The sequence below is a fragment of the Symphalangus syndactylus genome, chromosome 23 (genome assembly GCF_028878055.3).
Source record: "Symphalangus syndactylus isolate Jambi chromosome 23, NHGRI_mSymSyn1-v2.1_pri, whole genome shotgun sequence".
Classification (NCBI taxonomy): Eukaryota; Metazoa; Chordata; class Mammalia; order Primates; family Hylobatidae; genus Symphalangus; species Symphalangus syndactylus.
This window is the reverse complement of record NC_072445.2, coordinates 39,643,382-39,776,499: the sequence shown is the minus strand read 5'-3', so window position 1 is coordinate 39,776,499 and position 133,118 is coordinate 39,643,382. Positions and strand designations below refer to the sequence as shown.

General features: G+C 54.3%; 9 protein-coding genes and 1 long non-coding RNA gene across 25 annotated transcripts in view; 7 read left to right on the top strand and 3 right to left on the bottom strand.

Moving 5' to 3' along the window:
- The window catches only part of C2 (complement C2), a 16,365-nt gene extending 9,513 nt beyond the window's left edge, over positions 1 to 6,852 (top strand). For both annotated transcript variants that reach the window (XM_055264830.2, XM_055264829.2), the window contains 10 exons: positions 71 to 160; positions 3,796 to 3,936; positions 4,062 to 4,156; positions 4,253 to 4,364; positions 4,481 to 4,646; positions 4,771 to 4,847; positions 4,989 to 5,080; positions 5,910 to 6,036; positions 6,163 to 6,212; positions 6,361 to 6,852. In XM_055264830.2, coding sequence (XP_055120805.1) covers positions 71 to 160; positions 3,796 to 3,936; positions 4,062 to 4,156; positions 4,253 to 4,364; positions 4,481 to 4,646; positions 4,771 to 4,847; positions 4,989 to 5,080; positions 5,910 to 6,036; positions 6,163 to 6,212; positions 6,361 to 6,540 — 1,130 coding nt within the window. In that variant the 3' untranslated portion in view covers positions 6,541 to 6,852. The remainder of the gene's footprint in view (positions 1 to 70; positions 161 to 3,795; positions 3,937 to 4,061; positions 4,157 to 4,252; positions 4,365 to 4,480; positions 4,647 to 4,770; positions 4,848 to 4,988; positions 5,081 to 5,909; positions 6,037 to 6,162; positions 6,213 to 6,360) is intronic.
- Positions 6,853 to 7,213: 361 nt separating this feature from the next.
- CFB (complement factor B) lies at positions 7,214 to 13,279 on the top strand. 4 transcript variants are annotated; one of them, XM_055264827.2, is made up of 18 exons: positions 7,214 to 7,468; positions 7,556 to 7,789; positions 8,191 to 8,376; positions 8,532 to 8,705; positions 8,926 to 9,027; positions 9,129 to 9,265; positions 9,558 to 9,696; positions 10,022 to 10,153; positions 10,436 to 10,537; positions 10,613 to 10,750; positions 11,248 to 11,345; positions 11,484 to 11,601; positions 11,814 to 11,967; positions 12,063 to 12,139; positions 12,337 to 12,437; positions 12,536 to 12,668; positions 12,750 to 12,799; positions 13,070 to 13,279. In XM_055264827.2, the coding sequence occupies exons 1-18, from the start codon at positions 7,405 to 7,407 to the stop codon at positions 13,223 to 13,225; spliced, it is 2,295 nt and encodes a 764-aa protein (XP_055120802.1). In that variant the 5' UTR covers positions 7,214 to 7,404; the 3' UTR covers positions 13,226 to 13,279. The 4 variants fall into 4 exon arrangements, with proteins under 4 accessions (XP_055120802.1, XP_063489273.1, XP_055120800.1 ...); XM_063633203.1 differs by lacking the exon at positions 10,613 to 10,750; XM_055264825.2 differs by having other exon boundaries at positions 10,022 to 10,537.
- Positions 13,280 to 13,422: 143 nt separating this feature from the next.
- Positions 13,423 to 19,987, bottom strand: NELFE (negative elongation factor complex member E). Of its 7 annotated transcripts, none has more exons than XM_063633223.1 (12): positions 19,773 to 19,858; positions 19,444 to 19,550; positions 19,252 to 19,334; positions 17,811 to 17,880; positions 17,563 to 17,708; positions 16,396 to 16,470; positions 16,236 to 16,273; positions 15,744 to 16,069; positions 15,486 to 15,630; positions 15,268 to 15,322; positions 14,917 to 15,019; positions 13,423 to 13,593 (listed from the first exon to the last, which is right to left on the bottom strand). In XM_063633223.1, the coding sequence occupies exons 3-12, from the start codon at positions 19,324 to 19,326 to the stop codon at positions 13,496 to 13,498; spliced, it is 1,131 nt and encodes a 376-aa protein (XP_063489293.1). In that variant the 5' UTR covers positions 19,327 to 19,334; positions 19,444 to 19,550; positions 19,773 to 19,858; the 3' UTR covers positions 13,423 to 13,495. The 7 variants fall into 7 exon arrangements, with proteins under 7 accessions (XP_063489293.1, XP_063489291.1, XP_063489292.1 ...); XM_063633221.1 differs by having other exon boundaries at positions 19,252 to 19,361; positions 19,460 to 19,550; XM_063633222.1 differs by having other exon boundaries at positions 19,460 to 19,550.
- Positions 19,988 to 20,011: 24 nt separating this feature from the next.
- SKIC2 (SKI2 subunit of superkiller complex) lies at positions 20,012 to 30,727 on the top strand. The gene is made up of 28 exons (XM_055264824.2): positions 20,012 to 20,095; positions 20,178 to 20,281; positions 20,892 to 21,001; positions 21,102 to 21,219; positions 21,316 to 21,430; positions 21,550 to 21,624; positions 21,923 to 21,976; positions 22,078 to 22,268; positions 22,429 to 22,557; positions 22,788 to 22,933; positions 23,318 to 23,464; positions 23,593 to 23,677; positions 23,864 to 23,970; positions 24,293 to 24,439; positions 24,517 to 24,613; positions 24,799 to 25,011; positions 25,118 to 25,228; positions 26,657 to 26,887; positions 27,680 to 27,817; positions 27,976 to 28,113; positions 28,245 to 28,349; positions 28,687 to 28,834; positions 28,930 to 29,056; positions 29,301 to 29,511; positions 29,659 to 29,769; positions 29,844 to 30,062; positions 30,252 to 30,392; positions 30,487 to 30,727. The coding sequence occupies exons 1-28, from the start codon at positions 20,074 to 20,076 to the stop codon at positions 30,685 to 30,687; spliced, it is 3,741 nt and encodes a 1,246-aa protein (XP_055120799.1). The 5' UTR covers positions 20,012 to 20,073; the 3' UTR covers positions 30,688 to 30,727.
- Positions 30,728 to 30,787: 60 nt separating this feature from the next.
- On the bottom strand, positions 30,788 to 33,189 carry DXO (decapping exoribonuclease). Of its 2 annotated transcripts, none has more exons than XM_055264833.2 (7): positions 32,906 to 33,189; positions 32,297 to 32,658; positions 31,890 to 32,125; positions 31,584 to 31,803; positions 31,321 to 31,456; positions 31,086 to 31,180; positions 30,788 to 30,995 (listed from the first exon to the last, which is right to left on the bottom strand). In XM_055264833.2, the coding sequence occupies exons 2-7, from the start codon at positions 32,650 to 32,652 to the stop codon at positions 30,848 to 30,850; spliced, it is 1,191 nt and encodes a 396-aa protein (XP_055120808.2). In that variant the 5' UTR covers positions 32,653 to 32,658; positions 32,906 to 33,189; the 3' UTR covers positions 30,788 to 30,847. The 2 variants fall into 2 exon arrangements, with proteins under 2 accessions (XP_055120808.2, XP_055120809.1); XM_055264834.2 differs by having other exon boundaries at positions 32,224 to 32,658; positions 32,906 to 33,053.
- On the top strand, positions 32,846 to 41,324 carry STK19 (serine/threonine kinase 19). Of its 2 annotated transcripts, none has more exons than XM_055264841.2 (8): positions 32,846 to 33,193; positions 33,279 to 33,488; positions 33,621 to 33,757; positions 38,804 to 38,911; positions 39,295 to 39,434; positions 40,329 to 40,426; positions 40,532 to 40,679; positions 40,882 to 41,324. In XM_055264841.2, the coding sequence occupies exons 1-8, from the start codon at positions 32,974 to 32,976 to the stop codon at positions 40,925 to 40,927; spliced, it is 1,107 nt and encodes a 368-aa protein (XP_055120816.1). In that variant the 5' UTR covers positions 32,846 to 32,973; the 3' UTR covers positions 40,928 to 41,324. The 2 variants fall into 2 exon arrangements, with proteins under 2 accessions (XP_055120816.1, XP_055120817.1); XM_055264842.2 differs by having other exon boundaries at positions 32,974 to 33,193; positions 38,804 to 38,899.
- A 553-nt stretch (positions 41,325 to 41,877) lies between these two features.
- On the top strand, positions 41,878 to 56,271 carry LOC129473280 (complement C4-B). 2 transcript variants are annotated; one of them, XM_055263622.2, is made up of 41 exons: positions 41,878 to 42,048; positions 42,175 to 42,373; positions 42,578 to 42,779; positions 42,988 to 43,058; positions 43,137 to 43,225; positions 43,444 to 43,526; positions 43,697 to 43,793; positions 43,933 to 44,038; positions 44,136 to 44,268; positions 44,683 to 44,798; positions 44,898 to 45,077; positions 45,220 to 45,402; positions 45,535 to 45,720; positions 45,873 to 46,031; positions 46,419 to 46,545; positions 46,714 to 46,788; positions 47,049 to 47,246; positions 47,338 to 47,449; positions 47,541 to 47,611; positions 47,870 to 48,009; positions 48,123 to 48,332; positions 48,581 to 48,632; positions 48,734 to 48,823; positions 48,959 to 49,168; positions 49,348 to 49,423; positions 49,584 to 49,740; positions 49,839 to 49,955; positions 50,061 to 50,232; positions 50,461 to 50,693; positions 50,769 to 50,936; positions 51,331 to 51,390; positions 52,429 to 52,522; positions 52,620 to 52,806; positions 52,921 to 53,011; positions 53,102 to 53,176; positions 54,653 to 54,755; positions 54,931 to 55,020; positions 55,105 to 55,203; positions 55,383 to 55,466; positions 55,729 to 55,861; positions 56,005 to 56,271. In XM_055263622.2, the coding sequence occupies exons 1-41, from the start codon at positions 41,984 to 41,986 to the stop codon at positions 56,144 to 56,146; spliced, it is 5,235 nt and encodes a 1,744-aa protein (XP_055119597.2). In that variant the 5' UTR covers positions 41,878 to 41,983; the 3' UTR covers positions 56,147 to 56,271. The 2 variants fall into 2 exon arrangements, with proteins under 2 accessions (XP_055119597.2, XP_055119598.2); XM_055263623.2 differs by lacking the exon at positions 52,921 to 53,011 and having other exon boundaries at positions 41,890 to 42,048; positions 52,620 to 52,759.
- A 2,585-nt stretch (positions 56,272 to 58,856) lies between these two features.
- Positions 58,857 to 61,996, top strand: CYP21A2 (cytochrome P450 family 21 subfamily A member 2). 2 transcript variants are annotated; one of them, XM_055263616.2, is made up of 10 exons: positions 58,857 to 59,466; positions 59,566 to 59,655; positions 59,937 to 60,091; positions 60,199 to 60,300; positions 60,389 to 60,490; positions 60,592 to 60,678; positions 60,849 to 61,049; positions 61,250 to 61,428; positions 61,513 to 61,616; positions 61,714 to 61,996. In XM_055263616.2, the coding sequence occupies exons 1-10, from the start codon at positions 59,259 to 59,261 to the stop codon at positions 61,977 to 61,979; spliced, it is 1,494 nt and encodes a 497-aa protein (XP_055119591.1). In that variant the 5' UTR covers positions 58,857 to 59,258; the 3' UTR covers positions 61,980 to 61,996. The 2 variants fall into 2 exon arrangements, with proteins under 2 accessions (XP_055119591.1, XP_055119592.1); XM_055263617.2 differs by lacking the exon at positions 59,566 to 59,655.
- Positions 61,997 to 61,999: 3 nt separating this feature from the next.
- Positions 62,000 to 130,015, bottom strand: TNXB (tenascin XB). The gene is made up of 44 exons (XM_063633195.1): positions 129,888 to 130,015; positions 117,519 to 117,953; positions 115,355 to 117,193; positions 114,820 to 114,935; positions 108,976 to 109,132; positions 108,535 to 108,798; positions 105,495 to 105,863; positions 104,166 to 104,462; positions 101,788 to 102,078; positions 101,120 to 101,425; positions 98,803 to 99,135; positions 93,498 to 93,803; positions 91,826 to 92,134; positions 89,952 to 90,239; positions 89,378 to 89,686; positions 88,647 to 88,961; positions 88,215 to 88,532; positions 87,486 to 87,851; positions 84,729 to 85,025; positions 82,405 to 82,731; positions 81,676 to 82,041; positions 78,328 to 78,660; positions 76,871 to 77,194; positions 76,136 to 76,459; positions 74,201 to 74,524; positions 73,483 to 73,806; positions 70,794 to 71,117; positions 70,065 to 70,388; positions 69,205 to 69,492; positions 68,575 to 68,853; positions 67,019 to 67,300; positions 65,850 to 66,170; positions 65,226 to 65,561; positions 64,850 to 64,972; positions 64,592 to 64,735; positions 64,280 to 64,399; positions 64,018 to 64,161; positions 63,794 to 63,924; positions 63,543 to 63,675; positions 63,299 to 63,450; positions 63,110 to 63,206; positions 62,856 to 63,017; positions 62,615 to 62,778; positions 62,000 to 62,294 (listed from the first exon to the last, which is right to left on the bottom strand). Exons 2-44 carry the CDS (start codon positions 117,943 to 117,945, stop codon positions 62,193 to 62,195), a joined length of 12,855 nt encoding a protein of 4,284 aa, XP_063489265.1. The 5' UTR covers positions 117,946 to 117,953; positions 129,888 to 130,015; the 3' UTR covers positions 62,000 to 62,192.
- Positions 107,240 to 114,129, top strand: LOC129473275 (uncharacterized). Of its 2 annotated transcripts, none has more exons than XR_010119277.1 (3): positions 107,240 to 107,348; positions 108,341 to 108,622; positions 112,626 to 114,129. It is a non-coding gene; the product is annotated as an uncharacterized lncRNA (long non-coding RNA). The 2 variants fall into 2 exon arrangements; XR_008654232.1 differs by lacking the exon at positions 112,626 to 114,129 and adding an exon at positions 109,225 to 109,952.
- Positions 130,016 to 133,118: the final 3,103 nt, after the last annotated feature.

Genomic DNA, 133,118 nt, shown 5'->3' with positions numbered 1-133,118 from the left:
TTCCTACTCTTCCAGGGCCCTGGGAAATCCTGATATTACCTAGAAGAATTCTTTATTCTCTTTGTTCTAGGAAAGTCCAATATGGGCGGCTCTCCCAAGACAGCTGTTGACCATATCAGAGAGATCCTGAACATCAACCAGAAGAGGAATGACTATCTGGGTGAGCCCCCGCCACTGCCACCACATTTGTTCTACTCCTGCAGAGGTCACAAGATCTTCAGCCAGGGATCCCAGAATCTTAGCTATGGTCCAGAGCCACATGGTTTTATTTCTGCATTGTTCTGTACAAAGGCAACTCATGTTGAAGAGTCTGGAGTCAAACTACTGCCCATGGTCTCAACCTTATCTTCTTCTTCTTCTTTTTTTTTTTTTAAGACAGTGTCTCACTGTCACTCAGGGTATATTCCTGGGAAGATGTCCACCCATCCTGGCCCAGAAGCTGGTCCAGAAAGTAACGATGTCCACCCATGAGGTGCAGTGGTGCAATCATAGCTTACTGCAGCCTCAAACTCCTGGTTTCAAGTGATCCCCTCAACTCAGCTTCTCAAAGTGCTAGGATTACAGGTATGAGCCACTATGCTCAGCCCATCTTCACAAATTTTTTAAAATTAATTTTTAATTTTTTTTGAGACAGAATCTTGCTGTGTTGCCCAGGCTGGAGTGCAGTGACTCGATCTCAACTCACTGCAACCTCCACGTCCTGGCTTCAAGTGATTCTCCTGCCTCAGCCTCCAGGGTAGCTGGGATTACAGGTGTGTGCCACCATGCCCGGCTCATTTTTGCATTTTTAGTAGAGACAGAGTTTCACCATGTTGGCAGTCTGGTGTCAAACCCCTGGCCTCAAGTGATCCGCCTGCCTTGGCCTCCCAAGGTGCTGGGATTACAGATAGGCATGAGCCACTGTGCCCGGCCAATTTTTAATTTTTTAATTATTATTTTTAATCAACAGCTTTAGACAGAGAACCTTGGTTTCATCTTCAGTGGGCTGTGGCCATGGGCAGTTTCTTCATCTGCAAAAGGGGAGTAGTACTAGGACCCAGCTCACAAGCTGACAGGGGAAGATGCTCAAACACTGCCTGCCTGGCACAGAAAAATGCCCACCATATGTTAGCCATGACCATGACCGTCGTCGTTATCATCATTATCAGCAGCATCTCATGTTTCAGGAAACTTTCCAGGAAGAAGGGACCTCGATTCCCTCTAGGGAATGTCCCTGGTGGTTTCTCTTTCAGCAGCACAGCTGGCTAACTAAGGCTTTGGCAGTTGCAGCCTCTAAAGGAACAATTCCTCAGGTTAAGACTAAACACGAATTGCACTGACCTTTGATCAGAAAGTAATTTCAGAGAGAGATGCTGACAGGGAGGGTAGCTGGTTTTGAGCCCCAACATTTCATCTTCCCCTTAGCTCCTTCTCCTTTCCATTCACACTGCCCCCTCCCCCATCACCTGGCCCTCGGGGGTAAGCTGATTTCTCTTTAACACTCTGGCCCAAGGAAGACAAAATTTAAAGCCCATTCCCTTCCTCCGTAGCGTCACTGGGCCAAGGTCAAATGCTACAAAAACATTTTATTGAAAATAAGCAGGAAACCAAACGAAAATAGTCAAAGAAAACGCACAAGGCATGATCATTGTCTGGCTCCACCTGTAACTGTTTCTATCTGGGCCATTGCCAGATTGCCTTCTGGCTGAAGATCTCTTGGTCCACCTAAGCACCTTGCTTTTTACACACAACGCGGGGCTCTCTAAGAGCAAAAATAGGCCACAAGGGGTGCAAAGGCTGGGAGAGGAGTAGACTCTGTGGTCTGTCTGAGGGCAGTTCTGACTGGCACCACAGTCAGAGGACAGGCGCTGCCTGTTGCGTGGGTCCAGAGCCTCCAGTGGGAAAACGTGGCTTTAGGCCCTTCTCCCAGATGCTACCTTTTACAGAGGAAGACCAGATCTGAGGTTTTGTTTCTATGTTATGTTATGAGTTCTTTCTATTCATTCAGTCATTTAAAAGTACTTATCAAAGTACCACAAACCTGGGTGGCTTAGAACACAGAATTTCTTTTTCTTACAGTTCTGGAGGTTAGAAGTCTGAAATGAGGTGTTGGCAGGGCCCTGCTTCCTCGGAAGTCTCTTGGGAAGAATTCTTTCCTGCCTTTTCCAGCTGCCGGTGGCTGCAACCTTGGCTTGCGGCAGCATAAACCCATTCTCTGCCTCTGCCTTCATCTCGCCTTCTTTTCTGTGTGCGCCTCTGTGTCATTACATGCGGTTCTCTTATATAGATAGGAGACCCACTACCTGTGTCTTTGTGTCCAAATTCCTTTCTTCTTCTTTTTTCTGTTCGTTTGTTTGAGACACAGTCTCGCTCTGTCACCTAGGAGCCCAGGCTGCAGTGCAGTGGTGGGATCCCGGCTCACTGTAACCTCTGCCTCCTGGGTTCAAGGGATTCTCGTGCCTCAGTCTCCCAAGAAGCTGGGATTACAGGCATGTGCCACCATGCCCGGCTAATTTTTGTATTTTTAGTAGAGACATGGTCTTGCCATGTTGGCTAGGCTGGTCTTAAACTCCTGGCCTCAAAGCAATCTGCCTGCCTTAGCCTCAAAAAAACTGCTGGGATTACAGGCGTGAGTCACCACCATGCCCAGCCAATTCACTTTTTTTTTTTTTTTTTTTTTGAGATGGAGTCTTGCTCTGTTGCCCAGGCTGGAGTGTAGTGGTGCAATCTCGGCTCACTGCAACACCTGCCTCCCGGGTTCAAGCGATTCTCCTGCCTCAGCCTCCTGAGTAGTTGGGATTACAGGTGTGTGCCAGCATGTCTGGCTAATTTTGTATTTTTAGTAGAGACAGGGTTTCACCATGTTGGTCAGGCTGGTCTTGAACTCCTGACCTCGTGATCTGCCCACCTCAGCCTCCCAAAGTGCTGGGATTACAGGCTTGAGCCACTGTGCCCGGCTTACCTCTTCTTCTTCTTCTTCTTTTTTTTTTTTTTTTGAGATGGAGTTTCGCTCTTGTCACCCAGGCTGGGGTGCAATGGTGCGATCTTGGCTCACCACAACCACCGCCTCCTGGTGATTACAGGTGTGAGCCACCACACCCGGCTCTGGCTTACCTCTTCTTATAAGGACCTCAGTCATTGGATTAGAGCTCACCCTAATCTAGTATGACTTAATCTTAACTTGTTTACATCTGCAAAGACCCTTTTCCAAATAAAGTCACAGATACTGGGGGGTTAGGACTTGAACACATCTTTCTGGGGGACATAATTCCACCATTACAGGGAATAAACAGGATAAGAAAACCATAGAACCCAGCAGGTGGTAGGTGACACAAGCTAAGGGGTGTTGCCACGTTGCCCAGGCTGGTCTCAAACTTCTGGCTTCAAGGGATCCTCCCACCTTGCCTCCCAAAGTGGGGATGAAAGTTTGTCTGGGGCATTGCAGTTTTAGACAGGAAGACCAGGGAAGGCCTCACTGAGAAGGTGACATTTGAGCCAAGACTTAAAAAGGTACAAAAGTGAGCCATGTGGAAGTCTGGGGGAGGAGTGAACTAGGCAGAGGCACAGCTGGGGCAAAGGGCCTGAGGTGTGACTGTGCCTATGGATTTGAGGAACTTCAAAGAAGCTGTGTGCTGCAGGAGAGTGAAGGGCAGGGAGTGGCAGGAAATGAAGGCAGACAGGTAGCAGTGGGGAGGACGCAGGGGTCCAGCTCATGTAGCTCTTGGTTGGACACAGTGAGTTTCAGATGACAGCCTCCTGTCTCATGGGGTAGCTCCAAAACCACAGGAGTCTGGTGATTTCCCTCTTCCCCACCAGACATCTATGCCATTGGGGTGGGCAAGCTGGATGTGGACTGGAGAGAACTGAATGAGCTAGGGTCCAAGAAGGATGGTGAGAGGCATGCCTTCATTCTGCAGGACACAAAGGCTCTGCACCAGGTCTTTGAACATATGCTGGGTGAGTGAGCTTTGCCCTCCCTGGTGTGGGGAGGATGGTGAGGAGCCTGCCAGAGGCCCGTGTTGGGAACCTAAACACAGTGCCCCTCACTTGCCTCCTTCCCCATCTGATCCTCACACCCACAGATGTCTCCAAGCTCACAGACACCATCTGCGGGGTGGGGAACATGTCAGCAAATGCCTCTGACCAGGAGAGGACACCCTGGCATGTCACTATTAAGGTACCAGGAAGGAGGGGCAGGGCTTGGATTCCAGAGGTGAAAGCGGCCATGGGCCAGAGATACTGCAATCCCTGAAGATCACCTGTTCCCCTGCAGCCCAAGAGCCAAGAGACCTGCCGGGGGGCCCTCATCTCCGACCAATGGGTCCTGACGGCGGCTCACTGCTTCCGCGATGGCAAGGACCACTCCCTGTGGAGGGTCAATGTGGGTAAGGCAAGGGATGCACCAGCCTCCCGATCCTGAAGCCACAGATCCCAGCACCTCGTCCAGCCTCTGGCCCCTGCAGGAGCCCTGGTCTAGCTTAATCTGGCATATCATTTCCAGGAGACCCCAAATCCCAGTGGGGCAAAGAATTCCTTATTGAGAAGGCGGTGATCTCCCCAGGGTTTGATGTCTTTGCCAAAAAGAACCAGGGAATCCTGGAGTTCTATGGTGATGACATCGCCCTGCTGAAGCTGGCCCAGAAAGTAAAGATGTCCACCCATGCCAGGTGCCTGGAGTCTGGGATGGGAGGGTGCCCTGCAGGGGAGGGTGCCCTGCAGGGGAGAGTGCTCTGGAGAGCCCTGGAAGAGATACTGAGGACAGGCTGGTGTGACCCTTGCTCTTCTCCCCAGGCCCATCTGCCTTCCCTGCACCATGGAGGCCAATCTGGCTCTGCGGAGACCTCAAGGTAGCACCTGTAGGGACCATGGTGAGTGCTGGGACTTACGGTGCTTGAGAGCTGGGGCCGGGGTTTGGGGGTGATAACAAGGACTAGGCTGCAGTCCCCAAGCCAGGAACTTGGATTCTGGGTAAAAGGACCAGCACCAACATCCCCATCTCTTGACTGTAGAGAATGAACTGCTGAACAAACAGAGTGTTCCTGCTCACTTTGTCGCCTTGAATGGGAGCAAACTGAACATTAACCTTAAGATGGGAGTGGAGGTGAGGGTCTCAGGTTGGGGGTGCTTGGATCTGCCTGTGACAGCTCCCAGAATGTCTCTCTTCCTTCTCCAGGTCTGGCTGCTTTCTCTCTCTGACGTGGGTCACCCCTCCTCCCAAGCCTCACAAACCTGCTAGGTGTCCCTGGGTCTACTTATTCTTTTCTTTTTTTTTTTTTTTTTTTTTTTTTTTTTTTTGAGACAGAGTCTCGCTCTGTCGCCCAGGCTGGAGTGCAGTGGCGCGATCTCGGCTCACTGCAAGCTCCGGCTCCCGGGTTCACGCCATTCTCCTGCCTCAGCCTCCCGAGTAGCTGGGACTACAGGCGCCCGCCAACACGCCCGGCTAATTTTTTGTATTTTTAGTAGAGACGGGGTTTCACCGTGTTAGCCAGGATGGTCTCGATCTCCTGACCTCGTGATCCGCCCGCCTCGGCCTCCCAAAGTGCTGGGATTACAGGCTTGAGCCACCGCGCCCGGCCTTACTTATTCTTTTTTTATTGTTGTTGAGATGGAGTCTTGCTCTGTCTCCCAGGCTGGAGTGCAGTGGCATGACCTCAGCTCACTGCAACTTCTGCCTCCTGGGTTCAAGCAATTCTCCTACTTCAGCCTCCTGAGTAGCTGAGATTACAGGTGCCCACCACCACACCCAGCTAATTTTTGTATTTTTAGTAGAGACGAGATTTTGCCATGTTGGCCAGGATGGTCTTGAACTCCTGACCTCAAGTGATCTGCCTGCCTCAACCTCCCAAAGTGCTGGGATTACAGGCGTGAGCCACTGCACCCACCCAGGTCTGCTTATTCTACCCTTCTCTCTGGTTCCACCCCTACTGCAGTGGACAAGCTGTGCCGAGGTTGTCTCCCAAGAAAAAACCATGTTCCCCAACTTGACAGATATCAGGGAGGTGGTGACGGACCAGTTCCTATGCAGTGGGACCCAGGAGGATGAGAGTCCCTGCAAGGGTGAGTCCCTCACCATGCCTGGATTCCCAAGGGGAAGGCCACCTGTGTCTCTGTGGCCAGCATGCATGCCAGAACACCAGTCCACTGCCCTAGATGACACTGTCTCCTGTCACCTTTTGCTGGCAGGAGAATCTGGGGGAGCAGTTTTCCTTGAGCGGAGATTCAGGTTTTTTCAGGTGAGAAGGTGGAAGCTTGCAGGACCCAGGGGTTACAGGATCTCAGCCTTGTTGGCGGGATGAGGAAGGCCTTTGAGGGATCTAGGGAGGTTGGGGCTTACAGCTGGGGCTATGGCAGCTTCCCAGCCAGTTCTCTCCTTTTCTCCAGGTGGGTCTGGTGAGCTGGGGTCTTTACAACCCCTGCCTTGGCTCTGCTGACAAAAACTCCCGCAAAAGGGCCCCTCGTAGCAAGGTCCCGCCGCCACGAGACTTTCACATCAATCTCTTCCGCATGCAGCCCTGGCTGAGGCAGCACCTGGGGGATGTCCTGAATTTTTTACCCCTCTAGCCATGGCCACTGAGCCCTCTGCTGCCCTGCCAGAATCTGCCGCCCCTCCATCTTCTACCTCTGAATGCCCACCCTTAGACCCTGTGACCCATCCTCTCTCTTAGCTGAGTAAATCTGGGTCTCTAGGATGCCAGAGGCAGCGCACACAAGCTGGGAAATCCTCAGGGCTCCTACCAGCGGGACTGCCTCACGGCCCCACCTCCCGCTCCTTGGCCTGTCCCCAAATTCCTCCCCTGGTTGACTTGACTCATGTTTGTTTCACTTTCACATGGAATTTCCCAGTTATGAAATTAATAAAAATCATTGATTTCCACATCTGTCTGTGCCTCTATCTGGAGGCCAGGTAGGGCTGGCCTTGGGGGAAGGGGAGGCCAGAATGACTCCAAGAGCTACAGGAAGGCAGGTCAGAGACCCCACTGGACAAACAGTGGCTGGACTCTGCACCATAACACACAATCAACAGGGGAGTGAGCTGGATCCTTATTTCTGGTCCGTAAGTGGGTGGTCTGGGCTTGCTGGGGAGGAGCTGAGGCCGGGGAGGAGGTACTGAAGGGGAGAGTCCTGGACCTTGGGCAGCAAAGGGTGGGACTTCTGCAGTTTCTGTTTCCTTGACTGGCAGCTCAGCGGGGCCCTCCCGCTTGGATGTTCCGGGAAAGTGATGTGGGTAGGACAGGCGGGGCGAGCTGCAGGTGCCAGAACACAGATTGCATAAAAGACTGGGGGCTGGTGGGGAGCAGGGGAAGGGAATGTGACCAGGTCTAGGTCTGGAGTTTCAGCTTGGACACTGGGCCAAGCAGACAAGCAAAGCAAGCCAGGACACGCCATCCTGACCCAGGACCAGCTTCTCTCCTGCCTTCCAACGCCATGGGGAGCAATCTCAGCCCCCAACTCTGCCTGATGCCCTTCATCTTGGGCCTCTTGTCTGGAGGTAAGCGAGGGTAACCTTCCCTTCCTGCTGTCCCCAGCATCCCTCCTTGGCTTTTCGGGGCCAGGCTTCATCAGCCTTTCTCTTCAGGTGTGACCACCACTCCACTGTCTTTGGCCCGGCTCCAAGGATCCTGCTCTCTGGAGGGGGTAGAGATCAAAGGTGGCTCCTTCCGACTTCTCCAAGAGGGCCAGGCACTGGAGTACATGTGTCCTTCTGGCTTCTACCCGTACCCTGTGCAGACACGTACCTGCAGATCTACGGGGTCCTGGAGCACCCTGCAGACTCAAGACCAAAAGACTGTCAAGAAGGCAGAGTGCAGAGGTTTGAGGGCAACGAGTGTGTGCAGTGGCCTAAGGGAGAAACAGGGCAGGTGGCAGCAAGGTCAGGACTAGGATGAGACCACGCAGGGTGACAAGGTGGGCTGACCGGGAGTAGGAGCAGTTTTAGGGTGGCAGACGGAAAGGAGGCAAGAAAAAGCGGAGTTAACCTTTACTAAGCACTTACCCTGGGCTTCCAGGCAGCCCTGGAAGTCAAGAGAACACTCAGAAATGGGGAGGGAGAAGCAGCAGACTGTCCATATGGGTTGAGGGGTAGGTAAGATGCTACTTCCACGGGACTGGGAATGCGCTGTATCTCAGTGACATGGTCTCTGAGACCAGGAGGGATACACCTAAGGCAGCCTTTCCCTCTTGATGACTTCTACTTGTCCCCCCTTCTCAAAGCAATCCGCTGTCCAAGACCACACGACTTCGAGAACGGGGAGTACTGGCCCCGGTCTCCCTACTACAATGTGAGTGATGAGATCTCTTTCCACTGCTATGACGGTTACACTCTCCGGGGCTCTGCCAATCGCACCTGCCAAGTGAATGGCCGGTGGAGTGGGCAGACAGCGATCTGTGACAACGGAGGTGAGAAGCATCCCCTCCCCCCACATTGCTGTCTCCCTGACGGCGCCCAGCCCAAGGAGTGGGCGCTTGGCTCTGGACACTGTAACTCTTGCTCTCTACCTTGCCCACGGGGCCTCAGGCTTCAGCGCTTACCTCCATGTCTCATGCCTCTACAGCGGGGTACTGCTCCAACCCGGGCATCCCCATTGGCACAAGGAAGGTGGGCAGCCAGTACCGCCTTGAAGACAGCGTCACCTACCACTGCAGCCGGGGGCTTACCCTGCGTGGCTCCCAGCGGCGAACGTGTCAGGAAGGTGGCTCTTGGAGCGGGACGGAGCCTTCCTGTCAAGGTGACCTTTGACCTGTACCCCCAGGTCAGATCCTGATCTTCCATCCTACTGCCTTCTCTCCCCACCTCAACCCTGCTCTTTCCTCACTTCGTTTAAACCTTCCTGTAGAACTGTCTCACTTCTGAGCCTTTTATACCCTGGAAACCCATGATCCCCGATCTCTTTGGTCACTGTATCCCTGACACTCCCAGACATTTGACCTCATTTCTGACTCTCCCAGACTCCTTCATGTACGACACCCCTCAAGAGGTGGCCGAAGCTTTCCTGTCTTCCCTGACAGAGACCATAGAAGGAGTCGATGCCGAGGATGGGCACAGCCCAGGTTTGAAGACAGAGAGGGGAGGCAGGGCAGGAAACTGGGGGAAAATGGAGAAGGAACAGAACTGTTAATGCTGGAGCCTGAGCCACTCTCCTGGCACCCAGGGGAACAACAGAAGCGGAAGATCGTCCTGGACCCTTCAGGCTCCATGAACATCTACCTGGTGCTAGATGGATCAGACAGCATTGGGGCCAGCAACTTCACAGGAGCCAAAAAGTGTCTAGTCAACTTAATTGAGAAGGTGGAATCCTCCTATCCCTGAACTTGGGGGAATGGAATCTCGCTGATCTTCCAGGACTAGCTCCCTGATCATTCCAGCCCCTCTGAACCACAGGGCCCCAGGAAAATCTCCAGGTCCTATTCTGTCCTCCTTCCCTTTTACTTGAAGCAGTTTCTTGACTGGTAATTCCTCCATGAACCTCAGCCCTTGAGCCTCTTACTGAGAGCCTCCCTGTCCCAGCAAAGTCGCTGAAGTCTCCCAATCACAGTATTCTATTTTCAATGCCATGGCGCCTTGTTCTCCTCACCCACAGGTGGCAAGTTATGGTGTGAAGCCAAGATATGGTCTAGTGACATATGCCACATACCCCAGAATTTGGGTCAAAGTGTCTGAACAAGACAGCAGTAATGCAGACTGGGTCACAAAGCAGCTCAATAAAATCAATTATGAAGGTCAGAGGTTAGGGAATGGTGGGAGGTTCACTTTGGGGTCAGGAGGTTCAGGAGTATTGTGTGGAGGGGGTCATGAGACTACCTTGAGGGCGACAGGGAGGACCACTTTGTAGTCAAAGGTTGAACAGCAGGGTCATTGGGCAATGGAGGTTAGTGGGAACCTGTTGGGGGCTGGAAGGGCCACTTTGTGGTCAAAGGGAAGTCCGTGCAATGATGATTAACTTAAAAAGTTGAAAGATGTGGGATTTCAGTTGCAGATTGGTCTCTGGGGTTAAAAGATGGCTTGGAAGACCAGGTGAGGTGATGATCTCTTCCCTCTCCACAGACCACAAGTTGAAGTCAGGGACTAACACCAAGAAGGCCCTCCAGGCAGTGTACAGCATGATGAGCTGGCCAGATGACATCCCTCCTGAAGGGTGGAACCGCACCCGCCATGTCATCATCCTCATGACGGATGGTCAGAAGGGACCTCTCTCCTGTCCCAGCCTCCCCACCTTCTCAGACCAGCATGTGGTCCTTAAGTCCACTTGTAACACTATACCCATGGTTGGGGCCCTGAATGTGACTCATAGCTGGCTGTTCATCTCTCCTGTGACCCTTCATAAGGAATTCTTCCTACAGCCCTGTAATCAACTATCTCTAACCCTTCCTCAACTTGCTCACCCTCCCACGTGTATCACTGCCTTTAGCCAATTTATCTTCCTTATCTCCTACCCTCATGGTCCTGTCTCTTCTGCAGGATTGCATAACATGGGCGGGGACCCAATTACTGTCATTGATGAGATCCGGGACTTGCTATACATTGGCAAGGATCGCAAAAACCCAAGGGAGGATTATCTGGGTGAGTAACCTGCCTAGGACCCAGCACCCCACTTCCTCAGGGCTTGGACCCTCATCCTTCCTTTTTCTCCCTCAGATGTCTATGTGTTTGGGGTCGGGCCTTTGGTGAACCAAGTGAACATCAATGCTTTGGCTTCCAAGAAAGACAATGAGAAACATGTGTTCAAAGTCAAGGACATGGAAAACCTGGAAGATGTTTTCTTCCAAATGATTGGTAGGGAGATACAAGGGAATAAAGAACACAAGTCTCCTCAGGTTCCCCTGAAGTAATTCATTCTTCCTCTACCCCTGAAGCTCTAGTTGCCTGGAAAGCCTTCTTCATTCCTCCTTCTCTATCTCAGTGTCACTATTCTTGTCTCCTGGCACTGTTCACTTCTTAACCTTAGAATCACAGAGCTCTGAGCACTTCAGAGATCTTTCTACAGTCCTACATTTGACACATGTGGAAACAGAGGCCGAAGGAGGTCAAGGGGCAGCAAGCTAGCAACAGGGTTGGGCTTGAAAACAGCCAGGCCTCTGACAGCTTGATCCCAAGTTCTTTCCCTTTTCACTCCACCATAGCAGTTTTCTCCTAACACGAGGAAACAAATACCCGTGGCCTTTCCCTTTCTCCTTTTGGGCCTCTGCTCCTCATAGACTCCTACCCAAAAGGCTGCTGCCATTTAGGAATGAAGTGTTCCGAGTTTTCAGCACATTCTCCTTCTCTGCCAGATGAAAGCCAGTCTCTGAGTCTCTGTGGCATGGTTTGGGAACACAGGGACGGTACCGATTACCACAAGCAACCATGGCAGGCCAAGATCTCAGTCACTGTAAGCACAGAATCCCAGTAGTGGGGACTTGAGGGAGGTGAGGTCAAGGTGAAATGGGAGTAGGGGAAGGACAAAATGGCCATAAGAGATGGTGGTTTGTGAAAGTTGAGCTTTCCGTCTCTACTGTTCTGTTCCCAGCGCCCTTCAAAGGGACACGAGAGCTGTATGGGCGCTGTGGTGTCTGAGTACTTTGTGCTGACAGCAGCACATTGTTTCACTGTGGACGACAAGGAACACTCGATCAAGGTCAGCGTGGGTAAGGATGCAACTGAAGGTCCCGGGCTGCACCTACGCTCTCCAGGCAACACCTCCCACTTTCTACAGATCCTACACTCCACCCGTCCTCAATGCAGCCCCATTCCTTGCACCCCAGACCAGTCAGGGATGGGGGAAGACGTGAAGTTAGGAATGACACGGGGCCAGAGGCAGGAAGCTGCCCACAAAGAGGTGGTACCTACTCTACTTCAGGAGGGAAGAAGCGGGACCTGGAGATAGAAGAAGTCCTATTTCACCCCAACTACAACATTAATGGGAAAAAAGAAGCAGGAATTCCTGAATTTTATGACTATGATGTTGCCCTGATCAAGCTCAAGAAAAAGCTGAATTATGACCAGACTATCAGGTGAGAGCATCCAGATCCCTGAGGAAAGGCTGGGAAAGGCTGGAGGACTGGGATGAGGAGCAGGCCTGGTTTGCTCTTCTCCTTGTCCTTCATAGGCCCATTTGTCTCCCCTGCACCGAGGGAACAACTCGAGCTTTGAGGCTTCCTCCAACTACCACTTGCCAGCAACAGAGTAAGGCATACTTGGGGAGAGGATAAGAGTGAGATCCCAAGACAAGTGGGGCATGAGAGGGAGGTGCAATAGGAAGAGATGATGCCTGGCCCAGAACCTAGCTCTAGAAGGGCTTAGGGGACATCTACTGAGTGACAAAGGCAATGGGGAGATGACAGTGGTGGGAGCAGCTGAAGTGACACAGTCTATTTGTCCAGAGGAAGAGCTGCTCCCTGCACAGGATATCAAAGCTCTGTTTGTGTCTGAGGAGGAGAAGAAGCTGACTCGGAAGGAGGTCTACATCAAGAATGGGGATAAGGTGAGAAATGGGCATCCTGAGGAGGCACTCTAGGCCCCAATCCTTCCTAAGCCACTTCTGTTCATTACCCTTCTCCATGCTTCCCACCTCCCCTACAGAAAGGCAGCTGTGAGAGAGATGCTCAATATGCCCCAGGCTATGACAAAGTCAAGGACATCTCGGAGGTGGTCACCCCTCGGTTCCTTTGTACTGGAGGAGTGAGTCCCTATGCTGACCCCAATACTTGCAGAGGTGAGAGAACGCTCTTTGGTTGTGCTGCAAGTGTCCAAGGCCCAAGAGTCCTTTTCCCTACAGCTTCTCCTCTCCTTGCAGGTGATTCTGGCGGCCCCTTGATAGTTCACAAGAGAAGTCGTTTCATTCAAGTGAGTCCTCCCTTTCCTATCTGGGGAGATGCCAAGTGGTCAGCACGGGCCCCAAAGCAGGAAAGCTCAATGCATGTGGCTAGTAATTCGAGGTGGGCAGAGCCTGCCTCACCTTAGGACCGCATGTCTGGCCTGTGTGTGTCAAGAACGAGGCCGAGCTGGGTCCCTAGTCTGATTCCTTTAGGTCAGCTAAGACACAATCAGGAACAGCCATGCTTCCAGGATTAGGAATTCTACTGAATGATCCATGGCACCCCACTGCCTCTGCAGGTTGGTGTAATCAGCTGGGGAGTAGTGGATGTCTGCAAAAACCAGAAGCGGCAAAAGCAGGTACCTGCTCACGCCCGAGACTTTCACATCAACCTCTTCCAAGTGCTGCCCTGGCTGAAGGAGAAACTCCAAGATGAGGATTTGGGTTTTCTATAAGGGGTTGCCTGCTGGACAGGGGCATGGGATTGAATTAAAACAGCTGTGACAACACCTGTGTTCCAGATCCTTCTGGGGCAAGGGAGTGGGGAACGGACACTGGCCATGTTGTTACACTGAGATCAAACCTGACAGCCGTTTTTAAAGGCTTAACCCCAATCCCAAGTGCTGAAAAACCAGAGGCTGAGGGAGATGTGTAAGCTTCCACCTCAGTGTTTTACTGAGACCAGCATTGGGGCATATGAGGCACAAGGAATCCAGCTCTGTTCCCTAGAAGCCATCCACAAGGTTTTCCTTGTAGACGTCATCACTGTAGACAATCTGGGTCCTCTTGTCCCGGTGGCAACCCTTAGGGCTGTTCTGGACAGCTAGGGAGGGAGGAGAGGAACAGTTAAGGTCTAAAGGAGATCATAGATCAGACCCTGAGGACGACTCCTGACCACCTCACTCCTGGCCGCTGGCCCCTGGAAGCCCAGTTTCCACGCTGCCCTCTGGTGGCCAGGATGGCCTGTCTTCCTTAGCTCCTTTGTGCCAACCCATGGCCAAGGAGAGTGTAAGTGGACATTTTGACGAATGTTTTGTTCTTAGAAAAATCTCAAATGTCATTGTTGAGACACGTGAATGATATTAACCCACTACTTACAGTCAGTATGTCAGAAGCTAAAAACTAGAAAACCTCTGTAGCCCTTTTTTGACATGCTGGTCAATTCTAGTTCCTTTCTTTTGCCTGAAGGGCCACTGTTGCTCTGAGCCCTTCTTTCTGCTCACTCCTTTCCCAGGAAAATCTACTTTCAGGGAAAATGGGTTATTCACACTAAGAAATGCTACTAGCTCCACCAGAACTCATCCAGGGTGTAGCTTTGGCCCTCACCATTCTCTCAAGCATCTAGCTGTTTCTTCCCCTTCCTCTTTCCTCCCTCCACCAGACATGTTACTCTCTTCACCCCATCCAATGGTTCCATCCCCACCACCCTTGAGCTAGAGAGAATCTCTCTCACCTACTCCTATCCTGTGATCTCTGTACCTCGACACTGCTGGCTACTCCCTCTTTCTCAAAGTCTGTGTCCTTTTGCTTCAGTGGCCCAGGCCTGTGGTGCTGCCCCCAGCCCTCTGACCCCTCCTCCCGTCTCCTTTGCTAACGTTAGGCTCAACGTCAGCCTAACATGTCAGGAGAGCTGGGGACATGTGGGGCGTGAGGTGAACAGTCCTGTTTCCTACCATAGTCCCTGAGTATTCCTCAAACCGAGTCCTGGATCAATTTTTTTCCTCCGAAATCAGAGTCTCCCTGATGATCCTATTGTTTGGCAGCCACCCTGTGATGCGGATGACTTAATCTATGTTTTCCTTCCTTACCTCACACCTGAGTTCCAGATCCCTGATTTCGAATACTTAAGAAACTCACTCTACTCCATCTCAAAATGAACAAGCCCCATGAGACACTCATCTTCCTCACCAATCTCACTCCAGCTCCCACTTTCTTCCCTGTTCCAGTCACTGCTTTGGAAGCTGTTTTCAATCCTTTTCTCTCCTTTCTTTACCTCTGACAGAGGATCTGAAATTTTCCTTCCCATTCCCATAGCCTCCACACACACTCTGACCTCAATCATCTCTAGGAAACCCAAGGATGTGTGGGGGAACCAAAGGAACGGGCTGTGGGGGAGAGGATGGGAAAGGAAGAATCCCATTCTTACCGAGGGAGCCCCAGACAGACTTGCCAGTAGCGGCATCCAACATGGGCTGTTTTCGGGCTATGTTGACTTTGAGCTGTACAGACTCCACCTGGGTCCCGTTGAGCTGAAGCAGAAGAGGGGAGGCAGAGGATGGGGAGGAAAACATTACAGATAAACCAAAAAAGTTATTCCAGGAGTTGCTATCCTAGGAGTAGACTGAATAAGGAATCTGGGAATGTAAGTTTTTCTGTGTGAATAGGGAGAGGCTTTCTTTATCAAGAGGAACCAACTTCTTCCTGGCATCTAGTATTTTGAGGAGAACACATGAGAACAGCAGAAGCGATGGGAAGAACAGATTTGGGAAGTTCCAACCTCAGCAACGGCCTGATCTGCTGACTCCATCTTTTCATAGGTGACGAAGGCACAGCTGGGATAAGAGAAACCATGGTCAGTGGAGAGCCAAGGGGCTCTTCTGGACCCAATCAAACCCAGTGATCATACGCGGCTGCAGGGAGGGCAGCTTCCTCCCTCAGGTCTCACACCCCAGTATTCTCCCAGGACTTCTCATCATGCCCTGTTGTCATCCTTACTTTCTGGGTGGGTCCATGGAGAGGTCAATGATGTTTCCAAAAGGAGAGAAGGCCCCACGGAGGAGGGTGGGTGTCATGTCTTCTCCGTATACATAGAGAGTATTCCCTTTCCTAGGGGCTCGCCGTTCAGGGAATGAATCCGACCCTTCGGGAGCACGAATCATAGTCACAAGACATAGCCCATGCCACATTTCACTTAGTAGGACCCACATAAACCTCAGTTAAGGTCACCTTGACCTCCGGCCAAAAATCACTCACTGCGGAAAGGACCCTCTCGGTCTCGGTCTCGATCCCGCTCCCGATCCCTGTCCCGTTCCCGGTCTCGATCCCGATCCCGATCCCGATCCCTGTCCCGCTCTCTGTCTCTGTCTCGATCCCGCTCCCGATCTCGGTCTCTGTCCCGGTTCCTCTCATGGCTGCGGTCCCGGCTGCGGCTTCGGGGAGGGGAGGCTGAGGAGTGGGCACCACTGCGTTCTTCATAGCCCCAGTCAAAGCTTCGAGGGGGACCATCACCAGCCCCTGGGCCCTCTGCCTCTTCTCCATCTGGCCCTAGTTCTCGAAGTCGATCACTAGAAGACACAAAGCTGGGGAGATGCAGACTGAAGATCAAAGGGGGGTTTTACCTTCTCCCCTCAGACCCTGTGGAGACTCAATATTCCCTCTATAGCCCAGCTCCTACAGCCCAGACCTCCCAAGGACTCAGGCAATCAACCCCGCCAAGTGGGCCCAGTCTTATCTCTACTCTCTAACCTCTCATACAGAGATTTCCTCTGGGGACGTCTGGATGACTGTAAAAGAGACCAAAAACAGTTAAGATGATTCCCAGTTGCTGACATGTGGTCCAAAATATATTAGTCCCTCATATTCCTCCATCCCCAACCCCTCAGGGACAGAAATTAGGAGCCTTTACCTCTTGCAGGTCATCATCAGCAGATATGCTCCTCTGGAACGGCTGGAAAGTGGGGACTGGTCCCTTCTCGGGGTCCTGGAGAGGTGAGAGACCTACCTCAGTGTGGAGCAGGAGGTTGCCCAACTATGGAACAGAGGTGTTCCTCTTCCTTCACCCTCTTCTAGGTTACCTCTGATCTTTTCTTCCCTTTTAATTCTACGTACATTTCTTATTCGACTACGTGGTTTTACTTATTTTTTTATTTTTTGAGACATGGTCTTGCTCTGTTGTCCAGGCTGGAGTGCAATAGAGCAATCATAGCTTGCTGCAGCCTTGACCTCCCAGGCTCAAGCAATCCTCCTACCTCAGCCTCCCTAGTAGCTGGGACTAGAGATGTGCTCTACCATGCTTGGCTAATTTCTGTATTTTTTTTTTTGTAGAGATAGGGTTTCACTATGTTGCCAGGGCTGGTCTCAAACTCCTGGGCTCAAGCAATCCTCCTACCTTGGCCTCCTAAAGTGCTGAAATTACAAGAATGAGCCACTGCCTCACCTGCCATTGTGGCTTTTTTGTTTTGTTTTTATTTTTGAGACAGAGTCTTGCTCTGTCGCCTAGGCTGGAGTGCAGTGGTGTGATCTCCACTCACTGCAACCTCTGCCTCCTGGGTTCAAGTGATTCTCTGGCCTCAGCCTCCTCAGTAACTGGGACTATAAGCGTGCACCACCACACTCTGCTGATTTTTGTATTTTTAGTAGAGACGGGGTTTTACCATGTTGGCGAGGTTGGTCTCAAACTCCTAATCTCAAGTGATCTGCCCACCTCAGCCTCCCAAAGTGCTGGGATTACGGGCATGAGCCACCACGCCCGGCTGGTATTTTTTATAAGTGACTCGATATATTATGTATTCTGTTTATTTGAACCTCTCTTGAACCTGATAACATTTTTAGCCCTTTCCATCCCTTAGAGCAACATATTCCAAGAGCTCCAATCCAAGGTGGATTAGAACCACAGAATTTGTAAAATGGAGAATTCAGGAGTCGTCTAGTTTTTTCATTTTATACATGAGAGTTGAAACTCAAGAATGGTACAGCAATTTGCCAGTGCTTGAGTATGCATATTTTTCCCCAAACCCATCTACATTCCAACTTGGAGGGATGCCCTTTAAACAATCCTTCTGCTTGTGCTCACCTTTAACTTCCCCTCAAGGGTTCGAGAACGCTTGAAGCCTGAGTTCTTGGTCTCAGCCTTGATGGCACTGATGGCTCCTGACTTCACCAGCTGCTTTGCCTGCTCTGTTGCTGTGGCTGTGTCCACGACAGGCTGCTCTGATAGTGCTGGAGAGACAAGGGGAAGAGGCATTATGTTGGCCAGGCCATGACAAAGGTCAGCTCCATGCTGCCCACTTCCAGTCCATCCCCATTTCCCCTGTCACTCACAGCGTTTGACACCACCTTGGCTGGTTGTGCTGCTGCTACTTTGCTTCTTCAGAGCCAGCAATGCCTTTTTCTGGGAACAAGGGTGAGAAGAGAGAGGTCAGTGAGGGCCAGCCCCTAGCCGGTTCCTCTCCCAAGGCCCCTGGGCACATCACTCCAGAGACCGTCTTTCTTGATGCCCTCAGAGTGGTGCACTGATGTGCTCTGCCTCTTGTCTCTGGTCCCCTAGATCATGTATGATGCTGGAAATTCCTAATCTAACCAAACCACGGAACCCAGAGGTTTTCCAGAGTGTTACATTTTTGAAGTTGAAGACAAATAATTCAATCATGGCCTAGAATCCTAGGATATAAGCTGCAAGTAAGTATAAGTTTATATGTTTTTCCTGGAGGCTTCATCCATCTATTTCCCGCATATTGAATGAGGCCCAGCCATGACTTCGTAACAGGGATATCCAGGAGGCTAATGCATTGTTTCTACCCTCAAGAAGCTTACAGTCTGAGAAATAAAATAAAATAAATTGAGTGAGTTAGCAATACGATTATAAGAGGTGCAGATTATTCACAGTTGAAAGCTAGTAAGATTTTCTGACGTTTAATGCCTATAAAACTAGGCCCTCCCCCATATCTCTGCACGACACAGAGAGGAGAAGGGTATTTTAGAAAAAGAAAACAGGGTGGCAAAAATGCAGAGATAAGAAGGCTTTGGGAATGCATGTTTTGGAAGTAGTGAATAATTCTACTTTACTAGACAAGCCTGCCAAACTAAGGTTTTGAGGCTTTGTTATATAGACAATGTGAAGCCATTTACGGTTTTTGAGAAACAGAGGGAGCAGAATTTTGTGTTTTCAATGGATCATTTGAACAGGAATGAAGAAGTCTGTTCAAAAAAAAGACTGAGAAATTTGTTGAGAGACCATTACAATGGCCCACATGAATGTCAATAAAGCCCTGCTTGGGGGAATACACAGAGAAGAATAAACAGGAAAAATTACTTCAAAAGAAGAAACAAGAAGACTTGGCAAAGGTTTGACTATGCAAATAGCGGGGAAGTCAGAGATATTTTGAGTCCATGTGGCAGAATTGGTGTAGTCAATCTTATTTGGAAGATCAAGAATAGAAAGATGACAGCTTCAACACTGGGTATCTGAAGTTTTTCAGTATAACACTGGATAGAACTGGAAAAAACAAACTTGGGGATCATCAGCTCTTAGATGGTACGAAAAGCCATGAGAAAGGAAGACAATCCGATGGCAGATTGCATAGAAAGGACAGAAGGTCCACACCAAGGCTTGGGAAAGCCCACCTCTTGAAGCTACACTGTGAGGTGATATGTTTCTAGGTATGGGCCAGAAAAACTTCCCCATTCGCTCACACTCACCCCATGTCTTCTCAGAGTGCAGAGTCTGTGAAAGGTTAGGCCACGTCCACACACAGTCCCTCACCTTTTTCTTGAGTTTGTTGAATTTCTTCTGCAGAGCCTCCTCTTCCTCGCTCAGTCCGGGGGGTATCACCAACATGGTGGCTCCTGGTTCAGGGGCAGGGCCCAAGACATCTTTCTCCACTGTTACCACCCGGGGTTCACACGCTGTCCACACTGTACCCAACCCCACCCCTTCAGGTCTGCCTACTCTTGCCTTTGGCTTTCCCTACCCCTTGCTTAAACCAGGCTGCTGTCCAAGCTCCCGCCGGTCGGGATCATCCAGCATTCCCTCCTGTCTCCAGGGATCACAGACACCAGCACCTTGAGGTACCATGTGGTTCAGGGAGGGACAAATACCCACTCCGTCGGAAAGACGATGGCACCCGACCCCCCTACCCTCGCTAGAGGTAAGGCCAACCGCGGGGTTCCAACGGCAGAGAAGGCGGTGGAGCCAGCGTAGCGCCCGCAGAGCAACGCAAAGAGGAAGAACAGAGAAACGGCTATGAGAAAAAGGGCCGAAGAGCGAGGAGCAGAGGGCCTTACCTGAGGGGGCGGCAACCGGGGTCCCCACGGTCTCCGGCCGCGCCCGCGCTGGCCGCTGATAGCGGGCTCACAACGATGACGTAGCGAGGGGCGGAAAACGCGGTAACCAAAGCGACCCCAGGCACGCACTTCCGCCCGGCCTTCCACCGGTCCAGGTCTGCCCCTCCGCAGCGATAGTTCACGCTCTCGGCGGGGCGCTGCCGGAAGTTGCCTCTACTTCCGCCCGTTCCGGGGCGGGGCTTACTTTGCAGCGACTACTTGCCGCACTTCCGGGCTGCCCGGCAGCTGCTGTGTCTCCAGGATGATGGAGACAGAGCGACTCGGTGAGGGGGAGGGAAGGGAAATGGAACGGAGTAGCCGACATGGAATGACCTTTGACCCCTGACTTTTGACCTTTCCCCGTAGTACTACCTCCTCCAGATCCCCTGGACCTACCCCTTCGGGCCGTGGAGCTCGGATGCACGGGGCACTGGGAGCTGCTGAACTTGCCTGGAGCTCCAGAGAGTAGTGTGAGTGACTTTTGACCCTAACCTTTGACTCGCATTGAGTCCAAACCTCCTTCACCCTCCTCACAGTAGGATCTAGCTTAACCTTGTTCATCTGTGCTTGTACTCTTGTCCATCCCAGCCTGAACGGGTGCTGGACAGACTCCAGCCCAGTGTACCTGCAGTACGTGTGAGGACAGAGCAGAGAGGGCTGGGGATATTTTTGCTTTGAGAGCTGCTCTTTCAAATGTGGCATTTCTCCGTGGAGGTCCCTTCTGTATCCAAGCACCAGGGCACTTGGTGACTGAGATGATAGGCTTTGAGCCTCCAACTCTTCATCCTTAGGTCTGGGACCCCTTTTTCTAAAATCAGTGAGTCTCAAATTTCAGTGTGCTTCATGATTAGCCAGGGAGCTTTTTAAAAATGCACATTCCTAGGTCCAGCCTCCATGTTTCTGAAATCCAAAATCTGCCCCAGGTAATTCAGTAGCAGGTAGTTTTTGGCCAAGCCTGATTGTCCTAGTCTGTTTGGACACATCTGCCATTTTTGATCTGAACACAAATCCCATCACCTCTTTTGTCTGCATTTTACCCTCTTTCCTTACCTAATGCCTCTCATCTTGCCCTTGTTTCAGCTTCCCCATGGCCTCCCTCCTTGTGCCCCAGATCTGCAGCAAGAAGCAGAACAGTTGTTTCTGTCATCCCCAGCCTGGCTGCCTCTGCATGGTGTGGAGCACTCAGCCCGGTGAGGAGTCTGGAGGGGCTTAGACTAGGGTGATGGGTTCCTGAAGGAAGCTGGGACAGAGGAAGAAAGAAGACCCAAAAGTTACTATTTTTCTCTCCAGAAAATGGCAGAGGAAGACGGATCCCTGGTCTCTTTTGGCTGTCCTGGGAGCCCCAGTCCCATCGGACCTACAGGCCCAAAGACACCCAACCACAGGCCAGATACTGGGTTACAAAGAGGTAGGAGGTCAGGGGTCATGAGAAACAGAGTTGGGGAGAAGGGGAGGTGGTCAGAGATAAGCTCAGCCTCTTTGGGGCTCTGATCTCTTGCCTTAGGTCTTGCTGGAGAACACAAATCTCTCGGCCACAACCTCCTTGTCTCTTCGCCGGCCTCCAGGGCCAGCCTCCCAGTCCTTATGGGGAAATCCAACTCAGTATCCCTTCTGGCCAGGTGACTCTTGTGGAGATGGGATGGTAGAAGAGGGTGTCCTTAATCTCCAGGGAAGGGTTCCCCACCTATCTCGTATTACCCTCATCCCATGAATCCCTGTCTGTCCTGTCTCTTCCCAGCGGGGATGGATGAACCCACCATAACAGATCTGAACACACGGGAGGAGGCTGAGGAGGAGATAGACTTTGAGAAAGGTAAGGTGGGGCTCTGAGTCTGATCCCTGAGGAGGAAGAGCCCAGGCTATCACTGGGCTACTGCTAGCCCTCCCATGTTTTTGAGAAAATTAGAAAAAGATATTCTGTCCATAACAACCTTTACTGTCATCTGTTGAGGAATTTCAACAACCTTTACTGTCATTTGTTGGGAAAGTGTCATAGCAAACATCCCTATCTACAGCATCTGTCCTGTAAGTGGTATCTTTTAGGTTTATATAATGTACACAATTTGTTCACCAGTGTGCAGTGACCCTGATTCCATGTCCCTATCCTACAGATCTTCTTACTATTCCACCTGGTTTCAAGAAAGGCATGGACTTTGCACCAAAAGGTTAGTTTTGGTTTTTGGGTGGGGTGTAGGAGAAGTCATGTCCTTCTCCTAAGGAACAGAGATGGACATGACAAGGTTGACCTTGTTGCCTTGCTCCTCAGATCGTCCAACTCCAGCTCCTGGACTGCTAAGCCTTAGCTGTCTGTTGGAGCCTCTGGATTTGGGTGGGGGTGACGAGGATGAGAATGAGGCAGTGGGACAGCCAGGAGGTCCCAGAGGGGACGCTATTTCAGCCTCTCCCTGCAGTGCTGCCTTGGCCCGAGCAAGCAGCTTGGAGGACCTAGTGTTGAAGGTTGGTGGTTCTGCGTAGTGGAGGCAAGAAAGAGCCTTGCCACCAGGATGTGGGCTGGCTAGGATGGGTCTGAGGGGAAGAAAGGAACATCTTTTGGGAGGAATGCTAATTGAGAGCCCTCTGGTTGTATCTTTATCACCCCTACCCCTGACTCTTCCAGGAAGCGTCCACAGCTGTATCCACCCCAGAGGCCCCAGAGCCTCCATCTCAGGAGCAATGGGCCATCCCTGTGGACGCCACCTCCCCTGTTGGTGATTTCTATCGCCTCATTCCCCAGCCAGCCTTCCAGGTACTTTGGCCCCATCTTCACATGCTCCTCTACCTCTTGCTGGGTCACACTCCCAGCCGACCCCTTGTCTCCTCTATCCGCCAGAGGTCAGATCCATCCCAGGCCAGTCTTGGTACTCAGTCCCAGCCTCGGCTGCCTCCGGCCTTCATCCCCCCGCCCTGCGTGCTCCATGAGCAGGAGGCAGCAAGGCCCCGCTCCTTTCAGCTCCTGTCTATTTCTCTCTCCCATAGTGGGCATTTGAACCAGATGTGTTTCAGAAACAGGCCATCCTGCACTTGGAGCGGCATGACTCTGTCTTTGTCGCAGCTCACACATCTGCAGGAAAAACAGTTGTGGCTGAATATGCCATTGCCCTGGCCCAGAAACACATGACACGGTACGAGTTCCTTCGCCAGCCTCCTCCTTCACCAGCCAGCCCCATTTTCTCCTGCATCTTTTGAAAATCTCTTCTCTTCCCCCACCTCTCTAGCTCATCCTTTAAGTGAGAGGTTCAGGGCTGAGACTGAGACAAAAGCCCAGAGAGAAATGAAAAGACATGGTGGGGAGAAAGATTAGAAGAATGACCTGGGTTAGTTTAGGAAGGGGTTGGGGACAGAATTTTTCTGGGGTTATATCATGAAGGAGAACGTAAGGGCAGTTTGGGTGAAGAAGAGGAGCACCTGAGCTGCTGGGGCGTGCTTCCATGAGGGCTCCATGTGGGAGAGGAAGTGCGGGCCTTGAGTCTGCGGAGGGACTGGCTAACTTCATGCTCTCTCCCCAGCACCATCTACACTTCGCCCATCAAGGCCCTGAGCAACCAGAAGTTCCGGGACTTCCGAAACACGTTCGGGGATGTGGGGCTGCTCACTGGGGATGTGCAGCTGCACCCGGAGGCCTCCTGCCTCATCATGACCACAGAGATCCTTCGGTGAGAGATGGACACTCAATAGAGGGGAGTTTTGGGTGGGAAGATGTGGCTGTTGTGGAGGGTGTGCTGTCTGAGGAAGGGGTGGAGACGAGTCACTGGGGAGTCAATCCTTGGCCTCTTCTCCCCAGCTCCATGCTGTACAGTGGCTCAGATGTTATTCGGGACCTGGAGTGGGTCATCTTTGATGAGGTTCACTATATCAACGATGCCGAGGTAAGGGCCATGGGCTCCCCAGAACCCGGCAGTCCTCTCCTTTGGGACCAGTTGAGTGGCTCCCTTATTCCACACACTCAGGGCACCTTACTGCTTTCTGTACCCCCATATGGAATCCCGTGCCTCTTTAGGGGCAGAAGGGCAGCCCCTGCCCTCCTGTGACCTCCCTTCCCTCTCTGTGCCCAGCGTGGGGTCGTGTGGGAGGAGGTGCTTATCATGCTCCCTGACCACGTTTCTATCATCCTTCTGAGTGCCACCGTCCCCAACGCCCTTGAGTTTGCTGACTGGATTGGGTGAGACGTGTGTCCTGGGTTGCCTGGGTGAAGGGGGCTACAGTACTCCTTGATTCGGGTCGGGGGACTAAGTCTACCACAGCAAGGAGAGCGGTCAGGCCTTAGGGGTGACGCTGGGGAACATGTCCCACCTGGTGGCTGTGGGATCCCCTTTGGGTCCAGATTACTTTGCCTGTTGAAATGGGATGAGATGTTGGGGGATAGCCTTCCATTCTGGGTCTCAGAAAAGACTGGGTAAAGTTGGAGGGGTAGGGAAGGGGGTGGGGATGTGGGTTCCTTCCCATGCTCCCACCCCTGACCTGCTACCCTCTCCTTCCTTCAGGCGACTGAAGCGTCGTCAGATCTATGTGATTAGCACTGTAACCCGCCCCGTGCCCCTGGAGCACTATCTTTTCACAGGGAATAGCTCCAAGACCCAGGGGGAGCTCTTTTTGTTGCTGGACTCCCGAGGAGCCTTCCATACAAAAGGGTAAGCCTCGAGATGGGGGAAAGAGTCAGGGTTGGGCCCCCAGCTGGACATGGTGGCTACCCCTCCCTGTGCCCCAGGTACTATGCAGCTGTGGAGGCCAAGAAGGAGAGAATGAGCAAACACGCCCAGACGTTTGGGGCCAAGCAGCCCACACATCAGGGGGGCCCTGCACAGGTGAGAACTGGGAGGGTTTTGTACCTGCCAGCACCTGTTTTTCCTCCTATCTTTTTTTTTCCCTTGTCCCCCAGGGGTTTTGACTTGAGCTTTGAGCACTGCCCCAGTTAACACTAGCTCACCTCTCACTGGTTCAGGAACTCAACCTCTGCTCCTTCCCCTTCCCCTTCCCCTTCCTTCTCCAGGACCGCGGAGTGTACCTGTCCCTCCTGGCCTCCCTCCGCACACGTGCCCAGTTGCCCGTGGTGGTGTTCACCTTCTCCCGGGGCCGCTGTGATGAGCAGGCCTCAGGCCTCACCTCCCTTGACCTCACCACCAGTTCAGAGAAGAGCGAGATCCACCTCTTCCTGCAGCGCTGCCTTGCTCGCCTCCGTGGCTCCGACCGCCAGCTGCCCCAGGTGCGTCTGTGTGTGTATGTGTGCGTGCATGCACACATTTGGCAAACTGGTGGGGATAGGATGTTCTGAGACTCCATCCCTGACCATGGGCCTCCTCCCACCAAAGGTCCTGCACATGTCAGAGCTCCTGAATCGCGGCCTGGGTGTGCACCATAGCGGCATCCTGCCCATCCTCAAGGAGATCGTGGAGATGCTCTTCAGCCGCGGCCTGGTCAAGGTGCATATGGTGGTGGAAAGGGACTCCTCAGGGTGCTTGTTGCCCGCTTAGGGGCTGCCCAGAGGGCAGAGGGACAGAGGTTTAGGCAGGCCAGTGCTGTGGTTAAGAATCTGGGCTCTGGATTCAGACTACCTGGGTTTGAATCCCAGGTCCACCATGTATTCACAGTATCATCCTGGACCAATTATTTAACCTTCCTGAACTTTAGGTTTCCCATCTTAAAATGGGGATGCATAAGATATGAATATGTAGGTCTCAGAAAAGAAACCCAGGAAGCTAGCAAGCATTCGAAAAGTTATTAGTAATCAGAAATACACAAATTGAAGTACTCACAAGATATGACTTTACAGCTATTAGACTGGTAAAATTTAGGAAACTAGTTAATGCCGAGTGTTGCCAGAGATGTAGGAGGTTGTAGGGTTCTGGGAATCCTTTACAGGATGCCTAGCCAGTTTGGAATGCACGCTGGCACTATTTAGACAAAATAACGATATTGGCCAGGCATGGTGGCTCACACCTGTAATCCCAGCACGTTGGGAGGCTGAGGCAGGTGGATCACAAGGTCAAGAGATCGAGACCATCCTGGCCAACATGGTGAAACCCTGTCTCTACTAAAAATACAAAAATTAGCTGTGCATGGTGGTGCATGCCTGTAGTCCCAGCTACTCAGGAGGCTGAGGCAGGAGAATTGCTTGAACCCAGGAGGCGGAGATTGCAGTGAGCCGAGATTGCGCCGCTGCACTCCAGCCTGGGTGACAGAGCGAGACTCCATCTCAAAACAGAAACAAACAAAAACTATATCATACTCTAAGCCTATATTTCATTCCTGGGTATATATCACAAAGAAATTCTCACCCTGGTCTGTGAGAGAACATGTACACCCTTCCTTCGTTTGTGGTGGCATGGTGTTGGTAGTACCAGGGTGCCCTTCACTGGGAGAGAGGGAAGGTTAGTGTGGGGGATGCACCCACAGAGTGTTCTGCAGCAGTTGGAAGCAGTGGGTTAGATGTGATCACAGGAACATGGACAGATGTTGAAACACTAGGTGGAGGAAAAGAAGCAAGAAAAAATCAGATATATAACCACTTTTTATATGAATTATAAACTACAAGCTCACAAAAGAAGACATGTTCTATAAGGTCATATTTATATAAAAAGATATTTGTTGGATACGTTGGAATGATTGCAGTCAGGAATGGGAATGGGATATGAGAGTAAAAGGAAAGAAATAGAAATAAGTAGGTACATAAGTAAAATGAGGAAAACAATAATACCTACTCTATAGATTTGCCTGGAGAGTTCAGTGAGGTCCCATAAGTAACAACTGGGACGGTGCCTTGTGCCTACAAAGTAAGGTGGGCTTGGCCAGGGCTGGGGGCGTGTGTATGTAGAGCCTTTGCTGATCCTTTCTGTTCTCCTCTGTCCCAGGTCTTGTTTGCCACAGAGACCTTTGCCATGGGAGTAAACATGCCTGCTCGTACAGTAGTGTTTGACTCCATGCGCAAACACGACGGCTCCACCTTCCGGGACCTGCTTCCTGGGGAGTATGTGCAGATGGCAGGCCGGGCAGGGCGGAGGGGCCTGGACCCCACAGGCACCGTTATCCTGCTCTGCAAGGGCCGAGTGCCCGAGATGGCGGACCTGCACCGCATGATGATGGTGAGCGGGCCAGCATCCTGGGCAGGGCCCCAGCTCCAGGACCTTGCTGGATTCTGTCTTCCATTCATTCTCCTCTCTTCCTTTTTTTGGAGACAGGGTCTTGCTCTGTCACCTAGGCTGGAGTGCAGTGGCACAATCTTGGGTCACTGCAACCTCTGCCTCCCAGGCTCAAGTGATCCTCCCACCTCAGCCTCCCAAGTAGCTGGGATTCCAGGCACATGCCACCACGCCTGGCTTTTTTTTTTTTTTCTGTTCTTTGTAGAGATGAGGTTTTGCTATGTTGCACAGGTTGGTCTTCAACTCCTAGGCTCAAGCAGTCCGTCTGCCTCAGCTTCCCAAAGTGCTGAGATTATAGGTGTGAGCCACAGCGCCCAACTTCCTCTGACTTTTTTGTTTTGCCTGGGAGAAGCTGAGGTAGGAGTGAGTGAATCCAAGGATGAGATTGGAGCCCATCTCTTCCAGTTTTCTCCCATGGAGAAACTGAATAATACTCTTCCAGTATTCTCCCATGGAGAAACTGAATAATACTCTTCCAGTATTCTCCCATGGAGAAACTGAATAATACTCTTCCAGTATTCTCCCATGGAGAATACGGAGCTAGATAGGGCCTTTGAGTCCATTTACTTCAGTTCGTTCCCTTATGTTACAGAAGAGGTGAGCAAGTGGTTTGTCAAAGACCCCATGGTTGCAGAGCTAGGACCAGATCTGACGGGAGTAGGCCCAGTCCAGAAGACTGGCTGGGGTGCAGTAGGTCCCACCCTGATCTCACTGACTTCTCTGACCTGACTCCAGGGGAAGCCGTCTCAGCTGCAGTCTCAGTTCCGCCTCACGTACACTATGATCCTCAACTTGCTGCGAGTGGATGCCCTCAGGGTGGAGGACATGATGAAGAGGAGCTTCTCTGAGTTTCCCTCCCGCAAGGACAGCAAGGTAAGGAGCCTGGGGTAACCAGTATGTGGAGCAGGAGGTTGGACAAAGCCAGGCTGGGAATAGGTAGGCATCCATAGGCCAGTGTGTTGAGGGTGGGGGGTATGGCAGACTGGGCCTGGAGACTCCCCTTTCACAGCTTTCCCCTGCTCCCACCCAAGGCCCATGAACAAGCCTTGGCTGAACTGACCAAGAAGCTGGGAGCTTTGGAGGAGCCTGACATGACTGGCCAACTGGTCGACCTGCCTGAATATTACAGCTGGGGGGAGGAACTGACAGAGACCCAGCACATGATCCAGGTGAGCAAGTGTGAGTGCTGAGGAGGTGACAGGAGAAGGGAGGAGGAGATCGTGTTACTCTAGGTGCTATTAAACTTAGTCCAAGTGTCTGTCCCTGTGATGCCTCCTCCCATCTGTCCTTTGCTCTTCAGCGACGCATCATGGAGTCTGTGAACGGGTTGAAGTCTCTCTCAGCAGGAAGGGTGGTGGTTGTGAAGAATCAGGAGCATCACAACGCATTGGGAGTGATCCTACAGGTGAGGGTGATGGGAATTTGGACTCCAGAGGGTGGGAGGGAACAAGCCCTCTCTCCATTTTCCCCACTTGGCCAGGGCAGGTCGCATCACCATAGGGCCCTCATTTTCCCCTCTTGCCCTCCTTTTCACCCTCTCCCTTCCCATCACCACATCATGCTCACTCCTTCCTCCCACCACCCCAAGAAGTCTGCTCTGATCGCTTGACTTGGTCGCCCCTCTCTACTGGTGAGCTCTGCATGGTTGCTTCCTGATTCCTGCCCAAGGGTGGGTATCTGGTCTCTGCCTTTGATGTCTACTCCTCACACCTGCCTCTCCTGGCCTCTCTGACCACCCCCAGGTCTCCTCGAACTCCACCAGCAGAGTATTCACAACCCTGGTCTTGTGTGATAAGCCCTTGTCCCAGGACCCACAGGACAGGGGGCCAGCCACTCCAGAGGTGCCCTATCCAGATGACCTCGTGGGATTCAAGCTGTTCCTGCCTGAAGGTGAGAGTGTGTGGCAGATGCCTGTTTTCTGCCAGCAGTATAAGCAGGATGCCTGGGTCCATGGCAATGTCTGCCCTGCTCTCCCCTTTTCACAGGGCCTTGTGACCACACCGTGGTCAAGCTCCACCCAGGAGATATGGCTGCCATCACCACCAAGGTGCTCCGGGTGAATGGGGAGAAGATCCTGGAGGACTTCAGCAAGAGGCAGCAGCCAAAATTCAAGTCAGAGATGCTAGGGAGGCCCTTCTTCTTCAGAGGGGCATGTAGAGGCAGGGAGGGGCAGTGGTCTGGGAGTTTCCCCCAGCCTGAGGGAGACCATGAAGTAGTGGGGTTGTAGTGAGGGGGCTCCCCAGCCTAAGGGAGACTGTGAAGTGGGGGTTGTAGTAAGAGGGCTCCCACAGCCTGAGGGGGGCTTCTGTGGGAGAGAAGATCTTACCCTAGACCTTAAGATCTGCTCCCTCTTCAGGAAGGATCCTCCCCTTGCAGCCGTGACCACTGCTGTCCAGGAACTGCTGCGTCTGGCTCAGGCCCACCCAGCCGGACCCCCCACCCTTGACCCTGTCAATGACCTGCAGCTCAAAGATATGTCAGTTGTAGAGGGTGGGCTCCGGGCTCGGAAGCTGGAGGAGCTGATCCAGGGGGCTCAGTGTGTACACAGCCCCCGTTTTCCTGCCCAGGTAGGACGCTGGGTGCTAACTCCCAAGCTGGGAGTAGGGGCTTTTCCTCTGTGGTCCCCTGTAGACTGACCGCCCCCATCTCAGCCCTTGTCCTCAGTGCACCCCTGCTAAGGGGCAAGGAGAAGGCTGACGGGTGGCTCTCTGCAGTACCTGAAGCTGCGGGAGCGAATGCAGATACAGAAGGAGATGGAGCGGCTGCGCTTCCTACTGTCGGATCAGTCACTGCTGCTGCTTCCCGAGTACCATCAGCGAGTAGAGGTGGGCGGGGCAGTGGTTGGGGCAGGGGGGCTAGGGGACAGCAGGGTGTCCAATGCCCACCGTTTTTCTTGCAGGTGCTCCGAACCCTGGGTTATGTGGACGAGGCGGGCACCGTGAAGCTGGCAGGGCGGGTGGCTTGTGCCATGAGCAGCCATGAGTTGCTCCTCACTGAGCTCATGTTTGACAATGCACTAAGCACCCTGCGGCCTGAGGAGATTGCTGCCTTGCTCTCTGGCCTGGTCTGCCAGAGCCCTGGGGACGCTGGGGATCAGCTCCCAAACACCCTCAAGCAGGTAGGGGACACCACCCCTTTCTCCCTGCCAGGGCTGTGGCATTCCTGACCTCCACCTTCAGGTAGTCCCCCAGGTGACCCCCTCCAGCCCTGTAAGTGCCCCAAGGATGGAAATGGCTGCCTTCTTGATCTGGTCCTTCCCTGTCCTGGAGCAGGAAGGCAGGCCTTAACCTCTCCTTCTTTCCTGCAGGGAATAGAACGTGTCCGGGCTGTGGCCAAGAGGATTGGTGAGGTCCAGGTGGCTTGTGGTCTGAACCAGACGGTGGAGGAATTTGTGGGGGAGCTGAATTTTGGGCTGGTCGAGGTTGTGTATGAGTGGGCCCGGGGCATGGTGAGTACCTGAGGTTTGGGATTTTGCAAACGGCTGGCTGGGGAGAGCCTGCCCAGGGTGAGCACATCCAGTCCTCACCCTACTTTCCCCACAGCCCTTCTCCGAGTTGGCAGGGCTCTCAGGGACCCCTGAGGGCCTGGTGGTCCGTTGCATTCAGCGCCTGGCTGAGATGTGTCGCTCACTGCGGGGGGCAGCCCGCCTGGTAGGAGAGCCTGTGCTGGGTGCCAAGATGGAGACAGCGGCTACCTTGCTACGGCGGGACATCGTATTTGCGGCCAGCCTCTACACCCAGTGAATGCCCCATGTGAAAATGTGATGATAAAACAGCAAACCACTGTGTGTGCCTGAGTTGTTGGGCAGGGATGATTCAGCTAAGAAGACAGCAGGAGAACCTCTTAGAAATATGCTTTTATTATCTGCACACAGAGATATGACTGCCTCCCTCTAAAGCATTACTACTTCGGGGAGGGAGTCTTGGGGGGTGATGGGAGGTCCTGAGTCATGGCTTCCACATACCATATGGGCAGGAAGGCATAAGGTGCATCTCGGTGTACAGACACAGTGACTGGGCCGCCAGGCTCCCAAGAGAAGAGGTGAACGAGCCTGGGGGGCAGATGGAGGCATCAGTTAAGGGCCAGAGGCTGGATCCTGGGATCCGGAGGGGAGGGGGAGGAACAGAGCTGAAAGCCTCACCTGGGGTCATCCTGGACAACCGTGCTCTGGGCAAAGCTAAGGAAGGCGGCACAGAAGTTCATGCACACAGAGGGATTCCAGCCGTCACGGTCATTCTGGAGCAGGCAGAGGAGGAGGCAGAAGATTGGCAGTGGGGGTGGTGGGAGGAGAGGAAGGCAGGCTGTTGCCCTGGACGCTAGACCTGTGGTCTTGGTGTTTGGGGATACGGATGGGAGCTGCAACATCATTCCCTTACCCTGACATATTCAAACATCTTCATGGTAGGAAAGGTCTTGAGGGAAGAGACAAAACCCTCTGGGTTACGGAAGCCAGCAACAACATTCGGGACCCCTGGGAGGAATGACTGAGCCCACCATTTCAGGAGCTTGTGTCTGTCAGGAAAAGCAAGGGATCAGTGGGACCCCTCATCCACCCTCCATTCTGCCTTCACCCTCCTCCCCAAGTCCCTTTCCCAGCCTTCAAGTCTAAGCTCTCGCCCTGCCCACCCCGATCCTGAACCTGTAGAAACTCCGCCATTGGCCAGGGCTGTGCATCTCCTTGGAGGTCTTGAGCTCCACATAGCAGGTCGGGGGCTGTGTGGATGGGGCCTGGGGGTCTGTGCAGTCTACCTCCCCTGAGAAGAGCAGAGGGTGGCTTCCCAGGCGGCTGCGTAGCACAGAGCAGAAGGCCACGTTGGTGTTAACCTCCCCAGAGGGGTCTGGGGAGCTTCCAGGTTTGTCTGCACAAGGAGAGAAGCAGCAGCAGGGGTGGAGGGCTCTCAATTTCTGGGAAGGGGAAGGGGGCTATGAAGCAGGGGCAACTCACCTGCACACATGTACTGCTCAAATTTGTATCCCATGTACATAAGCTCCCGGAGGAGCGGTGGCCGAGCAAGCCTCTGGGCCTGAGCGTTTGGCGTCTCCACTTCACTCAGGTATAGTGTTCCCTGGAACCGGGAGGCTGCCAACTGCCAGCCCTCCTGCCGCTCATACGGTGTCGTCAGCAGTTTTGTCAGGTGCCCCCGCCACGTCACTATGGCCTCTGCCAGCCAGCCTGGACCCCTGAGAGGCAGGAGTTACAGGCTGAAGATCTGACACAAGCATTAGTGAGATGCTCCCCTCGAAGAATAGTCTTGTTTCTTCTAAGGACTGATTCTCACCCCGGCTTTGGCTCTCTAATTTTAGAGGGTAGGTACGGGTCTCCAGATACACTGCCTGTCACGCTTTGCTCACCCCTCCAACCGGCCTCGGTGTTCCAGGAGCCAGCACAGCAGGTGGTCCAGCCTTTCGTGGACCTCCTCGTCCCGGGGCTGGTATCGATCCGGGTATCCGTCTCTGAGGTCAAAGTTGGGGCCTGGACCGTTAGTGGGGGGTGGGCTATAGTAGCGCAGGGCCCGGGAATCTCCATGGTACTGGCGTTGAGCATCCAGGGAGAAGCAGCCCAGTTCCGAAGGGCGCCGGTAGAAAGGAAAGGGCCCAGAGTAGAGGGCAGGGTCTGTGGGCAAAGAAGGTGCTGGACGAGGTAGTTTGTTCCGAGGCTCAGCTACCTCTGTCTTCTCGGCTCCTCTCTTAGTCCCCCTGGGATCCATGAGGTCCTAAGGGAAGCAGGGGGACAGAGTTTCCATTTTACAGAGGAGGCCTGGAGAAGGATGACTGGTTTAGGACTAAGAGAGCCACCTGATCGCCAGGCTCTGGCCTTGAAACATTCAGGCCCCTCAGACGCCACCGCGGCCAAGCTCTCATCCTGTCTCTTTCCTTGCCCTTCACCCACCCTCCCTCCAGGTCCTCCAAATGCAGTGAGGTTAGGAAGGACGTCTGCGCTCAGATCAAGAATCCAGTTACCTCAAAGCTCCCCAACTTCCACCTCCGCAGAGCTATGACGTCATGGCAGGCACGCCAGAGGGCGAAAGATGCAAAAGTGGTTTTATGCTTCCGATGATGCAATCATTCAGCGACAGTGGTGGGCAAACCCCTCCCGGGGCGGGGGAGGTATGAGCTTCACGAAGGAGGTTGATAACAAAGTGGCAACCGGCGCTCCTCCACGCCGCCAACGAGTCCCCGAGCGTGCGTGCCCTTGGAGGGAGCCAATCCGCGGCCGGCGTGGGGCCCGGCCCCGCGGAGGTAGTGCTGGTATCTGCGTTGCCACCGCACCTCCCAGCACTGACGGGCCTGAGGGATGACAAGTTGACGCCCCTTTCGTCATCACCTGGTCTAGGAGAGACGCCCGGGGAGACCGTACGTCACTGCTCTGCGCCGGAAGACCCTATTTTCAGGTTCTCTTCCCTCCATTCCTACCCCTTCCCCGGTACCATAAAATCCCGGGATATGAGCCGGAAGAGGCATCACCTGGTCCCGGAGACTTTTGGAGTTAAGAGGCGGCGGAAGCGAGGGCCTGTGGAGTCGGATCCTCTTCGGGGTGAGCCAGGTAACCATGGCAACCCCGGGGGCGGGGCTAAAGACCCCCGCTGGGAGGGGCCTCGCTTCCGGTAGCCGAGAGTTTTGTTAGAACCGCGTCCCCGCCCCAGTTCCCTGTCCGTGAGCCGATTTCTCTGCCCAGGGTCGGCGCGCGCGGCTGTCTCAGAGCTCATGCAGCTGTTCCCGCGAGGCCTGTTTGAGGACGCGCTGCCGCCCATCGTGCTGAGGAGCCAGGTGTACAGCCTCGTGCCTGACAGGACCGTGGCCGACCGGCAGCTGGTGAGGGGCGTCGGTACGACCGCCGGAAGCCCCTTTCCTAACTCCTGGAATTTCCTGTCACTCAGTCACTTCCCCAGCCGTTCAGCAAGCATTAGGCCTTTCAGGCGAGGGCACTGTGCCAGGCACTAGGGTGCCACAGAGACCCTGTTAAAAGGCCCGCAGGTAGTACAGGGCATTTCAAATCATGGAGGTAGAAGAACGAGGCTTTTGGGGAAACCGAGTCAAGGGGCATGATTTGAACATACGGCACTGGGAGTGCAGTCAGACGTCAGATCATGACAGGCCTTGTACATCAGTGTTGTTTCCATCTTACAGTGAGGGGATGGGCTGGTAGAGAATATCATAGAGAGAGGGAATGGTGTATTGGAGGTAGTGGATGAGGCAGGGAGGTCAGCTAAGAAGATACTGCATCTGAGAAGTGGTGAAGGCCTAAATTAGGTCAGTGCAGTAGGGAGGGAGAGGAGAGTGAGGAAGAGGGAGGAGTCCAGGACAACTCAGACTTTCCAGATGACTGCGTGGCTAGTAGTATTAAGAGCACATTTAGTTGTTGGACTACAGATAATGTGTTTAATTTTGTACAAGTTGAGTTGATGGTGCATGTGGAGCATCCAAAGACAAAGGTATTAGACAGTTGGATATGAGACTTGGAGAGAATTCTGGGCCAGTGATAATAGAAGTACAAGTCATGGAGGTGTGAATAGTAAGTGGTTAATTCTGTGGATGTGGTGAGATCCAGTAGGAAGAGTGGGTAGAGGAGTGATTTCTAACCTTTTTGTAATCTTTAGAAGGTGATAAAAGCTATGGCTGTCTCTCTCCAGAAAATGCACGTATGCCACATATAAGGGTGTATGTACAGTTAGGGGGGAAATATTTTACTAATCCTCCGAGGTCCGTGGTTAAGGACTCCAGGTTTAGAGTGGAAGTTAACAGGGTCAAATCCACAATGCTGGGAAACACCATCATTTAAGGCAGTGTTACTGAATATATGAGCTGAGTTATTATGCCTGTGTCAAAATTACATGGGCTGCTTGTTAAAAAAAAAATACAGGTTCCTGGGACTCATCCAAGGTTAATGAATTATGCTCTCTTGGGGTGGGATTTGGGACTCCACATTTTTGAACTGCCTCAAGTGCTTTTTAAGTGTGCCTTAAAATTTGAGATCCACTGACATAAAGGGAAAGCAGAAGAAGAGGAATCTGTGACAGAGGCAGAGAGGGACTTGCCTGAGTTAAGAGGAACCCAGAGGCCGGCGCGGTGGCTCACACCTGTAATCTCAGCACTTTGGGAGGGCGAGGTGGGTGGATCTCTTGAGCTCATGAGTTTGATACCAGCATGGGCAACATGACAAAACCCCATCTCTACAAAAAATACAAAAATTAGCCAGGCGTGGTGGTACGCGCCTGTAGAGCTAGTGGGGAGGCTGAGGTGGGAGGATTGCTTGAGCTGGGGAGGCGGAGGTTGCAGTGAGCTGAGATAGCACCACTGCACCCCACCCTGGGTGATAGAGCTAGACTTTGTCTCAAAAAAAAAAAAAAAAAAAAAAAAAAACCCAGGAAGAGGCCTACTGTGAAAGTAAAGAGATTTTTGAGAAAGTGAAGTAGTTGGCAGTATTAGAACCTGTGATTCAAGACAGTGGTCTAAGAAGAGGGAAGAGGTAAAGTAAAATATAAACTGAAATCTGGGCTGAGTGTGGTGGCTCATGCCTGTAATCCCACCACTTTGGGAGACTGAGGCGGGAGTATAGCTTGAAACCAAAAGTTTGAGACCAGCCTGGGCAACAAAGTGAGACCCCATCTTTACTAAATAACTAAGACCCTATCTCTACTAAATAAATAAAATAAAACACAAAAATTCTTAGCTGGGCATGATAGTGTGCACCTATTGTTCTAGCTATTTGGGAAGTTGAGGCAGAAGGATTGCTTGAGCCCAGGAATTTGAGGCTGCAGTGAGCTATGATTGCACGACTGCACTCTAGCCTGGGTGACAGAGGGAGATCCTGTCTCTAAAAAAATGAAAACAACAACAAAAAAACCCAGAACTGAAATCTGTCCATTGGATTTAGCAGGTAGAAGGTTAATAGTGATCTTTCAAGAAAAGAGGGAAGAAAAGGAAGGCAGTCTAGCGCTCACTTTAGGTGAGCTAGTCTCCCTGACTAGGTCTCCCGTGAGGAAGCATGCCAGATGGAACCACTCCTTAAGGAGTATTTGTTGTTTTTAATGTATTGGTGTTAGCTTTTGTTTTTAAGAACCTTTAAAAGTTGCAGAATGAAAATATAAACGTATATAATTTAAATGATGTTTATAAAGCAGATACCTATCTAGCCACTCCCTAGGTCAAACTATAGAACATGGCCAGTATCCCACATATATCCCTCTCTGATCAAAATGTCTCTGATCAGAATGTCCCTGGGAGGTGACTGCTGTGGTCATTGTTCCCTTGGTTTTCCTTTTTTTTTTTTTTTGAGGTGGAGTCTCACTCTGTTGCCCAGGCTGGAGTGCAGTGGTGTGATCTCAACTCACTGCACCCTCTGCCTCCTGGGTTCAAGCAATTCTCCTGCCTCACCCTCCCGATTAGCTGGGACTACAGGCACGCGCCACCATGCCCAGCTCATTTTGGTATTTTTAGTAGAGACGGGGGTTTCATCATGTTGGCCATGATGGTCTTGATCTCCTGACCTTGTGATCTGCCCCCCTTGGCCTCCCAAAGTTCTGGGATTACAGGCATGAGCCACCGCACCCGGCCTAATTTTGTATTTTTATTTTTGTTATTTTTATTTTTTTTTTTGAGACGGAGTCTTGCTCTGTCACCCAGGCTGGAGTGCAGTGGCGCGATCTCGGCTCACTGCAAGCTCCGCCTCTGGGGTTCACGCCATTCTCCTGCCTCAGCCTCTCCGAGTAGCTGGGACTACAGGCGCCCGCCACCACGCCTGGCTAATTTTTTTGTATTTTTAGTAGAGACGGGGTTTCACCGTGGTCTCGATCTCCTGACCTCGTGATCCGCCTGCCTCGGCCTCCCAAAGTGCTGGGATTACAGGCATGAGCCACCGCGCCCGGCCTAATTTTGTATTTTTAATAGGGATGGGGTTTCACCCTGTTGGCCAGGCTGATCTCAAACTCCTGACCTCAAATGATCCGCCTGCCTCGGCCTCCCAAAGTGCTGTTTTTTTTTTTTTTTTTTAATTGTCTTGTTGATAATTCCACTATTACTTGTCTTTTGGGGTTTGTTTTTATTGTCTCTTTGAGTTTTGTTTCCTTATGCGCTCAGTTACTTTAGAAAATGTTCTGGGCAGATTTGCCTAGATTAATAAATGCCGTCCATATTCCAATTACTTTTTGTTTTGAGACAGTGTCTTACCCTGTCACCAAGCTGGAGTGCAGTGGCATGATCTTGGCTCACTGCAACCTCCGCCTCCTGGGTTCAAGTGATTCTCCTGCCTCAGCCTCCCAAGTAGCTGGCATTACAGGCACCTGACACCATGCCCAGCTAATTTTTTTTTTTTTTTTTTTTTTGAGACGGAGTTTCGCTCTGTCGCCCAGGCTGGAGTTCAGTGGCATGATCTCGGCTCACTGCAAGCTCTGCCTCCTGGGTTCACGCCATTCTCCTGCCTCAGCCTCCCGAGTAGCTGGGACTACAGGTACCCGCCACTACGCCTGGCTAATTGTCTTCTTTTTTGTATTTTTAGTAGAGACGGGGTTTCACCGTGTTAGCCAGGATGGTCTCAATCTCCTGACCTCGTGATCCGCCCGTCTCAGCCTGCCAAAGTGCTGGGATTACAGGCATGAGCCATCGCATCTGGCCTATTTTTGTATTTTTAATGGAGACTGGGTTTCATCATGTTGGCCAGGCTGGTCTTGAACTTCTGACCTCAAGTGATCCATCCTTAGCCTCCCAAAGTGCTGGGATTACAGGCATGAGCCACCGTGCCCGGCCCCAGTTATTTTTATTTTTATTTTTTGAGATAGAGTCTCACTCTGTCACCCAGGCTGGAGTGCAGTGGCATGATCTCAGCTGACAGCAACTTTCTGGGTTCAAGCAGTTCTCCTGCCTCAGCCTCCTGAGTAGCTGGGACTACAGGCACACGTCATCACGCCCGGCTAATTTTTGTAGTTTTAGTAGAGACGGGGTTTTACCATATTGGTCAGGCTGATATTGAACTCCTGACCTCAGGTGATCCACCCACCTCAGCCTCCCAAAGTGCTGGGATTACAGGCTTGAGCCATCTCGCCTGGCCTACTTAGATGTTATATTAGTGGTAATTCCTGTTATCTTGTGATAACAGGAAAAATTGTTTAGTGTCTAAACAATTTTTTTTAAGAGACAGGGTCTCACTGTGTTGCCCAGTTGCAATCATAGCTTACTGCAGCCTCAAACTCCTGGGTCAAGTGATCTTTTTGCCTCAGTCTCCCAAGTAGCTAGGACCACAGGTCTCTGCCACCACGCCTGGCTAAGTTTTTACATTTTTTGTAGAGATGGGGGGGTCTCACTGTGTTGCCCAGACTGGTCTTGAACTCCTGTCCTCAACTGATCCTGCTACCTCAGCCTCCCAAAATGCTGAATTACAGGCATGAGCCACTGTACCTGGTCTTAAACAATTTTAAACATTTTATCCAGCATTTTAGTTAATTTTCAACAGGTGGATTAGTTCTTGCTGTATTCTCGTAAACAGAAGTCCTGGTTTATTTTTATTTGTTTTAAACATTGAATCCCATACTCTTCCCCACCTTACCCTACCCAGAATTTAGACTGTTAATGTTTTGAAGCCAGAGCCTGCATCTTAATCACTATTTTATCTTAGTGCCTAGTCTTAGAAAATTATATTGACTCTTTGATAGACCATATATAAGGCAGGTGGATGAGAATGTGGGTAGCTAGTTGGAAAAGGCTGCTTGGTCATTTACCTGATTATCTTCTCACACAGTTTTTCCTTTACTAAGAGAAAATGCCCCAATATTGGCAAACAAAATCCCCCTGCCTGAGGGTGCCCAGAGTATAGCAGAGCATCTTACCCTGATACACCTCTTTTCACTCCCTTCTCTGTGGAGACAGAAGGAGCTTCAAGAGCAAGGGGAGATCAGAATCGTCCAGCTGGGCTTCGACTTGGATGCCCATGGAATTATCTTCACTGAGGACTACAGGACCAGAGTATGTGACTGTGTGTGTCAGGGGTGCCGGGGGCAGGGCACAGGTTGGGGGAGACAGGGAAGTTGGGAAACAGAAATAAAAACAAAAGAAAGAATTTCCCTGCCCCCACATCCCATGGAGAGGGGACAGGGCCCTGGTAAATAGTAATATGAGGGAGAGAGACAGGCGGGAAAGAGGGAGGAGTGAGGGGGTAAAGAGGGGGGAGAGGAGGGGGAGGAGGAGGAGGGGGAGGAGGAGGAAGATGAGGAAGAGGGGGAGGAGGAGGAAGATGAAGGGTATGAGAGGTGGAAGGATCTGAGCAAGAGGTAAGACAGGAAGAGACATGCTGTCCCGGGGGTGGAGGTTGGTGGAGAGCGAGGGTGGGGACGGACCATGTCTCTCATCTCTGCTTGTAGGTCCTCAAGGCCTGTGATGGCCGACCGTATGCTGGGGCAGTGCAGAAATTTCTAGCTTCAGTACTTCCAGCCTGTGGGGACCTTAGTTTCCAGCAGGACCAAATGACACAGACCTTTGGCTTCAGGGACTCAGAAATCACGTGAGACTTGTGGAACCAACAAAGTCAGGCATCTGGCGCTTCCCTGCCTCCCTCCAGTTCCATCCAGCCTGTCCTTCTGTTTTTTTGGTGAACCTGCCAGAAAAGCTGCCAAAAAGCTGACTCTTCTTTTTAATAAAATGACCCAAGTTTGTATTCCTCCCCACAAGAGAGGAGGCCTGTCTTACCTGGGGCCTTAGAAAGAGCCCTGGAACAGAATTCAGTTCTTGGTGGCTTATCAAAAGCACACAGGGGCCTGGCAGGAACCGTAAAAGCTTGATGTTAATCATACTGGGACTAAGAGGATAGAGAATGGTAGGAGCTGGGATACCCCTAAACATTCACATTACAACAAAAAAAACCCAAAGCTAAAAAACAACTGGGCAGGCGCTAAATAAAAATCTAATTTTGAGAGGCTGTATCTGGCCCAGGCCTCCTACTTTGTAACCCATGGAATATGTGAAAGCATTTGAAAATCTATGGCACTGGTCTCATGTAGGTAGACACACTCTCAAGAGAGATGTGGGAGCCATGGCACGGTCTGCCTAGGCAGTGGCAGGAGCACAGAAGACCCTGATTCCTCTCCTTGGTACTGAGACTGAATGTGTGTCAGGCACATGGTCAGGGAAGAGAAGCTATTTAAATGAACAAGTAATAGTAGCAGGAAAAGAAAGAGTGGAGGGAGGGCAGTCCAGGTAGGGGGCCTGGAACAAGCAACTGCACCAACAGAGGCAGTTGGTGCGAGCACGGAACCACCCCAGGTTGGGGTTTTGCTATCCAGTCTCTCTTGCATGATTGCCCATGTTTCTGGAGACTTGTGTAAACATTAATGGCTGAGCAGGAGAGATGGTTCTCAGAGCCCAGGCCTCATCTCTGATGGCTTCTCACTGCCCTCAGGCATCTGGTGAATGCTGGAGTCCTCACCGTCCGAGATGCTGGGAGCTGGTGGCTAGCTGTGCCTGGAGCTGGGAGATTCATCAAGTACTTTGTTAAAGGTATCCCATGTGCAGCTCAAGCCTGCAGCCCCTCACCTTTTGGTGGCTCCTCAGGCCTCTAGGCCTTATTCACCTTTCCCCTCTCCTGTGCCACTTCTCCTCTAGGGCGCCAGGCTGTCCTTGGCATGGTCCGGAAGGCAAAGTACCGGGAGCTGCTCCTATCAGAGCTCCTAGGCCGGCGGGCGCCTGTCGTGGTGCGGCTTGGCCTCACCTACCATGTGCACGACCTCATTGGGGCTCAGCTAGTGGACTGGTGAGTCTTTCCCTGGCCTCTGGCAGATGACGGAGCAATGACCCAAGGTGGGATTTCCTCCCAGCTCACGCTTAGTTTCCTAGTGAAGGCCAGTGGCTCTCATTCTTCTCTGGAACCCGGGAGCACCCCTTCCCAAGTTCTAAGTTCTCCTCACAACTTGAGCCTAGGTGTCTGGCTCCAGCCTTGTCTTTCTCCTGCACAGCATCTCTACCACTTCGGGAACCCTCCTCCGCCTGCCAGAGACATGAAGATTCTGCTCATCATTGCTCAGCTCCTCAGAGTGGGCTAGGAGGGGACTAGAAGATCTGCATGATGGTGGCTGAGACAGGGTTACCTTGGGAAGGCTTGGGAGCCAGGATGAGTGTTGGGCTCTCATGTGTGCAAAAGGTCAGATGTGACTGCTGCTGTTTGTCTAATCTCTGACCCAGTGGTGGGGTTTGAGTAATACTTCTCTGCCCTTCCATGGAAAGTGGAACCAGAAATGGCGCCAAGGCTGTGGCTGTTCCCTTTCGTGTAAAATGGTGCTGTTATTACTCTGTCTTGAAATAGGAAGGTGGGATTTCTGGGGAGGCTGGTGAAGGAGGGCAGGGTTCTTTTCTCTACGTGTCATGTTAAAATTGCCAAATAAAATACCTCTGCCTCTGATATTTTCTGGATGTCCTTTATTTACTGTGACGTGTGTTTGGGTACCTTGTTTAAGGGTAGAGGTGAAGTCTGAGCTTTGCCTCATTGAGAGAGGAAAGGGGTTAGGGGTTCACTCTGACGTTCAGACCATTCTCCCTGTGGAGTGGTGAGGGTGTACCTAATCTCCTAAGCCATGGAATTTCTGTTAGGGTCTAAAAAAGCAAAAGCCTAGTATAGTTCAATTTGTGTAATGAATGAAAGTAAGAGACAAGTATCTTAGAAGCCTGTCACTGTTTTGTGAGGGCCTTTAAATATCCTGTACTCGTGGACCATGTTGGGCCCTTGTACGCCCATGTATACATGAGCTTATGTGCACCTATACCCTGAAACAGATATACCTGGTAGGGGGAGGTGCTCAGGCACTGGAATGAGAGGGGTTAACAGGGAAGGACAGGGTTATTTCTGGGCCAAGATTCAGAGATTCCCCTGGAGACTCAGGTGTCGGGGTGCCCCCACAACACTGGGCCTGAGGCCAGTTGCACTTCTTGGCTGTCACGTGGTTTCCCAGCTTAGCTGGGCTGGGGGAGGAGCAAGGTCCAGAGTCAACTCTGCCCCAAGCCCTAGCTTGGCCAGAAGGTAGCAGACACAGACGGATCTAACCCCTCTTGGATCCTCCAGCCATGAGGCTCCTCTGGGGGCTGATCTGGGCATCCAGCTTCTTCACCTTATCTCTGCAGAAGCCCAGGTCCTGGAGGCGGGATGCTGGGTGCTTGGATTGGGGCAGGGCTGGCAACGACCCGATTCAGGGGTGAGGGAGAGCAGGGGTGGGGGGGTCAGAGCGAAGTCTGACTGCTGATCCTTTTTTCCCCAGGTTGCTCTTGTTCTCTCCTTCTGTGGTTCATCTGGGGGTCCCCCTGTCAGTGGGGGTGCAGCTCCAGGATGTACCCCGAGGACAGGTAGTGAAAGGATCAGTGTTCCTGAGAAACCCATCTCATAATAACGTCCCCTGCTCCCCAAAGGTGGACTTCACCCTTAGCTCAGAAAGAGACTTCGCACTCCTCAGTCTCCAGGTAACCAGACCCCATGCCCTCCTGCTGCTTGTGGGGGCCTCCCACCCTGTTCCCATCTGTCTTGTGTCTTCATCTTCCCACTGGCCTCCTCGCCTCCTGTCTTCCCACCCTGGCATTCTCCTTCCATGTTTCTCCCTTGGTCTCTGTCCTTTTTGGTCAGCTCTCTCTTGCTCTGTGACCTGCTCCCTCTCCCTCTCCTGACAGGTGCCCTTGAAAGATGCGAAGAGCTGTGGCCTCCATCAACTCCTCAGAGGCCCTGAGGTCCAGCTGGTGGCCCAGTCGCCATGGCTGAAGGACTCTCTGTCCAGAAAGACAAACATCCAGGGTATCAACCTGCTCTTCTCCTCTCGCCGGGGGCACCTCTTTTTGCAGACGGACCAGCCCATTTACAACCCTGGCCAGCGGGGTGAGTCTCAGCCGCAGGGCCTCAACCTTTAACCCCCTCTAAGCCCTCTCAGGATGAGTTTGGTGCCCCCTAGTGAGATAACCTGAAAGAAAGTGCCACACAGGAGGAGTGCTTAGGAAATATTTGTCCCCTGCTCCCTCTGTGGAGTTGGACCCACTCTCCCCTTGCACATGGACCCCTGCTCACCTCTCTCCTCCTCCACTCCCAGTTCGGTACCGGATCTTTGCTCTGGATCAAAAGATGCGCCCGAGCACTGACGCCATCACAGTCACGGTGGAGGTGAGTCCCCGACCTCTGGCCTTCCTGATCCTGGCCACTGACGTGACCTCCTGCCTGTGACCACTTCTCCCCTTGCAGAACTCTCACGGCCTTCGCGTGCGGAAGAAGGAGGTGTACATGCCCTCGTCCATCTTCCAGGATGACTTCGTGATCCCAGACATCTCAGAGTGAGCGCTCCCAATGTGGGGGCTGCCCCCAAGCTACACCAACCCAATTCCTGTTAGGTTCTCCACCTCCCACACAGAGGCACGTCCCGAGATGCCCTGACCCTCAGCCTCCTGAGCCTCTGGTTAACCCCCACAGTCCTCTTCCCAGGGAAGCAGGCTGCTGGCTCTCTGTGCCCCACTGTACAGATGAACTGAGCCCCTTCCTTGTCCTTTCTCAGGCCAGGGACCTGGAAGATCTCAGCCCGATTCTCAGATGGCCTGGAATCCAACAGCAGCACCCAGTTTGAGGTGAAGAAATATGGTGAGAGCTAGAAACTGGAGCGACAGGCAGCTGCTTTCCTGAAGGAAGTAAGGGTGGAAGGAGAGGGAGTGGGAGCAGCTCAGGGCAGGGAGATATGGGTACCACAGCCCTTAGCGGAGGGGAGTCTTTGAGCTGGAGTCTGACCTGCCTATCCCTTCACCCTGGGTCAGTCCTTCCCAACTTTGAGGTGAAGATCACCCCTGGAAAGCCCTACATCCTGACGGTGCCAGGCCATCTTGATGAAATGCAGTTAGATATCCAGGCCAGGTAATACCTCCCTCCCCAACCTCTGCCCACCAGCACTGGGTCCTGCTCCCTACTCAGTATGAATGGGCTCCTGCTTCCCTGCCCTCAGACCATTATTCCCCCCAGCCCTTGGCCCACCCTCTTCTCTCTGCCACAACAGGTACATCTATGGGAAGCCAGTGCAGGGGGTGGCATATGTGCGCTTTGGACTCCTAGATGAGGATGGTAAGAAGACTTTCTTTCGGGGGCTGGAGAGTCAGACCAAGGTAGGAAGGAGAATAGGGGCTGGGGAGGGGAAGGGGCAAGGGAGGTGAGGTGGGAGACTCAGTCTCACCCTATGTCCTGTTTCTTTCTATGCCCCAGCTGGTGAATGGACAGAGCCACATCTCCCTCTCAAAGGCGGAGTTCCAGGATGCCCTGGAGAAGCTGAATATGAGCATTACTGACCTCCAGGGGCTGCGCCTCTACGTTGCTGCAGCCATCATTGAGTCTCCAGGTGGGTGACTTTCCCTTATTGTAACCCCAGACCCTTGCCTCTGACCACTGAACTAACCCTTTTCCCTCCAGCACCAACACCACCCCACTTCTCCCATCTCATCTCAGACTCAAAACCAGGAAACATCCAGGAGACCTGGTCTCTCTCCAACTCTGTCTCTGTGACTCGTCCCTTTTCCCTGGCTGAGTTTATTTATTTATTTGCTCTTTCTGCTCATTCATTCACTTCCCCAGTGGACATGTGTTGTTCCTGTCTGTGCTGGGCCTCAGCATGCACAGACAGGAATTCGGCGGCCTGCGCCCTGGGAGCTCGCTGTCTTGTGGGAGGGAACCACTCAAGCCACTCCCCACTTGTCCTCCTGGCCCTCTCTTCTTGGGCTCTGTCCCCTACCTCTCTCTGTCCTTTGCCTTGCAGGTGGGGAGATGGAGGAGGCAGAGCTCACATCCTGGTATTTTGTGTCATCTCCCTTCTCCTTGGATCTTAGCAAGACCAAGCGACACCTTGTGCCTGGAGCCCCCTTCCTGCTGCAGGTTTCTTCCAGAGGGGAAGGATGAGTAGAGAGGATGTGGTAGTTAGGAGGGCTCAGGGTCTGACCACTCTCTTTTGTCTGCCCTCCTTTACCTGCCTAGGCCTTGGTCCATGAGATGTCAGGCTCCCCAGCTTCTGGCATTCCCGTCACAGTTTCTGCCACGGTGTCTTCTCCTGGGTCTGTTCCTGAAGTCCGGGACATTCAACAAAACACAGATGAGAGCGGCCAAGTCAGCATTTCCATCATTATCCCTCAGACCATCTCAGAACTGCAGCTCTCGGTAGGACTCCTCGGACCCCTGGGAGATGGTGGGGAAAGGGGAGGAGGGTGAGCTGGGGTCCCAAGGATCCATGGCCTGACTTGGGAAGGTGGGGTACCTGGCTCTGAGCTACTACCCTATTTGCACCTGACCCCCTCTCCAGGTATCTGCAGGCTCCCCCCATCCAGCAATAGCCAGGCTCACTGTGGCAGCCCCACCTTCAGGAGGCCCCGGGTTTCTGTCTATTGAGCGGCCGGATTCTCGACCTCCTCGTGTTGGGGACACTCTGAACCTGAACTTGCGAGCCGTGGGCAGTGGGGCCACCTTTTCTCATTACTACTACATGGTGTGCATGAGCTGGGGAGTCAAGGAGGGCTGGGGTGCAGGGAAGAGCCCTCTGGATGGGGCTGGGGGGGTTCAAGGCTGGGGCTGTCCCATGAAGAGGCAACCACTCTTGTCCCTCCCCTTCTTGGCCCAGATCCTATCCCGAGGGCAGATCATGTTCATGAATCGAGAGCCCAAGAGGACCCTGACCTCGGTCTCGGTGTTTGTGGACCATCACCTGGCACCCTCCTTCTACTTTGTGGCCTTCTACTACCATGGAGACCACCCAGTGGCCAACTCCCTGCGAGTGGATGTCCAGGCTGGGGCCTGCGAGGGCAAGGTGACCGGGGTCAGGAGAGATGGCACTTGTGCTGAGGGGGTTGAGGACAGGGTGATTGCCAACAGGGCATGGATTTAGCTTGGGAGCAGTGAGGATACCGGGACTGAAGGAAGCTCTCCCACTCTGACCACCCCGCCTCCCGCCCCTGCCAGCTGGAGCTCAGCGTGGACGGTGCCAAGCAGTACCGGAACGGGGAGTCCGTGAAGCTCCACTTAGAAACCGACTCCCTAGCCCTGGTGGCGCTGGGAGCCTTGGACACAGCTCTGTATGCTGCAGGCAGCAAGTCCCACAAGCCCCTCAACATGGGCAAGGTTTGTCCAGACCCTCTCCTCAGCCCTCTCACCCCTCCATGGCTCATCCCCCTGCTTCCCTGAGCCCTGGGCACAGCCCCTGGATCCCACAGGCTCCCCACAGACTCTTCCCCACTTGGCCCTGTGGTCTCCATCTCCTGGCTCTGTATCCTTTCCTGTCCCCCCATGCGCTGCCCTCTCACCTGTGCCGGGTGCGCGGTCCTGCCCCTCAGCCGCGCTTGGCTCCTATAGCGTTCCGCTGCCCTCTCACCTGTGCCGGGTGTGCGGTCCTGCCCCTCAGCCGCGCTTGGCTCCTATAGCGTTCCGCTGCCCTCTCACCTGTGCCGGGTGCGCGGTCCTGCCCCTCAGCCGCGCTTGGCTCCTATAGCGTTCCCGCCCTTCCTGCAGGTCTTTGAAGTTATGAACAGCTATGACCTCGGCTGTGGTCCTGGGGGTGGGGACAGTGCCCTCCAGGTGTTCCAGGCAGCGGGCCTGGCCTTTTCTGATGGAGACCAATGGACCTTATCCAGAAAGAGTGAGAATAGAGAAGGAAGGGGAGTGGGTGGTGGGAAGATAAGGAAGGAGGAAGGGCATGAGGGGGCCAGGTAGGAAGAGTCGGGGCGGGAAGGGCTGGGCAGGGGAATGGGAGGAGGGGAGGAGGCCGAGTGCCTGACGGCTGGACTGCAGCCTTTCTCTCCACCAGGACTAAGCTGTGCCAAGGAGAAGACAACCCGGAAAAAGAGAAACGTGAACTTCCAAAAGGCGATTAATGAGAAATGTGAGTTGCGGGTGCCTAGGCAGTAGCTTGGGCTCTCCACCTGGTATCTGGGTTGGGGGTCTGCCTCTCTGCCCCTTGGCTCTTGCTGAACCAGTGTGTGGTATTTGGGGCCAGAGATCCGAATTCCGGGATTACAAGTGGAAGGGTCGGCAGCTCTCTCCACCAGCCTCTCTTATGTTGCTGGTCTCAAGGGGTCGGGGCGGGGGCTGAGGTGTATGTCTTTTTTGTCCTCTCATGCTCACCCCCATCTGGCCCTGCAGTGGGTCAGTATGCTTCCCCAATAGCCAAGCGCTGCTGCCAGGATGGGGTGACACGTCTGCCCATGAGGCGTTCCTGCGAGCAGCGGGCAGCTCGCGTGCAGCAGCCAGACTGCCGGGAGCCCTTTCTGTCCTGCTGCCAATTTGCTGAGGGTCTGCGCAAGAAGAGCAGGGACAGGGGCCAGGCGGGCCTCCAACGAGGTGAGAGGCTGGGTGGGGCTAGGGCACAGGTGGCGGCGCTTGGAAAGGCAGAATGGCCCCCTCCTCACTCCCGTCCACCATGGTCCCCCAGCCCTGGAGATCCTGCAGGAGGAGGACCTGATTGATGAGGATGACATTCCCGTGCGTAGCTTCTTCCCGGAGAACTGGCTCTGGAGAGTGGAAACAGTGGACCGTTTTCAAATGTGAGAGTGTTTGTCGGCCCAGCCTTGTCTCTGCGCTGTGTCTGGGGGCCAGCCAGGGTATGACGGGCCTTCTCTGCCTTTCCCTACACAGATTGACACTGTGGCTCCCCGACTCTCTGACCACGTGGGAGATCCATGGCCTGAGCCTGTCCAAAACCAAAGGTGAGGTCACCCTGTCTGGGCCTCAGGTGACCCCGCTTCCATTTCCCTGTACCCCAGCTCCCTGTTCCCTTTGCTTTTAGTGTAGGAAGAGGGTCCAGTGATCTGGGGAGGTCTGTGCCAGCGTGCAGCTGGCATGGGCCAGAGGGCAGAGGCAGACTGAGACAGAGCTGGGTCACCCCCACCCCTCCCTCCTGTGGCCCTGAAGCTTTGATGGCCCCTCTGATCTCTGCCCCTCCGCCCACGCTTCCCTTCCCTCAGGCCTATGTGTGGCCACCCCAGTCCAGCTCCGGGTGTTCCGCGAGTTCCACCTGCACCTCCGCCTGCCCATGTCTGTCCGCCGCTTTGAGCAGCTGGAGCTGCGGCCTGTCCTCTATAACTACTTGGATAAAAACCTGACTGTGAGGCCCTGTGGGAGCCTGAGCATACAGGAGTTGGGGGAGCCAGGGCCCAGTGAGGGGTGGGGAGCCTAACCGGGCCAGGACTCTGGCCATCCTCGTTTTCCTGCCCTCAGGTGAGCGTCCACGTGTCCCCAGTGGAGGGGCTGTGCCTGGCTGGGGGTGGAGGGCTGGCCCAGCAGGTGCTGGTGCCTGCGGGCTCTGCCCGGCCTGTTGCCTTCTCTGTGGTGCCCACGGCAGCTGCCGCTGTGTCCCTGAAGGTGGTGGCTCGAGGGTCCTTCGAATTCCCTGTGGGAGATGCAGTGTCCAAGGTTCTGCAGATTGAGGTGAATGAAGCACCCCTGAATATAAGTCCCCGGGCCCCCAGCTTTGTCCTCCACCCTCAGCACTCTCTCTGGTGGCCAGGCCAGGGGCCCAACACCCAAACCAATGCCTTGGTCTGTTCACATCTTGTACAATTCTGATCCAACTCTGTCCCTGGAGTTGAAACTCAAAGTCCTGGGGGAGTCTGCGCTGGCAGGGCAGCCAGCTGGTAGTCCTGTGTGACCTCACAACCATGTTTTCCCTGAGACAGAAGGAAGGGGCCATCCATACAGAGGAGCTGGTCTATGAACTCAACCCCCTGGGTGAGTGACCCTCTACCTCCAGCCATTGGTTTCCTAAGTGGGTACAGGTGGTGGGGGATGTGGACAGCAGGACAGGCTGCCAACTTCCCCCATTTCCCCAGACCACCGAGGCCGGACCTTGGAAATTCCTGGCAACTCTGATCCCAATATGATCCCTGATGGGGACTTCAACAGCTACGTCAGGGTTACAGGTGGGAGTGCCCTTTAGTCCCTTCCCAGTGGCCACTTTCAGATTCATGTGAGACCTGTGGGTCCCTACTTGGTCCCACTCCCCGTGAGCCTCTGAGGCAGGGTCCTCAGACCTCCACCCTCTCCCTCCCATGTAGCCTCAGATCCATTGGACACTTTAGGCTCTGAGGGGGCCTTGTCACCAGGAGGCGTGGCCTCCCTCTTGAGACTTCCTCAAGGCTGTGGGGAGCAAACCATGGTCTACTTGGCTCCGACACTGGCTGCTTCCCGCTACCTGGACAAGACAGAGCAGTGGAGCACACTGCCTCCCGAGACCAAGGACCACGCTGTGGATCTGATCCAGAAAGGTTCTGGGTGCAGGGGCAAGCAGGAGGGGGGCCAGGAAAGGACAGTTACTGGAAGATGGACAGCCCAGGAGGCTACAGAGGGAAAGAAAGGGGGCCCCTGATGGGGATGGGGAGCATGGCCTTGGGCTCAAACAGCAGAAGGGTGAGTGTCACCTGAGCGGCCACCTTTCCTCTCCAAGGCTACATGCGGATCCAGCAGTTTCGGAAGGCGGATGGTTCCTATGCGGCTTGGTTGTCACGGGCCAGCAGCACCTGGTGAGGTTGGGAGAGGGGTTCCAGGGCTCTGAGGGGGTCAGGGCTGGGGCAGGGGCGGGACAGAGCTGGTACAATGGGAGGGTAAATAACCAGGCACCTGGGGGTGTGGGCATAATGATAAGCAAGTCCTTATCCCCAACCCTCCTTTCCTCCCATCCAGGCTCACAGCCTTTGTGTTGAAGGTCCTGAGTTTGGCCCAGGAGCAGGTAGGAGGCTCGCCTGAGAAACTGCAGGAGACATCTAACTGGCTTCTGTCCCAGCAGCAGGCTGATGGCTCGTTCCAGGACCTCTCTCCAGTGATACACAGGGGCATGCAGGTGTGGGCATGCTGGGGCTGGCCCAAGGAGCGCCTGTTGGAGGACTCTCTTTGCCCCTTCCCCCTCTTGTTTGACATCTTCTTTTCTCCCCTCACTAGGGGGGTTTGGTGGGCAATGATGAGACTGTGGCACTCACAGCCTTTGTGACCATCGCCCTTCATCATGGGCTGGCCGTCTTCCAGGATGAGGGTGCAGAGCAATTGAAGCAGAGAGTGGTAAGTTCAGTGGCGTTGCTGCCCTCTGCTGGCCCCCAGCTGTCCCCCTTTTTCCTCAGGAACCCAGGGGTCCAGGTCCCAGACCCTCCTCCCGTTTTCTTCCAGGAAGCCTCCATCTCAAAGGCAAACTCATTTTTGGGGGAGAAAGCAAGTGCTGGGCTCCTGGGTGCCCACGCAGCCGCCATCACGGCCTATGCCCTGACACTGACCAAGGCTCCTGCAGACCTGCGGGGTATTGCCCACAACAACCTCATGGCAATGGCCCAGGAGACTGGAGGTAAGGGGTGAGGGGCTCCTGGCAGTGAGCCTGAGGCCCAGGGGACCTTAGGATCCCTGAGTGTGCCCAGAGGGAGAGGCTGGATGAAGACTCAGAGGAGGAATGAAGGTATAAGCAGGGGTGGATTGGGGGAGAATCAGGAGAGCCCAGCAGCGGGTGGCTAAGGGCCAGGGGACCCGGCTCTTCTCCCTGCCTTCCTGTTTACTCGTGGTCTCCCTTTACTTCCAGATAACCTGTACTGGGGCTCAGTCACTGGTTCTCAGAGCAATGCCGTGTCGCCCACCCCAGCTCCTCGCAACCCATCCGACCCCATGCCCCAGGCCCCAGCCCTGTGGATTGAAACCACAGCCTACGCCCTGCTGCACCTCCTCCTTCACGAGGGCAAAGCAGAGATGGCAGACCAGGCTGCGGCCTGGCTCACCCATCAGGGCAGCTTCCAAGGGGGATTCCGCAGTACCCAAGTAGGGGCCGCCCCCGGGCTCTGGGGGTGGGTAGTCCTGAGACCAAGGGCTTGAGTCCTGGCTTAACCTCCCTAGGACACGGTGATTGCCCTGGATGCCCTGTCTGCCTACTGGATTGCCTCCCACACCACTGAGGCGAGGGGACTCAATGTGACTCTCAGCTCCACAGGCCGGAATGGGTTCAAGTCCCATGCGCTGCAGCTGAACAACCGCCAGATCCGTGGCCTGGAGGAGGAGCTGCAGGTGAACCACTCCCTGGTGAACCACTCCCTCGCCTGGGTAGCCAGGACACCTGGGCCTCGTGGCCAGGCCAGAAGCTGTCCCCACCCTCCCACCCGTGGAATCCCTGCAGCACTTCTTCCTGGGGTCTTTGGGGGAAGACTGACTTCCTGGCTGTGTGACCTGGAGCTCTGAGCTTCAGTTTTCTCACTTGTAGAGTAACATATGCAGAGTTCACCCTACAGGGTTATTAGAAGGCTGAAGTGAGATAATTCACATGCTGGTGTAAATTTTGTGGAAATGTGAGGTGGGGAGAGGAAGTGGGGCTGTTTTGAGGAAGGAGATAAGTTATTGGAGCCGCAAAAACAGGTTTGCTTGTGCCCTTCTAACATCGCCTTCCCTTTTCTGTTGCTGAAAGTTTTCCTTGGGCAGCAAGATCAATGTGAAGGTGGGAGGAAACAGCAAAGGAACCCTGAAGGTGAGGGCCAGGGAAGGGGCGGGGCCAGGCACTGGCGTAGGAGAGGGTGTGGAGTGAGAGGCCTGTGGGCAAAGGCGCATGGTCCAGGGAAGGAGGCAGACACCTCAGGGTTGGTGTCCCGTGCTTCTGTCCTGGGTGTTTTCCCCCTGCTTGCTCTCCCCATCTCTGGGTACCTGTTGTTTCCTTTACCCGCCTCAGTGCTGATGGCTCCGAATCCCACTCCCCAGCCCAGGCCTTTTCCCTAAACCATGGGCCCCACTCTTCCCACTCCCACAGAACCTCAGACGAGGCATGTCCCAAAGCCCTTCTTCATTCTGTGTTTCTTGTCTGGCTGATGGGAGCCCCTCCCAGCCAGGAGCCCGGCCACTACTCTAGAGGCCGTGTTAGTGGCCCCTCTCCCAAGCCTGTCCTTATGTCCCTAGTGACCCCTCCTCTGCTCCCCTGCTGCCTGTGGCCCTTGGTGCTGCATCCTAGATTCTGTGCTAAGACGGCCTTCTCCCTCCCTGGAACTTCTCTCTACCTCCTGTCTCCCCTGTCTGATCCACTGTCCACACAGCAGTGACACTGACCTTCCAAAAGCCCCAGCCAGATCAGCCTTGGGGAAAAGTCACTCCCCGCTGCCCATGGCTCAGATGGCTGGGCCTCTGCCCACCTCTCCGGCCAGACAGATCTCCTTGTCTACACAGATCCCCTTGCCTTTCCTGTCCTTCCCTGCTTCTTGGCCCACAGGACAAGCTCTTTCTCCTCCTTCAAGCCTTGGCCAGAAGCCTTTCCTGAGCTTTTCAGTCCAGCCTCTTCCCTGCACAGTCTAGAGTGTTGGCCTCTGGGGGCAGGCCCCTGTTTCTTTACCTCTCTGTCTCACCCGGCACCTGTGGCGAATGTGGTGCCACTCGTGTGTGTGGACTGTGCAATGACGGGGATGAAAAGGGGCTGAAGGCCTCAAATCCCGTAGCCTGGGGAGATGCCCTTAGGTATGGCACCAGAGAGGTCTGTGGCCTCACATGTCCTGCGTCCTCTCCCTGCCCCTTGCCGAGCCAGGTCCTTCGTATCTACAATGTCCTGGACATGAAGAACACGACCTGCCAGGACCTGCAGATAGAAGTGACAGTCAAAGGCCATGTCGAGTACACGAGTGAGTGTGGGGGTTGGGAGGCCTTGGGGCCCGGCAGGGGCTGGCGCAGGGAGCCGGGTGGCCATCCCAGCCCTCCTCACAATGCTTCCCTGTGCAGTGGAAGCAAACGAGGACTATGAGGACTATGAGTACGATGAGCTTCCAGCCAAGGACGACCCAGATGCCCCTCTGCAGCCCGTGACACCCCTGCAGCTGTTTGAGGGTCGGAGGAACCGCCGCAGGAGGGAGGCGCCCAAGGTGGTGGAGGAGCAGGAGTCCAGGGTGCACTACACCGTGTGCATCTGGTGGGCGCCGGGAGCTGCCCTAGGCCAGGGGAGGAAGGGCAGGACCCAGGCTGGGGCTGGGCTTCTGGAGCCTGCTCAGGCAGAACCTGGACGACAGCTCACATGTCTCTGCAGGCGGAACGGCAAGGTGGAGCTGTCTGGCATGGCCATTGCGGACATCACCCTCCTGAGTGGATTCCACGCCCTGCGTGCTGACCTGGAGAAGGTGCGGTCAGCCACCCAGGGCAACCCCCTCTGTCCCAGGTACTGAGCCCTGTCATGTGCAGGGCCTGTGACCAATTCCCCTTTCCCACAGCTGACTTCCCTCTCTGACCGTTATGTGAGTCACTTTGAGACCGAGGGGCCCCACGTCCTGCTGTATTTTGACTCGGTGAGTGGGGAGAGATGACACAGGAAGGGACTTGATGGCACCGGGTTTACTGAGTATGCGTTAGGAGGTTTCTCAGGAAACAGCTGTGTCAGCGGCCGGTGCTCTTGAGAACTTGTGATGTCATCAGAGAGAAGGACAAGAATGTGAGCCCGTGAGACACAGCAGAGTAAGGGGCAGAACTGCAGGCGGCAGGGACCGATGCCAGTCAGTGGGGACCCTCGGGGCTTGAGAGGGAGCCTTTCGTAGAGCTGGTTTTATTCAGCTTGAGGGGCTGCCTTTGTTTTTTTGTTGAACTTCCTATCTTTTTTTAATATTAAAGTGTATTTTCTTTTACAAAGTGATGGTGGCCATAGATGATAATTGTATTTGTCTTTTCACGACCTTATTAGGCTAAAATAGTTATCAACCCTCTTACGGCCCTCATAACATTTTTTTTTATTTATTTAGTAAAGACAGGGTCTCGCTCTGTTGCCCAAGCTGGTCTTGAACTCCTGGCCTCAAGCGATCCTCTGGCCTAGGCCTTTTAAAGTACCGGATTTACAGGCCAGAGCCACCATGCCCGGCCTTCAAAAAATTTTTTTGAACATTTACTGTAACTTCTGGGAGAAAATGTGAGAAAGATGTGGTGGCTTTCATTAGCCAGCTGTTTGTAGGTCAGGGAGACCCCTACCCAGTGTGTGCAGAGGGGCCAGCCCCCATCAGCTGGGGAAGCCTGGCTGACACATCTGGGTTGAACACAATGGAAAACACAGAGCCAGCGAGATTCCCCGCTAGGGAGCTGACGGTGCAGCAGCCACACTGGCATGCACCGTGTGGACTGGGCCCACATGGGCACGAGGAGGAGTCAGGCCTGGGACCTGAGTTGGGGGGTCAGGCAGGATGACAGAACCTGCAGTTAGGTTGTGGCAAATAAAGGAGGACCCAGTTGTATCCATGACAAAGATGAGGCTGTGAGGAGGGTGAGTGGGTTTGGGGGCAGGCAGAGTGCCTTGGAGAACTTACAGGTCCTGCCAAAATCCTAATGCAAGGATGGAGCTGCAAGTTCAGTTTGGGAATCATCAGCCTGGATTGGTTTGGTGGAAGCCAGGGAGTGGTTGAGACCCCCACAGGGGAGCACTGAGGAAGGAAGTTCAGAAGGAGGGAACGTAAGAAATGACCAGGTCAGAACCAAGGGTGGTCCAGAAGCTAACCCTTAGCTTAGGGACAGTTTCACAGAGAACATGTCCATGATGCAAGACTCTGCCGAGGGCCTGGGGCAGTGAAGACTGGGGCAAGGTCACCCTCTGGGAAGTGAAGTCACCAGAGACCTTGCGGAGCAGCTTTCAGAGTTCTCTGAGTAAGAAGGTAACAGAATGTGAAGGACACTGGAGAGAAGGCCAACAGGAACCAAACAAAAACAGGCCAAGGAAACCCAGTACAGAGGGCTGCAGGGCCCAGGGAGTGGGTCCCTCATCTCTCCTCCCTACGCTTGGCCAGGTCCCCACCTCCCGGGAGTGCGTGGGCTTTGAGGCTGTGCAGGAAGTGCCGGTGGGGCTGGTGCAGCCGGCCAGTGCAACCCTGTATGACTACTACAACCCTGGTGAGCACTGCAGGACACCCTGGAATTCAGGAGAGCTTTGGCATGGTGACCTCCTATGGGACGGTGGACACTGGGGTAGTGAGGGGGGCAGAGAGCCCTGGGGCTCCCTGGGACTCCCTGGGACTGAGGAGGCAGAATGGAGGGGCCTGTGCCCTAACTCCTCTCTGTTCTCCAGAGCGCAGATGTTCTGTGTTTTACGGGGCACCAAGTAAGAGCAGACTCCTGGCCACCTTGTGTTCTGCTGAAGTCTGCCAGTGTGCTGAGGGTGAGACTGAGGGCCTGGGGTGGGGCAGTGGAGGCAGGATGGCCAGGCGCCCCCCGCACTGTCTGATGGGGCCCCCAACTTCAGGGAAGTGCCCTCGCCAGCGTCGCGCCCTGGAGCGGGGTCTGCAGGATGAGGATGGCTACAGGATGAAGTTTGCCTGCTACTACCCCCGTGTGGAGTACGGTCAGTCTTCCCACCAAGGCCCTGGCCTGACCCTCCCTCGGGGACCGGCTGTTTTGGTCTCTCTGGGTGTAGTCTGCTCCTCTTACAGGTCATGCACGCAGCCTGTTTGCTCTGACACCAACTTCCTGCCCTCTTAGCCTCAAAGTAACTCACCTTTCCCCCTTCTCCTAACCTCTTAGGCTTCCAGGTTAAGGTTCTCCGAGAAGACAGCAGAGCTGCTTTCCGCCTCTTTGAGACCAAGATCACCCAAGTCCTGCACTTCAGTATGAAGCGAACCGGAGAGGCGGGCAGGGCTGGGGGGAGACAGGGAGGCTGAGGTGTGGCCGAGGACCTGACCATCTGGAAGTGTGAAAATCCCCTTGGCCTGTCAGAAGCCTTGGGCTTGGCCATAAATAGGGAGGCAGTGGCACCTCTCCATGGGGATGGTGAAGGTGGAATGAGAGGATCTACACAGAGCCCCCAGCCTGAGCTCACCCTGCACCTACTCTTCCCCTCTGACCACTTTTGCGCACGTCATCCCCGCAGCCAAGGATGTCAAGGCCACTGCTAATCAGATGCGCAACTTCCTGGTTCGAGCCTCTTGCCGCCTTCGCTTGGAACCTGGGAAAGAATATTTGATCATGGGTCTGGATGGGGCCACCTATGACCTCGAAGGACAGTGAGTCATCTGGTCCCCCCAGTCTCTTGCCCTCCCCATGCCTCGCCACCTAGGCCTTGCCCCTCAGAAGCCGGATGCCTGTGCTCTCCGTTCCCACCTGCCATCCTCCCGAGCCCTGCTGACTGCCCCTTTGCCCCCTGCAGCCCCCAGTACCTGCTGGACTCGAATAGCTGGATCGAGGAGATGCCCTCTGAACGCCTGTGCCGGAGCACCCGCCAGCGGGCAGCCTGCACCCAGCTCAACGACTTCCTCCAGGAGTATGGCACTCAGGGGTGCCAGGTGTGAGGGCTGCCCTCCCACCTCCCCCGGGAGGAACCTGAGCCTGGGAACCATGAAGCTGGAAGCACCGCTGTGTCCGCTTTCCTGAACACAGCCTGCACCAGGGCATATTAAAGGCTTTTGGCAGCAAAGTGTCAGTGTGTGTTGCTAGGGCTGAGAGCAGTGCCCCTGCCCGATCCAGTTCTGGGCAGGCCAGATTGACATAACCTTAGACTCTCTGAGCCCTGATGACCCTTGGGCTGTCCAGCTCTGCTAGACCCTCCCAGATGACCCGCTAGGAGTCTAGTGCTTCACAGGACCACCCCGAGCAGAACTGGGACCCAAGAGCCTGCACCCCAAGGACCAGAGTCCATGCCAAGACCACCCTTCAGCTTCCAAGGCCCTCCACTGCCCGGCTGTCGCCAGTCACCACGGCCTCAGACAGGGCTTGTGCTCAGCTGACACCTCTGACACAGCTCTTCTGCCTCATGAGCTGTTGTCCAGCCACACCTCCCCGACTCTGTCCTCGTGCTGCTGGCGGTTCTGAGGTCTGTGGATTTTAGCTGAGTTCTGGGGTGTTGAAAGCCTGCTGACACTTGGTTCTGTTATCAGTGGCATGAGGTGACTTTCCCGGAGTTGTGCAATCCTCAGGTCCTGTAGTGTCTTCTTCCAGTTTCAGACAAGCCAAATGTCTGACTTTGGTGTGTTTGTGAATCCTCTGAGGAAGCCGCTGTTCTCCTGGGGTCTACCTTCCCCACCCCGTCTGCCTAGCTTTTCCCCATTTAGTGGCACACCTGGGGTCTTCAGAGATGACTCCGAAATCTGTCCAAAGAGGTTTGCTGAGATCAGTTTCTATAGAGGTCATGACAGTTCAGCAGCCTGCCATCCAGTCATTCGACAGAAATTCAGGAAACTTTCACTTCGTGCCATGCCCTGTGCCAGGTGCCAGAGATACAGCTACTCACTCCAGGGCTCATCACTGGGGAGACAGATAAGAGGACGGGCAGTCGCCACCCTCTGTGAAAGATGTGATGTCAGGGAGCAGTGTGGTCCTGTGAGGCATCTAACCCAGTCAGGGGCATTGCTAGGCAGGGACAGGGAAGGCTTCCTGGAGCAGGTGGCCTCCAAGTGGGGCTCTGAAGACTGAGAAGGAGCCAGGAAAAGAGCAGGGGTACATGAGGGCATCTGGGGCAGAAGGAGAATATACAAAGGCCCGGAGGCCGGGGGCAGGACAGGGTACCTTTGGGGACATTGCATGTAATTGGCCACATTTGGAGTTTGGATTTGGAAGTGGTGGAAGAGACAGAGATGGTGAGACAAGTAGTCAGCACGCCAGCCTTCCAGGTGCTCTCCTTTCCGACGAGCGCTCTCTTATCCATGTAACTTTGAGAAGTTTGGACCTTTCCCACTGTGGCAGAGGTTTCCTGAGGCTCTTTGATATTTGCCCACATGGTTGCCCATCAGATCTTTCTCCCAGTAGCTGGTCAGCATGGTGGTGGCATAAACCCATTTTCCAGAGCCAGGGATTCAGTTGCAGCAAGACATGGCCCGGTCTGGGAGGTCAACCATGAAGAAGGCAGTAGCTGTCATTGCCCAACCCCAGAAATCCCAATCCTGTTTTCTCCCTCTCAGTCCTGATCATGGATTCAGCAGCAGTGAACTCGCCAATGTAGGGGGTGGCACAGCCAGGGTCTTGACTCCGGCTCTGCAGTAGCACAGTCTGGAAAAGCTCTGAGGGGAGAGAGACCCCCGCTGGTCCCTGGGTCCGGCTACAGAGCCAGAAATGGGGTGGACGGCATGGGCCTGGGTCACCTCTGACCTCTCACGTACCATCCAGGCGGCCCTGGCCTCTCACTGAACCCTGCCACTCCTCTTTGGCATGGCCTCTTCCCAAACCCCCAAACTGCCTCCTTACCCACAAAAGTGGTCTCTGTCCAGTGGGACCCCCACCCCTTATGGCTTCAGTTCCCCAATTAGGGCTGGACCCCTGATCCTGATCCAGCTGTGGCTATCCAGCCCCTTCCTGGGGACTTTAGACTTTGAGTGGGGCATGCCCAGTTGTGCTGGGAATCCACACTCTCCCTGGCTGGACTAGAACCTGTGGACTCTAGTCCTGAGGGCAGTCATGTTCTGCCTGTGCCTGGCAACACAAGAAACTTGACTGCAGAGAGAAGAAAGAGGAGAGAGGAACAGAGCGAGGAAACTGCCCGTCTCCAGGCTTTTTCTGTTCCCTGTCCTTGGCTTTCTAAGACCAGTGGGGTCTCCTCCTCCGCTTTTTTTTCCTGAGTTCTGTGAAATTCCCCAATCCTTACTTTTTATCTCAAACTAGCTCAAGGTGGTCTGTTTTCCTTCCAACAAAAGAAAGGTGCTCCTGGTGGCTAAAGGTATATATTTGACAGCTAGATTTCCAGGCCGGAATCCTGCCCTCCACAACATGTGAACAATACCCGCGTTGCATATAGAGCATGGCTGTGAAGAATTGAGTGAGTGCCCGCAAAGCACTTAGAGCAGTGTCTGGTACATGCTAGTACTCCGCAGCGAGAAACCACCTCCTCCTTTGTCTTCTGGGCACTTTTGAGAGCGAAAGGAGGCACTAATAACAATCACACTGGGCTGCCTGTATGTACTGGAATATGCCCCAGGCAAACCAGGCTTAAACTGTATCACTCTCTCTGCAGCTTAAACTAACCAACAACCCACACAAATCACATATTGTTCTTCAGGCGACTCAGGAAGGCATATTAGGCAGGGACTGCCGTTTTCTCTCTGAGACAAACATCATGCCAGTAAACTGGTGCATGGTGGGGTGGCAGAGGGAGAGGGCCCAGGTAGGGGCGGACACTCTTGCCTGCACAGTTGATGTGGAGCCAGAAAGCTGACTCTGGCTGCAGAAAAAAAGGTCAGGGTTGCATTTCCCTTCCTTGCTTCTTGATGGATGATCAATTTTTTTGAAATATGGACGTCCCAAGGCCAATGAGACTGGTGCCATTCCAGAAAAGGGCCACTCTGTGGGCCGGACAATTGGAAGCGACCTGAAGGTGGGGTCAAGGGAGGCCCCAAAACAATCTGCACAGCAGGAGGGATGGCCAGGGCTCTTGAGCTATAAGTAGCACCTCAGGGCCCTGACGGGCGTCTCGCCATGCTGTTCCTGGGCCTGCTGCTGCTGCTGCTGCCGCCCCTGCTGGCTGGCGCTCGCCTGCTGTGGAACTGGTGGAAGCTCCGGAGCCTCCACCTCCCGCCTCTTGCCCCAGGCTTCTTGCACCTGCTGCAGCCCGACCTCCCCATCTATCTGCTTGGCCTGACTCAGAAATTCGGGCCCATCTATAGGCTCCACCTTGGGCTGCAAGGTGAGAGCCCCTATTCTCGCTCTGGCCCTCACCATAGGAGGGGGTGGAGGTGGCGGAGAGGGTCCTCTCTCCACTGACGCTGCTTTGGCTCTCCCCCAGATGTGGTGGTGCTGAACTCCAAGAGAACCATTGAGGAAGCCATGGTCAAAAAGTGGGCAGACTTTGCTGGCAGACCTGAGCCACTTACCTGTAAGGGTTGGGGGCATTTTTTCTTTCTTAAAAAAATTTTTTTTTAAGAGATGGGGTCTTGCTATGTTGCCCAGGTTGGTCTTAAATTCCTGGTCTCAAGTGATCCTCCTACCTGAGCCTCAAGTGGGAGCCACCTTTGGGGCATCCCCAATCCAGGTCTCTGGAAGCTGTCGGGGGGCATATCTGGTGGGGAGGAAGCAGGGGTTGGGGAGGCAGAAGAAGGTCAGGCCCTTGGCTGCCTTCATCAGTTCCCATCCTCCAGCCCCCAACTCCTCCTGCAGACAAGCTGGTGTCTAAGAACTACCCGGACCTGTCCTTGGGAGACTACTCCCTGCTCTGGAAAGCCCACAAGAAGCTCACCCGCTCAGCCCTGCTGCTGGGCATCCGTGACTCCATGGAGCCAGTGGTGGAGCAGCTGACCCAGGAGTTCTGCGAGGTAAGGCTGGGCTCCCGAGGCCACCTCAGGTCAGCCTCACCTCTCACCGTAGCCCCTGCCCTGCCCACTGCACAACGGCCTGCGGAGCTCACGCTCTTTCTCTACAGCGCATGAGAGCCCAGGCCGGCACCCCTGTGGCCATTGAGGAGGAATTCTCTCTCCTCACCTGCAGCATCATCTGTTACCTCACCTTCGGAGACAAGATCAAGGTGCCTCACAGCCCCTCAGGCCCACCCCCAGCCCCTCCCTGAGCCTCTCCTTGTCCTGAACTGAAAGCACTCCTTCCTTTTCTGGCAGGAGGACAACCTGATGCCTGCCTATTACAAATGTATCCAGGAGGTGTTAAAAACCTGGAGCCACTGGTCCATCCAAATTGTGGACGTGATTCCCTTTCTCAGGGTGAGGACCTGGAGCCTAGACACCCCTGGGTTGTCGGGGAAAGGCTGGGGTGGAGGGAGAGGCTTCTTCCCACAGCTGCATTCTCATGCTTCCCGCCACAGTTCTTCCCCAATCCAGGTCTCCGGAGGCTGAAGCAGGCCATAGAGAAGAGGGACCACATCGTGGAGAAGCAGCTGAGGCAGCACAAGGTGGGAACTGTGCGTGGACGGCCTCCCCTCGGCCCCCAGCCAGTGATGCTACCGGCCTCCGCATTGCTATGAGGCGGGTTGTTTTGCATACCCCCGGTTATGGGCTTGTTGCCACTCTGTACTCCTCTCCCCAGGCCAGCCGCTCAGCCCGCTCCTTTCACCCTCTGCAGGAGAGCCTGGTGGCAGGCCAGTGGAGGGACATGATGGACTACATGCTCCAAGGGGTGGCGCAGCCGGGCGTGGAAGAGGGCTCTGGACAGCTCCTGGAAGGGCACGTGCACATGGCTGCAGTGGACCTCCTCATTGGTGGCACTGAGACCACGGCAAACACCCTCTCCTGGGCCGTGGTTTTTTTGCTTCACCACCCCGAGGTGCGCCCTGGGGACAAGCAAAAGGCTCTTTCCCAGCAGCCTGGCCAGGGCGGTGGGCACCCTCACTCAGCTCTGAGCACTGTGCGGCTGGGGCTGTGCTTGCCTCACCGGCACTCAGGCTTACTGGGTGGCTGAGGGACTGGCTGGAGGCTGGGCAGCTGCGGGCTGCTAGGGCAGGACTCCACCCGATCATTCCCCAGATTCAGCAGCGACTGCAGGAGGAGCTAGACCACGAACTGGGCCTTGGTGCCTCCAGCTCCTGGGTCCCCTACAAGGACCGTGCACGGCTGCCCTTGCTCAATGCCACCATCGCCGAGGTGCTGCGCCTGCGGCCCGTTGTGCCCTTAGCCTTGCCCCACCGCACTACACGGCCCAGCAGGTGACTCCCAAGGGTTGGGGATGAGTGAGGAAAGCCCGAGCCCAGGGAGGTCCTGGCCAGCCTCTAACTCCAGCCCCCTTTCAGCATCTCCGGCTATGACATCCCTGAGGGCACAGTCATCATCCCAAACCTCCAAGGCGCCCACCTGGATGAGACGGTCTGGGAGAGGCCACATGAGTTCTGGCCTGGTATGTGGGGGGCCGGGGGCCTGCTGTGAAAATGTGGTGGAGGCCGGTCCCCGTGGCCGCTGAACGCCTCCCCACCCACCTGTCCACCCGCCCGCAGATCGCTTCCTGGAGCCAGGCAAGAACTCCAGAGCTCTGGCCTTCGGCTGCGGGGCGCGTGTGTGCCTGGGTGAGCCGCTGGCACGCCTGGAGCTCTTCGTGGTGCTGACCCGACTGCTGCAGGCCTTCACGCTGCTGCCCCCCGGGGACACCCTGCCCTCCCTGCAGCCCCTGCCCCACTGCAGTGTCATCCTCAAGATGCAGCCTTTCCAAGTGCGGCTGCAGCCCCGGGAGATGGGGGCCCACAGCCCGGGCCAGAGCCAGTGATGGGGCAGGACCGATGCCAGCCGGGTACCTCAGTTTCTCCTTTATTGCTCCCGTACGAACCCCTCCCTCCCCCCTGTAAACACAGTGCTGCGAGATCGCTGGCAGAGAAGGCTTCCTCCAGCGGCCGGGTGGTGAAGGACCCTGGCTCTTCTCTCGGGGCGACCCCTCAGTGCTCGGCAGTCATACTGGGGTGCGAGAGAGGTGGGCAGCAGCTTAGCCTCCCCCCGCTGGGGAGCGAAAGTTTCTTGGTCTCAGCTTCATTTCCGTGAAGGGCACCGAGAAGTCGAAGCCCTTCCAGTAGTACCAGCTCACTCCCTGGGAAAGGGGTTGTCAAGAGAGAGTCAAAGCCGGATGTCCCATCTGCTCCTCCCGTTCCCCTTAAGGAGGTGGCTCCCAGCACTCAACCAACCTCCCCGCACAGCTCCCCTCCTGACCCTCCGCCGCAGAGGATTGAGGCTTAACCCTCAGCTGGCCCTTTCCAGCCAATAAATCGTCTCCAGCTCCCTCTGTGAGGCTGGCATGATTGCTCCATTTCACCCAGCCGCTCGGTCCCTTGCCTGTTACACTGTGGGGTTGAAACCTAGGCAGGCCGAGCCCCAGCCACCCCAGCTCTGAGCCGCCTCCCCACCCCTCACCTGATGGTCCACTGTGCTCCCGTAGAGCCCGTTGAGGTTGGCGTAGTGGCAGTTCCTGTACCACCAGGCCCCTCGGTAGGAGACAGCGCAGGAGATGAGCAAGTTGTTGGGGTCCCGATCACGGGCAGAGAAGACACTGCCGCTGTGGTAGCTCATGGAGTCCCCTGGGCAGGGTGGAGGAAGGAGCCATGAGGGCCTCACCTCCCAGCCTCACCCTCCCAGCCGTGCAGCCTGTGCTTACCTGCGGTGCCGTGGTAGCCCTCCAGGTGGAGGCGGTAGTACTCTGCAGCCGAGTCTACGCGGAAGGAGTCGTACTGGGCGAACACAGCCTCGTCTCCAGCCCGCAGGTCCACGCGCATAGAGTAGTCACCCGCCTGCGTCAGGCTGTGCAGGGCCTCATTGCCTGGGGGTGGGAGACGTGCCCTCATCAGGGTCCTGGTGTCCACAGGGCCCCCATCCCCATCCGTAGTTCCCCAGTCTCTGTGAGGCACTGACCCAGCCAGAACTCCCCAGAGATGTTCCCAAAACCATGGGCATAGTCCTCCCAGTCCCTCCAGAAGTCTGTCTGTCCATCCATGCGGCGCTGGAACACCTGGGAAGCAAGTGGGGGCACCATCAGCCTCTGGCTCCCGGGGCAACAGCCCCTGCCCTGCACAGACCCCTGGACTTCCCAGTGCCACCCACCAGCCAGCCGCCCCCATCAGTCTCCATGTCGCAAAACACATTCAGGGGCCGCTCGCGGTTGCCGTTGAGGAAGATGGTGCTGGTCCTGGAGGCACCGGCTCCATTCTGCATCTCCTCCCCGCAGTCCCTGGGGAAGGGGATCCGCAGCCCACCTGGGAGAGGAGAGCACGGGCCAGTCCTTTTCCAAGCCTTAGGCCCTGGCTGCCCACCCAGCCCCCGGCCCCCGGCCCGTGCATCCAGGTACCTGTGGTGAAAGAGGTGGACACGGGCGGCAGGAGGCTCTGGCCCCACATGGCCTGGAGCCGTGCATTGTAGGGGGTGGAGGGAAAGAGGCCGAGGAGCTGGTGAGATGTGATCCCTCCTGGGAGCAGGATCTCCTGTGGGACAGACAAGGGGGGGTCAGGGGAGAGGAAGGTGGAGACCCTCCGGGAGGGCCAGAGGCAGCACCTCCTGGAATCACCCAGGGAGGGGAGTTGGTCAGTGGGGCCGGGGCACCTGGGTCTGTCCACCAGGGGTGTCGAAGCTGAGCAGGTAGCCTGTGGGCCGGACTTGGGGCTCAGTCCAAGTGAGCAGGGCGGTGCGGGGGGTCACTTCCTTGGCCTCCAAGTCCCGAGGGGCCTCCAGCCCTAGGAGGGAAAGCAGGAAGAGGAGATGGGGATGAGGCCCATCCTGGCTCCCTCTACCTCCTCTCCGCATCCCACACACCCCACAGACCCTACCTGTGGTGAAGGTGATGCTGGCTGGGGAAGTGAGGTTGGGGCCCCGCAGGCCGCGCACAGTGGCGGTGTAGTTGGTGTGGAGGACGAGGTCATGCAGGGGGTAGTCCACCGCGCTGCCTGGGGCCTCGGCCTGCAGAGGTGGGGCTGGGAGTGCAGAGAGAGGCATCAACGCCTGCCCCCTCCATCCCCGGCCAGAGTCCAGCCTCCCCCCTGCAATCCCCACCCTGAACAAGTCCCCTCCAGAGGCCTCAGCCCTGCTCACCCCCAGGGGCTGTGACCTGGACGTCATAGGTGTCCACAGGATTCTGGGGGGGCTTCCAGTGCAGCACGGCAAATCCCTCGGTCAAGTTCAGTGCACGCAACTGTGTGGGGCCGTCAGGAACTGGGGGAAGGGGAGGGGCTCAGAGGGGTCCCCGCTGCTCTCTCTACTCCATGCCTCCCCAGACTCCACTGGCCCCCTGTCCACAATTGGAGCCTCCACCACCTCCCTTTCACCCTCCTCGTTCTCGCTCAACTCCCACCCATGCCATTTTCTTGGCTCCCACCTCTTGCCCCGGGTCCCAGTCCATCTTACCTGTGGTGAGGAAGCCTGTGAGAGGCTCACTCTCCTCAAAGCCTCGGACGGAGACCACGGTCACCTCGTAGCGAGCGCCTGGGATCAGCCCCTGGAGTTTCTGGGTCCGGGCCTGGCCGTCCACCTGCACACTCTGCGGCTCCCCTGAAAACATTGGGGATCGAGGGTTACCCAGGGAACCCCAGGGCGGCTGGAGGTTGGGCAGAGTGCAGGGGGGAGAGGAAACGCGAGGCAATGAGCACGTGGCAAGGGCACCACCTCCGTCCGCCAGCTGGTAGGAGACTTTGAAGCTGTCCGCCCGGGACGGCGGGGGCATCCAGTTGACCTTGGCTGAGGTCTCCCTGATTTCACTGAATTGGAGGTCACGGGGGCTCTCCAGAACTGCAGAGGGGGCAAGGAATAATGACGCAAGCAGGGGCAGGCAGGCCCCTCCCTACGAGTCCCACCCCTCACCTCTGCTTCAGCACAGGCTCACCACCCCTTTTCCTCTAGTCCCCAGGAATGGAAGTCGCTCTGCAGATTCCTCCAGGCCCACCACCAACTCGCCCACCCCCCACCACTGGCTGAGGCACTAGGTCCCTCCTGTGAAGTACAAAGACCCCCACTTTGGGGCAGAGTGTGTGTGGGTCCTTACCTGGGCTGAGGGTGCGGGTGGTGCCCTGGATGCTGTCGGCCTTGTGGGGTCCCCGCAGCCCATACAGTGTCAGGCTGTACAGAGTCCCCGGACGCAGGTCCCGGAGCACGGCCGAATGCCGCGTCCCCGGCACCATCAGCTCGCGCTGCAGCAGTGGACGCGGATGCGGCTCCAGAGTGCTTGGTGATGGAACCCCAAAGCGGAGCAGGAAGGAGTCGAAGGCCCCAGGTGGGGCCTCCCAGTTGAGCCTCAGTGAACTGGTGGTCACATCAGTCACAGACAGCTGGGACAGGCGGGGCCTTGACTCCGCTGAGGTCTGACCAGCAGGGGCCGGCCCTGCATGGAGTGGGTGGGAGAGAAGGGATCGGAGACAGAAGCACACCAGCTTGGTGACCCAGACCATGTCCCTTCCACCCCCCTCCCTGCCCCTGTTTCTCTATCTGTAACCAGGGACTTGCAGCCACAGGGGGGTCCTGTGGGGCAGAGCTAAAGGCTACTCGCATCCAGCCCATCCATCCTCTCTCCCTGGTACCCGCCTCATGCTCTTTCCCTGCAACCACCACTTCTGAGCCCCTGTTTCCCCCTTCCGAGCCCAGACTAGAGGCCAGAGACGCCTGGTGGTACCTGTGGTGCCCTCAGCTGAGAGGGGCCCCAGGCGCTTCCCTTCATGGAGGCCATAGAGGAGGAACCTGTAGGGGGTGCTGGGCTCCAGGCCTGAGATGAGGATCTTGCTCTGGTCGCCGTCCACGAGCAAGGCCTGGGGCTGCCCGTTCGTGTCCTCATACTGGACCACGAAGGAATCAAAGGGGCCCCGTGCCACGCTCCACGAGAGGCGCATGGAGTCTGGGGCTGTGTCGGTCACGGTCAGCACCCCTAGGCGGGGCTCTTCAGGAAGCTCAGGGGCCTCTGGGGCTAACTCTGGGGCTGGCGCGTCCTCTTCTGGGGCTGCGTGGGAGAAGCCCAGGGGAGAATCTGAGTGGGGGGTGCCATGGGGTGCTCCATTTTTATCTTCTAGGCTTGGCCCAAGGCTGAGGTGGGAAGTTTACAAGTCCAGGCCCAGTCAGACAATGAAGTCGCTGTGGCCTCGTGACTCCTGCGAGCTCCCGCGCTGTCTGAGTCAGGTGCTGGCTTCCCCCTTCCACACCCCAGTGTCCTACCGAGCCCACCTCGAGATATCACAGGCTCTGGCCCCACCCATGCCGGGACACATTCACTGAGCTTGAGGCGTGTGGTGCTCCCTTCTGAGAGAAGCTGAGGGTGGAACTGGCTGGTGAAGGTGACTGGCAAATCCCACCAGCCATGCCGTGGTCAGGCCTGTCTGAGGTGGGCATCAGCGAGCTCTGGAAGAGGAGCCTGTACCACAAATGCAGCCGCTTCTGTTGGTTTCTGTGTTCCTGCCCATTTTGTTTTCCAGTGATTTTCCTCTTAAGAAAATGCTCCTGACTCATCCATGGCAGGGAGGTTTGCCGCTATCTGGACAAGGCCACCCTTCGGGGAGGCGACAGCTGCCCCAGTGAGTAATGAGGAGCAGCGGCAGTGATGGGGCAGAGTCGGGGCTGGGAAATTAGGGAGCCCCTGCCAGGGCCTTTCCCTCCCGCCTGGCCTGGCTCCTGCTCCGGACTCCTTGATGGATGCTGAAGCCCACAGGGCTGCAGACTCCTCCACCTTCCTGGGGACAGGCCAGGGTGCCCCACTCCCGGCTGCCCACTCCTGCAGTCATCTTTGTCTTCAGCCCAAATGCACAAGGAAACCCACACAAGCTGGCTTGCTATAGCCAAGCACAGCAGCCTCACCTGTCATTCCCAGGACGGAGACCGGGCCCAGGCGCTTTCCCCCGAGGAGCCCGTAGAGCAGAAACTTGTATTTCTTGCCAGGCTCCAGGTCCTGTATGGTGACTGTGCGCTGGTCTGCGGCCACAGGCACTGCCCTGGGCTGCCCGTCCGTGTCCCTGTACTGGACCACGAAGGAGTCAAAGGGGCCCTGGGCCACCGTCCAGGACAGGCGCAGAGAGCTGGAGGTCTCCTCAGTCACGGTCAATTCCCCCAGGCGGGGAGGTGGCTCCTTCTCCAGCGGAGCTGTGCAGAGGAAGGAGGGAAAGCTCTTAGTCACGTGCTGCTTTTGCCTAAGCCCTGGCAGCTTCCCAGAGGTGTGAGGTTCTGGGAAAGGGTCCCTCCAGTGTAGCGCCAGGGACAGCTCCTCGAGGAGACACACAGGCCTGCTCCCGCCATGCCCCACAGGAATGAGGGAGAACGGCTCCCTCCTCCTCTGGAGGCCGCTGCCCAAACTCCTTCCTGCCCCGCTCCTTCCCCGCTGTGATCGAGGGTGCAGTCAATTCATTACAGATCATCTCCCAAGGGAGGGGTGGCTGGGGGTGCAGATAGGGCCTTTGTTTACCCTGACCCCCAGCCCCTGAGCAGGAATGAGGCCAGAGCTGAGAGAGACTCCCCGGAGGTCTCTGGATTGTCACAGAGACACCCCAAACATCGAGAGCTGGTCTGGGCAGCCGGCCAATGCACGGCTCCCATCACTGCCAGGCTGTGACCTCCCCCTTGTCCCCTTGTGGCCATCAGCCTGAACATCCGTGCCTCCTGCTTCCCCAGCCCCACACTGACCCCACTGGGCTGGGGCAGTCGGGATCAGGCAGGGAGAAGACAGGGGATGAGCTGAGAGAACAGAGGGCAGAACAGAGGCTTGCCCGGGTGGGGCTGGGGCCGATGGGTGGGGGTCTGTACCCCGTCCCCACAGTGAGGGTTTGGGAAGAGAATTATGGAGTCCCAGGGACCCAGGCCCAGACTGGCCGGCTGCTCTGTCCTCCTCTGGGCATAGTGACTCATGGTCCTGGGAGTGGGGTGAGGGTCGGTGACCCACCACACCCCTTCCTCAGGGGGCTGAGTCACAGGCACAGTGACACCAGGTTTTTCCATCGTCTTTCCGTAGCCAAGCCCTCCCTTTTTTTCCACCCCTCGCCTCCGAGTTAGGGAGGAGGGAAGAGGATGGGAACCACTACTGAGTCCAGCACCGTTCCCAGCATTACGCAGGTGAGGACACTGAGGTTCCGGGGATGAAGTGGCTTGTCCATGGTCACCCTGGCAAAGGCTGGGACTGGAACTAGAACACAGATCTGGCCCCAAAGCCCGTGTCCCTTTTATTTCTTCGGCAGCCAATGAATGAAGGAAGTAATGCATATTCTTCAGAACTGTGCCTGACACACAGAGGGAGATTACTTTTGGAGTTAAGATGGTTGTGTCAGGGCTGATAGAGGGAATCTCACGGGAAGGCCGCAGGGCCAGCTCTGAGGGCTCGGATGAGAGGCAGCTCTGAAAAAGGTGGAGGCTGGACTGGCACTCACCTGTGGTGCTGTCAGCAGAGATGGGGCCCAGTCGCTTCCTGCCTGACAGACCATAGAGCAGGAACCTGTATTTCCTACTGGGCTCCAGGCCCTGGACTGTGACCTCCCGCTGGTCGGCTGGCACCGGCACCACCTGGAGCCGACCATCCTTATCCTTGTGCTGGACCACGAAGGAGTCGAATTCGCCCTCAGGGACCGTCCACGAGAGGCCCACGGAGTCAGGGGTCGCATCTGTCACAGTCAGCTTCCCCAGGCGGGGAGACGGTTTCGTGTCTGGGGCTGGAAAAGACAGTGAGGTGCATGGAGAGTGGGATGGAGGCAAAGGGGCCCCGGAGCTTCCTGGGCTGCTATGGCTCTGTGAGCTGGTCCCAGGAACGGGAGGGTGACTGGATCAGGAGTAGGGATAAAAGAGGAGCCAGACAAGAAAGCAAGTGTCCCCTCGGGCGCAGGGAAAGTAGGGAGAAGGATGAGTGTGAGTGGGAGAGGAGAGCTCAGGGCCTGGGTTTTCCTGGACCCAATAAATCAGTGGGTGCTGAGGACTGGAGTGTGGGGCACAGAAACATGAAATTCCAACTGGTGCCACAAGGGGGCGAAGGCTCTGGCCGCGGGAGGCCTCCAGCCCTCACTCACCGGTCCTGGCCTCCACAGGGACTGGGCCGTGGCGTTTCCCATTCTGGAGTCCAAAGAGCAGGAACTTGTACTTGCGGGCCGGGTCCAGCCCCGAGACGGTGACCGCTCGGAGGTCTCCGCTCACAGGCACTGCCTGGGGCTGCCCCTGCGCGTCCCTGTACTGCACCAGGAAGGAGTCAAAGAGGCCCTGAGCCACCGTCCACGAGAGGCCCACTGAGTCCGAGGTCACGGCCGCCACCGCCAGCTCCCCTAGGCGGGGCTCCACTGGCGGCGGTGTGGGCAGGGGCGCTGAAAAGAGCAGAGCAGGACCATGGGTCTGGAGCATTTCTCAGCGGCCTCCTCTAAAACGCTTGCTTTAGAATCTGTGCCCTGCATTGCTGTAAGCAGCTCACAAACAGTGGTGCACTCAACCCTCGCACAACATATGAAGTAGGTGCCATTATTATCATCACCCCAACTTTGCAGGGATCTGAAGCACAAGGTTAGGAAACGCCTGCAAAGTCGCACAATCACGACATTCAAAGGCACATGCAGATCTGGGCAGCTGGATCTGAAGCACTTTCTGAGCCACTAAAATACTCCTTAAGGGAGCCTGAAGACTAACAAATGAGCACACGAGTAACCTGGAGGTTCCACATCACGATGGGAGGAAGGAAGCTACAACAAACAGGGCATGGACTACCTGCCCATCTGACTCCACACAGTCTCCATGAATCCAAGGATGAGGCAGGATCATTAGCAACATGGGAGAAAAGACAGAAACCTAGAGGCCCAGTCATAAGAGGTGCCAAGATCCAAAGGAGAAACACAAGGGGGCTGCAGAGGTAAACCTGGGGACGAGGGCCTGTCCCCACACTCACCCGTGACGCCCACGGTGGACACTGGGCCCACGCGCCGCCCCTCGTGGAGGCCGTACAGGTGCATCTTGTATTTGCGCCCAGGCTCCAGGCCCCCCACAGTGACCTCGCTCTCCTCGCCCCCAACACGCACCACCTGGGGCTGCCCATCCCTGTCCTTGTACTGCACGGTGAAGGAGTCGAAGCGACCCTGGGGGACGGTCCAGGAGAGGCTCAGCGAGTCAGGGGAGGATCCTGTCACTGTCAGCTCCCCCAGGAGCGACTCCTCAGGGGGCTTCGGGGCCTCCGTGCTGGGTTCTGTGGGGCCGGGGGTCTCTTCCTCTGCAGCTGAGAAGGAGGGAGAGAGAGTGAGGGGGATGTCCTTGGGTCCTGGGGAAAAGGAGAGAGAAGCCAAGGCTATGACTGGGGGACCTGAGGTCATTTCAGAGAAGCCCATTCTTGGGGCTGGGTGGTCCTGCTCAGCTGACAGCTAACACACATGACAAGCTCCAGGGTCAGCTGTGGGGGACCTGGGACAGCCACCAGCACAGCAAAACTCCTGATGGCCCCTCCCTGCTCAGGAGGAGCTGGGGGTCAAACACACAAAAAGGTACAATGGGAGCCCCAGCCCCAGCCACAAGCAGGTCTGTGGTGCTGACCACACCCCTGTCCCACTCCCCACCAGTCATCACCAAAGAGCTAGAGGGTGACCCTCCCACAGCTCCCACCCTGGGGCTCCCATCGTCCACTCACCTGTCACCCCAATGGCAGACACGGGACCCACGCGCTGGCCACTGTGGAAGCCGTACAGGTTCATCTTGTATTTGTGGTCTGGCTCCAGGCCTGAGATGGTGACCCTGTCCTCCTGCCCCGCCACCCTCACCGCCTTGGGCTGCCCGTCCCCATTCCTGTACTGGATCAGGAAGTGGTCAAACTGGCCCTCGGGAACCGTCCAGGACAGGCTGAGGGAGTCGGGGGTGGCGTCTGTCACGGTCAGCTCCCCCAGGCGAGGCTTGATGGGGGGCTCAGGGGTCGTGGCGGGCACTGCTTGGGTGGTCTCGGCTTCATCCTCTGGAGCTGGACAGACACGTATGGGGTCAGTGAGGTCCCTGGGTCCTCAGTTCAGCATAGAAAGGATGTGTCACAAAACACAAAGTGCCCAAGAGCAGGACGATGCTGCCCACAGCGCCTCCAGCACAGCTCTTCATCCTCTCCTCTCCTGCAACCTTTCCTATCCCTCACCCTGACACCCCTGCCCTCGGCCCCCACCTCACTCCCACCTCCCAACACCCAGGCCACCTCTCCCTGTCCCTCCAGCACCGCCTCTCTTTTGAGCATAGCCCCACTCGGCCTCTGCACCCTCGGCCTCCCCGCACTGGGGTCTCTTCGCCATCTTTTGTTCACTGGGCTTCTGTCTTTGCTCCCCAGCAAGCTCGGCACACCCCTCCCGAGGCCAGAGCCTGGGGTGTGTTCCTGGACCCGGCCCCTCATCAGCTGCCAGCAGCCTCAGAGCATCTTTACCCTGAATTCCCCTGGATACCTTCCTCCCCCACCTCCAGTCCCCGATCCTAGTTTGAGCCACTGTCACCTCTCACCAGGGCCACCAACTGCCTACTGGTCTCCCTGCCACCCCATCCCCGTCTTCAGCTCCCACAGATGAGCTTCACACAGGCACAGCTGCTGGGGCCATCTCAGCACAGACCTGGGCAACCACATCCTCATCCCTGGGAGACCCCAGGCCTGGTAAGCGGTCCCCTCCTCTGCTCCCACACTTCAGGATGATCCACCCACTGCAAAGGACACCCCACTCAATCCTCAGTGCCTCTCACATGCCATGCTCCTTCTAGCCTCCTGGCCTTTGCACCAGCTGTGATGATCTGACAGGCTTCACCTTCTCTCTAAAGGTGTCACGAAGCTAAGGCCTGCCTGGCCTCAGATCCTGACTGTCCCCTGAGTATCCACAGGTAGGATGGTTTAGGTATTCCTGCCTGGCTCTGGGCTTCCTGTCACATGCTCACCCGCCTTTGCTTTCTTACTGGTCCACAGCCTGTCCCCCACGACGTTAGCCCCATTAGGACAGGAACTTATCCCATTAGGATATGAACCCTAACTCTAAGCCTAACCTCTGTGAGGATTCATGAATGCCAGAAAAATTCGCTTCAACAAATTCTAAGAGAGTTTCCAAATCTGTTTTTGGGAGGAGCTTTACTACAAAGGTGTTCTGTGATTTGCACATAAATATTCATAGCAGCATTATTCATGATAGCTAAGAGGTGGAAGCAACCCAGGTGTCCATCAATGGATGAAAGGATGAGCAAAGTGTGGTCTGTATGTATAAAATGAAACATTATTCAGCCTGAAAAGGAAGGAAGTTATGGCCAGGTGCAGTGGCTCTTGCCTATAATCCCAGCACTTTGGGAGGTCGAGGTGGGAGAATCGCTTGAGGCCAGGAGTTTGAGACCAGCCTGGGCAACATACTGACACCACATTGACACAAAAAATAAAAATGAAAATAAAATAAAAAGGAAATTCTGACGGATGCTACGACATAGATGAACCTTAAAGACATTGTATTTAATGAAATGAACCATTCAAAAAAGACAAATATTGTATGATTGCACTTCTATGAAGTACCTGGAGTCAAATTCGTAGAGACAGAGAGTAGAATGGTGTTGCCAGGGGCTGGGGCAAGGGGAGAATGGGAGTTCGTGTCTAGTGGCTAGGAAGTTTCAGTGTGGGAAGAGGAGTTCCGGATGTGGAGGGTGACAGTCCACAGCAATGTGAGTGGACTTCATGCTGGACTGTATACTGGAAAGCGATTAGAATGGCGAATTATGTCATGTGTACTTTACTACAATAAAAAAACAACAAAAAAAGTGTGTTCCTTGGACTAGTGGCATCAAGATTGATGAGAATCTTGTTAGAAATGGATGGTCGGCCGGGCGCAGTGGCTCACGCCTGTAATCCCGGCACTTTGGGAGGCTGAGGCGAGCGGATCACGAGGTCAGGAGATTGAGACCATCCTGGCCAAGATGGTGAAACCCATCTCTACTAAAAATACAAAAAAATTAGCTGGGCATGGTGGCACACACCTGTAGTCCCAGTTACTTAGGGGGCTGAGGTAGGACAATCGCTTGAACCTGGGAGGTGGAGGTTGCAGTGAGCTGAGACTGAGCCACTGTACTGCAGCCTGGGTGACAAAGCGAGACTCCATCTCAAAAAAAAAAAAAAAAAGAAAGAAAGAAAGAAATGCACAGTCTCTGGCCCTAGGCCAAACCTGCTGAATCCAATGAATCCAAATCTGCTTTTTAACAAAAATCTCCAAGCATTTGGATACACAAAGGAAGGAATACTCTTGAGAGTATGTTTTCACGAAGACTGGAGAGACAGCAGTGTCTTCCAGGGCCATCTTCCCCACCTCGCCTCACTCACACTCACTCACCTGTCACACCCACAGTGGACACCGGGCCCACGCGCTGCCCCTCGTGGAGGCCGTACAGGTGCATCTTGTATTTGCGCCCGGGCTCCAGGCCCCCCACGGTGACCTCCTTCTCCTCGCCCCCGACACGCACCACCTGGGGCCGCCCGTCCCTGTCCTTGTACTGCACGGTGAAGGAGTCGAAGCGGCCCTGGGGGACGGTCCAGGAGAGGCTCAGCGAGTCAGGGGAGGATCCTGTCACTGTCAGCAACCCCAGGAGCGGCTCCTCGGGGGGCTCTGGGGCCTCCGTGCTGGGTTCTGTGGGGGCGGGAGTTTCTTCCTCTGCAGCTGAGGAGAGGGGACAGAGAAGGTGAGGCAGCTTCCCTGGGGGATGTCCTCGGGTCTTGCAGGGAAGGAGAGCGAATCTGTGGCCATGAGTGGGGGTCCTGAAGTCAGCTTGGAGAGGCCCATCTTTGGAGCTGGGTGGCCTTGCTCAGCTTACAGTCAACACACATGACAAGCTCTGAGGTCAGTGCTGGGGAACTTGGGACAGCCACCAACAGAGCTCACAGGGCCCTTCTCCACCCAGGAAGACCTGTCAGTCCTCAGGGAAGTGGGGAAAGGCACAAAGATACCATGGCTCAGCCAAGAGCAGAGGGGCTTCCTGGGCGAGTTCACCCATCACCAGAGAAAGGGAGACCCTCCCACAGGCCCCACTCTGGGGCTCCCATTGTCCACTCACTCGTCACCCCAATGACAGACATGGGGCCCACGCGCTGGCCACTGTGGAAGCCATACAGGTTCATCTTGTACTTGTGGTCTGGCTCCAGGCTGGAGATGGTGACCCCGTCCTCGTGCCCTGGCACCCTCACCACCTTGGGCTGCCCGTCCCCATTCCTGTACTGGACCAGGAAGTGGTCAAACTGGCCCTCGGGAACCGTCCAGGACAGGCTGAGGGAGTCGGGGGTGGCGTCTGTCACGGTCAGCTCCCCCAGGCGAGGCTTGATGGGGGGCTCAGGGGTCGTGGTGGGCACTGCTTGGGTGGTCTCGGCTTCATCCTCTGGAGCTGGACAGACACGTATGGGGACAGTGAGGTCCCTGGGTCCTCAGTTCAGCATAGAAATGATGTGTCACAAAACACAAAGTGCCCAAGAGCAGGACGATGCTGCCCACAGCGCCTCCAGCACAGCTCTGCTTCCTCTCCTCTCCTGCGACCTTTCCTATCCCTCACCCTGACACCCCTGCCCTCGGCCCCCACCTCACCCCCACCTCCCAACACCCAGGCCACCTCTCCCTGTCCCTCCAGCACCGCCTCTCTTTTGAGCACAGCCCCACTTGGCCTCTGCACCCTTGGCCTCCCTGCACTGGGGTCTCCTCTCCATCTTTTGTTCACCGGGCTTCTGTCTTTGCTCCCCAACAAGCTCAGCACACCCCTCCTGAGGCCAGAGCCTGGGGTGTGTTCCTGGACCCGGCCCCTCATCAGCTGCCAGCAGCCTCAGAGCATCTTTACCCTGAATTCCCCTGGATACCTTCCTCCCCCACCTCCAGTCCCCAGTCCTGGTTTGGGCCACTGTCACCTCTCACCAGGGCCACCAACTGCCTACTGGCCTCCCTGCCTCCAGGCTCCCTGCCACCCCATCCCCATCTTCAGCCCCCACAGATGAGCTTCACACAGGCACAGCTGCCGGGGCCATCTCAGCACAGACCTGGGCAATCACCTCCTCATCCCTGGGAGACCCCAGGCCTGGTAAGCGGTCCCCTCCTCTGCTCCCACACTTCAGGATGATCCACCCACTGCAAAGGACACCCCACTCAATCCTCAGTGTCTCTCACACACCGTGCTCTTTCTAGCCTCCTGCCTTTGCACCAGCTGTGATGATTTGACATGCTTCACTTCCTCTCTAAAGCTGTCATCAAGCTAAGGCCTGCCTGGCCTCAGCTCCTGGCTGTCCCCTGGGTACTTGTGGGCAGGGTGACTTCATTGTCCCTTCCCAATCCTGGCTTGGCCCCTGGCCTCCACAGGCTCATCCTTCTTTGCTTACTTTCTGGTTTTCTGCTTGTGCCCACAATTGTGAGCCCCATGAAAACATGAACTTGTGTGTGTCACTTTCCAGCTTCCGCCTATGAAAGAAAAAAGCAGCCCTGACACCCGTGAGCTGCCCTTTCCCTCCGCCAGGCCACAGTTGCTTGGGGCTGGCCTGGCATAGTCTGGTCTTGGTGTGGTCCAGTTGAACACAGACAATTTCATGGAACATCAACATCAGACTTGGCCATTTGTCAGTAGGATGGATCAAGACAAGAACAAGGCCAGTCTGTGATCATGTCTCAGTAAGGATGAACTCTAACATTTTCTAAAGCACAAAAATAACCGAACATCACCCATCCAGCTAATCTGAGTGATAGCTGCTTCTTTACCAATGGCAGCTTTGCTGTAGATGACCTCCCCAAAGATAAGACTTAGTGAGACGCCCGGTAATAGGGTTATCCCTTCTTCCTAACAGCGTCTAATACAGAGCAAAACTTTGCTTCCTTAAACGCTTTCCCAAAACACCAAACACAAGCCCAACGTGCAAAAGAAGCCCGGCTGGTGAGAATCTTTTTGTTTTCATGAAGTTGCAGAGAAAGCAACATCTTCTAGGGCCATCTTCCCCACCCTGCCTCACTCACAAACACTCACCTGTCACACCCACGGTGGACACTGGGCCCACGCGCCGCCCCTCGTGGAGGCCGTACAGGTGCATCTTGTATTTGCGCCCGGGCTCCAGGCCCCTCACGGTGACCTCGTTCTCCTCGCCCCTGACACGCACCACCTGGGGCTGCCCCTCCCTATCCTTGTACTGCACAGTGAAGGAGTCGAAGCGGCCCTGGGGTACGGTCCAGGAGAGGCTCAGCGAGTCAGGGGAGGATCCTGTCACTGTCAGCTCCCCCAGGAGCGGCTCCTCAGGGGGCTCCGGGGCCTCCGTGCTGGGTTCTGTGGGGCTGGGGGTCTCTTCCTCTGCAGCTGAGAAAAGGAGATATAGAGAGGATGCCAGGTCCCTGAGGGATGTGCTCAGGTCTTCAAGGGAAGGAGGGAGAAACCACGGCCACTACTGGGTATGTGAGGTCATTTCAGAAAAGCCCATTCTTGGGGCTGGGTGGTCCTGCTTAGCTGACAGCTAACACACATGACAAGTTCCAGGGTCAGCTGTGGGGGACCTGGGACAGTCACCAGCACAGCAAAACTCCTGATGGCCCCTCCCTGCTCAGAAGGAGCCAGGGGTTAACCTCAGAGGAAGGCCCAAGGGGAGCCCCAGCCACAAGCAGGTCTGTGGTGCTGACCAGACCCCTGTCCCACTCCCCACCAGTCATCACCAAAGAGCTAGAGGGTGACCCTCCCACAGCTCCCACTCTGGGGCTCCCATCGTTCACTCACCCGTCACCCCGATGACAGACATGGGGCCCACGCGCTGGCCACTGTGGAAGCCATACAGGTTCATCTTGTACTTGTGGTCTGGCTCCAGGCCTGAGATGGTGACCCCGTCCTCGTGCCCCGGCAGCCTCACCGCCTTGGGCTGCCCATCCCCATTCCTGTACTGGACCAGAAAGTGGTCAAACTGGCCCTCGGGAACCGTCCAGGACAGGCCGAGGGAATCGGGGGTGGCGTCTCTCACGGTCAGCTCCCCCAGGCGAGGCTTGATGGGGGGCTCAGGGGTCGTGGTGGGCACTGCTTGGGTGGTCTCGGCTTCATCCTCTGGAGCTGGACAGACATGTACGGGGACAGTGAGGTCCCTGGGTTCTCAGTTCAACATAGAAAGGATGTGTCACAAAACACAAAGTGCCCAAGAGCAGGACGATGCTGCCCACAGCGCCTCCAGCACAGCTCTTCATCCTCTCCTCTCCTGCGACCTTTCCTATCCCTCACCCTGACACCCCTGCCCTCGGCCCCCACCTCACCCCCACCTCCCAACACCCAGGCCACCTCTCCCTGTCCCTCCAGCACCGCCTCTCTTTTGAGCACAGCCCCACTCGGCCTCTGCACCCTCGGCCTCCCTGCACTAGGGTTTCTTTGCCATCTTTTGTTCACTGGGCTTCTGTCTTTGCTCCCCAACAAGCTCGGCACACCCCTCCCGAGGCCAGACCCTGGGGTGTGTTCCTGGACCCCGCCCCTCACCAGCTGCCAGCAGCCTCAGAGCATCTTTACCTTGAATTCCCCTGGATACCTTCCTCCCCCACCTCCAGTCCCTGATCCTGGTTTGGGCCACTGTCACCTCTCACCAGGGCCACCAACTGCCTACTGGCCTCCCTGCCACCCCATCCCCATCTTCAGCCCCCACGGATGAGCTTCACACAGGCACAGCTACTGGGGCCATCTCAGCACAGACCTGGGCAATCACCTCCTCATCCCTGGGAGACCCCAGGCCTGGTTATCGGTCCCCTCCTCTGCTCCCACACTTCAGGATGAGCTACTCACCGCAAAGGACACCCCACTCAATCCTCAGTGCCTCTCACGTGCCATGTTCTCTCTAGCCTCCTGGCCTTTGCACCAGCTGTGATGATCTGACAGGCTTCACCTTCTCTCTAAAGCTGTCACCAAGCTAAGCCATGCCTGGCCTCAGGTCATGGCTGTCCCCTGGGTACCCACGGTCAGGGTGACTTAGGCGTCCCTGTCTGGTCCTGACCTGAGCCCTGGGCCTCCCTATCACATGCTCACCCGCCTTTGCTTCATTTGCTGGATTGCAGCCTGTCTCTCCATCACATGTCTTTCCATAATGTTGCTATATTCCTTTCACCGTGAGCCCCATCAAGACAGAAATATGTATAGGAAAATGGCAGAGAAGGGCACATTTTCTAGGGCTGTCTTCCAACCCTGCCCCACCCACACTCACTCACCTGTGATGCCCACGGCAGACACCGGGCCCAGGCGCTGCCCCTCGTGGAGGCCGTACAGGTTCATCTTGTACTTGCGCCCAGGCTCCAGGCCCCCCACGGTGACCTCGTTCTCCTGGCCCCCAACACGCACTGCCTGCGGCCGCCCGTCCCTGTCCTTGTACTGCACAGTGAAGGAGTCAAAGCGGCCCTGGGGGACGGTCCAGGAGAGGCTCAGCGAGTCAGGGGAGGATCCTGTCACTGTCAGCTCCCCCAGGAGCGGCTCCTCGGGGGGCTCTGGGGCCTCTGTGCCTGGTTCTGTAGGGCTGGGGGTCTTGTCCACATCCTCTCGTGGGGCTGAAAGGTAATATAGGGGGATACAGGGTTTAAGGGTTTAAGGGTGACTTGCTTTGCTGGTGCTGTCAACAGAGGTCATACATCAAATGCGCCCCTCCAGAGCAGGCTGAGGGCTGGGACAGCTTTCTGTTCGACATTCAGTGACTCTTGGAATAAGAGCCGGTGAGGTATCCCCGAGCCCCCGGCCTGTACTGCTGGCAGAGCTGCACTGTTAGAAACCTCCAGAAGGCAACTGAGACATAGTGTCAGGAGCCAAAGTTATTCTCATTTCCTTTGACCCAGTAATCCCAGTTCTGGGCATCTATCCTAAGAAAATTATTAAAGCAGGAAAAAGTTATAGCATGGAAGAATTCATGATGGGATTATTCATGACAGCAAATGTGTCAGGAACACAAATGACCCGTAGAAGATGATTAATTTTGTTACAGTGTTTTCACCGCAACACATCAAATAACCATTGAAATGATGATGAATGCTGGTTGAGTAGCCGCAAGGTGAATGATTACAATGTACTTGGTGTACAAAAAAGGAAGAGCCAAGAATTTTATGAATACTGATTGCAACTTTAAAACATGCTTTGCCTGCAAAATACAGGAAGGGAATGTGCACTACACACACTGTTATTAATGCCGGCAGCTGGGGGAGAAAGTAGGACTGTGAGATTCTTTTTTTCTGTTTTTCAAGCTTTCCACATAATGTTGCTATATTATTTTCACTAGAAAAATGTGGGCTAAAAAAGAAATTCTGGGCCGGGAGCAGTGGTTCACGCCTGTAATCCTAGCATTTTGGGAGGCCGAGGCAGGTGGATCACCTGAGGTTGGGAATTTGAGCCTAGCTTGGCCAAAATCATGAAACCCGGTCTCTACTGAAAACACAAAAATTAGCCAGGCGTGGTAGCATGCACCTGTAATCCCAGCTACTCAGGAGGCTGAGGCAGGACAATCGCTTGAACCTGGGAGGCAGAGGTTGCAGTGAGCTGAGATCACACCACTGCACTCCAGCCTGGGCAACAGAGTGAGACTCGGTCTCCAAAAAAAAAAAAAAAAGAAAGAAATTAAGAAATTCTGGGCTACAGCAATTAATAATCAAGTGTGGGGTGGGGGTGGGGTAGCAATACAGCTGGAACAGGAGGGGCAGGGGTGGGTCCCTCAGCCTGTCCTCTGTCAGTTCTGTGGTTCCCCACAGTGGGGATGGGAACACAAAGCTGAACGTGGACCAGAACAGCTTACTTCCAGAGTGTGAATTTTTCTAATGTTCATTTTCCAATAATTTCCCTATTCCCCCTGCTTCCCAACACTCAGATGGTCCTCTGAACACGCATATGGAAATGAGGCCTCTATCCCAGGAATCAGGGATGCCGAGCGAGAGTGCTTCCTCTGTCTGGATGGCCTTTGGGAGATGAGCTCGCACCTCACTTGGTGTCACAGAGGTGGCGACCTGCCCTGCAAGAGACCGCCTCTCAGCAGGGCTGATTCTTCCCCATCAGTAGGAATTCTCGAAAAATACTCTAAACCAGGCATAACAACCTGGCTGAGGATGACAGAAAAGGCAGCCTGACTGAACATTTGGAATTCAATTCACCTCATGATCCCCACCCCTCCAATTTCTTATGGACTAGAAATTTTGAACTTTCTCATAATTAGAAATGAAATAAGTCTGGCTGGGTGCAGTGGCTCATGCCTGTAATCCCAGCACTTTGGGAGGCCGAGGCAGGCAGATCACCTGAGGTCAGGAGTTTGAGACCAGGCTGACCAACATGGAGAAACTCCATCTCTACTAAAAATACAAAATTAGCTGGATGTGGTGGCGCATGCCTGTAATCACAGCTACTCGGGAGGCTGAGGCAGGAGAATCGCTTGAACTCAGGAGGCAGAGGTTGCAGTGAGCTGAGATCACGCCATTGCACTCCAGCCTGGGTGACAAGAGCGAAACTTCATCTCAAAAAAAAAAAAAAAAAAAAAGAAGGAAATTAATGAAATAAGCCACAAGAGTGATAGGGGAGTAGGACAGATGGAGTGTAAAGAAGGAGAAGACATTATATATTTTCTCTTTTCCTTTTCCCTGATTGTAAAAGAAATGTTTGCCATTTAAGAAAATTTGGACTATGCAGAATAGAATAATACAGAAAAAAAATGTGCTGGAACATTCTATTCTATCTAACAAATCATGCAACCCGTGGGATGTGTTTCTTTCCAGTTTTCTTGCCATGCCTGTTACTTTCAAATGGTTGTGATTAGCATCCTTACAAAAATCTGGGCTCCTTTTTCTTCTTTTTTGAGACTGAGTTTGGCACTATTAGCCAGGCTGGAGTGCACTGGTGATCTCGGCTCACTGCAACCTCTGCCTCCCGGGTTCAAGCAATTCTCGTGCCTCCACCTCCCAAGTAACTGGGATTACAGGCATGTGCCACCATGTTGGCTAATTTTTGTAGTTTTAGTAGGGATGGGGTTTCACCATGTTGGCTAGGCTGGTCTGGAACTCCTGACCTCAGGCGATCAGCCCGCCTCGGCCTCCCAAAGTGCTGGGATTACAGGCGTGAGCCACTGTGCCCAGCCTAGGCTCTCTTTTTTCAATGTAACATTATAAAGTAAGGGTCTTATGTTAAAACATTTCAGTGGTGGCATAATAGCTCTTTTTATAGATGTTGCCTAAATTATTTAGTCATCCCAACGTGGTCTGACGTTGGATTGTTTCTCTTGTGTGCATTTGTGTATGTGGTTATAACAAAGAAAGCTGTGATTAAGATGGAAAGAAAGGAAAATTCTCGTAAGTCAGGCTTGGTGTGCACCTGACATATTTCACTCTTGGAGGTTATCAGTGGTTGACCATTAGAGGGAGGCCACGCCAAAGTGAACAAGCAAACCACTAGCATAGGCCACAGCCACAGGGCACAGAGGGAGGGCAGGACACAGGAGACAAGGCTGGACCCACAGGGCTTGGTGAAAGGGCAGAGCAGTGAACCAGGTACCCATGAGGGAAAGGTGGTTACCCCCTGAGACCCCAAGCAGTACTCACCAGTCACGCCCACGGTGGACACTGGGCCCATGCGCCGCCCCTCGTGGAGGCCGTACAGGTGCATCTTGTATTTGCGCCCGGGCTCCAGGCCCCCCACGGTGACCTCGTTCTCCTCACCCCCAACACGCACCACCTGGGGCCGCCCGTCCCTGTCCTTGTACTGCACGGTGAAGGAGTTGAAGCGGCCCTGGGGGACGGTCCAGGAGAGGCCCAGCGAGTCAGGGGAGGATCCTGTCACTGTCAGCTCCCCCAGGAGCGGCTCCTCAGGGGCCTCCGGGGCCTCCGTGCTGGGTTCTGTGGGGCCGGGGGTCTCTTCCTCTGCAGCTGAGAAGGAGGGAGAGAGAGTGAGGGGGATGTCCTTGGGTCCTGGGGAAAAGGAGGGAGAAGCCAAGGCTATGACTGGGGGACCCGAGGTCACTTCAGAGAGGCCCATTCTTGGGGCTGGGTGGTCCTGCTCAGCTGACAGCTAACACACATGACAAGTTCCAGGGTCAGCTCTGGGGGACCTGGGACAGCCACCAGCACAGCAAAACTCCCGATGGCCCCTCCCTGCTCAGGAGGAGCCGGGGGTCAACCACACAAAAAGGTACAATGGGAGCCCCAGCCCCAGCCACAAGCAGGTCTGTGATGCTGACCAGACCCCTGTCCCGTTCCCCACCAGTCATCACCAAAGAGCTAGAGGGTGACCCTCCCACAGCTCCCACCCTGGGGCTCCCATCGTCCACTCACCTGTCACCCCGATGGCAGACACGGGGCCCACACGCTGGCCACTGTGGAAGCCGTACAGGTTCATCTTGTATTTGTGGTCTGGCTCCAGGCCGGAGATGGTGACCCTGTCCTCATGTCCTGGCACCCGTGTTGCCTTGGAATGCCCATCTCCATTCTTGTACTGGACAAGGAAGTGGTCAAACTGTCCCTCAGGAACCGTCCAGGACAGGCTGAGGGAGTCAGGGGTTGCATCTGTCACAGTCAGCTCCTCCAGGCGAGGCTTGATGGGGGGTTCAGGGGTGGGAGGTTCTGTCGAGGCTGGGGCCATTTCTTCATCCTTTCCTGGGGCTGCATCAGAAAATAGAACGGGTGGGCGTGCCTTGTGGGCCTCCTTTTAGTCAAGGGACTCTGGGATTCTCTTAGACACACCGACGGCCCACAGTCTGGATGCTGGTGCCCCAAGCTTAGGATATCATTTTTCTGCTTTGAATGCTCAGTTAACACCACACCTGTGGTGAAGTCACCCCTGTGATGCTCAGTGTGCAGGCCTGGAACCCTTAGGAGCTGACAAGCAAATTTGTTTTGCAGGACAGAATTGATGCTTTATAAGAACACCAACCAGGGCCGGGCGCGGTGGCTCAGGCTTGTAATCCCAGCACTTTGGGAGGCTGAGGCGGGCAGATCACCTGAGGTCAGGAGCTTGAGACCAGCCCGGCCAACATGGCGAAATCCTGTCTCTACTAAAAATACAAAAATTAGCCAGATGTGCTGGTGCATGCCTGTAATCCCAGCTACTCGGAAGGCTGAGGCAGGAGAATTGCTTGGACCCAGGAGGCAGAAGTTGCAATGAGCTGAGATCACACCACGGCACTCCAGCCTGAGAGCCTGGGTGACAGAGTGAGACTCCATCTCAAAATAAAGAAAAAAAAAAAGAAAACAAAGAACACCAACCAAACACAACAGGCAAGTTGTATCAGGAGGTTCATCCACTTGGGCTTGGAAATTCCACCTAATCCTGAGCATTTTTAGAAACCAACTTAGATTTTACAGCTGAGGGTAGAGAGATGAGACCACAGGAGGGCATCTTTGCAGCTGAGTTGTCTCTGGACTTGCAGTAGCTCTGCTAACTTACGGCAGAGAGCACCTCCAGTGATGCCAGTTCTTTTGGCCCGTGTGAAATCAATTGCTCTGTTTTCATTGATTTCTTTAATCTTTTCTGCTCTTCATAGGGTTTTATTCTGCCTTGATAGTGGTATTACAAATTCATAACATTTCATTTGTCTGTTCTTTTGGAGAACTGAGTCTTAAGCATCTAGGGGGTAACAGCTATAAAAGAGCTTACAAAAGCATCAAAGAGCCGAGTTACAGAGTAATGAAGGGAAAATGCCTTATTAAGTTGTGCACATGGCCAATATTTACAATTAAAGTAATAGTATCCATGTTAACAGGATTCAGTGTTGTTTTAAAAATAAATGGGTATTAATTTGGAGGCTTAGAGAACACATACAATTTTTCCCACTGAAATCAGTGATAATTATGAGAATTTGCCCTAAGGGATTTTCAGGAACTACCTACTTTCCTCAGAAGGGAAAGACTGCAGTTATCTCTCATTGTGTGTGAGAGCCAAGCCACACTCCCACCCACCCTTCACGACAGGTATGGTTATTCCTTCTTCACAGATGAGGAAAAGGAGGTACAGAGAGGTTGTGTGTCTGTTTTTTGTTTGTTTGTTTGTTTGTTTGTTTTGTTTTTTTGAGACAGAGTCTCACTCCGTCACACAGGCTGGAGTGCAGTGGCTCGATCTCAGCTCACTGCAACCTCTGCCTCCTGGGTTCAAGCGATTCTCCTGCCTTAGCCTCCCGAGTAGCTGGGACTACAGGCACGCACCACCACACCCAGCTAACTTTTGTATTTTTAGTAGAGATGGGGGTTTCACGATGTTAGCCAGGCTGGTCTCGAACTCCTGACCTCAGGTGATCTGCCCCCCTTTGGCCTCCCAAAGTGCTGGGATTACAGGTGTGAGCCACCGTGCCCAGACAGGTTGTGTGACTCTCTTGAGGTCACACAGCTCAAATGGGCTGAGGCTATGGTCAACCTCAGGTGTGTCTTGGTCTGTGTTATTTTCCTGGTCCCCTACCTCTTGGAGAACCCAAAAAGCCCATGTGTAACGGGTAGAAGACCTGGGGCAATACCAAAGGCTCAGAGTGAAGTCACCAGCAGAACCATTCCCAGGAGCTTGGGAGGCTTGGTCTCAGGGAAAGTAAAATAAAGCCACCAGATACCGACAATAAAGGGGAAACTGAGTCTAGTTCAGGGCAAGGCCCAGTGCCCTACTGCACACTTACCAGTTAAACCAACAGCAGACACGGGGCCCACACGCTGGCCACCGTGGAAGCCGTACAGGTTCATCTTGTACTTGTGGTCTGGCTCCAGGCCCGAGATGGTGACCCTGTCCTCGTGTCCCGGCACCCGCACCGCCTTGGGCTGCCCATCCCCATTCTTGTACTGGACCAAGAAATGGTCAAATTGGCCCTCAGGGACTGTCCAGGAGAGGCTGAGGGAGTCGGAGGTGACGTCTCTCACTGTCATCTCCCCTAGGCGCGGCTTCACAAGAGGAGCATCAGGGGACTCCTCTTCGGGGGCTGGGAAGAGATAGAAACAGAATATTTTCTCTTGCTGGAAGGAGTTGAGGAGTTGTTGAGGCCCCAGCTGTCTTGAATTCAGGTCAGAAGGTGGGCCCAGTCTGGGCCTAACTTAAGATCGATTTCTGATTATAATCATTAGTATTTTGTGGCTTCCTTATGGTCCCTCAAACATGCCAGGCAGCCTCCTAACTCAGTACTTTTGCAATGACTGTTCTCTCTACCTAAATGTTCTTTCCCTAGATATCTTCATGGCTCATCCCCACACTTCCTTTAAGGCTTTGTTCAAAAGCCACCTTCTTCTGTGGGCCTTCCCTGATTACTCTATTTAAAATTTCAGTTTTCTCAATTGCAATGTATCCTCCTTATACAGACCTGATTTCAGCAACAAATTGGAAAACAACGATTATGAGACACTTGGGAGACTGTAGCACTACCTGGATACTTGATATCAAGGCATGATTATTCATTTATCAAGGTATGCTAATCGTATTGTGGAATTTTATTATTTATTTATTTATTTATTTATTTAATTTTTTTTGACAGAGTCTTGCTCTGTCACCCAGGCTGGAGTGCAGTGGCGTGATCTTGGCTCACTGCAACCTCTACCTCCTGGGTTCAAGCAATTTCTTGTGCCTCACCCCCCACCCCCAAGTAGCTGGGACTACAGGCACGTGCCACCACGCTCTGCTTTTTTGTACTTTTTAAAATTTTTTATTATCATTATTTTTTTTTAGTAGAGACGGGGTTTCACCATGTTGGTCAGGTTGGTGTTGAACCCTTTACCTCAAGTGATCCACCTGCCTTGGCCTCCCAAAGTGCTGGGATTACAAGCGTGAACCACCTCACTTGGCCGTATTGTGGATTTTTTAAAAATAATTTTTTAAAAAACAGATATACCTTTAAATATTTAGTGATGAAAGGATAGGATGTCTGTGGTTCATTTTAAAATACTGCAGTAGTGTAACCACACAATGCAATACTGTTTGGCAATAAAAAGCAGTGTAGTGGCTGAGAGAGAGCAGGTGGCTCATGCCTGCTATCCCAGCACTTTGTAAGGCCCAGGCAGGAGGAGTCCTTGAAGCCAAGAGTTTGATATCAGCCTGGGTAATACTATGAGACCCCATCTCTACAAAAAAAATTTTTTAATTAGCTGAATGTGGTGGTGAGCACCTGTGGCCCCAGCTACTTGGGGGGCTGAGATGGGAGGATGGCTTGAGCCCAGGAATTTGGGGCTGCAGTGAGCTATGCCACTGCACTGTAGCCTGGGCAATAGAGTGGGAATTTGTCTCAAAGAAAAAATCAATCAATCCATCAATCAATCAATCGCAATGTAGTAAACATAGTACTTCTACATGCTACATCGATGAACCTCAAAAACATTATGCTCAGTGAAAGAAGCCAGACACAAAAGAATACATATTGTGTGATTCCATTTATACGAAAAGTTCTGAAAAAGCAATCTACAGAGAAAAAAGCAGATTAGTTATAAACTAGGGCTGAGATAGGAATGGGTCTGGACCCAAGATTTCTTTTGGGGGTGATGGAAAAGTTCTAAAATTAGATGGTGGTGATGGCTGCACAAGTAGGTAAAGATACTAAAATCAGTAAGCTGTACACTAAAAACAAGTGTATTTTATGCCACATGAATTATAGCTCCATAAAGGTGTTAATAAAGAAAACATTCAGGCTGGATGTGGCGGCTCACACCTGGAATCCCATCACTTTGGCTGAGGTGGGAGGATCACTTGAGCCCGGGAGTTCGAGACTGGCCTGGGCAAAAAATACAAAAAATTAGCCAGGCATGGTGGAGTGCGCTTGTGGTCTCAGCTATTCGGGAGGCTGAAGTGGGAGGATCCCTTAAGCCCAGGAGGTTGAGGCTGCAGTGCAGTGAATTGTGACTGTGCCAGTACACTCCAGCCCGGGCGGCAGAGTGAGACCTTATCGCAAAAAAAAAAAAAAAAGAAAGAAAGAAAGAAAGAAAGAAAACATTCTAGTGATTCTAGTGGAGGAAGTGGGTGGGGCAGAGATGAGACAGACTGGTCAGAAGTTGATATTTGATTGAAGGAGGATGACAGGGTCTTTGTACTATTCTTTCTGTTTATACATTTGAAATTTTATTTAACAAATACTTATTAATTTAATTAATTTGTATTTCAAAAATGTGTTCCAATCGCACAAAAAGAGTTATCTATAGAGTTCCAAGAAAAAACGGAGAGCCACAAACCAGCCAGTGAATCACCTCCCGAGAGGCCTCAGTCCCCGGGGGCCTTTCCCACATGACTCCGACACTTCTCCTGGATTTGCTCTCTCTGTCCCCAGATCACACCTGTCCTGAGGCTTTAGTGAACAGGGTGTATTATAGGTTTGAGGTCTTGGGGTCCTGGGTCCCTAGTGGAGGAGATGCTGGAGGCTGCACTTTCCTAAGACCCAACTCAGAGAGCTCTGCAGTGCACTCACCCGTGACGCCCACAGCAGACACTGGGCCCACGCGCCGCCCCTCGTGGAGGCCGTACAGGTGCATCTTGTACTTGCGCCCAGGCTCCAGGCCCCCCATGGTGACTTCACTCTCCTCGCCCCCAACACGCACCACCTGGGGCTTCCCATCCCTGTCCTTGTACTGCACGGTGAAGGAGTTGAAGCGGCCCTGGGGGACAGTCCAGGAGAGGCTCAGCGAGTCAGGGGAGGATCCTGTCACTGTCAGCTCCCCCAGAAGTGGCTCCTCAGGGGGCTCCGGGGCCTCCATGCTGGGTTCTGTGGGGCCGGGGGTCTCTTCCTCTGCAGCTGAGAAGGAGGGAGAGAGAGTGAGGGGGATGTCCTTGGGTCCTGGGGAAAAGGAGGGAGAAGCCAAGGCTATGACTGGGGGACCCGAGGTCACTTCAGAGAGGCCCATTCTTGGGGCTGGGTGGTCCTGCTCAGCTGACAGCTAACACACATGACAAGTTCCAGGGTCAGCTCTGGGGGACCTGGGACAGCCACCAGCACAGCAAAATTCCTGATGGCCCCTCCCTGCTCAGGAGGAGCCGGGGGTCAACCTCACAGGAAAGCCCAAGGGGAGCCCCAGCCCCAGCCACAAGCAGGTCTGTGGTGCTGACCAGACCCCTGCCCCACTTCCCACCAGTCATCACCAAAGAGCAAGAGGGTGACCCTCCCACGGCTCCCATCCTGGGGCTCCCGTTGTCCACTCACCTGTCACCCCGATGGCAGACACGGGGCCCACGCGCTGGCCACTGTGGAAGCCATACAGGTTCATCTTGTATTTGTGGTCTGGCTCCAGGCCCGAGATGGTGACTCCTTCCTCGTGCCCTGGCACCCTCACCGCCTTGGGCTGCCCATCTCCATTCCTGTACTGGACCAGGAAGTGGTCAAACTGGCCCTCGGGAACCGTCCAGGACAGGCTGAGGGAGTCAGGGGTGGCGTCTGTCACAGTCAGCTCCTCCAGGCGAGGCTTGATGGGGGGTTCGGGGGTTGCGGTGGGAGGTTCTGAAGGCTCCTCTTCCTCCGGGACTGGACAGAGACATGGAAAGAGAGGACTGAGGTGGGCAGGGTATCTGCGGGACTCTGCTGTCCTCTGGACTCTCCCAGCCATCTGAAAGGAGGCACAGTGGGCAGAGTTCTCACCTGTCAGGGCCTCGACATGGACAGGACCCACATGCTTCCCATCATGGAAACCATACAGGGTCACCAGGTATCTGTGGTCGGATTCCAGGCCAGAGAGGGTGATGTCATTCCGGTCGCCTCCTGTACGGACCATTTGGAATTGCCCGTCTCTATCTGTGTACTGGATTTCGAAGGAGTCAAATTCTCCCTCAGGCACCATCCAGGAGAGATGCAGGGTGTGTGGCGTGGCCTCCTCCACTGTCAACTCTCCAAGATGGGGCTCAGGCACTGGAGAGGTCGGGGCCGTGGTCTCAGTTTCCGTTTCTTCCCTGCCGGCTGGTTCACAGAGACAGGTAGAGACAGATGGCTGGTGTGTCGCTGCACCCAGACTCTCAGGAGGAGTGAGGGAGGAGAGGGAGTGAGGGCAAGCAGTCAGCAACCCAAAGACCAGCTTTTGCTGCACGTGGGTGAATTTCAAAAGCATTGTGCTAAGTGCAAGAAACGAAACACAAGAGACTGCGTACTGTGATTCCATTACATGGAAAGTCAAAATGCTGTCTCCAGGGTGATCGAAAGCAGACAGTGGTTGCTAGAGGCTGGGGCTGGGGTAACTGACCCTAAAGGGGCACAAGGAAACTTTCTGGATCAATGGAAATGATATAAAATGGGAAGCTCAGAGATCTTATAGCTCAGTCAGACCAGGAGAGCCAGGCGGGAAGGAGGCACAGGTGTTCCAGCTGCCGCACACTCACCAGTTATGGCGACGGCCGAGATGGGGCCCACACGCTTGCCGCCGTGCAGCCCGTAGAGCAGCAGCTTGTACCTGTGGGCAGGTTCCAGGCCCGGCACGCTGACCTCCCTGAGGCTGCCCTCCACGGGCACCACCTGGGGCTGCCCATCCCTGTCCTTGTACTGGACCACAAAGGAGTCAAACTGGCCCTCAGGGACTGTCCAGGAGAGGCCCACGGAGTTCTGGGTCACGCTGGTCACCTGCAGCTCCTCCCCCAGACGGGGTTTTGGGGGACGCTTTGTTCCAGTATCGTCCATAGCACTCCGGGCCTCTGAGATGGAGACACGGAGAGGAAACGGCTGAGCTGTTTCTGGAAGGCTGGGTGACCTCGAAGGGCAGGATCGAGAGGTCTGGAGACAGGGCTTTGTGTGGCTGAGTCCTGCCGGGCTGTGCTAGGGGCTTGTGCAGGGACGTGGGGAGCTGGATCTGAGCTGAGTGGCTGAGGCCAAATAATGGTAATGGCAGCCACCATAAGTGACCGTCTGCTGCTTGGCCTGAGGGGAGCAGAGCAGGGACCTGCAGGGAATGCCCCTCACCCGTGGTGCCGTCGGCAGTGAGGGGGCCATGGCGCTTGTTGCCCAGGAGGCCATAGAGGAGGAATCTGTACTTGCGGCCGGCATCCAGAGGGGTGACGGTGACAGAGCGCTCATGGCCCTCCACGGGCACCACCTGGGGCCCGTCTTTGTCCTTGAACTGGACCACAAAAGAGTCGAACTGGCCTTCAGGAACCGTCCAGGAGAGGCGCAGTGAGTCTGGGGTGGGGTCTGTCACCCACAGCTCCCCAAGGCGGGGTGGGGCCCCTGGGCTGGCGTCACTTCGGGCAACTGATGGAGAGGAAAGGTTCTTGTGTTTATTTTTTCCAAAACAACTCCTTGACTGCCTCCCTCTGGGGCTGGAAAAACCCAGAACTGCCCAAATGCTCAGTGCTTCCCCAAAATATTTCCATCACCTCCCATCCTCACCACCATCTCCGTCTGGTCCACGCCTCTCTCCCCTTGACCCAAGTGGGGAGGGTCACCTGTCCTGAGTCACCTCCAGGGAAAGAGATTCCCTAGCTCTCTGCCTCGTCTTACTCCCCTTTCTGTCCAGCCTCTTTCCGCCTCTCACAGACTGCTTCCCCAGCAGGGTGCAGCTTCTTACAGACTGGGTCTCTATCTCCTCTTACCCAGGAGCACATGATTTGGCCGTGATTTGGCTGGCCCCTGAGGAAAGGGGTGATTTGGCTGGCTCCGAGGAGCACAGGATCCCTGATGGGGGCAGACAGCAGGTGGGGGAGGCAGGATGTTATGACACAGGTAGTTCTCACCCTTCTTCGTTCCCTTTCTTATTCTGCACCGGCTGGCCCAGGAGAACTAAGGCTCCCACGGGGCCTGGTGAAGGAGCGTGGGCTGCCTGTGAGAATGTTGAGGGGGATGATGCTGGGGAGCTCAGGCAGGGAAGGGATCTGGTGTCTGCCTGAGGAGCCATCCCAGGGCTTGAGAAGGAGCTGGCCTGCTGCCTTCCTGGAAGGTGAGGGCGCTGACGACATTGTTATTGCAAGTTTTCTGGCAATAGGGAGCCCCCAGGGGCAGGGGAGGGCTTGGACTGAACCCTTGGAAAGGGGCACAGCTGGGCTGGGCTCCTCTGGTTCCCAATTTCTGAGGCTCCAGGAGGAGGGCAGAGAAGGAAGGGCAGCCTCTGTAGGAGGCACATATGGGCCCAAACAGGCCTGAGCTAGGAGGGTGAGAACCTGGGTGAGAGTCATAGGGGAGAAAGCAAAGACTCTCAGGAGGTGATGGATTCGCAAGGCAGGAAGGGTTCCTGGCTCCCCTCGCCCCTTCTCCCAGCACCCCTAGGCTCCCACATCCACCCTGCAGGCAGAGGCCTGCAGGGGCTTCCCTCATCCAACAAAAGTGGAAATTACGAGAAGAGAAGCAGAGTCAGCAGGGAACAGCAGACCCAGGAACTGGCCCCACTCTCCTGGTCCTCATCTGCTTTTTGGCTTTTCTTTTTTTTTTTGGTCTTTTTTGAGACAGAGTCTGGCTCTCTATCACCCAGGCTGGAGTGCAGTGGCGCAATCTCGGCTCCCTGCAGCCTCCACCTCCTGGGTTCAAGTGATTCTTGTGCTTCAGACTCCCGAGTAGCTGGAATTACTGGCGCCCGTCACCACACCCAGCTAATTTTTGTCTTTTTAGTAGACACAGAGTTGCGCCATGTTGGCCAGACTGGTCTTGAACTCTTGACCTCAAGTGATCCACCTGCCTCGGCCTCCCAAAGTGCTGGGATTACAGGCGTGAGTCACCGTGCTAGCCCCATGTGGCTTTTCAAATGAGACAGAGCAGGTGGACAAAGGGAAGACTCAGCAGAGGGAGTGAAGAGAAGGGTGGGAAAGCTGTGGCCTCAGGCTCAGCTGTGTGGGGGCCCCTCTCACCGGTCTTTGCCTCCACAGAGACTGGGCTGCGTCGTTTCCCATCCTGGATCCCAAAGAGCAGGAACTTGTACTTGCGGGAGGGTTCCAGGTCAGGGATGGTGACCTCCCGCAGGTCTGCAGCCACGGGCACCACCTGGGGCTGCCCGTGCCTGTCCTTGTACTGAACCACAAAGGAGTCGAATTCACCCTCAGGGACTGTCCACGAGAGGCCCACAGAGTCAGGGGTTACATCCGTCACTGTCAGCTCCCCTAGGCGTGGCTCCAGGGGAGGCTTGGAGGCCTCTGTGGATGGGGCTGGTGGGAGGGGAGCTGGGATTTGGGAAGACAAAGAACATGGTTGAGATCTCTGAGGGGAGAACCCCTGGGCTTTGAGGGCCTCAGGGGGGCTGTGAACTGAGATGGGGAATAGTTACACCTTTACTTCCAGACCTCTAACTGAAATGCAGCATTTCTTTCAAAAACTAATGTAGAAAACCAACCAGAGTAGAATTATTGTGACTTTGTTACCAATAGAAACCACAGATGTTTTCATGGCACCTTAGAGTTATTGCAGAAACTTTAAAATACCTTTTATATCCATCACTGCTTCTAAATTTTGTAGTTTAGTAAACACGCCACCAAGTCCTCTTATTTAATGAACTAGTAAATAAGTCCAAGTATTACTAAATCATAAATTTGGATTTTTAAGAAATATTTTGGGCCGGGTGCAGTGGCTCACGCCTGGCACTTTGGGAGGCCGAGGCGGATGGATCACTGGAGGTCAGGAGTTTGAGACCAGCCTGGCCAACATGGTGAAACCCTGTCTCTACTAAAAATACAAAAAATTAGCTGGGTGCGGTGGCGCGTGCCTGTAATCCTAACTGCTCAGGAGGCTGAGGCAGGAGAATTGCTTGAACCCGGGAAGCGGAGGTTGCAGTGAGCCGAAATCGCGCTATTGCACTCCAGCCTGGGTGACAAGAGCGAAACTCCGTCTCAAAAATAAAAAAGAAATATTTTGATAACTGTCTATAAATATAATTTTTTTCCTTTATAATCCTGTACATCTTATTTTACAGATTTAAAAACATTGCCTTCAGGCGGGGTACGGGTTTCACCAGATGCCATGGCACAAAAATCGTGGAGAACCTGTGCCCAGGAAGCCATGAGGGGCAAGAAGGAGCCCGGAGCAAGAGCGAGGGCAGCCTCCTGGAGAGATGAAAACTCGCATGGGCCAGGATGGAATGCAGTGCAGGCGGGTGGCAGAGGACTCCTGAGAAGGGGCTCAGGATGTACAGCACTTTGCCTCAACAAAAAAGGGCAGAAGCGGGAGGTGGCAGCTGTGTCCAAGTCACAGCAGGGTTGTAAAGAGAAGGGGTGGAAACAGCTGTGGGCAGTCGGAGAGGGGGAGAGAAAGTCTGTGGCTGGATTTAGGCCAAATGGAAAGAAGACATTCCCCTGGGCAGGGGGCAGATTGGAGATGGGGAAGGAGCTGGAGGGCTGAGAAGGCTCTAGCCCTGGGAGGAGTAAAGGGGTCAGGGAACAGAAAGACTGGCAGGGTCACCGAGCCAGGGCCTGAGGGGATCTAGCCCCTCAATGAGGGTGCGGTGGTACCAAGGCAGGGCTGGGAGAAAGGCCATGGGGTGGGGGAGCTCTGAGTAACCAGAGATGAGGACTGAGTCCCCCCATCACTCACCCGTCATGATGACCACAGACAGGGGGCCCACGCGTTGCCCATCATGTAGTCCATACATGTTCATCTTGTATTTTCTCTCAGGCTCCAGGTTGTAGACCGTGACCTCTCGCCGGTCTGCAGCCACCCGCACCACCTGGGGCTGCCCGTCCTTGTCCTTGTACTGGACCATGAAGGAGTCAAACTGGCCCTCGGGGACCGTCCAGGAGAGGCCCACAGAGTTGGGGGTCACGTCTGTCATTGTCAGCTCTCCTAGGCGTGGCTCCAGCGGGGACTCGGTGGCTGGAGGGGTCTCTTCTTGTTGTGGGGCTGGGACAGAGATGGTAGGGGGCTGTTAGTAAAGAATCCCCCTTTTCTTATAGTAATGATGTCTAGTCATTTTTTGTTTTTATTTTTTTTTTGAGATGGAGTCTCGCTGTCACCCAGAGCAGTGGGCGACCTCGGCTCACTGCAGCCTCTGCCTCCCGGGTTCAAGCGATCTTCCTGCCTCAGCCTCCCAAATAGCTGGGACTACAGGAGTGCGCCACCATGCCTGGCTAATTTTGTGTGCGTGTGTATATTTTTAGTGGAGACGGGGTTTTGCCATGTTGGCCAGGCTGGTCTCAAACTCCTGACCTCAGGTGATCCACCTGTCTCAGCCCCCAAAGTGCTGGGATTACAGGTGTGAGCCACCACACCCAGCGATGTCTATTGCATTTGTGGAACCCACACGATGGTTTTGATGTAAAAGTGCATTGATATGAACATCTGTCTGGTCAACAGTCCTTCACTAGGTCCCTGCCCGGTGTCTGAGGCTGCACTTGTTGGGGTAGAAGAGTGTCAGCTGTCACTGACACCCTGGGAAAGTGCTGAAATTCCATCTATATGCCAATGACTCCAGATTTGTACCCTCTGTCCAGACCTCCCCTGAACCCCAGACTAGTGTTCGTGCAACATCTTCCTTGGAGGCCTACTTGTGTGTCAAACTCAACAAGTGCAAAACTGAGCCTCTGAGCTTCCCGACACCTGCTCCCGCCACAGCCTCCCCACCTCAGTAAGATTACAACTTTTTTTTTTTTTTTTGGAGACAGAGTTTCACTCTTGTTGCTCAGGCTAGAGTGCAATGGCGCCCTCTCAGCTCACCGCAACCTCCGCCTCCCGGGTTCAAGTGATTCTCCTGCCTTAGCCTCCTGAGTAGCTGGGATTACAGGCATGCGCCACCACGTCGGGCTAATTTTGTATTTTCAGTAAAGACGGGGTTTCTCCACGTTAGTCAGGTTGGTCTCGAACTCCCAACCTCAGGTGATCCGCCCGCCTCAGCCTCACAAAGTGCTGAGATTACAAGTGTGAGCCTCCACGCCTGACCAGGATTACAACTTCATTCTTCCAGCTGCTCAGATCAAAACCCCCGGAGTCATCCCCGAGTCCTCTCTTACACTCCACATCCGCCCTGTGGGTATGTCCTATTGTCACTACCTTCAGAGTCTGACCCCTACTTGCCACCTCCAAGCACCACCAGCTCCTCCTGGATTATCACAACATTCTCCCAGGTCATCACCTTCTGCCCTCACCCCTCTTCAGTCTGTTGGGTCTGCAGCCAGAAGGATCCTGTTAACACATTAGCCAGAGCTGGTTCCCGCAGTGGCTTCTACCTCACTCAGGGTGAAATCCAAGTCCTGCACTGGCCTCTGAGGTCCCACATTCATCTCTTAGATCATTCTCTATTGCCTGCCCTCCTCCAACTCCACCCCAAAACATACTGCATTCCTCACTGTCTGCAGACATCTGGGGCCGCTTCCCGCCTGCCAGTCTCTGCATTTGCTCTTCCTTCTGTCTGGGATGCTCTTTCCCCAAAGGCCTAGGTGGCCGTCCTCTCTCCTCCTTCAGGGCTTTCCTCAGACACTGCCCTCTCGGCGAGGCCCTCGCTGTCTCCCTACTAGGCTCTGCTTTTCCCCGCCACTCATCACTGTCACATCCGGTGCCACTGACATATTTGTGCAATTTGTTGCCTGTCCCTCTCCACTAGAATGTGAGCTCCTCAGGCAGGAGCTTTGCTTTATTCACTGCCGTGTCCCAGTCCCTGGCACACAGTAGGTGCTCCACAAATGTCTGTAAAATAATGAGTGGTCTGCAGGTCTGGGCTCAGGACCTGCAGATCCCCACCACTCCCGCCTGAGGAAGCACTCATTAGTGAGTGAACTAGAAGGTGTTCCCAAGAGGCAAAATGGCAGAGAAGGTGGCTGGATGGGTGGGGCTCCTAAGAATTTGTTTCTCTGGCTTCCTCGGGAGGGCAAGACAAGGCTCCAGACAAGTGACAACTGCTTAAAACAGGCTGGTGACCAGGCCTCAGGCAGACAGAAATGAGTCAGGCTGGGGAGGGCAGGCGTGGAGGCAGCTGAGGTGGTGGGAGGGAGCAGAGTGACCACCAAGTATTGAACATCTGCTACGTACAGGTACCAAGCTGGGCATTTTCTCTCATTTCATTTGCCTTCTAATCTTACTTGTTCCTGCAGCACCCATTCCCTGCTCCTTTTTGCCCTCTCTGCACTTCTTTCCATGAGGGAATGAAAATGTCCTTCACCATCAAGCTTTATTGCTGGTGGTTTGGATTAACTGGAAAGGTGCAATTATAACGATTCATGACTCTGGCAGTCCCCATGCTGCGTGTGGGACAGTCCTTTTCCAATTTAGAAGTGTGTCTAATGAGCTCCACGCACCTCTCCCCCTGGCAACTGCACTGTGTGTGCTGCCAGACACAGCCCCTAGCTTGGCGGACTCCAGCTGCTTCGTCCCTTTGCTGCTCTGATAATGTGCACTGATGCCCATCTCTTTCCTAAAGGGCCTCATCTATTTTATCCAGGACGTGTAAAATACATGTTTCAAAATATCCAGCATTAGAACATGGATATACAGGGATTCCCTCACGGGAAGGTCTGAGCAAAAGACGAATGAGCTGAGGAGATGCCAGACATGTTACATCACCACCTTTAACCGTGACAACAAGCTGGGCAGCGTTTACTCCCTCCTGAATACGAGGAAGCTGAGGTTCCAGGAGAGGAGGTAAGTTTTTCAAGATCACACAGCTGGCTGGGCACGGTGCCTCACGCCTGTAATCCCAGCACTTTGGGAGGCCAAGGCGGGTAGATCACCTGAGGTCAGAAGTTCAAGACCAGCCTGGCTAACATGGCGAAACCCTGTCTCTACTAAAAATACAAAAATTAGCCGGGTGTGGTGGCGGGCACCTGTAATCCCAGCTACTCGGAGGGCTGAGGCAGGAAGACCGCCTCAACCTGGGAGCCAGAGGTTGCAGTGAGCTGAGATCATGCCACTGCACTCCAGCCTGGGTGACAAAGCAAGACTCTGTCTCAAAATAAATAAATAAAATCACACAGCTGAGAACAGAGGAAGACAGGAAGGAACTCAGTTTGTCAGATTCCCAAACTCCATTTATCTCTATTGCACCGCCTCAGTCAGTGCCTGACAGAGCCCATCCTTACCCCAGGGACCAGGCACAGGGCCTCACAGAGCCCAGTGTGGGTCCCTGGGACAGAGCGGCAGAGGGAGGGTCACTCCAGGAGCAGCCTTGGCAGCATGTCTGGGCCTGGCACCAGCCTCCACCCTACAACCTCAGGCCCCAAGGAGAGTCACTCATGGTGGCTTTGCCCTCTCCCTCTTCTCAGGGCTGACTGAGGCAAAGAAAAGAAATTGAGGGTGGAAGGTTCTGGAAATGAAATTAACCAAGTCATGATGAGGCTGAGCTTGATGGAGTTACAGAAACTATGTTCTGGAAAACTATCTATTTCTCTACTTTTAATTTTTTAATCTTTCCCCTTATAGTAAAAGTTATTTTTGAGAAAGGTGTGTCTTTGTTTCTGTGAGCAAAGGGAAAAAGAGATTCCCCTCACTGTGACCAAACCGGGCAGGTCAGCCCGAGGGTCCCAGAGGCACTGCTGTCCACTCGGCCTCTTGGGCTGAGGCCCTGGAGAGGAGGTGCCCAGGCTGGTCCTGTGTGGTGGTGGATGTGGCCCTGTAACCAGGCCTGAGAGAGAGGGTGGAAGGGATGTTCTTCTTTGCTGTAAAGTCACTCACTGGATGAATATTAAAGAAAGCCTTGTGGCCGGGCGTGGTGGCTTATGCCTATAATCCCAGCACTCTGGAAGGCCAAGGCGGATGGATCAGTTGAGGTCAAGAGTTTGAGACCAGCCTGGCTGACATGGTAAAACCCCATCTCTATTAAAAATAGAAAAATTAGCCAGGCATGGTGGTGCGTGCCTGTAATCCCAGCTACTTGGGAGGCTGAGGCAGGAGAATCACTTGAACCTGGGAGGCAAAAGTTGCAGTGAGCCAAGATTGCGCCACTAGATTCCAGCCTGGGCAACAGAGCAAGACTCAGTCTGGAAAAACAAAGAAAGAAAGAAAGAAACAAAGAAGAAAGAGAAAGCTCTGTGGTCAGGGGTGGTGGCTCACACCTGTAATACCAGAACTTTGGGAGGCTGAGGCAGGTGGATCACTTGAGGATCGGGAGTTTGAGACCAGCCTGGCCAACACGGTGAACCCCGTCTCTACTAAAAATACAAAAAAGTAACCGGGTGTGGTGGCACGCATCTGTACTCCCAGCTACTTGGGAGGCCGAGGCAGGAGAATCACTTGAACCTGGGAGGCAGAGGTGGCAGTGAGCTGAGATCGCGCCACTGCACTCCAGCCTGGGCGACAGAGCGAGACTCCGTCTCAAAAAAAAAAAAAAAAAAAAAAAAAAGAAAAAGAAAAGACAAGAAAGAAAAGAAAGCTTGCTTCAAGCTGTACTGATGAAGAAGCCAATGTCTCACGCACATTCTCCCATCCAAGTACTAACCAGACCTGACCCTGCTTAGCTTCTGAGATCAGAGGAGATGATGGGGCACCTTCAGGGTGGTATGGCCTTAGATTCATGTGCATTCTGACCAAGTAACTGAACCAGCCAAAGCGGACAAAGCAGACCTCAGAGTAAGAATATTTATAACAATTCTCACAGCAGACACTGGCAGCATAGGTACTTTTGCCAGGCCCATTCTTGATGCTTTACATCTGTTAACTCACTTAACCCTCACAATAACTCTGTGAGGTAGGTGTCCCCATTTTACGGACAAGGAAACAGCGGTGCAGAAAGTTTAAAACTTGCTCAGGGCCATGAAAGCTGGTGGTACTCCAGGCCCCAGTGACATGCTTTTTCCAGGTCTTCCCCTGGCAGGCAGCCTCAAGGTTCCACTGGAGCAAGGAGAGCAACTGGCTACAGGGAAGCTGGGAGCCAGCAGTGGGAGGGAACCAAAGCAGGCCCCTGCCCCTCACTCACCTGTCACGCCCACAGCGGACACTGGGCCCACGCGCTGCCCCTCGTGGAGGCCGTACAGGTGCATCTTGTACTTGTGCCCGGGCTCTAGGCCCCCCACGGTGACCTCGCTCTCCTCGCCCCCGACACGCACCACCTGGGGCCGCCCATCCCTGTCCTTGTACTGCACGGTGAAGGAGTCGAAGTGGCCCTGGGGGACGGTCCAGGAGAGGCTCAGCGAGTCAGGGGAGGATCCTGTCACTGTCAGCTCCCCCAGGAGCGGCTCCTTGGGGGACTCTGGGGCCTCCGTGCCCAGTTCTGTGGGGCTGGGGGTCTCATCCACATCCTCCTGAGGAGCTGAGAGAAGAGACAGAGGCATGAAGGGCTGCTGGCTTTGCTGCTGCTGCTGCCCACAGAGGACAGCCACGGAAATGCCCTTATGCTGTGGGCTCAGGGGCTGTGTAGCCTTTGTATTCGCCATTCGGTCACTCATGGATGGAGAGGGCTGAGACAGCCCTTGCCCCATCCTGCTCTGGTGGGTTCTGTGGGGGTGAGGGGTCTCCCTTCGTGTCTGAGAAAGGAGCTGAGATGGAAAGAGAGGAGGCCTCTGAGGGTTCTTCCAAACCACGTTCACTGACAGTGCTGACCTCAGACAGTGAGGAAGGCAGTGAGGCCTCTTCCTACCTGCACCCTCCCCAGGCACTCTGGCTGCCCCACCCCTCATATGTGGATCTGACCATGGAATGTGCTCCTGCTGTGGCCTCCCCAGGCAGCCCTGCCCCTCCCTCCCCTTTAACCCCAAGGAATGAATTGCTAAGGCAGGGCTCCAGGCATGAGTGGGAGAAAAATTCTGGGGTGAGTAGGATCCAAGGAGGGCCGTGCCCTTCCCTGGCTGGTTCTGGAATCACAGCCCTGTGGGCACCTACCCACCCCCCTGCAGTTAGGTCTCTGCTGAAGCTCCGTGGAGTGGGGAGACTGTGGCACAAGGGAAGCCAGCCCTTCTGTGACCCGCTACATGGGGGACTACTTTGGGATAGCAGATTGAGGAAAGAATCGGCAAGAATGACAACCCAGAGGAAGGCAGGGAGGTGGGGAGCAAAAAAGATTACTGGGAAGTGAGAGAGTCAGGGAGAAATTGCAGCTCACTCTGAAAATGCTTTGCTGCTCCAAGCACTATTCTAAATGTGTGGGTTTTTTTTTTTTAAGATGGAATCTCGCTGTGTCGCCCAGGCTGGAGTGCAGTGCTGAGATCTTGGCTCACTGCAAGCTCCGCCTCCCAGGTTCACGCCATTCTCCTGCCTCATCCTCCGGAGTAGCTGGGACTACAGGCACCTGCCACCAATCCTGGCTAATTTTTTGTATTTTTAGTGGAGACAGGGTTTCACTGTGTTAGCCAGGATGGTCTCGATTTTCTGACCTCGTGATCCACCTGCCTCGGCCTCCCAAAGTGCTGGGATTACAGGTGTGAGCCACCGTGCCTGGCCTTTCTCAGTGTTATACATATATTAACTCATGTAATTCCAACAGCTCTGTGCAGTGGTAACCATTATCCCCACCTGACAGAAGGGAAAGCTGAGGCACAGACAGGTTAAACAATTTGCACAAGATTCTACAGGAAGTAAGTTGCAAGGCTGGTAGTGAGACTCGGGCAGTTGACTCCAGAGTCTTTGCTCCTAAACACTATCCACACTATCTCTCATCAAACAATTCACAGGCCAGGGGAATGGCCCCAGACAGGGAAAGGCTGGGGACATGGAGGAACAGGCTGGGATGCTGGGCTGAATGCAGTCCCTTTGCCCTGTTCCAAGTAGGCTGGGAGTCGAGGAGTCGGGAGCTGGGAGGAGTCCTCTTCATGCTGCAAAAGGGCTGGAGAAACATGGTGCTCTTGTCACCTGGATCTGCCACCTCTGAACACAGCAGAAATGGCAGGAGGTTGTGGGCAGCAGGTGACAGAAGCCCAGAAGTGACCATGGCCCAAACCAGACCATGAAGGAGCCCAGTAAAAACTGCGGGGTGAGAACTCAGTGACCGAATGGTGAGGACATCTGTGGGGAGGATAGCCCCAGGTGGAAGGATGAGTCCAGGTGCTTGGAATGGGGGAAAATAGGACCTGCCCTTGGAGATGAAGAAGTGAGGCTGAGGAAGAGATGAGGAGGTGAAGGCTGGATGAGGGGGACCTGGCATGCAGAGGACAGGAGAGCAGTGTGGGAGGAAGTGGGTGGAGGCTTTGGCAAAATGAGCTGAGAAGGCGAAGATGGAGGGAGGCTGGAAGGAGCCCCAGCCAAGTCCCGCTCACAGGATGGGGCTAGCAAGGGAGGGAGGCCTGGCAGCCATGACTCACCAGTCTTGGCCACCACAGACTCGGGCCCCACACGCTGCCTGCCACGAAGCCCGTAGAGGTTCATCTTATACTTCCGGTCGGGATCCAGGCCGGGGACGGTAACCTCATTCTCATCCCCCGCAACAGGCACTGCCTGGGGCTGCCCCTGTGCATCCTTGTACTGGACCATGAATGAGTCGAAGGGGCCCTGGGCCACCGTCCATGAGAGGCGCAAAGAGTCTGGGGTCACGCCGGTCACTGTCAGTTCCCCCAGGAGGGGCTGCTCCAGGAACTCAGGACGGGGGGGCTCCTCTTTCCTCTCTGGAGCTGTAAACAAGAAGATCCAGCCAGGTGCTGAACTGGCAGCCTGGGACTGGGGCTTGGGGTTTGGACGGGATGTCACACCTACGGGGCGTGGGGGGTCACTAGTCCATTAATTCGAGTGCTAAACTTCTGGGAAGCCTGACACAGCCAGGGTATGACACACCTTCTGGGCCTCGGGGAGCTGCTGCTTGGGATGGAAGGGGCCCAGCAGTGCGGGGGAGTCTGGCTGCCCCTCAGCCCTGGAGCGGGGCCAGGAAGCTGGAGTCAGCTGTCTTGCTGGAGGACCCCAGCTGGTTTCGGGCTGAAGGCAAGTGTGCATGGGGCTGAGAAGGGGTCACATGGGGGCTGAGGCAGCTGCTACTCACCAGTGGTGCCATCGGCCGTGAGGGGGCCATACCGCTTCTTGTTCGCGATTCCAAACAGAGTGAATCTGTACTTGTGGTCAGGGTCCAGTGAGGAGACAACAAATGAACGCTCGGGCCCTTCCACAGGTACCACCTGGGGCCGTCCATCCCTGTCCCTGTACTGGACCATGAAGGTGTCGAACTGGCCCTCAGGGACAGTCCAGGAGAGGTGCAGTGAATCTGGGGTAGGGTCTGTCACCCACAGGTTTCCCAGGCGGGGTGGAGTCCCTGGACTTGGGTCACTCTGAGGCACTAGGAAGAGCGGGTAGAGAGAAGGGAGGGACTTAGGTCCAAGGAGAACAGGGAAGCCAAATCCCACATAGGAATGCTGTGTGAGGCTGTGCAGGTTGTTCACTGCACAAAAGTGCATTTGCTGAGGGAGTACACAGGGACTGAAATCCAGCCAGCACTCTGCTTGCTGAGCTGTGTGCCCTGGTGAGGAGTGGTGTCCACTTAAAGGAACGGGTGCCTTCTTTCAAACGGCATGGAAGCACTGCGTGGACTAGTGTGGCTCTGCCTCCAACCACAAACCCGAGCAGCAGGGAGCTTCAGAAAGAGGGGAGCCCAGCCAGGCCCTTTCACATCTCCATAGCCAGGGAAATCTTCCCAGTACAACCTCCACTGCTTCCAAGCCTAACCACAGCTGGCTTCTTCTCCAAGAGAGGAGAGCACAATCCTTGAAGCGTTTTAATGTGGGACAGCCTCCCTCATCTATGCTGCAGGCCTCTCCTCCTCTTTGGGAACTTTGACCCATGGATGGACTCCCTCGCCTGCAGCACTGACCCTTCACTCCCCAGCAGCTGTGCCATCAGCATTTCAACAAGCTACTGTCACACCCCTCCCCACCCCCATTCTGTGTGCATCTCTCTCTAGCCTCCATCTTCCCTCTTTGCTCTCATTCCCAGCCCAGATTCCAGAAAGTGATGTCTACACTGATTGTAGCCATGTCCTCACCTCCACCACCCTCCCGATCCAGCTTCACCCCTCCACCAAGCAGCAGCTCTCATGGAGGCCAGTGGTGGCCTTGTCATTGCTAAATTCTGTGGACACTGTAGCCCTTGAATCACCGTTCCAGAATCTGACAAGTCCAACCGTACCCTCCTTCCTGGAGTCCAGGACAGCACCCTCCCTAGTTCTGCCCCTCCCTGCAAGTCACTCCTCAAGCTACCCTGTGGGCTGTTCTTCCTCTGCCTCCGCTGTGAGTGTAGGCTGTCCCCAGGGTTCCAGTGGCCCTGTCTCTTCCCCAACCCCACACTACTACTCTGGTGCCTCAATTCTCCTGACCTATAAAGTAGGCATGCCTCCCAGGTGTGCTTTATGGGGTGTGATGATCCACTTAGAGAACACCTTGATCACAACTGACTCTCAATAAATGCACAAAAGGTATTTATGTAAGTGTCCCTTAGGTATTGATCTAAGTTTACCTAAGGCGTTGTTCCCCACCTCTGCTGCTCCCTGCCCCAGGGAATGGGACTGTCTCATCCAGAACCCTGGGGGCTGCCTGGTACACCTTGCTTTCCTTCGCCTCCTCCATCCAGCCCCACTGCCACCATCCCAGCTGACCCATCATCATCATTTTTTTTTTTTGAGACAGGGTGTTGCTCTGTGCAGAGTGTGGATAGCACCCAGGCTGGAGTACAGTGGCACAATCATGGCTCACTGCAGCCTTGGTCTCCTGGGCTCAAGCGATCCTTCCACCTCAGCCTTTCAAGTAGCTGGGACTACAGGCACGCACCACCACACCTGGCTAATATCTTTTGTTGTAGTAGAGATGCAGGGTCTCACTATGTTGTCAGGTTGGTCTCAAACTCCTAGCCTCAAGCGATCCTCCTGCCTTGGCCTCCCAAGGTGCTGGGATTATAGGCAGGATCAACCCTGCTAGCCCTTACCAGCTCTTAACTCACTTCTCCAGCTAGTCTCAGCAGCCACCGGGCTATATGCAAGATAAATATCTAGTCTCATCACTCTCCCACTTTACCCTTCAGAGGCCCTCTAGGAGCCGTCAAATGAGGCCCAAGCCCCTGAGCACAGCACAGGAAGCCCTGAGACCAGGCCCTTTGGCACCCCCCACATGCCCTGTTCTCCAGCCAGAGGAAACTGACTGACAGTGATTCTCTTACTGGCCATACTCTCCCCACCTCGCTCACCGTGACTCCCTCAGGCTGCACTGAGCTTCTCAAACTCTGTGCCTGTCCCACCACTACTTTCCCTTCAGAATTCAGCTCATGCACCACTGCCTCCAGGAAGCCTTCCCGGAGCTCCCAAAGCAGGTTCCCAAAGCACTGAGAAAACCTCCTTCAGGGTAGTACTGAGGGCAGGGTGTTACTGCTGTCACTCACACATCTTGGCTTCAGCCACCAGGGGACCATGCCTCTTCTTGCCAACGAACCCGTACAGGACAAATTTGTACTTGCGGCCAGGATCCAGGGAGGTGATGACGGCCGAGCGCTGGGGTCCCTCCACAGGCACCACCTGGGGCTGCCCGTCCCTGTCCTTGTACTGGATCACGAAGGAGTCAAACTCGCCCTCGGGGACTGTCCAGCGCAGGAGCAAGGAGTCGGAGGTCCTGTCTGTCACTGTCAGCTCACCCAGGCGTGGTGGGCCTGAGGACTTCCCAGGCTTCTCCTCATCCTTGTCTGGAGTTTGAGAGGCAAAAGCAAAGCACAGTGGACTCAGCCGTTCTCTTGTCTGTGTCTCCTTCCCTCTCCCCTGCCCACCTCACTCCATCCTGGATAGGTCCCTCCCTGGAAGACTCTATCTCCCCACCCCTCAGTGACTAGCTGTCCTGGAAGAGGGACATTTCCCTCTCAATCTCTGCTCCTTCCCCTGTGACAGTTTCTCCATCCCTCACAAGGTCTTGGTCTCTCTGCACACCAGGATCTTTGCGGGGGTTTCAGGTCCCCCCAGTTCTGAATGAGAACTGCTGCAGCATCAGAGCAGTCTGAAGGCTCCTCTGCCCACCTGAGCTGCTATCTCTCTTACCACCCTCTCTCCCAGTGGTGAGCTTGACCTGGAGCTGGGGGATGAGCCAGCCACCCTGGTCCCACAGAGAGGAACAAAGAGGTGATGTGAAAGCCAGGTACCCCAGGACCTGTCTTTCACTGGTCCTGCAAACCTCATCCATGTCTGAAGTCCTGATGGCTGTGGAGCCCCCTGCCCCAACGAGCCTTCACCCCCAGCAGAAACTGGCTGATGGGACCATGGACTGCTGTCCACTGCAAACCAGGCTCCCAGGGACGAGGTGTTGGGGGCTGAGGGTTAGTGTCCGGAGGCCTTCCCATGCCCATCCTGAAAGATTTACAGGGCAGGGAAGGGCAGAGGAGCAACTGAAGAGTGGGGGCAGGGGACAGGGCAAGGAAAGTTGCAGGTGGAGGGCCAGGGACCTTCAGCCTCTCTCCTGGAATCTCTGTCCCACCCTCGCTCGGCCTTTTTACCTCTGCCTCTTTCCCCTCTCCCCACCTATCCTCATCATTGTTTTAAGATCCCCCTCGATCCATCTTCCCGCTGAACCTGCAATTCGTTTTCTCTCCTTTTCTCCTCTATCCAGCCCCAAACATCAGCGCTGCCCTTCACTGGCCCCTCAATATCCATCCTACCTCTGAAGTCCCAATAGCCCCAGCTCCTCCCCTAATCTCAGGATATTGATCTGAGCAGAGTCCAAGATGTACCCATAATGCCTTGGTAGATGATGGGGTCAGAGGGCTTGCCCCCAGGAGGGACCCCACGAAGTGACAGCTCATACGGGGTTCCAGGAGGGGGTGGAGGCACCAGAGCCTGGCGGATGTCCCCTGGCAGCACTTCCTCATGTGCCCCCGGCCCCTCGGGCACCCGCAGGCGCAGTTGGAAGTGGGCAAAGGTGTCGGGCTGGGCGGTCCAGACCACATGGAGGCGCCCTGTCTCATCTCTGCCCAGCACCCTCAACTCTCCCAGCTCCTGGGGGCGCCGCTGCAGGAGAGGAGCCTGGGCCCCTTGCGTTGTTGAGGGGCCTGAGGGAGGAGGCTCATCGGTAGTCCCCAAGAGGCCCGAGGGTGAGGACCCTGGGAAGGGGTAGGGTGAGAAAAAGAGGAGAGTCCAGTATGAGAACTAGAAAGGAATCCCCAGTACCCAGGTTCTGCCCTCCAGCCTCTAAGAGCCTTGGGGCCCTCCCCTCTTCTACTTCTGGTTCCATCACCTGGGCCACTCCCTCCTCCCAAAGGTCAGCCAGTCCTCTAAACACCCCCATCTACCACATTCCTGAGCAGACGGGCCTGTGCTTCAGGCAGGTAATAAGTAAAATAAAGCCTGCTATCCATCACCCCACAAGGCTTCCATGACCTCCAGCCCCTGGAGACTTCCATGTCCCTCCCCACATACATCCCCCCCACTGGGTGGTGGTCAGGTGGCTTCCATTAGTGCTGCAGTGAGAAGCCTGGAAGAAAGACAGTGGTGTTAGAGAGGGAGGATGCAAGAGGAGAGTGGGCAGAGGGAAGAGAGAGAGGCTGTGAGGGTGGACATCCAGGTCAGGTGGCATCTGGGCCCTATGGGGGAAGAAGAGGTCCACCACCCTCCCCACAGCAGCCACAGGGTGCCCTTTCCCCAAGCCCAGACATCGTTCCTGTGGGAGAGACCAGCATAAAGTGAGCCAGGGGGTCTGAAAAGCCAGCTCAAGAAGCAGTGGTTTCACCTCCCCAATATACAATTGCTGCCTGATGGCACCCAGGCCACCCCCACGCAGTTCTGATGTGTCCCTTCAAGGTTAAGGCCAAATTGTGGAAAACAGTAACCACTAACCACAGTCTTCAGCCACTCTCACCACAGTGAGTCAGAACGGGAATCACTGTTTTCAATTCCCAGCCCACTCAAACTGCTCCAGTGAATCTTTGCAGGCGCCCCAACCACATCACCCTCTATTGCCTAAAATAACAATCCTGGAAGTGTCCCGGGAAACCCCAAAGAAGGGGCTGCCTTGACCTTAGGCATTCACAGGATGCATGCCAGGACCCTGGGGTGGGGACGTCTTCTAGGGACAATGGACTCGTGCTTTGTCCTGGGGGCCCCCTGGAGCCCCGGCCGGGTAGGGCCTGAAGGTAGAAGGGTGCGCTGGGGGGTGGCAGTGGGAGGAATTCACGAATGCAGGCTCCAACGGTAGGTGAGGCTGGACAAGGGATGGGTGTCCCGTGGCCCCAGCCCACGCTACCTGTGGTGGTGATGAAGGCGTAGGACTTGGAGGTCTGCCCCGCCCGCACCCCGTGGACCTCCACGTGGTAGGTGGTGCCGGGCCTGAGGTCGGGCAGGCTGACGGTGCGCGTGGTGCCCGGCACAGTCAGCTCACCGCCGGGGCCCTCTGCAGGCGGTTGAGGCCGCCACCGCAGCACCACGCGCTCGAACTGGCCGCGGAGCCCGTCGAGAGACACGAGAAGCGCGCCATCGGCGGAACTGCCCAACACCTCTGGCTTGGGGTGGCGGGGCGCAGCCACCCGGTCGACGCCTTCAGGCGAGAGGCCGAAGATTCCCTGGTTGGAGTCCCGTTTCCTGGTGCCGGGGTCAGGGCTGGCGGTGGGGCGGGGGTGGCGGGGCGGGGGTGCGGGGGAGCCGGCGGGGGCGGTGGCCAACAGACGCCGCTGCAAGTATTCATGGATGTGGCGCGCCACCGACGTGTAAGTCTGGTTGGCCCGCAGTGGGTAGCCGTGAGCCCGCAGGTGGCGCTCCAGGTCCTGCACCGTGCCGCGGAAACGGCTCAGCTCGGCCGTCAGGTTGCCCCAAGGCCGCCGTGGGGGCTGGGACAGGCTTGGCCTGGGCGGGGACTCCTCCTCCCCTTCCTCTGCGGGCCTCGAGGGCCGAGGGGGCCGTGGGGGCCGCGGGGCTGGGGCTGGCCGGGGCCGGGGCTTGGGGGGCGGGGCTGGGGGGCGCACTTCCGGGTAACTGTAGTGGCCTGGTGCTGCCAGGGGCGAAAAAGGGGAGAACAGGTTCAGTGGCAGCTCCCTCCCCGCACTCCTTCCCGCGGCAGCCCCTCCCTCGATCCCTCCCACCAGAGCCAGAGGCCTCTTCCCTGTTCCCCAGCTGCACCTGGAAAGAGAACGGAGGGAAATCGGTCAGTGTCCCGGAGCCCCCCCATTCCCCTCCAAGCCCACCACTGTTGGTGCCCTAGAAAGAAGAGAGAAGCCCGTGGGTGGGGCCCTGTAGCCGAAGGAGAGAAAGGGGAGTCGGGGAAGAGAACGTGAGCTACAGCGAGGTGGGTGTCCCCCTGTCACAGGAAAAGAAAAATATCCAGGTATCTGTTAAGAAACCTCGAGGTTTAGTGGCAAATCACTGCTGTGAGACCCACCTCCCAGCAATCCCAATCCTAAAGTCAACAGGACTGATGATCTCTAGTCTGCCTAATTCCAGTCCCACAAGATCTATCAGCACAAGGCCTGTCCCGGTACCTAAGTTTAAATAAGAACCTCCCTTAACTGACTGGATCAGGCAGCATCTCCTATTCACTTCTCTCCCTGGGGCCATTCCTTTCATAGGCTAACCTGCAACCTTCCTACAGGACTCCAGGCATCTGAGGGCTCTGTCTCCCCAGCGGCCTCAGGACAGAGCAAGGCCCCCAGCAGGTGCCTCGAGACTGCCACACACCTGCCAGATGCATTCAGAGGAGCCCGTGAGCCCTGAGCCTGGGCTCCTGAGGAGGAGGATCCAAGGCTGGGAAACCAGGGCCCTTCCCTAACCCCTGGCCAGCCATACCTGTGTTGGCCCTGACAGAAGCTGGGTAGCTGACTGCCCGGCCCCGCTCCGCTGTGACAGTCACCACATATTCTACGCCTGGCATCAGGTCAGTCAGCAGCGTCCCGTCTGCTTCAGGGGGCACTTCCAGCCGCACCCTCTGGTTGCCGGCACTGACGTAGGACACCACAAATCGGTCCACCTCGGCCTGGGGACGCAGCCAGCCAAGCTCCAGTGTTGTTGGCGTCACAGCCACCACTCGGAGGTCCTGGGGCCCATCGATCACTAGCCAGGTTAAAGAGAAGGAGGGCTCAGGCGGGTGTCTGGTTCTTCAGTCATCATCTTTCCTTCCAAGAGCCTAGCCCCCACCCAGCCCCTTCCTTCTGCCCTCCCGGAGGGCAGATTCCCTCTCCAGTCCAGATCTCCACTCAGGACGCCCCTCCCCACAGCCGCAGCTCTCACTGGTGGTGATGGTCTTGGAGGCAGGAAGGCCCCAGCTGGTCCCTCGAAGGGCTCGGACAGTGACCTGGTACTCCTGTCCAGGGGCCAGTCCTCTCTGGTCATAGGCTGAGGCAGAGCTTGGAACCCGTGCTGTGAATGGGGGGCTCGCCCCCTCTGTCTGTGAGAGAGAGCACCAGGTGGCTCAGGGGCTGGCACTCTCGCCTCTGCTGCTCAATCCCCCTTATCTCTTCTTTCTCCAATTCTAAACAGTGTCAACATGGGACTGTGTGGAACTTGACCCTGTACAAGCTGGGGAGCAAACATACTGAGAGCGCTAACTCCTTGTGAGCCACTGTTCTAGGCGATGTACATACGTGAACTCACTTAATTCTCACAACAACCCTACGAAACAGGTCCTATTAGTCCCATTTTATGGATAAGGAAACTGAGACACAGAAGGACAAGTATCTTGCCAAGGTCACCAACACCAAGAAAATGGCAAGAATTTAGGCCCCGGCAGTATGATCCCAGAGTCTCCTCTCATGGGCACCCCCTGTTTATCTGCCAGAGTCCCCTCTCATGGGCACCCCGTGTTTATCTGCCAGAATTCCACCCAACATGCACCAGGACTCTCCCTCCGGCTTTGCCCTGGCAACTCTGACTACCTGGGCAAGAGGAGCCTATTACTAAGCTCGGTCCTGTCAGAACACATGAAGTAGATCAAGGATGCCCCTTTAAGTTGCACCTTCTCCTTAAAGGGTCTGCCTCACCCTGAACTTCCCGGTAGATGCCTGCTCATGGCTGTGTAATAGGAGTGGGACCCGCATCACAACCTTTCCCTTGAGGGACTTTTGTCTCTTCACCCGGGTTGTAGGCTCCTCAAAACAAGAACCACTTGCTCAAAGTTCCACAAATATGTTTCCTGATTGTTGATTTTGTACCTGGCATCATGCTGGGCATTGGAGACACAAAAATAAAATATATGGTCCCTGTCCTCAGGTAGCTGAGACTCTAATAGCTAAACGTATGGCCACATCTTGAATATATGAGATACTTACAACAATCTCTATGCTTAGCAAATGCTTGTGAGAAAGCAACACTCCTACAAGTGTACATTTAAGGAATTATGATTATGTGTGGTGCCCCCAAAGGAAATCTACTGGACCCTGCTCCAGGCAGGGTCTCCTGGAGTGCCCACCACTGGGGAAACAAAAGGAACTGGACATCTGTGAGCATTCTAACAGCCCCACATTTCGCCATGCTGTCCAGCTAGGACAGCCGCTAAGGACGCTCTGTTCTGCCTAGCTATGTTGGCCGTGATGGGGACACCTCCATTCAGCCAAGTAGGATTGGAAATTTCAAAAGGTACTCTCCTAAACCAAGAGAACTGTGGGGAAATCAACATAGTAAATACCAAAGTATAAAACCAGATGAGAAGGCCACGTAGAGATTTCTGGGTTGAGGATGAGGTAAAGCTTTGTCAGTTTTCTGGGTTGAAAAGTTTTCCTGGGCACATAGGACCTCCAGCCCTCTCCTATTCACACTGCCTTAGAATACCCCAGCCTAGGAAGCCTTGGGTTGGCCTCAACTCAAGACCCATGAAATCCTTACCCTTCCCAGAATTTATTTGTTCATTTTCTCTGTGTGTGTGTATGTCTCTCTCTTTCTCTTTATCCACACCCACCCCATCCCCACAGCCGCAACACACACACCTTGGATGCTCCCCAATAATGTCTGGTTCTTTCAGTGAGGCAAGCCTATCCCGAGTTCTCCTTCTCTCATAAGACCAACCTATATATATCCTTTAGACACTTCTTGGTTCCTCCTGAGATCCATCTGGGAACAGTCCCCTGAAAGTCCATCAACCTAACCCATGTATCCTGCGTCTCCTAGCACCATCTTACCGGTCTGAAGCAGGCTTTCTTTTTTCTTTTTTTGAGAGGGAGTTTCACTCTTGTTGCCCAGGCTGGAGTGCAATGGCGCGATCTCAGCTCATCGCGAGCTCCGCCTCCCAGGTTCAAGCGATTCTCCTGCCTCAGCCTCCCGAGTAGCTGGGATTACAGGCATGTGCCACCACGTCCGGCTAATTTTGTGTTTTTAGTAGAGACGGGGTTTCTCCATGTTGGTCAGGCTGGTCTCGAACTCCCGACCTCAGGTGATCCACCCACCTCGGCCTCCCAAAGTGCTGGGATTACAGGCGTGAGCCACCACACCTGGCCCTGAAGCAGGCTTTCTAAACAGATGCTGGCAGCTGGCTCTGCCCCTTGGTAAAGCTTGGCTGCTTCACTGATTTTTTTTTTTTTTTTGAGATGGAATTTCGCTTTTGTCGCCCAGGCTGGAGTGCAATGGCATGATCTCAGCTCACTGCAACCTCCGCCTCCCAGATTCAAGGGATTCTCCTGCCTCAGCCTCCCAACTAGCTGGGATTACAGGCATACACCACCATGCCCAGCTAATTTTGTATTTTTAGTAGAGATGGGGTTTCACTATGTTGGTCAGGCTGTTTTCAAACTCCTGACCTTAGATGATCCACCCACTTTGGCCTCCCAAAGTGCTGGGATTACAGGAGCCACTGTGCCTGGCCTGCTTCACTGATTTTGTTCTTGGGAAGTTTTAGACTTGATCTCAATATTAACCTCGTGGCTCCAGATGAACTCTACCTTGGCTGGTCCTTGGAGCTTATCTCACCCTCATCGCTGTTTTTAGACTACACCCTAGCAAAAACTTCTCTGAGGCTGTGAGGTTTTGAGTCCCAGTGAATACTTAGCCTAGCCCTGGTTTCCAGGCTGCAGAACACACCCAGACAAGGAATAACTGAACCTCTTTCTCATTCAGGAACTCATCTCCCTCAGTTTCCCCATGCTTTCTCTCACATTCATAGTGGGGCTAGCACTTTGCAAAATAGCAACATGCCTTCACTTAGTGGGCCTCAGGCTGGAGGGGCATCAGAATCACCTGGAGGGCTTGTTGCAATGCAGGTTACTGGGCTCTGTGCCCAGACTTTCTGACTCAGTAGATCTGGTGGGGGAGTCCGACAATTTGTATGCCTAACATACTCCCAGGTGATGCTGATGCTGCAGGTCCAGGGAACACACTTTGAGAACCACTGAGTCAGAGTAACAATGCCACATATACAGGGAGAGGAGAAACTTTCTTCTTCTGCATTCTGAAAAATAATTCCAGTAACTAGGTATGTCCCTTGATCTGGAATAGCAGAGTGTGGGCTTTGAGAGAGAAGTGCTTCTGGGAAGAGGGAAGGGAAGAGGTAGAGATAGGCTTCTAGGATGACAGCAGCAGCCAGAGGACAGACAGCTACTGAATATACTCTGTGCCCACAGAAATGGACAGAGGGTAGCTGGGCATTGTGGTAGGTGTCTGTAATCCCAGCTACTTGGGAGGCTGAGGCAGGAGAATCATTTGAACCTGGGAAGCAGAGGTTGCAGTGAGCCGAGATTGCGCCATTGCACTCCAGCCTGAGCAACAAGAGCGAAACTCTGTCTCAAAAAAAAAAAAAAAAAGAAAAGAAAAGAAATAGACAGCACTTGCCAAGGCAGAAGGTACGATGCCAGGGACCAGCTACAGACAGCAGAAAGCATGGTCTGAGGGTCGGTAGCCCAGGCCCAAGAGGAGTGTCTGGGGACCAACTTTACAGGAGTGTTTTCCACACCCAGGCTCAGAGAAGACCCAGAATGTGACAGACGCCCATACCGAGAGCAGAATGGATGAGCTAAGAACATGGCCAAGCCTGGCACAGGCCAACTTGGCACCACCACCCCGGCTCTGAGTGAGGGAGAAAGTCTAGGGCTTCGACTGGAAAGCGGCGCCCTTGACAACACCAACGATCGGTTTGTATTTATTTACTCAGAGCAGGAGACAACTGCTGCCCTAAAAGCTCCTCTTATCTCAAGTGTTTATTTTAATTCTTTCCCTGAAGTTTCTTAAGAAACTTCCTTTTCAAAGTCCCACCCTTTCAAGATTAGAGCTATGTAAATAATATATACAGAGAAGAAGAGAGTGGGAGAAACACTTTAAAATGTTAGCCTTGCTTGTTTTAGTGAGGAGCAGCCAGAAATTGTTTTTCTTTTCTCTAGTTGCCAAATTCGTGTCTCGTGATTAAAGTATTTTTATAACAACAACAAAAAAAGATGTTTAAACGGAAGAAAAAATTCAAGCTATCTTGATTGCGCCACAAAGTTGGGATTTCTGCTTCTGCTTTGGCTGGAGAGTGAGGAGAGGCAGAACATGGTAAGGGGCTGGCCTGAGGAGCATAATGACAAGACAAAGCAAAGTGGCGTGAGGATGACAGTTCCTTTGAGCTGTCCCCTTCTGTCCTAGTGCCTTCCGAGGCTTTAGGCCCAGGGAGTTGTTTATTTTTACAGAGTCCTGGCTAAGCTGATGAAGATGAGGGTGACATGGCCCACACCCCATATGGCATTTGTGGGATGATGCAGGAAAACATGAGTTGGATGGTAGAAATGTCAGAAGATTTGGAGCTGGGGAAACGACCATATCTTAAAAGCCCAGTCTGCACAAAGGGAGGCCCCAAATGAGTGACCACAAGGCTTTGTCCTTAGGGTGTTCCCTCTAATATTTTAAGAGCAAGTTGGATGGCCGGGAGTAGTGGCTCATGCCTGTAATCCCAGCACTTTGGGAGGCTGAGGTGGGCAGATCACTTGAGCCCAGGAGTTCAGGACCAGCCTGGGTATGCAACATGGAGAAACCCCGTCTCTACTAAAAATACAAACATTAGCAGGCTAAGGTGGTGCACACCTGTAGTCCCAGCTACTTGGGAGGCTGAGGTAAGAGGATGACCTAAGCCTGGGATGCAGAGGTTGCAGTGAGCTGAGATGGCACCACTGCACTCGAGCCTGGGCCACAGAGCAAGACTCTCTGTCTCAAAAAAAAAAAAAAAAAAAAAAGAGCAAGTTGGAGAGAGACAGAGAAAAAACTGGTTTGCATGTGCTGATGACAAGGAGGTGGGAGATGAAGTTCACAGACTCAAAATTATTGCAACAGCCTAGACAGCTTGGCCCAAACCAAAAAAGATAACATTGAACAGGGCCAAATGCAAAGGCCTATATTTAGGTGAAAAAAAAAAGTGTATATAATTGAATGTTGTCTTCTTTCCTTCCATCTTTTTTCCCTGCTAATCTGTATTTTCTAAGTTTTCTGCACTGGGCCTATATTACTTTTATAATTAAAAGTTACTTAAAAAACCAAATATGACCAAAACAGCTGCCCGCTTGTGTGACTACAAGTTGATATACGCCAGCTCTGAGAAGTGTCCATAAATTCAGAGTAAGTCAGTGGGCCCCTCTCTGCCCCCACATTTTGGGGGCACGTGAAAAAAGCAAGAATCACAGGAAGGTAAAGGATTCAGAGAACAAAGACTTAGGGAAAAGGGGCGAAGAAACTGGGAGGTTTTGCCTGAGGAATGAAGACATCAGGCTGGTGTCTCCAAATACCTGAAGGCCTGTGGTGTAGGACACAGGGAAAGCAAAAAACATTCCAGCTGCTGACGAATACCCAGCTAGGGCCAATGGACGGGTGCTAGAATAGGGGCAGACAGATTCCGCAACAACGATAACAGCTAACAGTGATGACCAACAATGGACTGGACAGCCTCAGGAAGTATTGAGCTCTCTGTTACCAGGTGTTCCAACTGTGTGGGACTAATGCTTGCTGGAGATGCTGCAGAGGCCTCAGTGCCCAGTGTCAAGCAGGCTAAGAAAGCCTTTACAGCAGCTTCAGGTACCCAGCCATCTGGACTCAACCAATGATTACCTGGAACTTCCTCCAGGAGGTGAGCCCTGCCCCCCCGTCCTGCCCACTCAGTCCCCTCCTGGAGCTTGGCATCTCTCTCACCGTAGGGATGAACTGAATTTCATAGGCATCCACAGGGCCAGGAGCCGGGGTCCACTCTGTCCGAACTGTTGTCTCCTCCAAGAGATGCATCCTCATGCCCTCAATGGTTGGCACCTCTGCCCAAGAGAATGGGGTAGGGAAAGCTGGTTAGCACAAGGCAACCACCCCCACCCGCAGCCCCTTTTACTCAGGGACATCCAAGAGGCCCATCCCAACTCCCACTCCTCTCTGCTAATGGAGAATAGCTGACAGAGGGCTGAACGGGGCTTGGATCGCCTTCACCTTCCCTCCATCTTCAGGAGCACAGAATCTCTCTAAATGCAACTAAATGGGCCCCAACCTGCTCCTCAGAGATCTGAGGGCCAGTCCTGCCCACTGGCAAGCCCCGCCCCTGTGGTTCTGCTGCCCCTGGTGGGCACTGGCTCCTCGGAATGCCTTGCTCTCCCTCAACTCTTCCTCAGGCTCAGGTCTTCCCCATGGCTCCTGTTCACAGAATCACAGTCCCAGAGTACACTGGGGAAGTCTGCCTGCTCACCTTCCCCGCAGTCTTCGCCAGCATACCCATCTTTGCAGACACAGCTGCCATCGTGACACTCTCCTCGGCCACGGCAGTCCCCTGGGCATGTCTGGATGGCACAGTCAGGGCCTCGGAAGCCCTCTACACACACACACTGGCCTGCCCGGCACAGTTCCCGGGGCCCGCAGCCTCCAGGGCAGGCGCTGGCTGGAGGCTCTTCCTGCCCGCAGTCCTCACCGCCATAGCCCACGTGGCACAGGCACACTCCCTGCACACAGCGCCCACGTCCCCGGCAGTCAGCTGGGCACATGCGGGTGGCACAGGTGGGGCCAGTGTAGCCTGGGTCGCACAGGCAGCGCCCTTCCTCACAGCGGCCCCTCCCGTGGCAGTTGGAGGGGCAGGTGCGGATGCTGCAGTCCTCACCAATGTAGCCTTCCCAACAGATGCACACACCGTCCTGGCACACGCCGTGCTGGCTGCAGTCATTCGGGCACTGCCTCACACCGCAATCCTCGCCAGAGTAGCCGTCCTCGCACACACACCGCCCATCTAGGCACTGGCCGCGGCCTCGGCAGCCCCCGGGGCAGCTGCGCGTGCTGCAGTCTTCCCCTGAGTAGCCTGCATCACACACGCACACGCCATCCTCGCAACGGCCGTGCCCACGGCAGTCCCCGGGACAGCGACGGCTCCCACAGTCCTCACCGGTGAAGCCCGGGTTGCACACGCAGCGGCCATCCACGCAGCGCCCGCGCCCGCGGCAGTCGCCAGGACAGGCGCGCGTGCCGCAGTCCCGGCCTGTGTACCCCGGCCAACACACGCAGCGGCCACTCTCACAGCGGCCCCGGCCACGACAGTCCCCAGGACAGCTGCGCACACCGCAGTCCTCGCCGCTGTAGCCCGCGTTGCAAACACACACGCCGTTCTCGCAGCGCCCGCGACCTCTACAGTCGCGTGGGCAGGCGCGCGAGCCGCAATCGGGTCCAGTGTACCCCGGCCAGCACACGCAGCGGCCGTCCTCGCAGCGGCCCCTTTGGTTGCAGTCGCCAGGGCAGCTGCGCACGCCGCAGTCGTCCCCGCTGTAGCCCGTGTCGCAAATGCATTCGCCGTCCTCGCAGCGCCCGCGGCCCCGGCAGTCCCTCGGACATGTCCGCGTGCTGCAGTCCTCGCCTGTGTACCCGGGCCAGCACACGCAGCGGCCGTCAACGCAGCGCCCGCCCTCGCCACAGTCCCAGGGGCAGCTCCGCGTACCACAGTCCTCGCCAGTGTAGCCGGGGTCACACACGCAGCGCCCATCCTCGCAGCGTCCCCGCTGGCTGCAGCCCCGAGGGCAGCTCCTCACCCCACAGTCCTCGCCAGTGTAGCCGGGGTTGCACACGCAGCGCCCATTCTCACAGCGCCCCCTCTGACTGCAACTGCGAGGGCAGCTCCTCATGCCACAGTCGTCACCAGTGTAGCCTGGGTCACACACGCAGCGCCCATCCTCACAGCGTCCCCTCTGGCTGCAACCCCGAGGGCAGGAGCGCTGGCTGCAGTCGGAGCCTGAGAAGCCTGCCCGGCACACGCACACGCCCTGCACGCAGCGCCCACGGCCTTGGCAGTCCCCAGGACAGGATGGCCAGCCACAGCTGGGGCCAGTGTAGCCGGGAAAGCACACGCAACGACCGCGGACACAGCGACCCTGATCATTGCAGTCATCTGGGCAGGATCCCGAGGCTGAGGGTGGGGAGGAGGGAGGGATCTCAGCATCTGTGGGGTCTGAGCAGGTGGGCCCAGCCCAGCCTGGCTCACAGGAACAGGTGCAGCGGCTCAGATCAAACACACCATGGAGACTGCAGAGGGTCCGTACATCTGTCTGACCTGGAGTAGGAGGGAGAGGCAGGTCTCAGTCTCTCTCCTGGGAGAGAGGCTGAGCCTATATAGTGCTCCTATGTGCAGGCCCCTAGCCAGGCCAGCCTCATCTCATAAGGCCATGTCTGCTCCCAGTTGCTAATATGTATAATGTATGCAGCCTCTCAGGGCCCTTGCATATGCTTTGGTTGACATGTAGCCCAGCTCTGCTCTCCAAGTTGTGTTCTGAGCTACATGCACACCTCAAGGGTGAGGAAGGAGTGCCTTCTTCTAATTCATATCAAGGACCTTTATGGACTAGCAATGCACACCCCACCCTAACCCACCTCTCCACCCTCTTCTGTGATCAGTTGCTCACCTGTGCCAGCCTGGGCAGAGGCAGGACAACATCCCCCAGTGCACTGTTCCTTGATCCCCTTCACCAACTCCTCCAGGATCTCTAGCCGGACCCTCAGGGCTTGCACCTCTGAAGCAGGAACTGGGGGCTCAGTGCCTGGGGGACAGCCACAGCCAGTGGAAGGGGGCAGGTTAATGCGGTGGGTGAATATCACCTGCTTCTCCCCTCCTTCCACTGTGTGCTCGTAAAGCTGAGAAGAGGGGCTTCCCCCTCCGGCCCCCACTGTGCGGCCCCCTGGCTGGGGAGGGGGCCGGGGGGCTGGCAGTGTCACATTGGACCGTGAAGAGAAGGGGCCTGCTCTGGCTGTGCTCAGCAGCACCAGGAGAACCAGGCTGGAGGTTAGAGCATACTGGGCTGGCATCATTCAGGAGGCTGCAGGGAGAAAGGGCAGGTATGAGAGCAGCTTCAAAAAGAAGGAGACAAAATGAATCCCCCCTTCTCCAGCACATACCCATAGTCCCACCACCCACAAGTAATCTACCCAACTCACATGCATGTAAAAATTCACATTCAGCCCAACCCTAAAGGATACCCTCCCTGGGCAAGTCTGTTCTCTACCTTTCTGATATCATTTAGTTACCCTGCTCCTCACCCCCTTTCCTACCGTGTTCCCCTACACTGGTATTTTTTGTTTGTTTGTTTTGTTTGTTTGAGATGGAGTTTCACTCTTACTGCCCAGGCTGGAGTGCAATGGTGCCATCTCAGCTCACCGCAACCTCCGCCTCCCAGATCCAAACGATTCTCCTGCCTCAGCCTCCTGAGTAGCTGGGATTACAGGCATGCCCCACTATGCCCAGCTAATTTTGTACTTTTATTTTATTTTATTTTTTATTTATTTATTTATTTTGAAACGGAGTCTCGCTCTGTCGCCCAGGCTGGAGTGCAGTGGCGCAATCTCGGCTCACTGCAAGCTCCGCCTCCCGGGTTCATGCCATTCTCCTGCCTCAGCCTCTCCGAGTAGCTGGGACTACAGGCGCCCGCCACCACGCCTGGCTAATTTTTTTTTGTATTTTTTTAGTAGAGACGGGGTTTCACCGTGGTCTCGATCTCCTGACCTTGTGATCCGCCCGCCTCAGCCTCCCAAAGTGCTGGGATTACAAGCGTGAGCCACCGCGCCTGGCCTAATTTTGTACTTTTAGTAGAGACCGGGTTTCTCCATGCTGGTCAGGCTGGTTTTGGACTCCTAACCTCAGGTGATCTGCTCACGTCAGCCTCCCAAACTGCTGGGATTACAGGCGTGAGCCACCGCACCCGGCTCTACACTGGTCTTTCGTTTTTCCCACAAGCACTACAAGCTCTCACTACTCCAAGGGCCTTTGCATTGTGTGTTCCCTATGTCTGGGATGCTCTTCACTCTGCTCATAAAGGCTGGCTCCATCTTCAAATCTTAACTCCCAGTTAGGGCAGTCTTCCATTACTCTCTATCACAATATCCTGTTCCTATTCTTCATGACATTTACTGCTGCCTGAGTTAGCTGTTTACTTGTTTATTACCTTTCTCTCAATACTAGAATGAGAGCTCCATGAGAACGAGGACCTTATCTATCCCAGAACTGCTGTATACTTGTGTCTGGCACGTAAATGTTCTATCTGACACATCAATGTTGAATGAATTAGCGGATGAGTACCTAGGGCCAGTCCTTCCCCAAACACCTGGATCCCAGTTCCTACTGTCTTCTAAGAAACCTTAAAGTGTAGATTGTCTTCTCCCTCTCTCTCTCTCTCTTTTTTTTTTTTTTTTTTTTTGAGACGGAATCTTACTCTGTCGCCCAGGCTGGAGTGCAGTGGTGCGATCTCAGCTCACTGCAACCTCTGTCTCCTAGCTCAAGTGATTTTCCTGCCTCGGCCTCCCGAGTAGCTGGGATTATAGGTGCCCACCACCATGCCCAGCTAATTTTTGTATTTTTAGTAGAAATGAGGTTTCAACATGTGGGCAGGCTGGTCTCGAACTCCTGACCACAAGTGATGTGCCCGCCTCGGCCTCCCAAAGTGCTGGGATTACAGGCATGAGTCACTGCATGACCTCTTTCTAATATTGAGACAGGATCTTGCTCAACCCCCTGGTTGAAGCTGGACTTGAACTCCTGGGCTCAAGCCATCCTCCCACCTCAGCCTCCCAGGTAGCTGGGATTAAAAGCATGAGCCACCATGCCTGGCTTCTCTCTCTTTTTTATTCAACTCCTCACGCTCAACTGGATCCTTGCTCAAATATCTCCAATTGAAAAAAAAACAAAAACCCTCTTCCTCAGGACTTACATGATCAAATATCAAGACTTATTTTAAAGGTGCAAGGATAGACAGATGAAACAGAATAGGGCCCAGAAACAGGCCCACACATATGTGGTCACCTAATTAATGACAAAAGTGCCCCTGCAGTTAAGAGGAGAAAGGATGTTCTTTTTAGTTACTGGTGCTGGGTCAATCCAACATCCCTAAGTAAAAAAAAAAAAGAACAGTCATTCTCCACCTTATGTCTGATATACCAAAATTAATTTGCGATGAACCCAGGACCTAAATATGAAAAGTAAAGCAATATCTTTCATAGCAATATCTTACAGAAGAAAAAATTTCTGACCTTTGAGTAAGCAAGATTTCTTTCTTTCCTTTTTTTTTTTTTTTTTTTTTTTTAAGACTGAGTCTCGCTCTGTCGCCCAGAGTGGAGTGCACTGGTGCTATCTCGGCTCACTGCAAACTCCGTCTCCCAGGTTCAAATGATTCTCCTACCTCAACCTCCTGAGTAGCGGGGATTACAGGCATCTGCCCCCACATCCAGCTATTTTTTGTATTTTTAGTAGAGACGGGGTTTCACCATGTTGGCCAGGCTGGTCTCAAACTCCTGACCTCAGGCAATCCGCCCGCCTCAGCTTCCCAAAGTGCTAGGATTACAGGCTTGAGTCACCGCACCCAGCCGCAAGATTTCTTAAGTAAAACAACACAAAACCTAACCATAGGCTGGGTGCAGTGGCTCATATCTGTAATCCCAGCATTTCAGGAGGCTTAAGTGAGAGGATTGCATGAGCCCAGGAGTTGGAGACCAGCCTGGGCAAGATAGTGAGACTCTGTCTCTACAAAAGACAAAAAGAATTCGCTGGGCTTGGTGGTACACCTGTAGTCCCAGCTACTCAGGGGCTGAGGTGGGAGGATTACTTGAGTCTGGGAGGTCGAGGCTGTGGTGAGCTATGATCATGCCACTGCACTCCAGCCTGGGCAACAGAGCTGACACTCTGTTTCAAAAAAGAGAAAAAGAAAAAAACAAAACAAAACAAAATTTCAGGTCATCAAATTACATCATTAAGAGAATAAGAAGGCAGCTGGGTGTGATGGTTCACACCTGAAATCCCAGCACTTTGGGATGCCGAAGTGGGCGGATCACGAGGTCAAGAGTTTGAGACCAGCCTGGCCAACATGGTGAAACCTTGTCTGTACTAAAAATACAAAAATTAGCTGGGCATGGTAGCGGGCACCTGTAGTCCCAGCTACTCGGGAGGCTGAGGAGGAGAATCGCTTGAAACCGGAGGTGGAGGTTGCAGTGAGCTGAGATCATGCCACTTCACTCCAGCCTGAGTGGAAGAGTGAAACTCCATCTCAAAACAAAACAAAACAAAACAAAACAAAACAAAACAAAACAAAACACTCTGCAAAACAAAACAAGCCAAAATCGGGAAACCCAGTTTTTTAAATTGGCAAAAGACAAACAGGTACTCCAGAAAAGAATATAGCCAAAGGGCCAATAAACATTTTATTTATTTTACCTGGGCTCAAGTGATTCTCCTACCTCAGCTTCTGGAGTAGCTACGATACAGGCATGTGCCACCATGCCCAGCTCATTTTTTGTAGAGATGGAGTCTTGCTCTTTCACCCAGGCTGGAGTGCAGTGGTGCGTCTCGGCTCACTGCAAGCTCCGCCTACCAGGTTCACGCCATTCTCCTGCCTCAGCCTCCTGAGTAGCTGGGACTACAGGCGCCCGCCACCACGCTTGGCTCATTTTTTTGTATTTTTAGTAGAGATGAGGTTTCACCGTGTTAGCCAGGATGGTGTCGATCTTCTGATCTCATGATCTGCCCGCCTTGGCCTCCCACAGTGCTGGGATTACAGGCGTGAGCCACCGCGCCCAGCATTTTTTTTTTTTTTTTTTTTTTTTAGTAGAGACAGGGTTTCACCAAGTTGGCCAGGCTGGTCTCGAACTCCTGATCTCAAGTGATCCGCCTGCCTTGGCCTCCCAAAGTTATTAGGATTACAGGCGTGCTCCACCACACCCACCCTATTTCATTTTATTTTAAGATAAACTCTACCTCTGTCACCCAGGCTGGAGCACAGTGGCACAATCACAGCTCACTGCAGCCTCAAATTCCTGGGCTCAAGTGATCCTCCTGCCTCAGCCTCCAGAGTAGCTGGAACTACAGATGGGCATCACCATGCCTGGCTAATTTTTAAATTTTTTGTAGAGATGGGATCTTGCTATGTTGCCCAGGCTGGCCTTGAACTCCTGGCCTCAAGCAATCCTCCTGCCTCACCCTCCACAGTAGTTGGGCTTACAGGTGTGAGCCACTGCACCCAGCTCCAAGAAGCATTTTAAAAGATGCACAAAATCACTAGTTATCGGGTAAATGTACGTTAAAACCACAATGAGATGCCACTAAATATCCTCCAGAATGCTTGTCCCTCTTCAAAGAGGCAGTCATTGCTTGATATTGGCAAGAATGTGAAGCAACTGGAATTGTCATCTGTTGCAAGTGGGAGCATATATTAATGCCAACACTGGAAAGTTGTTTGGTAGTATCTGCTAAAACATATAGTCTATAACCCAGGTATCTATAACTGAATATCCAATGGGAATGACTGCATAGTTCTTCCAAAAGACGTAGACCATAATGTTCATGAGATTTATTCCTATAGTAGCTAAAACTGAAAGCAACTCAAGTGTCCATTCATAAAGTGGATAAATAAATTGTGCCAGAGTCAGACAATGGAATACTATACAGCAATAAAAAACACCCTATTGCTACATGCAACATGGGTGAATTTCACACACATAGTGCTGAGCAAAAAATACCACACACAGAACGAGAACACTCTTATACTCTCATATACCCTTCCTGAGCTACCAAAAAAAAAAAAAAAGAAAAAAAGAAAAAGAAAAAAGGAAGAAAGAAAAGAAAAAAGAAAACACTCTGAATAATGCCGTTTATATGAGGTTCAAAAACAGGCAGAGGCTGGGTGCAGTGGCTCATGCCTGTAATCCCGGCACTTTGGGAAGCCGAGGTGGGCAGATCACGAGGTCAAGAGATGGAGACCATCCTGGCCAACATGGTGAAACTCTGTCTCTACTAAAAATACAAAAATTAGCTGGGCATGGTGGCACACGCCTGTAGTCCCAGCTACTTGGGAGGCTAAGGTAAAAGAATTGCCTGAATCCCGGAGGCGGAGGTTGCAGTGAACCAAGATCATGCCACTGCACTCCAGGCTGGCAACAGATCAAGACTCTATCTCAAAAAACAAACAAACAAACAAACAAACAAACAAAAACAGGCAGAGTTAGTCTGCTTTTAGAAGATAGGATCGGATTACTTGTAGGGATTATTGACCGGAAGGAGTCATATTTCTGGAAATATTTTGTATCTTAATCTGAGTGGTTACATAGATATACACATATTCAAAAAGTCATTGAGCTGCACACGTAAGACTTCTGCATTTTGCTGTATAGAAAGTGAACCATGGCTGGGTGTGGTGGATCATGCCTGTAATCTCAGTACTTGGGAGGAGGCCAAGGTGGGCGGATCACTTGAGGTCAGGAGTTCAAAACCAGCCTGGCGATCATGGTGAAACCCCATCTCTACTAAAAATAAAAAAAAAAAAAAAAAAAAAAAATTAGCCGGGCATGGTGGCAGGTGCCTGTAATCCCAGCTACTTGGGAGGCTGAGGCAGGAGAATCGCTTGAACCTGGGAGGCAAAAGTTGCAGTGAGCTGAGATCATGCCACTGCACTCCAGCCTGGGCAACAGAGCGAGACTCCGTCTCAAAAAAAAAAAAAATTAGGCCAGGCGCGGTGGCTCACGCTTGTAATCCCAGCACTTGGGAGGCCGAGGCAGGTGGATCACGAGGTCAGGAGATCGAGACCATGGTGAAACCCCGTCTCTACTAAAAATACAAAAAATTAGCCGGGCGAGGTGGCGGGCGCCTGTAGTCCCAGCTACTAGGAGAGGCTGAGGCAGGAGAATGGCGTGACCCTGGGAGGCGGAGCTTGCAGTGAGCCAAGATCGTGCCATTGCACCCAGCCTGGGTGCCTGGGTGACAGAGCGAGACTCCGTCTCAAAAAAAAAAAAAAAAAAAAAAAAATTAAACCTTAAAAAACCTTTCCCCAATCTCACACCCCCTCCAGCCACCACATATTTCTCTTCTCTACTTCATGGCCACAGTTGTCAAGATTTATTTGTATTTGATGTTTCCATTTCCCTGTAGCCCATGCGTGCCTCAATCCACTCTACTCCCTCCAACCTGCCAAACAGCTCCCTCTAGGGCTTCCCAATGACTTCGGTGCCACAAAATCTAATGGACATTTGTCTTCATCTTGCTTGACCTTTGACTTCTCTCAAAATCACTGGACACAGTTCACCGCATCTTCTTTTTTTTTTTTTTGAGATGGAGTCTCACTCTGTTGCCCAGGCTGGAGTGCAGTGGCACGATCTTGGCTCAATGCAACCTCTGCCTCCCAGGTTCAAGTGATTCTCCTGCCTCAGCCTCCCCAGTAGCTGGGACTACAGGCGCCAGCTACCATGCCTAGCTAATTTTTTATTTTTAGTAGAGACAAGGTTTCACCATCTTGGCCAGGCTGGTCTTGAACTCCTGACCTCAGGTGATCTGCCCGCCTCGGCCACCCAAAGTGTTGGGGTTACAGGCGTGAGCCACCGCACCTGGCCCTTCTCTTTCAAAACATTCTGTATCCACGCTGACCAATATGGTAGCCAGGAGGGATATGAGGCTCTGCCACACTTGAGATGTGACTAGAATGACCGAGTAACTGAATTTTATTCAGTATTTTTAAAAGTTCAGCTGGGCGCGGTGGCTCACGCTTGTAATCCCAGCACTTTGGGAGGCCGAGGCGGGTGGATCACGAGGTCAGGAGATCGAGACCACGGTGAAACCCCGTCTCTACTAAAAAAAATACAAAAAAATTAGCCGGACGTGGTGGCGGGCGCCTGTAGTCCCAGCTACTCAGAGAGGCTGAGGCAGGAGAATGGCATGAACCCGGGAGGCGGAGCTTGCAGTGAGCCGAGATTGCGCCACTGCATTCCAGCCTGGGCGACAGAGCGAGACTCCGTCTCAAAAAAAAAAAAAAAAAAAGCTCCCCAGATGATTGTAATGTGCAACAAATTTCTACCAAATTAATAGACCTACTGCTCTAGTCATCCACGTGGTACCTTCATCCAGACTCATGACTTCAATTTCCAAACTATACACCAATTTGTAAAACACTCCAGTCATCTTCCTCTCATTCCACGGCAATATATCCACCTGACTACTCGGCATCTCCACTTGGGCACCTCAAATTCACCAAGCCTGTAACCTGAATTCACGGTCACCTTCCTGTATCCCATCCCCTTCCAGAATTCCCCATTGAAGCTCAGGGCCCTGCCATTCATCCAGCTTTACAAGCCAGAAACCTAATAGCCCATTCAAGGATACCATATTTCTTTGTATCTACCTGTATTTTCTCATAAACATCTCTTTAATTCGTTTCCTTCTCTCCCACTTACCTTCATTCTAATCCAAGCTTCCATCCGCCTCTTGCCTGAGAACTGTAATTGCCTCCTGGCTGCTTTTTTTGTTTTCTGAGACAGGGTCTCACTCTGTCACCTAGGCTAGAGTGCAGTGGTGCGATCATAGCTCACTACAGCATTGACCTCCTGTGCTCAAGCAATCCTCTCAGCTAATTTTTAATTTTTTTTGTAGAGACAGGATCTTTCTATGTTGCCCAGGCTGGCCTTGAACTCTTGGGCTCAAGCAATCCTCCCACCCCAGCCTCCCAATGTGCTGGGATTATAGGTGTGAGCCACTGTGTCTGGCCCTGACTCTTCCCTCTGCTTCCACTCTTGCCCTCTACAGTCTCACAAATGCAATCAGGATGTCCCTCTCAAAATGCTTCAGTGTCTCCCTTCCAAATTCTCTTAGAACACTGACAAACAGCCCTACCATCACGTGTCCCCTGCCCCCACTTCACCACCCTCCCTCCCTCCATTCCAGCCCCACCGACCTTCAAGTCCCTCACACTCTCTGTGCCCATCCCCAACCCCAGACCTTTGTATATGCTGTTCCATCCATGTGGAACACTGTTCCCTTCTCTCTTGGCCTTCTCATTCTTCAGGTCTCAGCCCACCATTTGTTTCACAGGGAAGTTTTCCTGACCAGGTCAGGTCCTCCTATCATGTGATATCACAGCATCATGCCATTCTCACTTGTAGCATTTATAACAATTTGCAATCATATATAAATAAATATTTTTTTGAAGTCCAAAGTAATAATAAATATACTGTGAGATTATTTTATTACTTTCTTGCCCACTAGACTATAAAGTCCATGAGGGCAGGCATGGCACCTATTTTTTTTTCTTGGCTGCTCTATCCCTGCATCTGGCACATAATTGGTGCTCAATAAATATTTACTGACTATATGAATGAATGAAAAGTTCAATTTAAATGCAGGACTAGCATTAAGGCTGGAACCAAGGGCAGGACCAAGGGCAGGGCTAGGACCACGGACAGTGTCTGGGACTGGAAGTTGGTTAGACAACAGCCACCAGGGCAGAGGCAGAATCAGAGGCCAGGCCAGGGCGGATCCTGGCAGGACCAGATGGTACAAGCACTTTGGAAAACTGACAGAATCTACTAAATGTACTAAAGGTGAACACATGCAAACCCTATGACCCTGCAATTCCACTCCTAGGAATACACCCAACACAGCAGTACTGCTCATAATAGCCCCAAACTGGGAACTACTCAAACGTTTCACATCAGTAGAATAGATTAAATAAATTGTGGTTTATTCACACCGTGGAATAAAATAAAGCAGGAATGAACTATAGTTATATGCAGTAGTGTGATGGATCTTACTAAGATGAGGTTGAACAAAAGCCAGACACAGGAAAGAGCATGCTGCATAGTTCTGTTTATGTGAAGTTTGAGGAGAGGCAACATTAATCTGTAGTGCTCCAGGTCAGAAGTGTGATACTCTTGAGGGGGTAGTGACTAGTAGTGGCATGGAGGGGGGCTTCTGAGGTGCTAAAGGTATCTTGTTTCTTGATCTGGATGACAGTTACCTAGTTGTATGTTTGTGGAGTTTACTGAGGCAGGGATTGGGGAGCACACAGAGACAAGAGGTGGGAGGAAAGGTAGTAGGGGGGTCCCAGGATGAGACAGGAGAGAGGGCTATGGCGAACAGCAGTGTGAAGGGGCCAGTCAGGATTCAGCTAGGGTGAAGAGTTGAGGAGAGATGTTGAAAGGTGCCCAGCTCTTCCAGACCAGCGGCTGGGGAAAGGAGGAGGGCAGGGTGGGTGTGGAAATGCTGACCAGTGAGGAGTGGGGGATGTGTCACTGGTAGGCGGAGGTGACTGTGACACACACACACCTCCGCCCAACACACACACACATCTTCTGGCTTTCTACTCTTAAACTTTTCTCCTGGATCAGAGAAAAAGGAGTTTTCGGGGCTACCAGCCATTACATTCTGCTACCAGCCAGCAAGAGACGGAAAGGGAGCTGAACAGGGACAGAGTGTTTCCACACCAAGAGGCTCCCCACCCAAGAAAGCCCAGGCCGAGAGGCCTGGCATACAGAGAGCTGCCCTTTCCTGTCTCCCCAGCCCTTCTCTCAGCCTGGAGTGTAGCCTTGGGTAAGAGATGGGCTCTGACTGACCCTCAAATCCTGTCACTTTGTGTCTAAGGCCATGCAAATCACTCCCACACCATGGGAGTGCTTGCACAAATATGTGTACACATGTACACTTACAAATATATTAATGTGTGCTCATGCACAAATACAAACATACCTGCACAGACACACAAATCCACCCGCTAAACCTGCATCCTTGCAGGTACACATATGGGTGCCCATGCACACATGCACACACACTTAATCTCCCCTTCAGGTTTCCTCCACACCTAGTCATTGGGTGATGCCTAAGAAGGCTGATTTCTTGTTGGCTCCAAGGGCAGTTCTGTGAGTGAAAGAACCTGGATGGTGTGAGAGGAACCAAGCAGGAGGCCCTTCCCCAGTGGGAAGCAGTGGACACATGGCCTCCACCATACTTCCCCGTACCCCTGGAGGCCTCTGTGAGTCGTCCAGTGCCCCTCTCCAAATAATTGGATTCCTCATCTTTCCCTGCACAGTGGGGGGAAAGCAGAGAGGGTCTTTGCAGCAGGAAGGAGTGAAGAGAGCTCACCAGCTTTTCTGGAAAGCTGGTGAGATTGGTCTAGAAGAGCAGAGCAGCCTCCAGTGACCACACACCCAGAGGCTCCTTCCCAATCTTCTCCCTCCCTGCCCTGTTGCCACCACCCACCCCTCCAGCTCCCCATTCCAGCTCCCGGAATAATTCTTCTCTTCTCTCAGTACTGGGCAAGCAAAGAATTGGGTGTCTCTTGTGTCTCCCCTTCACCATTCCCCCTGCCACTATGTCTGGGGTGGTTCTCTGCAGTGTGTGTTTGGAGAGAGATATGGCCTCACCCTCTTGGCACCCTCCCCACAGTTGGAGGGCTGGCAGGGATGGGGGCATCTTCCCAAACTGTGACTCAGCTTCCTGGGTATTTTGTGTTGTAGCCAACTTTAACACTTTGCTCATTAGGGACTGTATAGGTCCCAAGGGGTGGGGAGAGGGGCTGGCTTCCATAAGAGATGTTCCGGAGATGGGGGTTCTGGTCCCGCCCCCATGCCTCCCTCTGACCCTCCTGCTACACCCCCAGTTGAATCTGGCAATGAGAGGTGAAGGTAGAAGGCTTCTAGGAGTGAGACTAAAAAGGGAATGTGGGGGTCCCAGATACTGGGCTGGAACCAGGTGGGAAGGAGGTGTCAGGGAGGGGTAGGTTGGGGAATCCAGATGCTCCTTATTCTGGGGAGCTAATCCGCCTGGGAATGGAAAAATTAAGAGAAAGGATTTCCAGACCCCAGTTGAAAATGGTTAGGGGTGCAATGAGAGACAGGAAGGCAGTTTCTGGTCCTGCACCTAGTGGCTAGGTCTGGAGTGAGCAAAGGAAGTTTGAGGAATTGAGGTGCTGGGTCCCCAGGGACTTGGAGGCAGGGTCAGGGAAAAGAGGAGGGGCTGGAGATGCGGGAAGCAGGGGCGGGGCAAGCAGCAGCTGGGGTGTTTCCGAGTTGCTTCCCAGTAGTTCCTCTCAGTTCCACTTCCAGTTGTTTCTATGCCATTAAATTCTTTCCAGGCGAGATAAGGGGCCCGCCCGCCCCACCCGGGGCGTGTCACGTGTACTGGTGGTGGGGGGCGGGGGCGGCGGGGTGAGGGAGAGCGCAGGTTCAGACGGACAGAGGCAAGGGGAGCCTGGAAGGGGCACAGAGTGAAGACGGAGCCCCCGTGCCCCCAAAGGGATCTCTCAGCCATCCCAGCCCTGCTGAACCGTGAGTCATGAGTGCGGAGCTCTCGCCAAGAACAAGTTTTAGGATCCTTTCTGCAGGCTCTGTGCACTTCCCAGACCCGAGAGTCCTGACTGTCCCATTTCAGTATTTCCTAAAGAGATCTCCCAGACCTCCCTCCCTGCAACTCTCACGCTGCCACCTAGGGAGTACCCATTTGGATGCCCAAAGAAGCACCCTCTGGCACCTCCTGGAGCCCGGAGCCCCCAGAGCCTGGGCTCAGCTGCTGCAGCCTGACACTTGGGATTCCGTAAGCACTTTCCTTCCGAGGGTCAGTTGGCCACCAGTTCAGCCTAGTCCTGTCTTCCCGCTAGCCCCAGCACCTCCAGGGCCCAGGGGCTCACCTCACCAATAACCACTTCTACCCTGGTTCCACCGTCTGACTCCTGGAGTCCCTCAGTTTGTTCCCAGCCCCTGTCAGTTGTCTGCATCCCATCCAAACCCTGACATACACCGCCCACCCCAACACACACATACCACCCTCTCCTCCCAGACACTCCTTCACAGGGAGCCTGGTTCCCAGTGAATGCTCCTATGTCCTCTGTCCTGAACAGAAGTCCTTGCTCTGGAAGCACTGCTGAGAGCTCACCTGCCACACCTTCACCTGGGATGTGGGGATAGGCGAGAAATCCCTTGCCTCTCCTTCTGGGTCTCCCCAGAACTCTGTTCCTTACCTGGGCAACCGGGCAGCTGCAGTGCCTCTGCACCTGCTCTGTCCCCAACCCCGGGAGGGTGGCGTCTCAGGGCAGGACAGGGAAGTCTCCCTCACTTGTCTCCTGCAACAGGGGCTGAGCCACAACCAACTGTGGATCTCGGCAGCGACAGTGAGGAGGGAGTCTGCAGCGAGCAGGGGAGGAGAAGGGGAGGACCAGGATGAGGTCAGGGAGGGGAGCGGAGATAGGGCAGGTCCTCCCACCCCTCCCAGGCCCTCCCACATGCCACCCCTCCTCTTCTCCTGCCCCCACTCCCTGTCTAGCATCACTGTCTCACCATACCCTCATCTCAACCCCCAGCCCTGGTCTTACCTCCCATGTCCTTTCCCTATGCCATTTTTAACTCTCACCCTAATTTTTGCCCAACTTGACATCCCCCACCCTTCCTGCCATTTCTTTTTTCCCCACCATTTCTCCACCTGCTGCCCCTCCTCTCTGACCCCAGTGGTTTCCTCTCAGCCTATATCCTTCCTCATGGCCAGCCCCCTTCCCCTCCCTCCCCCATGCTCCCCTCCCATCTCTTCCCAGCCACTGCTCTAGCTTGGATCTCTGGATCTCACCCGATGTCTATCACCCAGTGCTGGCTCCCTCATCCTCTCACCAGTTCTCCCCTGGCAGTCCGGGGCAGGGAGCAGGGGCAGGGGGCAGGAGGCAAGAGGCAACCTCTTTCTCCAACTGGGACCATCTCTGGGACCCCAAGTCCCCACCCTGCCCCAGTCCCACCATTTCTATCTTCCCTGCTTATCCCGTCCCCAAGCCACTCCTGCTTTCTGTTCTGTTCAGTCCCTCTCCTGTCACTGCCCGCTTTGCATTCTCCTACCTCAGCAAGTCCCTAGAGAAAGAGTAGGTGAGGCTTGGGCACTGGCAGGGCAAGGGCTTGGGTGAACACTGGGACATAGAAGCCTTGGGGAGGAAGCTGGGGTTGAGGGGGGACAAGGAAGGAAAGCCTGAAGGTTAGGAGGAAGGGTTAGGGTTGAAGAAAGGGCTAGAGGCAGGAGGCAAATGTAAGGGTGGGTCACCTGAATAGAGGGTGAAGTGGTGGAAAGCAGGGTCGGGGGCTGGTGCCTGGGTGCTGCAGGGGAGCAGGAACAGAGGCGGGGACAGGTAGGGGCTGGAGGAAACGGGCACTCTGTCTCTGGTCCCAGGCAGACGACTGACAGCCAGAGGACAGGGGGGACAGGGAGACAGACACACCCCACATAAGTCTGTTGGGTGTTTCCCTGGCTTCATCTCCCCATGTGCTGCCCTGACAAGGGGCTGAAAAAGAGACTTTGCTACAGAGGAGAAATATCCCAGCTGAGTGGGAACCCACTACCCCCAGCTTCACAGTGAAGACTGAGTCTCTCTATCCCGCTACAGACCTCACCACTGAGGCATAACTTGGCCAAGTCACAGGTGAAAGGGACGTGAAGGAGCCTGTATGTGCTTGATTCTGCCACATGGGTGGCGGCCCAGGTGTCTGCACACCAGGTCAGATCCCCACGGTGGCAGGTGTGTGGTGTTCCTGGGTCAGGGAGTGCCTGCACTGCATGTGGCTGTGGCCAGATGCCTAGTAAGCTCCATGTGGCCAAGGGCAAAGGCACACATGGGCTTTCGCGTGGGTGTCCCCGTGTGTGTCCGGGTGTCTGGGTGTGTGTGGCTGTTTTTTTCCTGGCTTTGATGGGGAGGATGAAGTCAGCATCTTGGACACAGCCAGGCTCAGCTTCCTTCCTCTGCCTTGGCCTGAAGCCCCCAGAGCCAGCAGTAGGTAGCAGCTTCCCAAGGATCTCCTGGCAGGAGGTGAGGAGCACTGCAGTGATAGGATGAGGGAGGGTCTGGAGACAGCATCACACACAGAGGGCAGAACACAGGGTATGAATTTCCTCTGACACCTTCAGATTTCTGTTCCACGGTCATATCCTTTAGTGTGTGTGTGTGTGCAAGCGCGTGTGCCTATGCCCTACGTCCTGGCTTTATTATTTAGGAAGAATGGTCAACATAAGTACATTTGGCACAGAGAGTGGCCAGGGACCCCAGAGAAGAGAGCAAGAAGGATGGTCCTGGGATGTTCTGGAAGCCCACTGTTGGGGTCTCGGAGAGAAATGTGGGGTTCCAGATGCACACACGCTTATAAGGCATTTGGGGAAGCCACTGGAAGCTTGGCAGATACAGTTTCAGGTTCTGAAATTATCTTTGTTTACCATTTGATTCACCCTTTGGTTTCCAGGCTCATGGAGAAGCTCATGTCTTATATGTTCACATCTTGTAAGAAAAGCACCAAGCCTTGCATAGTGTAGGCGACCAGTAAATGCAAGTCAACACTGAAATGTGAAAGGACTGGGAGAGAGGAGGGGGAAAGGGTAAGGAGCCCAGGTGTGAAGGCAGGGAAGCCTAGTGGTCAGAGCTGGGGTTGGCTTCACTGAGGTGTCCTGGGTGGTGGGTAGAAAGGTCAGTGTTGTCCAGAACTGTCCACAAGCTCCAGCTGTTCTCTGTAACCTCAGTCCCTGTGTCTTCAGCTCTGAGCCTCCCTCCTTGAATGATCCTCCAAGTTCCTGTCCTGACCTCAGGAGGAAAAGGGATGAAAGATAGAGAAAAGGAAAGGAAAGATAGGGAGGAGAGAAGGCAGACACAGAAGAGTAAGGGCAATTGAGGGCAAGGACCTGAAGGATGAAGACAGGGGAACAAGAGATGCCAGGGGCTGTAGTCCAAGAAAGCAGTCCCAGAGAGGGGAAAGATAGAAAACACTTGTGCCTGGCTTCCGTTTACAAAAGTTTCCTACACAGTGCGGGCATTAATCCCACTTGGTGGCTGAGGAAACAGAGGCTCATAGACATTAAGGGTCTTGTTCAAGGGGCTAAGTCAGTAGTGGTGAAGGTGAGTCTCATCCAGGTGTTCTGATTCCTAAGCCTGTATTTACTCTCCTCCCTAAACTACTCCAGGAAAGGAAAGGATTGAAGACTTAGGGAAAAAACAAACGAAGTGGCTTCTTTGAAGCACTTGTACAAAGAAGGGTGGAGAATCCAGATTTTTGAAACTTCTTTCTGCATCCAGTTATTGTGTAGATTCACTTAGAAGAAACGGCATCAGATGGGGAAGGGGGTGGTCAACATTCCATTATTGAGAACTGGGGGCGGCGGGGTGAGGATGGGGAACACAGAATGAAAAGACAGACTCCAGGATGAAAGATGGGAGAAAACTAAGAGGCTACAGCTG

What these genes read in the sequence shown, in the direction of transcription:
- STK19 (XM_055264841.2), top strand. Translation starts at nt 32,974, where the DNA reads ATGCAAAAGTGGTTTTATGCTTCCGATGATGCAATCATTCAGCGACAG. An exon ending in CCGTGGCCGACCGGCAGCTG is followed by an intron (nt 33,758 to 38,803) that starts GTGAGGGGCGTC and finishes CTGTGGAGACAG; the next exon opens with AAGGAGCTTCAAGAGCAAGG. An exon ending in CATCAAGTACTTTGTTAAAG is followed by an intron (nt 40,427 to 40,531) that starts GTATCCCATGTG and finishes CTTCTCCTCTAG; the next exon opens with GGCGCCAGGCTGTCCTTGGC.
- CYP21A2 (XM_055263616.2), top strand. Translation starts at nt 59,259, where the DNA reads ATGCTGTTCCTGGGCCTGCTGCTGCTGCTGCTGCCGCCCCTGCTGGCT. An exon ending in AGCAGCTGAGGCAGCACAAG is followed by an intron (nt 60,679 to 60,848) that starts GTGGGAACTGTG and finishes CACCCTCTGCAG; the next exon opens with GAGAGCCTGGTGGCAGGCCA. An exon ending in TTTTGCTTCACCACCCCGAG is followed by an intron (nt 61,050 to 61,249) that starts GTGCGCCCTGGG and finishes ATCATTCCCCAG; the next exon opens with ATTCAGCAGCGACTGCAGGA.
- TNXB (XM_063633195.1), bottom strand. Translation starts at nt 117,945, where the DNA reads ATGATGCCAGCCCAGTATGCTCTAACCTCCAGCCTGGTTCTCCTGGTG. An exon ending in CACGGCCGATGGCACCACTG is followed by an intron (nt 101,426 to 101,787) that starts GTGAGTAGCAGC and finishes TCTTGTTTACAG; the next exon opens with CTCCAGAGAGGAAAGAGGAG. An exon ending in CTCTGGGGAGTTCTGGCTGG is followed by an intron (nt 63,018 to 63,109) that starts GTCAGTGCCTCA and finishes TCCCACCCCCAG; the next exon opens with GCAATGAGGCCCTGCACAGC.
- LOC129473280 (XM_055263622.2), top strand. Translation starts at nt 41,984, where the DNA reads ATGAGGCTCCTCTGGGGGCTGATCTGGGCATCCAGCTTCTTCACCTTA. An exon ending in TTACAACCCTGGCCAGCGGG is followed by an intron (nt 42,780 to 42,987) that starts GTGAGTCTCAGC and finishes CTCCACTCCCAG; the next exon opens with TTCGGTACCGGATCTTTGCT. An exon ending in ACCTATGACCTCGAAGGACA is followed by an intron (nt 55,862 to 56,004) that starts GTGAGTCATCTG and finishes TGCCCCCTGCAG; the next exon opens with CCCCCAGTACCTGCTGGACT.
- CFB (XM_055264825.2), top strand. Translation starts at nt 7,405, where the DNA reads ATGGGGAGCAATCTCAGCCCCCAACTCTGCCTGATGCCCTTCATCTTG. An exon ending in TGTTTTCTTCCAAATGATTG is followed by an intron (nt 10,751 to 11,247) that starts GTAGGGAGATAC and finishes CTTCTCTGCCAG; the next exon opens with ATGAAAGCCAGTCTCTGAGT. An exon ending in CTCGATCAAGGTCAGCGTGG is followed by an intron (nt 11,602 to 11,813) that starts GTAAGGATGCAA and finishes ACTCTACTTCAG; the next exon opens with GAGGGAAGAAGCGGGACCTG.
- DXO (XM_055264833.2), bottom strand. Translation starts at nt 32,652, where the DNA reads ATGGATCCCAGGGGGACTAAGAGAGGAGCCGAGAAGACAGAGGTAGCT. An exon ending in CACCGAGGCCGGTTGGAGGG is followed by an intron (nt 32,126 to 32,296) that starts GTGAGCAAAGCG and finishes CCTGCCTCTCAG; the next exon opens with GGGTCCAGGCTGGCTGGCAG. An exon ending in CAATGGCGGAGTTTCTACAG is followed by an intron (nt 31,457 to 31,583) that starts GTTCAGGATCGG and finishes TTTTCCTGACAG; the next exon opens with ACACAAGCTCCTGAAATGGT.
- SKIC2 (XM_055264824.2), top strand. Translation starts at nt 20,074, where the DNA reads ATGATGGAGACAGAGCGACTCG. An exon ending in CTGGAGCTCCAGAGAGTAGT is followed by an intron (nt 20,282 to 20,891) that starts GTGAGTGACTTT and finishes CCCTTGTTTCAG; the next exon opens with CTTCCCCATGGCCTCCCTCC. An exon ending in GGTGTGGAGCACTCAGCCCG is followed by an intron (nt 21,002 to 21,101) that starts GTGAGGAGTCTG and finishes TTTTCTCTCCAG; the next exon opens with AAAATGGCAGAGGAAGACGG.
- NELFE (XM_063633220.1), bottom strand. Translation starts at nt 19,326, where the DNA reads ATGTTGGTGATACCCCCCGGACTGAGCGAGGAAGAGGAGGCTCTGCAG. An exon ending in CCGAGAGGGTCCTTTCCGCA is followed by an intron (nt 15,631 to 15,743) that starts GTGAGTGATTTT and finishes GTGCTCCCGAAG; the next exon opens with GGTCGGATTCATTCCCTGAA. An exon ending in GTCTGTCTGGGGCTCCCTCG is followed by an intron (nt 13,594 to 14,916) that starts GTAAGAATGGGA and finishes CTCCCTCCCTAG; the next exon opens with CTGTCCAGAACAGCCCTAAG.